Source organism: Mercenaria mercenaria, chromosome 10 (assembly GCF_021730395.1).
Source record: "Mercenaria mercenaria strain notata chromosome 10, MADL_Memer_1, whole genome shotgun sequence".
NCBI classification, from domain to species: Eukaryota; Metazoa; Mollusca; class Bivalvia; order Venerida; family Veneridae; genus Mercenaria; species Mercenaria mercenaria.
In genome coordinates, this window is record NC_069370.1 from 63,031,884 (window position 1) to 63,161,768 (window position 129,885).

General features: G+C 35.4%; 4 protein-coding genes and 2 long non-coding RNA genes across 9 annotated transcripts; 3 read left to right on the top strand and 3 right to left on the bottom strand.

The window, feature by feature from the left end:
* Positions 1 to 4,671: 4,671 nt before the first annotated feature.
* Positions 4,672 to 23,220, bottom strand: LOC123561407 (uncharacterized). Of its 2 annotated transcripts, none has more exons than XM_053553222.1 (13): positions 22,918 to 23,220; positions 21,177 to 21,321; positions 20,806 to 20,999; positions 18,532 to 18,738; positions 18,115 to 18,236; positions 17,230 to 17,386; positions 16,655 to 16,786; positions 15,978 to 16,220; positions 15,300 to 15,419; positions 13,664 to 13,700; positions 12,940 to 12,965; positions 8,013 to 8,097; positions 4,672 to 5,870 (listed from the first exon to the last, which is right to left on the bottom strand). In XM_053553222.1, the coding sequence occupies exons 1-13, from the start codon at positions 23,000 to 23,002 to the stop codon at positions 5,408 to 5,410; spliced, it is 2,016 nt and encodes a 671-aa protein (XP_053409197.1). In that variant the 5' UTR covers positions 23,003 to 23,220; the 3' UTR covers positions 4,672 to 5,407. The 2 variants fall into 2 exon arrangements, with proteins under 2 accessions (XP_053409197.1, XP_053409196.1); XM_053553221.1 differs by having other exon boundaries at positions 12,850 to 12,965.
* A 224-nt stretch (positions 23,221 to 23,444) lies between these two features.
* Positions 23,445 to 27,008, top strand: LOC123561406 (uncharacterized). The gene is made up of 2 exons (XM_045353754.2): positions 23,445 to 24,573; positions 24,961 to 27,008. Exons 1-2 carry the CDS (start codon positions 24,284 to 24,286, stop codon positions 26,483 to 26,485), a joined length of 1,815 nt encoding a protein of 604 aa, XP_045209689.2. The 5' UTR covers positions 23,445 to 24,283; the 3' UTR covers positions 26,486 to 27,008.
* Positions 27,009 to 28,021: 1,013 nt separating this feature from the next.
* On the top strand, positions 28,022 to 57,433 carry LOC123561404 (rRNA 2'-O-methyltransferase fibrillarin-like). The gene is made up of 10 exons (XM_053553223.1): positions 28,022 to 28,125; positions 48,008 to 48,235; positions 50,214 to 50,246; positions 51,471 to 51,521; positions 51,745 to 51,839; positions 52,335 to 52,505; positions 53,658 to 53,790; positions 54,546 to 54,658; positions 55,231 to 55,376; positions 56,228 to 57,433. The coding sequence occupies exons 1-10, from the start codon at positions 28,113 to 28,115 to the stop codon at positions 56,244 to 56,246; spliced, it is 1,002 nt and encodes a 333-aa protein (XP_053409198.1). The 5' UTR covers positions 28,022 to 28,112; the 3' UTR covers positions 56,247 to 57,433.
* A 5,664-nt stretch (positions 57,434 to 63,097) lies between these two features.
* On the top strand, positions 63,098 to 78,804 carry LOC123561403 (lathosterol oxidase-like). 2 transcript variants are annotated; one of them, XM_053553225.1, is made up of 4 exons: positions 63,098 to 63,221; positions 71,555 to 71,789; positions 73,212 to 73,341; positions 75,352 to 78,804. In XM_053553225.1, exons 2-4 carry the CDS (start codon positions 71,580 to 71,582, stop codon positions 75,891 to 75,893), a joined length of 882 nt encoding a protein of 293 aa, XP_053409200.1. In that variant the 5' UTR covers positions 63,098 to 63,221; positions 71,555 to 71,579; the 3' UTR covers positions 75,894 to 78,804. The 2 variants fall into 2 exon arrangements, with proteins under 2 accessions (XP_053409200.1, XP_053409199.1); XM_053553224.1 differs by having other exon boundaries at positions 63,137 to 63,282.
* A 1,826-nt stretch (positions 78,805 to 80,630) lies between these two features.
* LOC128559959 (uncharacterized) lies at positions 80,631 to 103,505 on the bottom strand. Its single transcript, XR_008372822.1, has 5 exons — positions 101,854 to 103,505; positions 101,183 to 101,301; positions 98,793 to 98,850; positions 81,272 to 81,364; positions 80,631 to 80,889 (listed from the first exon to the last, which is right to left on the bottom strand). It is a non-coding gene; the product is annotated as an uncharacterized LOC128559959 (long non-coding RNA).
* Positions 103,506 to 107,417: 3,912 nt separating this feature from the next.
* On the bottom strand, positions 107,418 to 110,551 carry LOC128559960 (uncharacterized). Of its 2 annotated transcripts, none has more exons than XR_008372824.1 (3): positions 110,527 to 110,551; positions 108,128 to 108,261; positions 107,418 to 107,575 (listed from the first exon to the last, which is right to left on the bottom strand). It is a non-coding gene; the product is annotated as an uncharacterized LOC128559960 (long non-coding RNA). The 2 variants fall into 2 exon arrangements; XR_008372823.1 differs by lacking the exon at positions 110,527 to 110,551 and adding an exon at positions 110,148 to 110,242.
* Between the last annotated feature and the right edge of the window lie 19,334 nt (positions 110,552 to 129,885).

Genomic DNA, 129,885 nt, shown 5'->3' on the forward strand with positions numbered 1-129,885 from the left:
TAGTAATTTTCTGATGTTTTGTAAGTATTCACTTTGCGGTAGGATCAATGTTTAGTTTGGTTTCAGCTTTTATATGTCCTCGAATCAGATCTCTGCATGCGATAGGATAGGCCAGTTGTGTCTCCCGACCGTCATGAAAAGGATGCTTTTGCTTGATCCAACATATGGTTTCATCATTCATTTGTTGAAAACATTTCATAAGCGAAGAAAATTTCCATATTGTATCATATTCTATTTAAAACCATAAAGCTCTTCCTCACTAGTAAAATTTTAAAACATACAAATCTACGATGATAACGAGCTCCACTCAGCCCCTCAACCAGAATGCATAGTGCACATTAAGCTTAATGTTAGGAACACATAAAATAAATATACACACTGCAGTACATAGAGGATATTACATGAGTGTCTTTTCATACTGAATTTATTAAATGAGTTGAATAAAATAATAAAATGCGAGGCTCTGTCGAGCATTTTATCAATTTTATTCAACGAGTTTAATAAATTCAATGTGGAAAGTCACATATGTAATATTCTTACAGCCTAAACAGTTACCCTCGAGACCGGATATTCCCATCTGCACCTACAACCAGTGAAAGAATCTTATATTACACTAGTGTACAAGGAAATTCATTGATGCAAGCATCAAAGACGCCGCCAAGTGTTGTGTCTGAAGTACATTTATTGCAATATGAGAAATCACTTACTCATTACTTTATAAGTCTGACTGGCTACAAGTTATCAACATTAGCACATAAAACAATATATGTTATAAACTGTTTAAAACATGAAGAATAAACATGATAGAAAAGTTTTACCATGCAATACAAATCCTCTACCTGCAATGACATTAACATTGCGAATAGGTGGTCCCTTTACATACAAAATTAAAGGAATTATTTCACTAACTAAGGTCACCTGCTGTGGAAAGTTCTTATATGCAGGAGCGTGTGTATGAAGTTTCACAGAAATGCAGTTTGTTGGGAAATGAGGAAATGTTGAAATTATTTCAAAGTTGTGGTTCACAGAAACCATTATTTTTATTATCATGTAATGTAATGAGTGTTTTCTATTTACTGATGAAGTTTTATGGACCTTAGTCACCTACATTATAGATTTCAGAATGCAGATTATACACATCAATTTACGGTTTCCGTTGCCAAAAACAACCAAAAATTTTGTCCAAGAAAAGAAATATATAAAATAAATAATCTCTATATTGCCCCTATTCACATGCATGAATCTTTCTTATATACTTTTGAATATCATAGAAATCTTTTTTTTTTCTCGGACGAACGATAAACTTGAAGTCCTCGTTGAACTGTAAGGTTACTAGGAGTATGTCAGTGTCTAGATTCAAATTTAATATTACAAGAAATTTAGCAAGCATAATAACCCACTGCCAAAGTGTAGAAAATATTTCAATGAATTTTTTTTTTTTTTTTTTTTTTTTTGTCAGGAATGGGCAAATACAAAAACTATCTATTAAATTAAAAAGAAAAAAGAAAAAAAGAAGCAAGTAACAAGATATAATAAAACCAGAGCAATTGACTAGTCATATAAGATCATGGCAAACGAATGAATAAACTCGGTACTTTTTTTTTCTGCCTGTAGTAAATGTATAATTTTAAATCCTATTATATAATATAGCTTTGGCCATACTATCAGTAACATTTAGTACATTTTGTGTAATAGTTATTACGTACCAAATCCCGCTTTTTTATTGTAATTCCAAGGTAATGTATAAATACATAAATCTGTATGCATGCATGTATTGATGTATACATATATGCATATATACCGTATGTTAAGTAAATTTTAATTTGAATCACTTTATTTTAAATGTGTAGTAATTATTGTAAACTGTGATAGTATTATGTTTTTAGTAGTCTCTTATAACTCTACTAAAGAGCGGCAAAGTACATGTATATATAGAATTTTATCATGTTTTTAATATTGATTTGTGTACTTTGATGAGACTTTAATAAACAATAAAATCCTATAAGATCAATGAACATATAAATTCAACAAGGAATTCTATTTTAAAGTCACTGATGCTTTGATAAGTTATGGTCCCATGGCTTTTTATATTTCGATCTAACCACATTTAAAGAAGTATTAACTTGTCACTGACAAATTCAGCCAAATGCTCTTTAGCCTTTTGCCTTCCTTAGTTGACAGTGTATATCTGTAAACAATGAGTAGATCTATATGACACATAAGCAAAAAAAAAAAGAAAGAAAAAAGAAAAAAAAACAAATAGAAATAGGAATTTGCAAAAGTGTGCGCATTCTGAAATTACATCACTGTACCTATCAACAAAGAAAATAAGACAAAAGGTTAAAAATAAGTTAACAGCGGCACTTCCTTCGTTCATTTCAACATATCTATGCTTATTGATTCCTTTATTTACTTTGTAAATACGTTTTTTTTCCTAGGAATATTTATGCAGGCAAATTGTAATTTTCCATATTTTTTTTTAATATTCTCTTCGAAGTTTACTGCAAGGTTATTGTAAATTCTAACACGACCAGCAAATAACCTACATACATGTAGAGCAAAATCTTTCTCGGGTTATTCTGCAATAAACCACTCGCGTGCGATGACGTCATCCGATACAGGTGCGTAGCACGGTCGTAAAAAGTAGTTACCATCTTTTCTAACACTGTTGTACTTGTATGTCGTGTTAGAATCGAAATAACAAGTTCCCAAGTGTGATTTATCGTAGAATAACCCGAGTTTTTCGTTCTTATGCGAAATAATATATCACGAAGGCTGTAGGCCTGAGTGATATATTCTTCCGCATAAGAACTCAAAACTCGGGTCATTCTACGATAAACCACGTTTGGGAACTTATTATTTCTTAAATACACGCACGCTCCCTTGTCCAGGCGATTCACGCGTTGCAGTATGGTATATCTGCGGTGTGTTCTATTTATAGAAAATGAGATAGGTAAGTAGGTCATGCTAAGAATAGAAAAAGAAAACTTGACTTACAGAGTAACCTCCCTTATCAATAAATCGGATCAACATTTTGACGAAATTGTAAATAAAAAAATATGTTCTGCTCTACAAATAAGGAGAGGAAAGACAGAAATGGCTTTATTACACTCCCGCGATGTCAAACGTGTGAAAAATGCATATAATAATATAACTGACCCGTAATGAGACTCGGCAATTTCTGTGTGATTGCTTACTCACTTTAACCCATTCTGCATTCTTCTATCGTAAATATTGCTCAACGCGCAAATTACTTGCATAAAAAAAACCGGAAAATTGCAAAATAGAAAATCGGGATTACGAAAATTGCTTACTGTTATGGGGTTCACTTTCGTAACCATTGTTGTTCCTACTTTGAAATACTGGAATCAAAACAGCCCTATTTAAATAAAATGTTCACACGTATTTGACAGCTGTCGTAAGTTGTAGTCACTGGACAACTTGCTGGCTTTAGAACAGTCAGTGGTCACTGATGTTGACGAAGTTTCGATTTAGAACAAGAAGCCAGCTTAAATACATTTAATATAAAATTATTGTAAGTTTTTATATTATCGGTGATTCATTCAACACTGTGAGCTTATTTTGTTTTTTCACCATTGTCAGTTTTATGAATGTGTTCATAAAGTGACACAAAAAACCTACATGTAATTTGCCATAAACTTTCACAATACAGTAAGGGCATGGACGAGGTCCCAGGTTCCCGCAGAGTGGATATGTTTTTTAGGGATCCAGGATAAACCTTAGTACAAACACATCATGTCAGAATTTTATATGATCTGGTAACCTGGTCAAAGCTTCTGATCTTGAACATCGCTGCAATACGTGTACCCGAGGTCACCGTCTTGCACTGAAATTTCAGTGGATTCTAGAGAGAAAATAGATATATCTAATCAAAATCAGTCTGCTTCTTTTCTTTAATGTTATTCTCTGAATGTTTCTGCATTGTTACTTAAACTTTTAAAGCTTAGTAGCTGTGATCGAATGCATGTTCGCCTCAAGGGCAAATGTCGTTCGTTTCAAGGGCAACCTCCTATACAACACAGATTTACCTTTATTAATTTTGTTTTTAATTTAAATAACTGTGAAATAACATGACATAGGAAATCTTGTCTTGTGTAAAGTTTTTACGTCCAAGTAGGCCTATGTTCGAAAAATGAAAAATTCATATCCCTTCAAATAATTTTCACACAACGTTACTGATTAAAGCGTCTAGGACAAACCACTGGATTACAACAAATATAAAATGCGACTGGTTTATCAAAATAATTAAGAACCTCGTATATGTAAAATTATGGAGAATGTGGGCACATAACTGCTAATTATTAATTAATTGTATGTGAAATCCAGTGGTAAGTCGTTCTTTAGGGCAAATCGACTCAAAGACGAAAGGGGCAGGGGTGGGGGTAAGGAACTGATAAAAGTGCGGGGTGTTGGGAGTTGGGTAGAAAGTGGATATGAGGGCACTACCTACTTATACAGGTTTTACAATGGGTATATCTATACCACCAATACCGAAAATATCGTACTGAACCCGACCAGGGTTTGTCAACTACGGATACATGAATTTGGCATGTGTAGAATGGTCATTGATGCTACCGATATATGTTAAAAGTACATATTCTGTAGAATACCTTCGTATAACCACAAATGATGTTATCAAGAACTCAACTATCAAGAACTAAATTCTGTTTATTTCAAGCTCATACATTCCTTGTATAGAATGAAGCAAAATGAACAGCATGCATTTACCCTCTTAGGTAACAACATTGAACATATTATCCTTAATGACCAACAACAGAATACTACATCTCTATGTAACGTTGAAAACTGCAACCTAACCAAAATCAAATAAAGAAAACTGTGACGTCATTCGATCTCGGGCTTTGAAGAGTTTTGAACCATTTTTAAAATGATTCACAACTGTTCACATTGATTTTAAACTTTTTTTTTCTTTGAATTTAGAATAGTATTCGTTATTCTATAAAATCCATTAGTAAAAAACTTTCCAAAGGCACATGTAAGAGACAGTCATCCTAAATGCCATAATAAAGAAAAAGGACATAATACAATTGTTCGGCAGGGGAACTAGTGACACTCGCCGCATGCTTCAGGTGTTATGATATTATTCATGAAAAGATAAACGTCGTGTATAGATTGTGGATTTAAATAACCATGTTATCAATATGCTGGAATTCTTTTTGAACATCTAAAGTGAAGTTATAAGTTTAGTTTACGTTGTACCTATGATACAGTTAATTTCTCAATCACACTAATAACACTAATAAATTTTAATTGTGCTATAGTGCATTTCTTTTCCTGTCATCAATATCTCTTAATAACATAAAATATCTAAAACGGCAAAGTTTTAAAAGAAGGTGGTGGTGTGTCATTGTTGCACAGGTTGATATCAAACGACTGTGTTTTTATTATGCTGATTCGTAATCTCATTTTTACCCATTTCATGGGCTTTCTGGTCTTCAACTCCAGAAGAATCTTTGTTAATTTCAGATCTTTGGACTTTATCATATGGATAAATATAGTTTGGATCTTTGAAATCCTGATTCTCTGATCCTTCAGTTAAGGTCGTTAGGTCCTTTGGACTAGAATAACTCCTTTTCATGTTCACGGGCTCTTTGTCTTGTTCATTTATGTCACCGGACGCTTTATTAGTATTTGAACTTTCGTTTGCACCTGGATCTTCTAACAGCGCATCAGCTTCATGATAAATATTTTCAGATGAGGTTTTTATTTCTGCATAGATATGTTCTGATGCTTTGTTTATACGTATAGATGCAGTATATTCGTTCTGTGGTACATGAACGTCCTGACTTTCTCGTTCTTTCTGATCGCTCTGTCTTTTGTTTTTGTATCTAAAATAAAAGATAACAATATATGATTAAAGAATTATGTACTGTCTGACGAAGACGCTGTAGACAAATTTTGGACATAGGTATATTTTCGAGCGTTATATTTTCGCCACTTCATATGGGTGGCGAAATAGGCGAAAAATTAACCATGACGAAAATATCCCAAAGTACGGTACTAGAAAAGTAACCTATAACACTCTACAGACCGGACAGGACAAGATCAATTTTGACTTTTGACCTCCAAGTGTGACTTGACCTTTCAGCTAGCTATCCGCATATTGTGCAGGACACGTCGTCTCATTATTGAACAAATTTTTCAAGTAACATTAAAACTATTTGATGAGTGACACAATTATGGACCGGACAGAAGAAAAGATTTTTGAATGACGTCCGATTGTGCAGTAACCTTTCAGCTAGGGCTCTGGGTATTGTGTATGAATTATTGTCTCATTATGGAAAACATTTGTGCCAAGTAATATTAAAATCCATTCACTGATGATAGAGATATCGACCGGAGAGGAAAAAACTATTGACCTATGACCTCAAAGTGTGACTTTGAACTTTGAGCTAGGGTCTGGTTGTTGTGCAAACATGTCGTCTCATTATGGAAATATTTGTGTGAAATAATATTAAGATCCCTAAATGGACCGGACAGAAAAAAAAACTACTGAACTTTGACCTCAAAGTTAGCATTGACATTTGAGCTAGTGGTCTGGATATTGTGCACGACACGTTGTTTGATTATGGGGAAATATGTGCCAAGAAACATTGTAATTTCTAAATGGATGGCAGAGTTCTGGACTGGACACGGAACAGACCCTGTTTATTCCATGTTATCTTTTGACATCTCCAAGTATGGCCTTAACTTTAAAGTTAGTGTCTGAAGTTAGGGTCCTATTATTAGGAAGGTGCGAAGTTAGACTTTGACCTTTCAGCCATGTGTCCAGAACTGGCGCAAGAAGATTCATCTCGTTAAAGGGATTGTTTGGAAAAGTAACAATGGTTTGATGTGTCACATAGTTATGGACCGAACACGACGGTCGGATGGACAGAATGACGGACGGATGGAAAAGCGCAATCCCATAGGCTCTGAAACTGGTTTACAACCAGTAGGGGATTTATGAAGACAATGGCATAGATGTTGTATACATGCTCATATTGTGGTAAAAATAGAAATATTTCAAGACAACTTTTTAGGTTTGAATTTACCATCAAATATTTAATAGCAGTGTTGATTTTCCGTCGTAAATTTCAGACATTTTGGAGATATAAAAGTTATCAATTTTGCCTAAATATTTTGAGTTACTGTTAAAATATTTTCATTCTGTGGATCAACCAGGTTGTTGATAAAACGACTTGTTCAAGTCTAAGTCAGTGAAATGAGTAAAACGAAAGAAATGTAAATTTATCACGAATTTATTTTATCAAAAAGCACGCAACTTTCTCTCTGCTGTTGGATCCGCAGAATGAATTGCAGCTTTATGCAAGATATTAAATTATACATTATTTCAAAATGTTCAGAGTGTGATAAAAAGAACCTTTGAGATTTTAGGGTCTTTGAAATTGTCAATTTTATTGCCAAAACTCCCTGTGAAAATTTTCGACATGTAAGTTTCTTTTCTTCTAAAGTTTACAAAATGTGTGCATGGAAATGTTTTATATGCTAACTATGATATACTTTTTAGCAATCTCTTGGTGGTAATAAGACACGTGGATCATTATATCTGTATTCAAATCATATGCTTTGTGACGTAGAACAGATTTTTTTTAATCTATTTACATAAAAACGTGAAACTTGTTTTCCTAACGAAGGCAATGATCATGCAAAGTAAAATACTGAAATTGCAAAAATAGTAAAACACAAAAAAGTCTTTAGGCAGATCGCTATGTACATTTATTTTGAATTCCTTTAAGCTGATAGAATTCTGGGTATCCATAATGCTTTTAGATTCTTCATACATTCAAAAAACTAGGCGATCAAGTGTGTAAGCCAGTTAAGATACGAATATCTTTTCTCTAAACATTACTTGATATATAAAGTAGTTTTATTTTGTATATATATAACTATCAAATATTACACTGACTTGGTAAATATAAAGAAGTTTGCAAATTATTTTCCTGCCTGTTTTTTTTTTTTCGCCTTACCTTCTGTAAAGTAACGCTAACACGACGATCGTTATCCCAATCAATACTCCACATACCACTGCTATGATAACCGTTGTTTGTGAGCCTAAATGTTAAAAGAAATGCAAAATATTATAAGTTTTTAAGTCTAATTTCAAGCCGTATTGTCATGCGACTACGTATTCAACTAATGCGATATTGTCATTCTCCAACTAATTTGAAAAAAGAGATTTTCGCCTATGACCGAAGGAGTATTTATTTGGGTTTTACGACGCACCAACACAGTATAGGTTATATGGCGCCAAACAGGACTACAAACTTTGGTTTTATGACCGACGGAATGGCAGACAAAACACGTAATCGCATGGGAAAATGAGCTCACTTACTTCATACCTGAAGATTGATATACGATAGAACTGATATTTTATAGAATAGCTTACGATTAAAATTAACAACCAATACTTTGAACATGTTGGCAAAGGCCAATTGCGCAGAATACATTAATGCAATCAGTTAATCAACCTTAGATAGAAATAAATTCACGAAAAAAAACGTTATTATAAAATTTCATAGAAAGAAGAGAACAAGTAGCATGAAATGTGCAAAAAAAGTAAAGGTATATAATTCAGCTCTGAGCACAAGGTTTTGTTAGGTGTTTTGTTACGTCCACTGAAATGAATTTTCATTGTAGATTTTTGTATTTCCTAAATGGTTTTCTTTTATAATGTGTACCAAATTGTTTACAATAGTTTTGTGACATTTAATTTACTATGGTTGATTTATTTGAAAATCCGTAGTTTGCCTTTTATAATAAACGAATTGCTTACTCCTGAATCACATGTACTTTGTGAAAAAAGTCAAATTTCTTTCTCAAAAAGGTTCTATCAGATCAGGTTTATAATATAATGCCTAACATATTTCTCAACGCTGGATTTTTAATAAATGTACATTTAAACAATGACAAATCTGTGCAAAAATGAAATTCATTGTTGAAATGTTGAAATTTAAATGCACTTATATTTCAAATGAATAAAAGTTTATCGCTTTCCATTTCTGTTGTTCTAAGAAGATCAACATGAAAAAAAACATACAAAGACAAGGAACAGCGATAAAAAAAATACTTGAAAATGACGTTTCATTTTTCTCTACGAAACAGAACACGGTCAATTTTAGTGTATACAATTCTGTACAGTTGCATGAAGGGATTTGATAGAATTCAGAACAGCTGACTTTCCCATACGTGAAATCCGCTAAGATACAAGTTCGCATTATGAATTATTATATAGTAGAGAGAATTTATACGAATTAAATCATCTCCACAATATACCAAACCAATTATGACAAAGCACCTAGCAGTACAAACGAATTTTGTATAGTTGTATATACATGCTTTTTTATAAGGACAGAAATTCTTTTATGAAGTATAAACGACCACTAACTCAGGTAACAAAACACCTTACATGAACCTTTATTTCGGTGTTTAACAACAAAAAAAACGATTTGAAATACATTCTGCTTATATATTTTGTCTTTGTTGAGTTTGTAGTAACATCGGCACAATATAGGTCATATGACGACTTTTCTAGCTGTTTGTTATGGTGAAAAAAGTTCTCAGGTGCCCATCCGAACATTATTTGAGGCATGTATAAGCACCAGGGTAGAACCACCGACCTTCCTAAGTTAGCTGGATGACTTCGTCACATGAGGAATTCTACATCCAAATAGAAAAACCTTATGTAATGCGAGAGTGGTGCAAGAAGCAAGTAGGTCGTGACAGAACAGGTATAGCAAATATTCTGACTAAAGGTAATATATTCAAAGCGTTCATAAAGTTCAAACAAATGACTAAAAAGTTACACATAAAGCATTTGCATGTAGGTAACTTAAAAATGTAGTCAAAGCATAAAATTAAAATGTATACAGAACAATTAACAATTAACTAAGCCGCACGGAAGTCAATGCCTATGTTTATATGATCAAAGCCATAATGTTGCTATAAATACCAGCCTTTTCATAGCAGCGACTTTTTGTTTAAAATGCAAAGAAAAAAGATACAAGTATGATATAAATGTAACTGAATAAACATATTCATTAATGCATGAAATTAAAGCACACCTTCAGAAAGGTGAGAGATGCTAAATAATTTATGGTGGTGAGGTATGAAATAGAACTGCTGTTTGTAAAAGCTAGACAATGCTGTAGAAGGACAAGACACACTCTGTGACACACTGACATCAAAAATGTAAGTACTATTTCGCAGAGCGTAAACAACAATGAATTAACGGATTTCCGCCTTTGATTTATTTGAAAAAAAAATGTTGTTAAAATGATGTCATATCCTTATCTATTCAATACCGAAGAAATGTCTAATACAATAACAGTCATTTGGCTGACTTTGACATGTCTGTGAAAACTAAAAAATGGAGCGTGACAAAACTAATTGTGGACACAATGATAATATAGGATATAAACTTTAGATATAAATCACGTCTCAGTTATATCCCGTTTTATTTATTAATGACAGACAGATATGTTTGCTTTACTGGTGTCCACCTCATTCAAAATGTGTACATGAGAAAAAAAAAGATTTCATTTTTTGTTTGTTTGTTTTGGGTTTAACGCCGTTTTTCAACAGTATTTAAGTCATGTAACGGCGGGCAGTTAACCTAACCAGTGTTCCTGGATTCTGTACCAGTACAAACCTGTTCTCCGCAAGTAACTGCCAACTTCCCCACATGAATCAGAGGTGGAGGACTAATGATTTCAGACACAATGTATTTTATCAAATAGTATGTATTTTATCAAATAGTCACGGAGAACATACGCCCCGCCCGAGGATCGAACTCACGACCCCGCGATCCGTAGACCGACGCTCTACCTACTGAGCTAAGCGGGCGGGCTAAGATTTCATTTAAAAGTAACGATAAAATTCAGGAAAGATAGAGGTATAACAACGTTATATTGTGTTCACCATGTACACGATACAACTATCAATTAAAGAGCGAAAAGAACACATTATATTTTTAAACAAGTCGGCCAAGGTGGCCATAAGTCTCTCACCTGACCTTGTCTGTTTGACCTTTTATATAAGTATAATATACTGAATATTTAATGATAACACGATTTGAACAAATCTTGGAGAAGACCAAAATAATACTACATACCAAGTTTAATGAAGATCCTCCAAGCAGTTCATGAGGATTCATTTAAAAGTTTTTCTATTTGTACCTATAGCGACCCATAAAAGGGGCAAAGCGCCCACATCTGCATAAAGTTGGGAAAGGATTTATAATGACACTGCGGACGAAGAAACCGTTAAAAGGTACTTCTATTTTTTAGTTCTAGTGGGAGACGATGTATGATGTTACAGACGAAGTGTGATGAAGATCCGCGAAGCGGTTCTAGAGACCCTTTAAAGATATTTCTATTTTAAGATCGAGCGGGCTCTAAAAGGGACCAAGTGGCTCTATTGGAAAAAATTTGGGGAAGGTGGGGGGACCTTTGAATGATGCTACTGCCAGGGTTTATGGATCCTGAAAGCGGTTCATCAGAAGAAGTTATTTAAAGGTATTTCTATTTATAGCTCTCGCGGCCCTTTAAAGGTACCGTGAGCACCCACTTGAACAAACTTAAGAGAAGACCTTGAAATGATGCTACAGACCAAGTTTGATTAAGATCCATGAAGTGGTTGATGACAAGAATTTGTTTAAATATATTTCTGTCATAAGCGCTTGAGGCTCCTAAAATGGAACGAACGCATTCATCTGAACGAAATGGGAGAGGACATTAGAATAATGCTGCTAAACACATTTGATGAAAATCCAACAAGCGATTCATGAGAACAAGATGTTTAAAAGTAGGTCTTCTTTTAGCTCCACTGGCCCCTATAAGGGCAAGAGTGGCACCATCTAACATAAGGAAAGGGCCTAACACTGATGCCTCAGATCAAGTCAGATGAAGTCATCAGCAGTTGACTGAATCGCTTTTATTTTAGCTCTAACGACCCTTAAAAGAACCGAGTGTCCCTAATTGAATAAAAGTGGGAGAAAGGACTTTATAGTGATGCTGCAGACCAAATTGATGTATTTTCATCAAGTGAGTGGTTTGAAGGTACAGTGTATTTCTATTTTTGGCACTAGCGTCACCTAAAAGGGGCCGAGTGCCACGTGTGAACAAAACCTACCGACCAAGTTTGATGAAAATACAACAAGCAGTTCATGAGAAGAAGTCATTTGAATCTATTTCTATTTTCATCTTTAGCGGTATCTACAAGGGGCCGAATGCCCTCATATGAACAAAGTTTGGATAAGGTTTTATACTGGTGCTACAGAACAAGTTTTATGAAGATTCATCAAGCGATTCCTGAGAAAAAGTCGTATATAGGTATTTCTGTTTTTAGTTCTAACAGCCCTTAAGAGGGACTGAGTGTCCCCATTTGAACAAATATGGGAGATGCTACAAACCAGGATTGACATAGACCCATCGATCCATCTAGCGGTTTATGAGAAGGGGTTTGAAAGTTTGTTTTTTATTTCTAGGTCTAGTGTCCTCTTAAAGAGGTCAACTTCAACCATTTGAAGAAAAATGAGAGAGGACCTTGTCAGGATGTTATGTACCAAGTTTGGTGTAATTCTGACCAGTAGTTTCAGAGAAGAAGAATCTTCTGATATCTTTATAAATTGCACACGATGGGCACTGGACCATCCACCTTAACCCATAACTCATCCTGAACCGAAAGCTACTAAAATAAGAAGTGTTTTAGGTAAAATAAAGTGAGAGGATTTTTAAAAACATGAAGAGGATTTCCTTCACCGTACTGAGACAAAGTGGGGAGTAAAATGATATAGTAACGTATTACTGTTGTCATCCTGCACGAGATTCACGTGTAAACTTGTAATATCATTGTCATGAGCATCTGTAATACTGTTATTATGATTGTACCCTGTACCTGTATCATTGGCGTTCTGGGAGGAACTGAAATGGAAATTTAAATGACATAAATTATATATGAAAACAAAGGTATTATCTAAATTGAAGTTTAATTAAGTTAAGACAATATGTAATGAATGCGTTTAGTCTCGCATAACAGTACATGCACACCATCATTTGTCTTGCCTAATTGTAATTTTTATATGAATCAACGTGTAGGAGTTAATCCGTCGGCGCCGTTAAACAACTACCAAACGCTCAACGGCTAGATTTGTATAGGATTTCAAAGTATATCGAACTTAGACGCCGAAAGAAGCGAATGTTCATGTACATGCATTTTAGTAAAGTTGATAAAGTTGATGAAATATTATTTATCCGTGAGCAATTAAGTAGTTACAGCAAACAGCAAGAAGATGGTTTTGTAAATCGTGCCAGGCTGATGTTTTTAAAGTGAAAATATTATTTCTAATACGGAAAAGACAAAACATACAAAGCAATATTCAACGTATGTAGGGGATGTTACATTGAAACTACAAACGAAAAAATGACGTTAGTTCAGTATATAATGGGGAAAGAATTTATGGTTTAAAACAAATTGGCACTCGTATTAGTACTGCAATAGAAGGAAAAGAAAACAACATTTAAAAAGATAAAGTTTCAGCCTAGATTAAAGACTTAGATATATTCAAATTTTACTCCTGGCAGACCTAGGCTGAAGAGAAATAACGTGCACATATATATACCTTCCATTTGATGATGATGTCTGGTCTTTCTTCATATCTGGATATAACAAAATATAGTTAGTGTTTTGTCACTGTCAACATATATGATAGAAGTATTTTCAGATAAATACTCAAACTGCTGTAATAGGGGTTCTTTCACGTTCATCTTTATCTTCATAATGACCGATGCAGATGATCCGCCATTCTATTGCTGGTATTTATATTATGATAAAATAATTTAATTTCTAATCTTATTTTATGACATGAAATTTTGTCGGTATGAACGAAACTGTAATTTCGGGTGGATATGAACTAAGTATTTCAACTATTAACCCTTACCCTGCTAAATTTCTATAATAAACTTGTCCATATTTCAATATGGATAGCACCATTAACTGTTAAAAGGGGTGCTTACCAAAACGATACTGACTAAATGGCGAACAGTGCTGATCATAATCAGACTGCACGGATTTGCAGGCTGATCCTAATCTACACTGATCGCAAAGGCAGAAACAATCGTGTCCAACATAAGGGTTAAACATAAAATTAATTTACTGGATAGTTGGAATTAAATTTTGAAATCCATGAAAAAGTAGGTCCCAACGAAAAATAATGATTTCACAATGTTTTACGGAAGTCATCTAAAACTAGTTGGCATTTTCGTGAAATTTAAGCTATTTGGAAAAAATTGAAAATACTTATTACAAAAAAAAAAGAAACTATACTATATGGGTGTGACTTCATCATATAAATGCTACATCCTAATTGGTCAAAATAATAACTGGCGGGTCAGCTTTCTTCAACACAGACTTGGCAGACGGTGATATACCTGTGCATCTAACTAAACTTGAATTTACTAGTAAAATAAATAATATTATCACACTGTTAATATGACGAAATAACGTCTTTTGTTGTACAGCGAAGTGCGATCTCTTAGCTACACTACGTAACAGACAGGAATCTGCAGTCATTTTAACTTCAAGTAAAAGTTAAAATGTTTCATACTGTATTTTTCAAAATATGTAAATATATATCATTAAAGGAAATCTAAGCATCAAGTTAAGATTTTAGTAAGTTTTGTTAATATCATATATTTATGAATATGAGTACGTGGTGACTCACACAGCCACGACCTATATGTTTATATTCAAGAACACAATCGACGTGTTTCTTGAACAGCGGAGCATATATTTTGATAGAAAGTTATACAATCAATCTGTGCGTCAACATAATTCCAGAAGCAATATGCTAAAGGTCTTGCGAAGTCGCAAATTGACATATATATAAACCTGGTATTTACAAGTGAAATGTAGCTTGATATAACATACAATCAGTAAGACTTGAATGCAACCAAAAAACTAACAGCATTTTTTCTCGTTTCAAAACGTCATATATATATATTTACAAATTAACATGAAGAGGTATATATATTTAATGTTCTTAAAATGAACTATATATCCATGTTAGTCGTTGACTAAAGTTATGCTTGATCACAGACAGAAAATGACAAAACAATACTCAATTAATTGTTTGGGTTTTTTTCTTTTTTTTTTTTTTTTTTTTGTAAGAAATAAACTCACTGAAAACACTCAGAAGACACAAGGACTTGATCAAGACAAGAAACAACTGAAATTATGAAATTAAGTAGAAAACTTACTTATTGAGCAAATATATCTGAACTTGGTTTGACAGGCTGTGATTTCATCAGATAAATAGATGTCTCTTTGACGCGTAGCCATACACCATCCGGGTTCCAAGTTTCTCCATAGACTAGTTTCTAAAAATTAAAGTCAAAATTTATATCTAAAATAATTAGTTTCAAATGCATAAATAGCAGCGGTAACTTATGTTAAATATACTTAAATTCTAAGGCGACAAGGAATCTAATAGGCCTAAGAGTTTACTTTGAAGAAAAAAGAATATTTAAATGTGACATGCTAAACCCGATACAAAATTGATTATAACGGAAATGGTGATGATGAATGCATGACAACAGAGACGTATTCATTTGAAATTTAGTAGAGTTTAACCTGTCGGTATAGATAGCCTTTTGGAAATGAAACAAATGACCTTTGTTTGACAGGTTTTAAAAGGAAAGTGGAAATTATGTTTTAATGAGCAGGTTCTATGTAGTGTCCTTTAATCGGACGTGGTCTTGACTAAACTTTCATTTTAAATTTAAAGATGTACGGTGACATGCAACCAGTGAATAAAGATTACCTGCAAATAGAAATCTTTTTATTTCCCACAAAAGTAGATTTTATCCACAGGATATAAAGTTTCTGTAAAAGGACAATAGTTTCATGTTCTATAAGAAAGATCAGAAAATACTTACCTCCACGATTTTTTGGTTCCCAGTAAATTGTATATACGTCTGCAAGTATCCTTGAAATATCAACCCAAAGGTTGTCAAATGGTTGGGAAAATATCACATCTGGATCAAGGACTTTCTCGCCAATCAACCGCATCGTACTGTCGTCACTAGTACATTTCGCACGAGCCTCGAGCATGATCACTTCATAAAATCGGCTATTTTGGAAAAACATAAGCTTTGGTAATGTATTATTCTCTTGCAAAACTGAAATGAAAATGACGGCAATTAACACACATACAAAAAGTGAAAACATACATATTAGAGAAAAACACTTTACGACAAAAGTGCATACATACCTTAACGCTTAACAAACAGAATACTGCAAGAATATTGCTTAGGCGTATGGCATATTAATTCAAGCATTCTTGCCTAAAACAAACCGAATAATTTAACGCTAAAATCGTGATTTTTAGATATTAGGAAGATGACTGAGAGCTCTTTTCTTGTGTAATTCGCCTCTAATGACTGCCGAAAAAGCAATCCATATATGAAAGTTAACGCCTAAAATGAAATATCGAGAACATCCAAATACTGTTTCATTCCTTATAGCGCTATCTAACTAGCACTAAAGTAAAAATAACTGCAATGGGTTTTTAAGAATTATGTTATACAATTGAACAGAATGTCACAACACTAACTCTGTCCACAGATGTAGCCCACACGTTTATAACAGTTTTCGGATGATAGTTTTGTAGATGTTTCCAAAATAGCACATTGTTTGTATTGGTATGTTTGTGGGTCTGATATCCTGTAGAAAATATCTTCCGATGCTGAAAAAGATACAAAATAATTTCATATTACATTAAAGGTATTGTTTGTATACAAAGATGGTCTTCAGGACAAAGTTTATAGAGTTACATAAAACTATTGAAAGTTGGTGTAAAAACGATTTACCGAGTCACAACCACTTTGCAAAGGTGTGTAGACTGCAGATACTGTCAGAATCAGATATACAGTAATATGTAGAATCCCCAAAATATTGAACAAATACCGAAGCAATTTAACTGCGGTATAAATACTGCAGAGCATGTATGTAATATACAGAGGGCCCATATATTATACTGCGCTTTTCTTATTAAAAGTATCTGTTATAAAGAGACTACAGAGAGTGTCTGAATAAGATATACAATAGTGCGTCTTAGTGTATGTAGAATCCCTCAATGTCCACTTTACTAGATCTATGTGTAATATCTTTAATGCTGAAACAATTTACCTTTAGTATAAAGACTCCAGTACGTGCCGGAACCAGATACGCCAGACCCACAGAAATAGGAAGAATCCCCTAAACATTTTTTATTGCACCATCCCGGGAATACTTCGCTTATATTGGATTTCAACGATTCAGTTGGCATGCAGCGGCAAGACTGTCCCTGTAAAATAAGTGGTGGGTTGCCTCAATCTTAAAGATTGTATATTACGGACTTTGACTGACCAAGAACATACTTGTTATAAACATGTTTTTTTTCATTATATAGTTATTTTCTTCTTTCTGTTTCAGTATTGCGCATTGTGTGTCAATTGTGTAATTAAAGCACGTGGTAATATAACAAAGGAATTTGAAATAGGCACTCATAAAAGTACATAATTCATCTTTTATAATTATGTTACTGTGTATGGTTTATTTTAACAACCACTATGTACACTTGGATGTAATTCGGTACCAGGGCATATATTCATCAGGGTTTAAAGTTTGCCAGGAATTTAAGCTTAGATTAAGAAACTCAACATACAGAGGTTTAACCGCTAACTTACCTTATGTAGCCAGTTACTGTACATGAAAATAAAATTATTTCCATCCTTCTTGTCAGTACAGGATTTTTTGTTTATATTTTTCTACATGCTGTACAACAGTATCCATTTTGCATTTCATTCTAGGGAATTCATCATAAGACCTTTGTAATTTTTGATACCTCTTGTAGTTTTGAATCACCCATATGAACTTTTCGGGATATCCTAACTAACATAACAGTAATTGTTTACTAAACATTTTAGTGAAATTCTTAATTTTTAATACTTTGTTTTGTAAAAGAACAAAATTTACGCGAAAGACTGTTATGGATTAAGTGAATGAACTTTTTGATTACTTGAGAAAACATACAGAAAGAAGGAACGCTGATGGTTCTGAGGCTATGCTACACATCTGAAGGCAAGCCTGAGCAGTGTTGTTTTCTAAATTGAACTCTTGAAATACAAAAGTCTCCTCATTGAACTGGTAGCAACCTGGAATATATGGAATTACTTATGGAAAAGTTATACTGTATTAAATTTACATAATTATACAAGCTCTCTTCTCTTTTCTTGTCTGTTTTTAATATTAGTTTCTCTATCTCCCCGGTACATTTAAGAGGTCAGTTATATAACCAACCACTGACTGTTACTGTCAATAGTTAAAACAATCGGGTTTTCAAAGTTTATAGAAACTCTCAAACCATTACGAAAATAGTGATTTCAAACTCCATTTGATACATGTTCTTATGGTTGTCAAATTACGAATACATAGCGCTACTACAGTTACCATTTGACCATATCCATGGCGTAAAGAAACTCCTTGTCCAGTAGCCTTTGTTTTCATTGTTCTCATTTTCTTTGAGTTTATGAACAGACCCAAGAATGTTCTTATATTCGCCTGAAGTTGCGAGTGTCGCTTCCTTTCCTTCACATATTTCTTCAGCATCAACCCAACTATCTGCACAGTGACTCACAAACATGCCTTCATGCATCTCTGAAAGAAATGTTAAAGTATGTTCATAACAAGGCCAAGTTATGTTATGATTAGTGGTTGTTTCTTACTTTTCATTAATTTCAACCTTAACAAATAGTGTGTTCTCTATTAAATTTCCATAAAAGCTGTTAATGAGACACCAGCTGAATAAAAAACCCATTTAAAAAAAACAGTTTCACTTCCTCTTCCAACTACATTTTCAGACTGATATTTTCCCACAAAACTAATTTTGTTGTTAGAGTTTAGATAGTGTAAGAGATAAAAAAAAGAACGCATCTGATGTTTCATCGTTTATAGAATCAAGGACAGAGACGCATCCGCTTTATAAAGAAATCCTTCTGTAAGTGTATGAATAAACGTACTCAAAATGGACAATGCATAGACAAGGAGGATAAACTACAATGAGAACAAAACAAACAAGCAAAGGAACATAGTGTAGCAGTGTTAAATATACAGTGCTTTACAAAACGGTTGACTATGTAAAGAAAACAAACTCGTCTATGATAAATGTATTCCATTGTCCGTCTGAGATCAAATAAAATACTAATATAAAATTTCTCATTTCGTTTCTGTATTTGTTGAAATGCAGATCAACATTTTCTTTATCAAGTTACGATAATGTGTTATTGTACGTTCACATTTACCAATTATTAAAATTTTATATTCAGTTTAAAATTTTCTTTTGTTTCTTTTTAAATGTTTAAATGTGTATTTTGTGTCGTTTTTATTTTTTTATTATTTTTTGTTGATTATAGGGTACATTCATTCAATCTGTATAATAAAATCCCGCTTAATCCGTCCACTGATATGGGAATGTTGTACATTTCAATAGACTTCATAAGAAAATAAAATATGTGAAAAGATCAACTGGAAGCATAGAATGCAACCAAGCAATGTATAATAGAAGACTCGGTTTGACAGACTCTGTTCACGACAGGCAATGAAATATGCAATCCCTTTCACGCCCCCTAGCACCAGTTTAAGCGGCGGAGCTCCCCAAAAGACCAGAAAATATGACAACACGAAGTGCAAGTACAGGGAGACTTCTTACAGCTACCACACGGCTCTTAAAGACTGCTGTTGTGATAGTTATAAAATCTATGAAAAGATACTTTGGCACTCATTTAATTTTATCTAGAATCAACTATGAGTATTATATAAAAAAAAAAAAACATGCTAAAACAAGGTTATTTCAAAGCGTATTAGAAAAAAAATATCATTCTGACTTTATTCTTTTCTATAGGTGCCGTCTTTACCTATAAGGGTAGTTTGTACATTTGCTATTTTGGAACTAGTTTAAACCATTTTGAAAGGATAAGTATATTTTCCTTATATTTTTAGGAGGAAGATTACCTCAGCTTTTTGTAACTATCTTAGGACAGATTAGTGTCATCGTTTCCATGTTGATGAACTCTTCATAGCTAATATTTTATTGATCTTGTCGTGGTATCATATTACGAGTGCACAATACACACACATTTATTTCCGTATGAATAGTAATATTTTAATTAGGAAAGCTGATTATATAGGTTGTTCTGTTTCGGGTTAGCGGTGTACATAAACAGTATTTCAGTTATGTACGTAATGGCGGGTGGTAAGCCTCAGTTATGTACCAGTACCAACATTTCTCCGCAAATAATTGCCAGTATCTCCAAATGAGTCAGAGGTGCAGAAAGAATAATTTCATATCAAAACATCCCAGAGAACATACGCCCGACCGGGGATCAAACTCACGACCCCACGATCCCTTTGCATTCTCACAATTGATATATAAAGCAGGCAGACTGAAAGCTGATATTATCTATAAAATATAAAAAGAGAAGGGGCAACACACATAGATATATAACAGGGTAATCTTACGAAATATTCAAAAACTGAGAACACTTTCATATTTCATTACATTTTGTATCTAAATAATGAATACAACCTATTTAGTTGTATAGCATGTAAATAACGTGAAGAAAGAAGAAAAAGATGCAAAATAATAATATACTGTAAAACGACGACAAAGAATATTGTAAATAAATTTGAAAGCGAGAACAGCAAAATTACACATATGCTATTTACCTCCAAATGTCGGTGAATTTGAACAACATACGCTGGCGTAAGCATTTGATCTTACGTTACATATTCCTGTACCGGTTTTCCACTCTCTTTCAATGCATTCATCAAATTTACTTTCATTCCCATTACATTTGAAGTTTTCAAGTCGATAATCTGGGTATTCAGGAATATAAACATTTTCATCTCTTCGAGAATATCTGTAAAAAAATACATTTCACATCAAACATAACAAAATTAAGTTTGTGAAATGTTGGATCATGCTCTTGTTTTAAGAAGAATGAGTGCATACAGTGTAAAACAGCATAATTATTTAATAATTAATTCATTTGCTGCTTTACTAGTACATGTTTTAACGTTTTGCAAAATTGACTTACTTGTAATTTAATTGCCTGCAGACAACGGACGCCTCCTCTTCTCCAAAATTGTAATCACAAACCTTCCCCCATGTTTCATTAGCATTTCTTCTCACTTCAACTCGCCCTTGATTTTCCGCTTGTCCATCTTTCAGGCGTACGTCAACTTCAGATAGAAATACAGCAGTTGAAACAAACAAAAAAGACAGGACATCAATTAGAATAGACATTTCTATGTTGGATATGTCTATTATATGAATAATAAATATGTACATAAAATACATAGACAATTTAAAAATACAGACAGCGATGGCAAAACACATAAAAGGGAATCACCACTGGTGCATCAAACTTCACGATCTATTTACCATGTTCCAAAATTTCAGTACAGTGTGAATAACTATTATTCATTTAACTGACACCAGTAATGGTCATAAAAGGCATGATATGTAAAATACAGAAACGGTCATGTAGACAATAACACAAAAAGACATACCAGCAAATAACATATGCATGTTCTCATTGACTTTACAGGAGAAAGAGCAGCAAGTAAATGCCATACAGGGCTCTACAGACAGGAGGTAAGTATCAACACAGCCTAGTGTTTTACTTATACAATGCTGCTATCGAAGAAATGTTAGCAATACTGATACACCACAATAGTTATGTTTAGACCCATATTATTTTAAATAAAATACCACAGGCTATTTAACACGACATAAATGAAAATGTTGCAGGCTCGTTTTGATAGAGCCTATTAATGGCTGGGTTGAACATAACTCAACATTTGCACGTGTTACGAGTACCGAAACAAAAAATGGCCACCCTTAGATGTATCGATATTGCACCTTTAATGATACACAGAGTACAATTCCCTGAAAAGCGGTGTACTTTTCCCATTTGAAATAATGAGTTTTGCCCTAAACGAGGAACAAGGGCATAACTACACAAACTGGAATTTAGAGAGATTGTGGAACCAAAATATCACAAAAACCTGACAAGCAGACCCCATATTCAAGGAGTGGTTAAACAATACTCAAAGCTATTAAACCGGGAAGGTTGAAACCACCAAAAGCGAAAATGTGCATGTTGTATTATTAAATGTCTGGATGCCATGACCGAGTGGTTACGTTCACTGACTTTGAAACACTTGCCCCTCAACAATGTGGGTTCGAGTCGCGCTTGGGGCGCAGAATTCTACATATTTTGTACTAAGACTTAGATTATTTACAAATAGATGCTCCTACAATACGTCTGTGTGCAATGCATGAATATGTGATTGATTAATCGAATGCAGGTATATTCCCTATCACAGGGAAACAAAACATATAATTGTAAAGTAAAAGTGATATATATCTAAGATTTTGTACCGGTACTACAAATTTGTTAAAACACCAAGAATTATTATGACAGCACTTAACATTTCGTACTTAGTGACAAGCCAAATATCTACAGGTCAAATATAAGTGATGATATTATCTACTTGTCCAATAGACTATAAATAGATGAAGATTTAACAATGAACAATGACAACAGGCGGAAGTGTAGACACATTTGTAATTGCAGTACGTGACATCGTTTATATTTTCAAGTTAAAATTTTACCTTTGTGGTTTTAAAATTTTGTCAATAATAACAAGGAAAATAATCTTACTTTTCGGTTTATAAACAAAAATTACTACAATAAATCTATTAATAATTCACAAACAGAAAATGTATATGTAATTCATTTTTGATTTCAAGTTCTCAAATATAGTACATACCTGTATTTACAATAGAGATACATCCGCCCAAAACAACAACAACAATGACAATTGTATTTAAGTCATCCCTGTAATGTCTGAACATTTCTTTAAATAAAACAGAAAATAAAAATATTCATATGCTATCGCTTGTAAATCATATTCTCGGTGTATTAAACTTTATATTTACTTAACAGGTAACATATTTTCCGTGTTTATATTTAGAAGGTTATACACATTCCAATATTTATAAGGCAAATTCAGCATATACACACGAGCACTCAACCATTTCAGTACAAAGTCTCAGTTATTATAACTCTCTATCGATTCATCGATCCACTTAAAACATTTTTCTCGTTAGTTCAGTGATATCATTGTATTGTTCGTGTTTATAAGTTTAAGTCACTTTTGGTTGACAATATAAAACCACTTGTAATGTAAAGGAAAGATAAGTAATCAGGAAATCTTGTTATCTTCCTTATGCTCTTTCGTGACCAATAACACAAAGACATCTAACAATGTCTTTTAAAGTTTAAAATGTATATTGCTTGAACAATTACTTAGTCATTTTTGCATCGCATTGTCTTAAATATATGGAAAATATATTTCTAATGTCTGGTATTAAATTTACATAAATTTCTTGCATCGAAATATCATCGAAAAATATATTTACAATGTTTACTTCATATGCAACGGCATCGAATTTACGTGGTTGTTTTTGTTCACAATTGGGCTGTTCAAAGTGTCTTCATTTACGCCGACTTTGATAGCACCTATTGATATAGGACATGAGAATGAACCACAGGAGTGAAACTTCGCTTTTTTGTGAATACATTGAGACTGTTGATTTTCTTCAGCATTTCAGAAACATTTCAGGCACTTTACCAGGATTCCATTCAATCAAGTCTAAAAGAAGATCACAGAATTTTCGAAGAATGAAAGGCATCCAGGCAAAATGAGAGCATGTTCTGATGGAAAGTGAAGCATCTATCACGCCCCAGCAGGATATTATTTTTATACCTTACACTAGCATTTTGCTAAAAGAGAAACATATATCAAAGACATGACTTTTTAAAACAAAAACACACATCTTAAGATGTTTTTAGATGACTGGTTTTCATTTCAAAATTATGACAGAGTTGACTTATATATCACAATATGCATTAAAACAAAAGCTTTTCACGCTAGGTTCAGTCTATTGTTTGCTTTTCAATCCAAAACCATGCTTCAGTGCCTATATGTTAGACATAGGTATCCATGTTTCATGTTGGCATATATATACAAAATCAAAACGTTCCGTAGAATGGATATACGAAAGTGAAATATTTAGAAACATGAAATGAAATTTCTATAAAAAACATCGCAAAGTCGCTGAAATAGATTAAAAATGGCGGGGATATTTGGTGATGCAAGACATGCAAAGAAAGATGTACTGGCTGACATTGTGACAATTAAGCACGGGTACGAAAACTGTATAATGGACGCTTCGATTAGAAAAGCAGTTCTTACTGCGTCTGAGAAAGATGTTAAAGAAGATATGGGAGCAATTATAGAGAAGTTGCAAATGTTGTTAAAAGCCATACACAACAACGCCCGCTACGAAGCATCACAAGAAGTTAAAAAAGAAACAGAGAAAATTAATGATGAAATAATATTCCTCGAAGAGCAGTACAAGAGGTAGATATTATTCTGTTAACTGTAAAAGAATAAAACAATTTCAACTTTTAATAAGATTTCTCAATGCTTTCAAAACCATGAAATTTATAACTCATTTCACGAATTTTATTACGGAGAATAATTATTTTCGTTTACAGCTGATGAAGAAAATATGCAAATGCATGTACTTGGTATGCTCAAAATTGATTAAGGATGTTCGTGAGCTTGTTTTGCTTGATTCTTAGGTCATAAATCTCAATTCTAGGTCTCTTTTTTGAATTGATAAGTCAGTGGAATAAGTATCAATTTCAACAAAGTTATGTAGATTATTGTTTAAAATCATTATACTCATCGTACCAAATGTGCTCTATAAAATGACACACATTTAATTTTACCGTCTTATTTCAGCCTTGAAGAAATGGAGGAATATGTCAAAGAAAAGACATCAAATACAAATATGAAACCACTAAAGGAAGGAAAAGAAAAGTGTGAATATGCAAGAGAAAGACTCGACGCACATAAAGAAGGCATTACGAAGAAATCCGCGAAATTTGTGCTACATCCGATGCTGACTCAAATTTTAGAGCAGATGGAGACGTTCGCTATGGGGAGCACAATGGTATTACCGGTAGAAAATGGTCCCTCTGAAAACTGCGACGATGAAGAAGATTTTGAAGAAAACAGCAGCTTGTTCGAAACTATGAGACAGGAACCAACAACAGATCCAATTAAAACAACTTTCATGCGATCAAACTCTTCCAAATTAATACAATTACCAGATAAAAAACAGAGACCTACGCCATCAAGGCAAAGCTCGAAACTGGGTAATTCAGCTGTATCAAAGCTGACTACGTCGAGACAAAATTCAAAGTCAGAATCAACTATATCCACACCCAGGTCATCAGAAACTACTGAGAAAAAGTCAAAACTTATAAAACGCTCGAATACCAATGTTTCTGTTATAAAAGAAGTTAAAGAGGATAATATGAAAGATCGTTACAGAGCTATTGCAGGACTTAGAGCAACACTCACAGAACGGTCCACTTCTGTTCCACTCCTGAATCTATCTACAAGAAGGGTCAGTGTCTTCGAAGAAAAGAAAACGGAAGATAAATCACTTTTACAGATAAAATATAGAGAAGCTTTGCAGACGAAAAAACATGCCAATGGGTGTTATATAACCGGTATTGCCACTTTATCGAACGGAACGGTTGTACTCTGCGACAGCGTACATGATTCGTTGCAGTTATACGACCCAGAAATTCAACAGATATCAGAGATGAACTGTCCTCATCCGTGGAGTGTGGCTGCAGTATCAGATACCGCGGTAGCCGTTACGCTGCATTATGATCATAAACTGATTCTAGTTAAAGCAGCGAAAACGCTTGAGCGGATAAACGAAAAGGATATCGTTTTAAAATGCAATGCTTCTCTGGCGTATGATGTAAAGTACTATGCCTACAGATTATATACATTGTGTATTGATGGCGATGTCCACATTCTGGACTTGAAAGGCAGAGAATATGGCGTCATCAAAACAAGAATGCCGACAAATAGTCTGAAATACTTTGATATTGACTTAAAGAAAGAGAACGTTTTTGTATCAGGCGAAAAAGGAATCGCTTGCTTGAATTTCCAAGGGTTGCCTCTGTGGAATTTCAAAACCCAAAACAAGTCAAGATTTGTCTGCACCGGTGTTCTCGTGTGCAAAGGATGCCTGTTGGTCTGTGATTGGGAGAATAACAGTTTGGTGGAGATTTATGATGATGGAAAAAGTATGAGAACAGTGTACAGCGAGAGGATAGAAAAACCTGTGGCAATGTGTCAATCTGAAAATGGTGGAGATATATTCCTCACACAAGGAGATTATGACTTATCGGAGGAAAAAGCTAGGAGTGTGAAAGTTTTGCAAGTTGACCTCAAAGAAAATTAATATACATGCTATGTATACATACTATATGTGCTATCAAAATTTGAACTTCTTACCGGTGTTGTTTTCTTGCGCACTTGCTATTCTTTGAATTAATGACTTTTATATAACTGTAATTAGAGGACGGGGTTATGAAGTTTATAATCTTGTGATCACTTTTGATAATTTACTGATTATGTATGTATATTAGAATCAGATACAGCAAATATTCTGAATTTATCAACCCACTCTAATATTTTACGTTTCAAAGTTAAAACTGACTACTAACTGAAAGAATTAAAATGAAAGGAATTTAAGAAAATGCAGCCTATTTTAGAAACTAGGAAATATCAATCGCTTGTCATTTATTTATTGAAAATGACTTATGTGTGTTATTTCATTTGCTTCGAGTTATAGTTTGCGAAGTTCAACAAGTGCAAAATGTAAATATTTTTCCCGTTATTTTACCTGGTTTGTTTTGTGAGTGTTTGTTATTTATGTTACTGTTGCTAGATTTCATTTATAAAAGATCACAGTGAAATACTCATTTTAGATTCACAATTACACCATGAGGTTTCACTTCCCGTTACTAAATCCATAATGTATCCCTAGAAACATGTATTGATCTTCCTGGTTCAATAATGGCACTGTTTTGCCGCAATTTACTTTCATAGCTCAAAGATGTTGGAGGAAAAGACCGGTTTGCTTCTCACTATTATAGTGCGCTACCACTTGTTCAATAGTTTTGTTCATGGCTTATTGTACGTTTGAATTAAAAAGGAGACGAACAACTCGCTGTGTGATGAAACGAAAAGGATTTAGCTCAGTATGTGATGAAAAAAGTTTAGATATATATGTAAAAATATATTAATGTACCGCTATACAGTCTGCAATCTTGATTTCAAAGCCACCAAAAGATAGCTCTGTCTGAAACGAATACAGCAATATGGCTCTATATATTTTAAAACTTTCAACCACTACAAGAGTAAGGCGACTAAATGATAAATGTACACCAGTTAAACACTAAGACAAAGTCAAGTCAACCCCGTGTCTCTTTTCTTTATTTTACCAAATTAAGTAGAATCTAATCCTTGTAGAATGCTATCTAACCGCCCCTACTAGGACACTTACCTACCAAAATTCCAGGTAGATATCTAATACTCTAGATCTATTTGAATTCATCTTTTCTTAGAACTATCAGTACCAAGCTATACAACCAAGCCCAAGCTTTGGACTGTTTAATAGTTATCGTTATCACCGCATGGCGTTTATTTAAACACGTAAAAATCGACAGGCTAAATATATGAACTAACAATACATGTAAAGGTGAAGCCAAAATTATATTCTATAAAGTAACATTAAAAACTTTTTCGTAGTTTATTGTAGCATTAAATGTCTACATAACACAAGTACTGTTTATAATTAAGGGTGTCAGACGCTTCACCCCCAAGACTGTTCCTCCCAAGACTTTTCAAAACGTGAAACGTCTGGAATTCATAATTTAGAGGCATTTAACCTGATATTTGTAATTCCCACAGATCGCTATTATTCTGAAGCCCTTTCAACACACACCGGAAGTACAAGAAACACGTGTATTTTCAAAAACATTTTGCAGACAGAGAATTATTGCCTTATAGTAATCAAGATCATCATGGGAAGACCAGGTTATAGCTTTAACATATTGTACATTCAATAAATTCATCATTTTTCATCGTTGTCATAAAGAGGCGCGGCATGTTAGCTGTGAAGTTGATAAACGAGAGCGTAAATCGGACAAGCAGGATTTTTGGACAAAAATCGCAGAAAAAGGAATTCATGAGATAGCTTTCTGTTCTGGCGATTGACTTTAATGTACTCTACTCGAAACTTTTTCAGGATTCTGCTTGACATTGATGAAATCAAACATTGTCAAATATACCATTTCTCTTCAAATTATTTAGTACTTCTTCCAGTTTACTGGCTATCAAATTATTTAGTACTTCTTCCAGTTTACTGGCTATAGGAGCGATTGTGTTTGTACACAAATCCATTGTATATTCTATTTTTAGAACTGATTAGACCAGATCGGGTGGGCAGGCGCCGAGCGACCATGTTTTTGAGTCAGATATGAGTTTTTCTCGATTTTCGCGGGTCAAAATCCGGAACCTCGGGTCTACCGAACACTGGATACTGTACTGCTACCTCAATAGTTCGTAAATGAATACTTCAAGCAGATAGATAAGTTACCGTGTTCCGTTTCCAGGTTTTAGTACCAGCATTACATCCGGGCATTCCAAATTTCAAGAAAAAATACACGGGGAAAACCAAATTCTGTAATTATTAGTAATTTTCGGTGGTCCATCGGACCACACAGATTCGAGAAGTTAGTGGTCCTCCCTGAAAAGCACTGGTCGCGGACCAGCGTTAGTGTCGAGCCCTTGCGTGACGTCAGGGCGATCTCTCCTATCTTCAACTGACTGTTCAAAGTTATTTGCCAGGTAGTAGCGATGTGGGCAATTTTTTCTTCATTTCATTTGTTATGTTCCTGAATGCAAGGTCTTATCGGACTTAATCATTTTCCTATAGTATTTTCCAACACAATTACAGTGCTTTAGGGTATAGAGGATAGCTTGCAGGCCTTTTTTTCATCAATTTGGGAATGCCACACCGGTGGAATTGGGGAAAATGCTCTCGGAATTTGTCTTAATTGGGACAATTTGCAAATTACCAAAATCTACATAAATGTATTTTTGTGTGAAATATTAATAAATTGCATTTCAGTAATTGTTCAACAGTATTATAATTTATCTAAATATACATACAAATTAGCAAAACTTTCTTAAAACAGCAAAAACCCTAAAAGGTATAATCATTTGGGAATTTTGAATTAAACTTTGAAAAAAAAACATACTTTTTCGCATTGGGATTACCTCCTTTTACAGGAGGTAGATTTATAGGGGAAAAAAGCCCTGGCTTGGTAAATTTTATATTTAGACTTGAATTATTCAAAGAGCTATAAAAATAAAAAGATTGGCAACTTGAAAGGCATATAGAGCAAATGTCGCCAACATCCCGTGTAACGGAATGAGATCTCGTTTACCGGAAGTGGCGCTTTTTTCTATGCGCCATTTTGTATGCGAAAGCAATTATTCATCGGTAAAATAATTACCGTATTTTCCCGAATTAAGGCCCCCCCTCTCCCCTCTAATTAACGCCCCCCCCCACCTGTTTTGGAGGGAAAAAAGTCAACAAGAACGAAAAAAAATCACCTACCTCATTTTTATAAGTCCACATAATAAGTTATTTACAGTAAGTATCGAATGTATTAAGAATTAAACACACTTTTAAACAGTCCATGTACCGTAAATCCAAAACGTTTATACTAAGTACGGTACATATCCAATCATCAAATAGAAAATTAAACGGTAAATCCATTTTTGATTTGTTTTTGCACCACCCGCGCACAAGCTTCCTGTCGACTTTAAACAAATTTGCGGCAAAGTGTTAACCTTTTCTTCGGCAGTTTTAATAACTTTTAATTTAAAAGCCGACACATAAGCAGCGTGTCAAACCACTGACATTGTGTATTGCTACCCGCATGTACTAAGGAAAATATTATCGGAGTACACAGCTGTTTGGGTATGATGACGTAATGTGTAATGTCACGAGCGTGTCACGGAATACATTAGGTACCGTATTTAAATGCATTATTCTAAGACACACTGCATTAAATTGGATACCAAGCCCGTGGCTACCAAATTCCAGCTCGGGCTACCGATTTTCCACAGGTACAAGCCCGACTGGGCTACCGAATTTTCCTCATTTGTTTAAAAAAACATGCTAATTAAAAGAGTACTGCATCGTGATTTTCCAGACTGAGAAATGCTTATGGAATTATTGGTTTTTGCACTCTTACGTGTTGACAATCAAACACAGTGTCAAAGAAGTAACTGCAGCGCTAATTGGCTGAATACAAACACCTCTAGTGTAACGGATAATTTGATTAGCTTTCACACTTCTCGCGAAAATCTCACAAGTACCTGCAGTAGGCGGAGCTTAAATTATGCTATCAGCGTGTGTGTAAATGTGTATTCAGCACTCGGTATTACATCTTACAAATTGTCAACAGTCCGAGTTGCAGTAATTGGCGAGTGCGGATCCTAAAAAATCGGGCATAACAGTTTAGATTTCGTTTTGGCAAGGAGTGTCATGTCCGATGCTTTTGGACTCTGACGATGCTGATCTGGACTGGAGTATTTCAAGTTAAAATGTTTCAAAAACATGGCAAACATGTACTGTAATCTCTGTATGTCTTTTTTATTACTTCAAACATGCATAGAGATGTCTGTAAAACAAAATGTTATATAGTGCAAAAATTATGTATTTTAAGGTGTTAAAGTTCAGGCTAGTGAAATTGGTGTCGGGCTTGGAAATTTTTTGATCTGGTAGCCCGAACGGGCTATTGGATTCAAATCTGAATTTCGTACACTGCAGAAACACTTTACAGTTGGTTTGAACGATGTTTTTAAGTTTTGTAAAAATTTTCATTTTTTTATTTTTTTTACCTCAAATTTTGGAAAATGTAACGCCCCCGGGGGCGTTTATTCGGGAAAATACGGTATTTTCTTTTGATGGCATGAAATGTGTACTTTGTGTCTTTAGACTATTTCACATTAAACTAATGTTGTTTTAGAAGCTAACATGTATTTAAAATGTAGTTTTAAAGGTACAAATTGTAACTCCATGCTTGCCGATGTTTGTTAACCGTTGAAAACCTGAGTTATTGGATTGGGGTAGATGTCGGTAGGGCGGGCGGGCGGCGGCGGCGTCAAACTGGTGTTTCCGGTCAATAACTTTTGTTTCGGTAAAGATATTTGAATAAAACTTGGTATGTATGTAGCTTATATCAAGACAAAGGCTGGGATTGATTTTGGGGTTTCTGGGGTCAAGGTCACTGTTACTTAAAATAGAAAAAGGGTTTCCGGTCAATAACTTAAATTAGGAATGAGCTATCATGATGAAACTTGGTGTATAGAAAACTTATATAAAGTTGTAGCTTGGGATTGATTTTGGGGTTTCTGGGATCAAGGTCAAGGTCATTGTTACTAAAGATAGGGTAAGGGTTAGCATATCTTCTACATGCATGGAGGGATTTTGATGAAAGTTGGCACAATTGTTCACCATCATGAGACGGAGTGTCATGCGCAAGAACCAGGTCCCTAGGTCTAAGATCAAGGTCACACTTAGAGGTCAAAGGATACAAGAATGAAAACTTTGTCCGGAGCATATCTTCTTCATGCATAGAGGGATTTTGATGTAACTTGGCACAATTATACACCATCATGAGATGAAGTGTCTTGCGCAGTTCCCTTCTTTAGAATTACTTCCCTTTGTTGTTACTGTAAATAGCTTATATTGTAACTTTTTCATTACTAGATGTAGGGAAAAATCAAGACCACTTTTCTGTAGTACAACATGCATGTTACATCCAATTTTGAGGTGTATTTTGACCAATCTCTACCTGGTAAGGATTTCTGTGTGGACTTATAATTTTTTTTTTTTTTTGTATTTTTTTTTTTTTTTTTTTTTTTTAAGATTAACTTCCCTTAGTTGTTGCTATAAATAACCTAAATTGTAACTTTTTTATAATTGACCGTAGGGAAAAACCAAGACCACTTTTCTGTGGTACAACATACCGTAGATACCCATGTATAATGCGCACCCGTGTATAATGCGCATCCCCAATTTTGGCCCGAAATCCTGGGAAAAAAACATTTTTGGTCAATTTTGAGGTGGATGGAAAACGAAAGTAGAGTTTACATCAACACCGGTAATAAATTTTATCTCCGCGGTGGAGAGCAGTATCGGTCTCACGGTACTATCGATTTCTGTTTTCTCGGAAATAAAACCAATAAAATATTGTTTTATTTGTTGTTTTACCTTTTTAATTAACTATTTTGAATAAATAAACAGCAGCTGATTTAATATTTCGTAATGGTATTTTTCAAAATGACATGAGCTTCTCAATTCAAACCAATAACAAAAGGTGTGATAGTCTTTTTGTCACAAACAAATAGCCAATAATTACCGGCAATTAACGTGTCACCTCGTATCAATTATGTTGTTCACAGTTTGATCTCAGTTAAAGATAATTTTCAATCTTTAATTAGTATCATAATTTTTGTGATTTATAAACATTTCTTTCATCAAAATACTTTTAAATTTATATGAAATTAATTTTGTTTGAAAGAAAAATAGACCATCGATCTTTTACGGAACATAACGGCAATCTTAGATTTTAGCGGTGACAGTAAGCGCGGGGAGTAGTTTCCCTTTACAAAAATGGCGGACATCGGTAACAAACTTGTTTTGAAGTTAGAAAATTGTCTATACCTGTATATTATGCGCACCCACGATTCGCGGGTGGTCCCGGGGGTAAAAAAACTGCGTATTATACATGGGTATCTACGGTAGTTGTTACTTTCTAATTTTAGGTGTATTTTAAGGTATCTCTACCTGGTAAGGAGTTTTTTTGTGGACTTAGAACAACAAAAGAATTACAATGATTACTAAACAACCACAAAATTAAAATTACATCTGCAAATACAGGTGCTAGAGTAAAGAAATTTGCTGTGACGGGCGTATATTGTGACATTCTGGCACTTTTGTTTATTCTTATGAAAAGTGTTGAAAACCTGGTTTCGTGGCATTGCCGTGTTTCTTGTTTTTACTAAGATAACGCCGATTCACGTTCTGACACGAGATCACGCGAGATTACAGCCAGTTGCCATTCTGTGTATTTTATACTTCTTTGAATTACCGTATTTTACCTAAGTCTTGGGACAGCATAAAATAATTATTTTTTTCACTGTCCCAAGACTTATTTCCCGAAAAATAATTATTTTGAAAAGTGTCCCAAAAATATGGACACAATAATCGTCATCGGGTAACATCCCCCACCCACCCGTGTTGAAAGCGGGAAAAAAACCAACGATTATCGGTAATTATTCTGTTGATAAACAAAGTAATTGGCCTTGTTTTCATCATAAATTAACACCCCCTCAAAGAGGTAAAAGTGCGTCGGTATCATGACATTAGAAGTGGAGATCAAAGCGGTATAGTTTCCCCGAGATTTTCATGGCATTACGTCATGTTTTCGCGCCATGTTGCACATCACTGTTTGATCGTACCGCCTCGGTTCTTAAGTGCTGAGAAGTAGATCTAGTGTTGTAACAATCAATAAAAAATCTTCTTTTTAATTTGTTAAAGCGAATGTGCAATATCCCGTATAAACTGACAGGTAAACGTGTCAAACTATAATAGCGGATATCTTACCTCTGTGACCTATTTGCCCTCAAGGAAATTACAAAATGGTTTGAGAAGAATATCTTATTATAATGTGTCGTGTCAAAAAATACATGTACATGTACAAAGATTCATTCAAAACTTATTAAAAATACGCAACAACATCATTATTGTTTTTGTTTTTTAACCGCATTTTCTATTTACGTTCACGAGTTCACGTAACAGAAATCTGTTTGCCAAAAATCGTTTTACTTCATATTTTTAAATTGCTGCCGCCTTTTCATTATTTAAGATTTTTCTATTCTGTTTTTTGTACTTTCTGGTCAAAAGTCTGAATTTTATGCCCATAGTTTGTATCATTTATTTACTTTTAGAAAGAAATAAGTATTTAGGATCGCGCTGTTTGAAATTTTGCAAGTAATTTTATGAAAATTCGACCGTTTTTATAGAATTTTGCCAACATTTCTGTCGATACCTTTTTAAAATCGTTATAGAATTCAAACTATATTACTTCTCAATCGATGTTAAAAATTTAACAGCGATAAAATAAACAAGAGCACCGCCTTGCGGGTGCTGACGCTCATCTGATTTTTTTTGTATAATAGAAATATTGTCCTACCCATGATTTTCTAAGTCTAAAAAGGGCCATCATTCTTGCAAAAAGCAGGATAGAGTTATGTTTCTTGATGTACAGTGTCCACTTATGATTGTGAAAAACTGTTGCAAGTTTTAAAGCAATAGCTTTGATAGTTTATGAGAAAAGTTGCCTTAAACATAATACTCAACCAAGAAAATGATTTTCTAAGTCCAAAAGGGGCAATAATTATTGCAAAAAGCAGGATGGAGTTATGTTGCTTGCTGTACAGGGTCAGCTTATGATGGTGAACAAGTGTTGCAAGTTTCAAAGCAATAGCTTTGATAGTTTAAGAGAAAAAGTTGACCTAAACATAAAACTTAACCAAGAAATCTGATATTTTCTAAGTCCAAAAGGGGCCATAAATCTTGCAAAAAGCAGGATGGAGTTATGTTTCTTGCTGTACAGGGTCAGCTTATGATGGTGAACAAGTGTTGCAAGTTTTAAAGCAATAGCTTTGATAGTTTAGGATAAAAGCTGACCTAAACATAAAACTTAACCAAGAAAACTGATTTTCTAAGTCCAAAAGGGGCAATAATTCTTGCAAAAAGCAAGATGGAGTTATGTTTCTTGATGTACAGGGTCTGCTTATGATGGTGAACAAGTATTCCAAGTTTCAAAGCAATAGCTTTGATAGTTTAGGAGAAAAGTTGACCTAAACATAAAACTTAACCAAGAAATCTGATATTTTCTAAGTACAAAAGGGGCCATAAATCTTGCAAAAAGCAAGATGGAGTTATGTTTCTTGCTATACAGGGTCAGCTTATGATGGTGAACAAGTCTTCCAAGTTTCAAAGCAATAGCTTTGATAGTTTAGGAGAAAAGCTGACCTAAACACAAAACTTAACCAGGCAACGCCGACGCCGACAACCCGCTCAAGTGATGACAATAACTCATCATTTTTTTTCAAAAAATCAGATGAGCTAAAAAATGAATGCGTGACGCGCGTTTTTTGTATACGTGTCGATGAACAAAAGTAACGGCGTTGTAAGACATTACGATAGGTCGCACGTGCTCGTGGAATGGAAAATTACCGGCATGGCATTTTGATATCTGTACGATTCGCGGGTTAATTCCAGTCAGTGGTAAATAAAAATAAACAAATAACGGAAAATGATGGACTTCCTGACTGCAGCAAAAAAAAAAAAAAAAAAAAAAAACAAAAAAAAAAAAACAAAATACAACACTTTACTAGTAAAAACACGACACGAAAATGTTAAAAAAAAATAGTCTTTGGTTCTTATAATTATTTGATATTTTGATCGATACAACATCATACAATGTATAATAACGGTATTTGGGTTACATCTTGAATCAGTACAAACCTTAGTCCCAACACTTAGGGACGAAAAATACGTGTCCAAAAACTTAGGGTCAAGAAAAATAATTATTTTTCCATATTTTAGGGGTGTCCCAAGATTTAGGGTGTCCCAAGACTTAGGTGAAATACGGTATTGTATAAATTTTCATATTCTTTTACTGGCATGCAAACGGACAGTCTGACATATGTTTTAATTTTTGGCTCACCTGTCACAAAGTGACAAGGTGAGCTTTTGTGATCATGCGGTGTCTGTCGTGCGTCCGTCCGTGCGTCTGTAAACTTTTGCTTGTGACCACTCTAGAGGTCACATTTTTCATGGGATCTTTATAAAAGTTGGTCAGAATGTTCATCTTGATGATATCTAGGTCAAGTTCGAAACTGGGTCACGTGCCATCAAAAACTAGGTCAGTAAGTCTAAAAACAGAAAAACCTTGTGACCTCTCTAGAGGCCATATATTTCACAAGATCTTCATGAAAATTGGTCAGAATGTTCACCTTGATGATATCTAGGTAAAGTTCGAAACTGGGTCACGTGCTTTCAAAACCTAGGTCAGTAGGTCTTAAAATAGAAAAACCTTGTGACCTCTCTAGAGGCCATATATTTCACAAGATCTTCATGGAAATTCATCAGAATGTTCACCTTGATGATATCTAGGTCAAGTTCGAAACTGGGTCATGTGCCTTCAAAAACTAGGTCAGTAGGTCTAAAAATAGAAAAACCTTGTGACCTCTCTAGAGGCCATATATTTCTCAAGATCTTCATGAAAATTGGTCAGAACGTTCACCTTGATGATATCTAGGTCAACATCGAAACTGGGTCCCATGCCATCAAAAACTAGGTCAGTAGGTCAAATAATAGAAAAACCTTCTGACCTCTTTGAAGGCCATATTTTTCATGGGATCTGTATGAAAGTTGGTCTGAATGTTCATCTTGATGATATCTAGATCAAGTTCGAAACTGGGTCACGTGCCATCAAAAACTAGGTCAGTAGGTCAAATAATAGAAAAACATTGTGACCTCTCTAAAGGCCATATTTTTCATGGGATCTGTATGAAAATTGGTCTGAATGTTCATCTTGATGATATCTAGATCAAGTTTGAAACAGGGTCATGTGCGGTCAAAAACTAGGTCAGTAGGTCTTAAAATAGAAAAACCTTGTGACCTCTCTAGAGGCCATACTTGTGAATGGAATGGATCTCCATAAAAATTGGTCAGAATGTTCACCTTGATGATATCAAGGTCAAGTTTGAAACTGGGTCAAGTGCCTTAAAAAACTAGGTCAGAAGGTCAAATAATAAAAAATTCTTGTGACGTCTCTAGAGGCCATACTTTTCATGGGATCTGTATGAAAGTTGGTCTGGATGTTCATCATGATGATATCTAGGTCAAGTTTGAAACTGGGTCAACTGCGGTCAAAAACTAGGTCAGTAGATCTAAAATTATTAAAATCTTTTGACCTCTCTAGAGGCCATATTTTTCAATGGATCTTCATGAAAATTGAAGATCTGAATGTTCACCTTGATGATATCTAGGTCAGTTTTGAAACTGGGTCACGTGCAATCAAAAACTAGGCCAGTAGGTATAAAAATAGAAAAACCTTGTGACCTCTCTAGAGGCCATATTTTTCATGAGATATTCATGAAAATTAGTGAGAATGTTCACCTTGATGATATCTAGGTAAAGTTCAAAACAGGGTCACATACCTTCGAAAACTAGGTCAATAGTTCAAATAATAGAAAAACCTTGTGACCTCTCTAGAGACCATATTTTTCAATGGATCTTCATGAAAATTGGTCAGAATTTTTATCTTGATAATATCTAGGTCAAGTTCAAAACTGGGTCACATGAGCTCAAAAACTAGGTCACTATATCAAATAATAGAAAAAACGACGTCATACTCAAAACTGGGTCATGCGGGAAGAGGTGAGCGATTCAGGACCATCATGGTCCTCTTGTTTTCTTTTTGTGTATTTTTAGCTCACCTGAGCAATGCTCAGGTGAGTTTTTCTGATCACTCGATGTCCATCGTCTGTCTGTCAACATTTAGCTTGTGTATGCGATAGAGGCTGTATTTTTCAATTAATCTTCATGAATGTTGGTCAGAATGATAATCTTGATGAAATCTAGGCCGAGTTCGAAAATAGGTCATCTCGGGTCAAAAACTAGGTCACTAGGTCAAATCAAAGAAAAACCTTGAGTATGCGATGGAGGCTGTATTTTTCAATTGATCTTCATGAATATTGGTCAGAATGATTGCCTTGAAGAAATCTAGGCCGATTTCGAAAATGGGTCATCTCGGGTCAAAAACTAGGTCACTAGGTCAAATCAAAGAAAAACCTTGTGTATGCGATAGAGGCTGTATTTTTCAATTATTCTTCATGAATATTGGTCAGAATGATAACCTTGATAAAATCTAGGCCGAGTTCGAAAATGGGTCATCTCGGGTCAAAAACTAGGTCACTAGGTCAAATCAAAGAAAAACCTTGTGTATTCTATAGAGGCGGTATTTTTCAATTGATCTTCATGAATTGTGGTCAGAATGATTACCTTGATGAAATCTAGGCCAAGTTCGAAAATGGGTCATCTGGGGTCAAAAACTAGGTCACTAGGTCAAATCAAGGAAAAACCTTGTGTATGCAATAGAGGCTTTATTTTTCAATTGATCTTCATGAATTTTGGTCAGAATGATTACCTTGATGAAGTTTAGACCAAGTTCGAAAATGGGTCATCTGGGGTCAAAAACTAGGTCACTAGGTCAAATCAAAGAAAAACCTTGTGTATGCAATAGAGGCTGTATTTTTCAACTGATCTTCATGAAATTTAGCCAGTATGATTACCTTGATGAAATCTAGGTCGAGTTTGAATATGGGTTATCTGAGGTCAAAAACTAGGTCACTAGGTCAAATCGAAGAAAAACATTGTGTATGCAATAGAGGATGTATTTTTCAATTGATCTTCATGAAATTTGGTCAGAGTGATTGCCTTGATGAAATCTAGGTCGAGTTTGAATATGGGTTATCTGAGGTCAAAAACTAGGTCACTAGGTCAAATTAAAGAAAAATCTTGTGTATGCGATAGAGGCTGTTTTTTTCAATTGATTTTTATGAAATTTGGTCAGGATGATTGCCTTAATGAAATCTAGGTCGAATTTGAATATGGGTCATCTGAGGTCAAAATCTAGGTCACTTGGTCAAATCAAAGAAAAAACTTGCGTATGTGATAGAGGCTGTATTTTTCAATTGATCTTCATGAATTTTGGTCAGAATGATTGCCTTGATAAAATCTAGGTCGAGTTTGAACATGGGTCATCTAGGGTCAAAAACTAGGTCATATCTAAGAGAATGCTTGTTAGCCCACCATCATCAGATGGTGGGCTATTCAAATCACTCTGCGTCCGTGGTCCGTCGTCCTTCCGTCCGTCCGTCCGTCCGTCATTCCGTCCGTCCTTCCGTTAACAATTTCTCGTTATCGCATCTCCTCAGAAACTACCAGGGGGATTTTGACCAAACTTTGTCAGAATGATGTATTGGTACCCTAGTTGTGTCCCCCTGAAAATCAGACTGGTTCAACAAATTTTTAGTAAGTTATGGCCCTTTGTTTATTTCTATAATTTACATAGATTTATATAGGGAAAAACTTTGAAAATCTTCTTGCCCCAAACCACAGAGCCTAGGGCTTTGATATTTGGTATGAAGCATCATCTAGTGGTCTTCTACCAATATGATTCAAATTATTTCCCTGGGGTGTAATATGGCCCCGCCCCGGGGGTCACATGGTTTATATAGACTTGTATAGGGAAAAACTTTGAAAAACCTCTTGTCCAAAACCACAGGGCCTAGGGCTTTGATATTTTGTATGTGACATCATCTAGTTGTCTTCAACTAAGATTGTTCAAATTATCCCCCTAGGGTCAAATATGGCCCCGCCCCGGGGGTCACATGGTTTACATAGACTTATATAGGGAAAAACTTTGAAAATCTTCTTGTCCAAACCACAAAGCCTAGGGCTTTGATATTTGTAATGTAGCATCGTCTAGTGGTTCTCTACCAAGTTTGTTAAAATTATCCCCCTAGGGTCAAATATGGCCCCGCCCTGGGGGTCACATGGTTCATATAGACTTATATAGGGAAAAGCTTATAAAAACTTCTTGTCAATAACCTACAACATTCAGATTTGGACCACATGTATGGTTTTGAGTGGCAAGATGAACCTTGACATGAGTTGACCTTGATTTTGACCTAGTGACCTACTTTCACATTTCTGTAGCTACAACCTTCAAATTTGGACCACATGCATAGTTTTGTGCACTGAAATAAACTTTGACCTTGACATTGACCTAGTGACCTACTTTCACATTTTTGAAGGTACAGGCTTCAAATTTGGACCACATGCATAGTTTTGTATTCCGAAATAAAATTTGACCTTGATTTTGACCTAGTGACCTACTTTCACATTTCTCAAGCTACAGCCTTCAAATTTGGACCACTTGCATGGTTTTGTGTACCGAAACAAACTTTGACCTTTACATTGACCTAGTGACCTACTTTCACATTTTTGAAGGTACAGGCTTCAAATTTGGACCACATGCATAGTTTTGTATTCCGAAATAAAATTTGACCTTGATTTTGACCTAGTGACCTACTTTCACATTTCTCAAGCTACAGCCTTCAAATTTGGACCACTTGCATAGTTTTGTGTACCGAAATGTACTTAATGAACTTTGACCTTAAGATTGACCTAGTGACCTACTTTCAGATTTCTGTAGCTATAGGCTTCAAATTTAGACCACATGAATAGGATTGTGTACCGAAACAAACTTTGTCCTTGATATTGACCTAGTGACCTACGTTCACATTTTTGAAGGTACAGGCTTCAAATTTGGACCACATGCATAGTTCTGTATTCCGAAATAAAATTTGACCTTGATTTTGACCTAGTGACCTACTTTCACATTTTTTTAAGCTACAGCCTTCAAATTTGGACCACATGCATGGTTTTGTGTACCGAAACAAACTTTGACCTTTACATTGACCTAGTGACCTACTTTCACATTTTTGAAGGTATAGGCTTCAAATTTGGACCACATGCATAGTTTTGTATTCCGAAATAAAATTTGACCTTGATTTTGACCTAGTGACCTACTTTCACATTTCTCAAGCTACAGCCTTCAAATTTGGACCACTTGCATAGTTTTGTGTACCGAAATGAACTTTGACCTTAAGATTGACCTAGTGACCTACTTTCAGATTTCTGTAGCTATAGGCTTCAAATTTAGACCACATGAATAGGATTGTGTACCGAAACAAACTTTGACCTTGATATTGACCTAGTGACCTACGTTCACATTTTTGAAGGAACAGGCTTCAAATTTGGACCACATGCATAGATTTGTGTTGTGAAGTGAAATTTGACCTTGATTTTGACCTAGTGACCTACTTTCACATTTCTCAAGCTACAGCCTTCAAATTTGGACCACTTGCATAGTTTTGTGTACCGAAATAAACTTTAACCTTAAGATTGACCTAGTGACCTACTTTCAAATTTCTCAAACTACAGTCTTCAAAATTGATGCACATGCATAGTTTTGTGTACAAAGAACTTTGTCCTTGAAATTGATCTAGTGACCTACTTTTACATTTCTCAAGTTACAGCTTTGGAATTTAGACCACATGCACAGTGTTGTGTACGGAAATGAAATTTGACCTTGAGCTAGTCAGTAAGTCTTGAAATTTGGAACACACAAAAATGACACATTGGTGGGCGCCAAGATCACTCTGTGATCTCTTGTTTTATTGCAAGAGACCAATTTTTTGGTACAATCTTAATGAAATTTGGTCAGAATATTTGTTTCCATGAAATCACTAGGTCAAACATGTTTTACACTGTTATGGTGTGTTTCTTAGGTGAGCGACCTAGGGCCATCTTGGCCCTCTTGTTTCATATGTCATCAAATGAAAATTGAAGCTATCCCCTACTGACTAAACCAGTGTGTATGTAAAAAACAACAGTGAATGAAAAGTATTTGATAGAAATTTAAAAAGCTGAATGTTTTTGAAAAGGTAATACATTATTATCCTTATTTATTGTGAAAAAGTATCGGGAAGTTTTTTTAGATGTGGATTTTAAACTAGAAATGGAAGAAATGACCAAAGCTATCCTGTACACCTTAAATAGACGCATATGTAAACAATGGCATGGGGAGAAAAAACACATGAATTTCTATTAAATGCTGAATGTTTTGAAAAATATAGCTGTTTTCTGTCCGAAATACACAAAAAAACCTACTAAGTTTCATTTGTATGAATTGAAAAACTGGAAAAATTAGTTAGCTATCTGCTATACCCTAAAGCACTGTACATGTCACTACTCTGAAGTGAATCAATTTCAAATAAAATTGTTTTGAATTTGTGCAACGAAAAAACTAGTTATTCATTACTTCACCAATTTCAGGGGTTTTTCTTTACTAAGAAAGTGACACTGATTGTTGGCGTCTTCCTCTTGGAAAATTTATCCTCAAAAGATCTATTTTCCCCCATAAAATCAATTTTCCCCAATCTATCTCCAGTTCTTATGTTTCAGAGATCAAATTTAGCAGTCACTAACTCGCGAAATTTGAGTGAGAATAAAAAAATCCAAGTAGGAAGTCATGGCACTCGAATATTTTCGCAATCATGTTTGATAATGGACGAATTCGCTTAAACAGTCCTTTGCTCTTTAAAAGCTCCTTTGGGGTAGTTATTTTACCAATAAACATGAGACCACTTGTAGATGCTTCTCGCTATTATAAATGAAATTATCGGATAACTAAGTAAGAGTCTAGACGAAATTTACTTTCGTTTCGGTCAGTGAATCGAAACTACAGAAATGGAGAGGAAAATCACAAGTTTCTTTAGGCGAAAAAGGACAAGGGATACTTAAAACTGTAGCAACACCATGGACAGTGACCTGAAAGAACTTGAAACTTCTGCGTCCAGCCAAAAGTCTGAAGAATCATCAAGTACTTTTGTTTGTTCTTCCAAAACTAGAAAGTACCGGCCAGTCCGAACCGTGAAAAAGTTGGAAACAGAGCTGAACATTTATTATGAAACCAAATAACCAAGTGCAGGGGTTTTCTTTCTTTATATGAGCAATACCGATACATGGTACCGTTCCCAATGCCAGAAATTGTCCGTGAAGTGGAACCAACCATGTTGCTAGTGGAAAAAATGGCACTACATTGTTAGTGGGGTGGGGGTGGGACTTAAATTTGATCCCTGAAATAGGATAACTTAAAATCTGAATTGCTGTAAAAAATCTAATGACTAATGTATATACACTGTAAAAGCAGTATCACATGATGTATATCATTGTGAATTTTCCCCAAATTGGCCTCTTTCGCGTGATTTTTGACCAGCACCCAGCGTATTCCCCAACTCCTAAAAAAGCCCTGAATTTTAACAAGAATTGAGGTCCAACTCAACTTGTAAGTCATTATTTATCCATGTAAAATTGCTTAGGTTACTATCGGTGGCTATTGGCTGGCAGCCATTTTGTGTACCGATATTACCTTAATTATATTCAATGTGTAAGTTGAGACGTTTACAGGCGGATCTAACTCATGTATGTCAAAAATTAACTTCAGATCCACTGTTTACTTCTAAATGTTTGGACTAATTTTTTCTTTGAACAGTATTTGGGCATATTTCAGGCATCTTCCTCTACCATTATGGAATGAATAAAATGTTTAAAGGGACATCTTCAGAATTTTATCTATCATATTTTTATAAAAAGAAATAGTCATTCTCCGTATATACAGCTGATGATTCCTGAAGAGTGTACTATACCACCGTATGTATCCAACAGGCTAGGGGTTTAGTCAGAAATCAAATCCTGAAACTCTACATTCTCAGGCCTGAAATCCCCATTTTCAATAGTTTATCACAGGGGGCAGTAATGTACTTAGGATACAGTATGGGTCCTAGAGCCATATAAAAAAGTCATTTCGGAATTTTATTTACCCCTGTGGTAGTGAGCCATTAGAAAGGTGTATATGAGCATTTTGACGTGCATTGCTTCGAGATCCATAATTTTTTTTCAAAAAAATATTTCTTTATAAATGATATAAAATAAATATTTGATATTCTCTATAAAATTAATGATCTTTTGTGCAAGTGAAAATTCTTTCAGAAAGATCTTACTTCAAAGTCCAGTTGCAAACTGTTCACGCACAACGAGCAATGAACAGTGTACGAATCTGTATTTTTTCTCTATCTGAATAAATTCCACACATTTTCCACACAAAGTCTTCCCCTGAAAACACATCAAGTATGTCGTGTCAGAATAAGCTAAATGCAAATTAACAAGACTAAAAATAAGGTTCAATCCTATTTAGTTACTTACCAGTTGCTATTTAATTTGAATTTGGTAAATAATCTTCGCCTACCATAGCTGTTTATATTTGGGTACAGATAGGATTTTATTGCTATGTTTGAAATACATAAACTGTCTCCGAAAATGAAAATGTTCTTTACAACTGCCATCTTGTCATCATTAGTCATGGTATTGCCATCACCATCAGTAGCTGACAGCAAGAAACATAACTCCATCCTGCTTTTTGCAAGAATTATGGCCCCTTTTGGAATTAGAAACTATCATATTTCTTGGTTAAGACGTTAAGTTCTGTGTTTAGGTCAAATTTTCTCCTTAGGCCTCACCAAATTAAAAAGTTGTTCATCGGATTTGCCGCTCGTATATTTTCAGAAACACAAAAAAAAAAATTTATATTTTTTAGCTCATCTGATTTTTTGAAAAAAAATGATGAGTTATTGTCATCACTTGAGCGGTTGTCGGCGTCGGCGTCTGCGTCGGCGTTGCCTGGTTAAGTTTTATGTTTAGGTCAGCTTTTCTCCTAAACTATCAAAGCTATTGCTTTGAAACTTGGAATACTTGTTCACCATCATAAGCTGACCCTGTATAGCAAGAAACATAACTCCATCTTGCTTTTTGCAAGATTTATGGCCCCTTTTGTACTTAGAAAATATCAGATTTCTTGGTTAAGTTTAATGTTTAGGTCAACTTTTCTCCTAAACTATCAAAGCTTTTGCTTTGAAACTTGGAATACTTGTTCACCATCATAAGCAGACCTTGTACATTAAGAAACATAACTCCATCTTGCTTTTTGCAAGAATTATTCCCCTTTTTGGACTTAGAAAATCAGTTTTCTTGGTTAAGTTTTATGTTTAGGTCAGCTTTTATCCTAAACTATCAAAGCTATTCCTTTAAAACTTGCAACACTTGTTCACCATCATAAGCTGACCCTGTACAGCAAGAAACATAACTCCATCCTGCTTTTTGCAAGATTTATGGCCCCTTTTGGACTTAGAAAATATCAGATTTCTTGGTTAAGTTTTATGTTTAGGTCAACTTTTTCTCTTAAACTATCAAAGCTATTGCTTTAAAACTTGCAACTCTTGTTCACCATCATAAGCTGACCCTGTACACAAGAAACATAACTCCATCCTGCTTTTTGCAAAAATTATGGCCCCTTTTGGACTTAGAAAAATCATTTCTTGGTTGATATTTATGTTTAGGTCAACTTTTCTCTAAACTATCAAAGCTATTGCTTTAAAACTTGCAACCGTTTTTCACCATCATAAGTGGACACTGTACATCAAGAAACATAACCTGCATATTTGCTTTTTGCAAGGTTGAGTGGCTCTTTCTCTATTTATGACTTGAAACATCATAAGGGTTAAGAAAATAATATTTCTAGTTAATTTAAAACAAACAAAATATTACAAAAAATCAGATGAGCGTCAGCACCCGCAAGACGGTGCTCTTGTTTTTGGCTTGCGCTCGCCCCATTGAAAAATATAAATCCAAAAAATTTTGGTGCGCTACTTTTTACGGACGTAAAAGTGTATAAATGCTTATAATTCAGTCAGACTGGAATCACTAATTCTCAGGAGCTTCCGGGGGGCTTTGCCCCCCGGGCCCCTCTACCAGGGCTTTGCCCTGGACCCACCAGGGGCCCTGGCGGCCCCCAAGCCCCAGCTAATTTTTCAGGATTTTCAATATTCCATACTTTCACCCATGCAGTCCCAGATTGTTCTCAAATGGATTTTAATCAAAATAAATACATACTACGCACACATCGTCTATAATAAATCATAACACTTATATTTAGATGCATTAAAGTTATTTCCCCTTTATGCGGTTACGCCATTTTCTTCAAATGTTAACCAAATTACATTCTACAAAAATCGATTTTTTTCATTGAAAACTGGATGAAGAAAAACATACTAATTTATTTGATAACATCAATCTACATCATTTCGGTAAGGGTAAATATTTATTGATGCATGTCAGTTATCTGTTTTCTGGTTTTTTTTCCTGTCCAAATGATCAGCATTTGCATACGAAAGTTGGTGGGTAAGGAATTTACATTACGAGTTGTTTTCAGAACAGTTTTGATTTTCAAAGTTTCCAATCATTTAGTAGACTAATGTTAATGCACGTTAATCTCCATTTCAGACTTTAATTGAGACTTTGTTTCAACAAATTTAATATGTTATGAAAGTTTAAAGTTAGAAAAAGAGCTGTAAGAAGAAAGATGTTTCACGAAAGTAAGGTCCCTTTTAATATTCCGATAAATCGCAGTGACTGTTTAAAATTAAATGTAAGAATAGTACTATAAAGTTAGTTTTAGGACAAATTTCAAGATGTTTTTTATGTAAAACTGATCCATAATCTATATTTATAACAGGTCAAAATCGGGTTTCTTTAAACGGTTTCACATTTTTTCCATGTTTAAATGGATGGAAAGAAGTTTTGTATTAAATGGTTTTAAAATACAATGCATTGAGTGTAAATATATTGGACGGAGTGGAGTTTTGAACTAGACGACATTGAAATGTATTGCACTGACTGACTTGTTTATGAATGGATTGTATATTTACTAATTTTGGCAGTAACCGCCGCCCATACAATAGAGGCTGTATTTTTCAACTGATGTTCATAAAATTTTGGCAGAGTGATTACTTGGATGAAATCTAGGTCATATTTGAAAATGGGTCATCTGGGGTCAAAAACTAGGCCACTAGGTCAAATAAAAGAAAAACCTTGTGTATGTGATAGAGGCTGTTTTTTATCCCACACGAAGGGAGGCATATTAGTTTTCAGCTGTCCGTCCTTTCGTTAGTTCTTTCGTTCGTCACAACGTTAACTTTTTGCATGAAGGCACTTTACTCGCGAACCACTGCACCCAGGACCTTCAAACTTCACATGCTGATAGTACTTATTGAGTACACCACCCCTACTGACTTTGGGGTCACCAGGTCAAAGGTCAAGATCACAGGGGCCAATGTTAACTTTTTGCATGAAGGCACTTTACTCGCGAACCACTGCACCTAGGACCTTCAAACTTCACATGCTGATAGTACTTATTGAGTACACCACTTCTACTGGCTTTGGGGTCACCAGGTCAAAGGTCAAGGTCACGGGCCAACGTTAACTTTTTGCATGAAGGCACTTTACTCGCGAACCACTTCACCCAGGACTTTCAAACTTCACATGCTGATAGTACTTACTGAGTAAACCACCCCTACTGACTATGGGGTCACCAGGTCAAAGGTCATGGTCACAGGGGCAAACGTTAACTTTTTGCACGAACCACTTCACCCAGTACCTTCAAACTTCATTTGCTGATAGTACTTATTGAGTACGCCACCCCTACTGACTTTGGGGTCACCAGGTCAAAGGTCAAGGTGATGCGGGGGCATTTGTCACCATTAGTGACAGCTCTTGTTGTTGTTGTTTTGGTTTTTTTTGTGTTTTTTTTATTTGATCTTCATGAATTTTGGCCAGAATGATCACCTTGATAAAATCTAGGTCAAATTTGAATATGGGTCATCTGGAGGAAAATACTAAGTCACTATTCAAATCAAAGAAAAACCTTGTGTATGCGATAGAGGCTGTATTTTTCAACTGATCTTCATGAAATTTTGTCAGAATGGTTTCCTTGATGAAATCTAGGCCAAGTTCGAAAATGGGTCATTTGGATTGGAAAACTAGGTCACTAGGTCAAGTCAAAGAAAAACCTTGTGTTTGCGATAGAGGCTGTATTTTTCAATTTATCTTTCATGATTTTTGGTCAGACTAATTGCCTTGATAAAATCTAGGTCAAGTTTGAATATGGGTCTTCTGGGGTAAAAAACTAGGTCACTAGGTCAAATCAAAGAAAAACCTTGTGTATGCAATATGGGGTATAAAAAGAGAAATTATGAATTGAATAACTGTTTCATAATGATCCTGTTTAATTTCTTTCAGGTTTTTCACCAAGAGGAGGTGGCAGAGGTGGAGGAGATCGTGGAGGAAGAGGAGGGGGTGGATTTAGAGGAGGACGTGGTGGATCAGGTGACAGAGGAGGTTTCCGCGGGGGTGACCGTGGAGGATTCAGAGGAGGTCGTGGTGGCGGGCGTGGAGGGTTTGGGGATAGAGGAGGACGTGGTGGTGGACGTGGCTTTGGTGACAGGGGAGGTAGAGGTCGTGGAGGGGGTAAGTAAAAAAACAAACTTGATTTGCTTGAAAGCTGATGTTGAAAATGACCTTTATGTTAGTTTGTTATGTGTGAGACACTGTAATAAGCTTTAACTTTGTTAAAATGATGTTTTGAGAACAATGTATATATTTAGAAACAGTTAAAAAGTCTATGAAGAAATAAGCAAAAAAAACTTAAGACTTCCTAACATTTTCAACCTTTAGTGTGCATTTATTAGCCCACCATCATCAGATGGTGGGCTATTCAGATCACTCTGCGTCCGTGGTCCTTCCGTTCGTCCGTCCGTCCTTCCGTTAACAATTTCTCGTTATCGCATCTCCTCAGAAACTACCAGGGGGATTTTGACCAAACTTTGTCAGAATGATGTATTGGTACCCTAGTTGTGTCCCCCTAAAAATCAGACTGGTTCAACAATTTTTAGTAAGTTACGGCCCTTTGTTTATTTCTATAATTTACATAGATTTATATAGGGAAAAACTTTGAAAATCTTCTTGCCCAAAACCACAGAGCCTATGGCTTTGATATTTGGTATGAAGCATCATCTAGTGGTCCTCTACCAAGATGATTCAAATTATTTCCCTGGGGTCTAATATGGCCCCGCCCTGGGGGTCACATGGTTTATATAGACTTATATAGGGAAAAACTTTGAAAAACCTCTTGTCCAAAACCACAGGGCCTAGGGCTTTGATATTTTGTATGTGACATCATCTAGTGTTCTGCTAAGATTGTTCAAACTATCCCCCTAGGGTCAAATATGGCCCCGCCCCGGGGGTCACATGGTTTACATAGACTTATATAGGGAAAAACTTTGAAAATCTTCTTGTCCAAACCACAAAGCCTAGGGCTTTGATATTTGTAATGTAGCATCGTCTAGTGGTTCTCTACCAAGTTTATTAAAATTATCCCTCTAGGGTCAAATATGGCCCCGCCCTGGGGGTCACATGGTTCATATAGACTTATATTGGGAAAAGCTTTTAAAAACTTCTTGTCAATAACCTACAACATTCAAATTTGGACCACATGTATGGTTTGAGTGGCAAGATTAACCTTGATATGAGTTGACCTTGGTTTTGACCTAATTACCTACTTTCACATTTCTGTAGCTACAACCTTCAAATTTGGACCACATGCATAGTTTTGTGCACTGAAATAAACTTTGACCTTGACATTGACCTAGTGACCTACTTTCACATTTTTGAAGGTACAGGCTTCAGATTTGGACCACGTGCATAATTTGTGTTGAATAAATTTGACCTTGATTTGACCAGTGACCTACTTCACATTCTCAAGTACGCTTCAATTGGACAATGCATGGTTTTATGTACGAACAACTTTGACCTTACATTGACCTAGTGACCTACTTTCACATTTTTAAAGGTACAGGCTTCAAATTTGGATCACATGCATAGTTCTGTATTCCGAAATAAAATTTGACCTTGATTTTGACCTATTGACCTATTTTCACATTTCTCAAGCTACAGCCTTCAGATTTGGACCACATGCATAGATTTGTGTACCGAAACAAACTTTGACCTTTACATTGACCTAGTGACCTACTTTCACATTTTTGAAGGTACAGCCTTCAAATTTGGACCACTTGCATAGTTTTGTGTACTGAAATAAACTTTGACCTTAAGATTGACCTAGTGACCTACTTTCACATTTCTCAAACTACAGTCTTCAAACTTTATGCACATGCATAGTTTTGTGTACAAAGAACTTTGTCCTTGAAATTTATCTAGTGACCTACTTTCACATTTCTCAAGCTACAGCTTTCGAATTTAGACCACATGCACAGTGTTATGTACGGAAATGAAATTTGACCTTGAGCTAGTCAATAAGTCTTGAAATTTGGAACACACAAAAATGGCACATTGGTGGGCGCCAAGATCACTCTGTGATCTCTTGTTTATTTATTTATTTATTTACTTATTTACACAAAGAGACATAAATGTCTTCATTATCATTTTTCAGGCCGTGGAGGGCGTGGTGGTAGAGGCGGGAGGGGTAAGTGTTTATTCTAGTTAGGACAAACTAGATTTATTAGAATTGAAATTTTTATGTGTAACTGATCAATTTCTTGATCATAAAATATTTTGGTTTTGTCCAAAGTGGATAATTAATGGGGATATGTTCTTCTGTTACAATTATCAAGATAAATTGAATGTTCAGATTATTATAACCGTGAAAATAAGTCCCCATGAATATTAATGTCTTATACAATATGATGAAACTCTCTAAGGCAGCATTTTGCTCTTTTCCATTCATGTTTCAGATAACAATTCTGCAAAATCTTGTAGGTTGCACATACTTGCTTTCAATTTTAATAAGTAATGTTTTCTAGAAATCTAATTGTATTTACTATGTCTTCAGTTTGAATGTCTATTATTGTATCAGGATATATGTAAAAATAAATTAACAGCTTTTTGTTTCCTTGTAAATTTGGGTATGTGTTAAACAATGAATTACAATCTGAAAAAGCAATCTAGTGAACAGTTAGTAAGGAAAATTGATTGTGTTTGAAAGAAACTTGTAACCAATGTTTTACTTTAGATATACACTTCTAATATCTTAAGTCAGATGAATATTGTTTATGAAAATAATATAGAAATATAACTACCAAACATGAATAAAAATTCTAACAATTTGTAACACATGGAACCATTTGTGAATACAGTTTTGCTAGTAGAGTACTTAAAAACGTCATTTAAATACTAACGTCCATAATTGTTTTAGTTTATGAAGTCATCTTTAATTGTGACCATAAATTTGCCAACAAATCAGCACATATTTCATATTGTTTAATGGCTAAATAATGCATGCACAAAACCAACATCTTAATTGACAGGTGAAATTATATTTCAAATAAAACATAAGGGTTAACTTGCAAGTAAAACTTCACTCAACTGATGAAGAACTTGTTCCACTGTTGCAATCCAACCAAGTGAAAGAGTGAAAACATGTATACCAGCATGAAAATGTGGCAGTTATCACCAAGGGACTATGAAAGTGTATTGCTGTACACAATTTATTGGGATGTGTTGAATGGATTTTGATAGAGAGAAAGCATGGACTATAAGAATGGCATCTTTACATCAGATATATGGCAACAAGTGATATCATTAAGTCCAGAGTATTCTGTACATGTGTACATTGTGTGCTATTGAGCTTGATACTTACATGTTTACATAATTGCCAAAAATAAAAAATGTATTGCCATTATTTTCACAGGTGGTATGAGGGGAGGTAAACAGGTGTATGTTGAGCCACACAGACATCAAGGTAAGCTATGTAAAGAGTTGTCTATCTTATATTTAGAATAGACATACACATACTTGCATTTTATTTGAATAATTTCATAATCAGACGGCATGGTTATGAAACTAATACCAATTTAAGGCTTTACAATGAATGATGTACATATTTTGCATTGCTAGTGTATTATTTTATGTACAATATAAAACATGAAAAATTCAGTAATGTAGCATTATTTCTTGAATTTCAGGAGTATTTGTTGCCAGAGGCAAGGAGGATGCACTTGTCACATTAAACATGGTGCCTGGTGATTCAGTGTATGGAGAGAAGAGAATTTCTGTAGAGGTAATTCTGAAAAATAAAACAACACTTAACCTGACTGCATTTTGTCTCTAGACCGCACATGGGTGTAGAATTCTTTCATGTGAGGAACCAATCCAGCTTACTTTTGGAATGTCGGTGGTTCTAGGTGACTGCTCTGGCCTGAAGTATTATGCATAGAGGGCAAGCTAGGGTATTCCTCCATCACCAAAAAATTGAAAGTTGCCTTGTTGCCATTAATTATGTCTGTGTTAAGCCCCCCCCCCCCCCCCCCACCACCACCAAAATAAAAAAATTGAAATTCACTTGAGCATGTTCAGAGAAATATTATGAAGTTTTATTATTATATCCATTGACCTATTTTAGCTCAAATGTGAAAGAGAGAGAGAAACTTGCTGTGAGAGCTGGATTGAAAGTATTGTGCTGGAGTAATTATATTATTTTCCCCAACTTTGTGAGACAAGTAGAGTACCAAGATATTCAAAATGCAACACAATCACAGTAATGTTATTATTTCAGGCCGGAGAGACTAAGACAGAGTACAGGGCCTGGAATCCATTCAGGTCTAAGTTAGCCGCGGCTATATTAGGTGGTGTTGACCAGATCCACATGGGCCCAGGAAAGAAGGTTTTGTATCTTGGAGCAGCTTCAGGGACCACTGTTAGTCATGTTTCAGATATTGTCGGACCAGTAAGTTATTTTCCTAATTTTTATATGAAAAACACAAAGTTGAAATACATGCTTGAAAAAGACAGGGCTGACGCTGTCAGATTTTCTGTTTTTGTTTTGCAAATTTTGTCATTGCAGCAATTAGTGAAGTTAAAGGGCTTGACTTTTTGAAGAAAAAGTAGAGCTATTGCACTCGCCCTGGTGTCGCCGTCGCCATTGGTTAAAGATTTTGATAAAGTCAAATATCTCTGTTACTAACAAAGCTATTGACTTGAAACTTAAAACAATTATTTACTATCAACGTCTACACCAGGAGAAACAATCCCCATAACTGTGATTTAAATTTTGACAGAGTAATGCCCCTTTTAAACTAAGAATTTTTGGTTGAAGTTTTTGATAAAGTCAGATATTTCTGTTACTATCAAAGCTATAGACTTGAAACTTAAAATAGTTTTCTATGGTCAACGTCTACACCAGGAGAAACAATCCCAATATCTCTGATTTGCATTTTGATGGGTTGAAGTCCCTTTTTAACTTAGAATTTTCGGTTAATGTTTTTGATAAAGTCAAATGTCTCTGTTACTATCAAAGCTATTGACTTGAAACTTAAAATAGTTATTAACTGTCAAAGTCTACACCAGGAAAGCAATCCCCATAACTCTGATGTGAATTTTGATGTAGTGATGCCCCTTTTTGACTTAGAATATTTTTGTTCAAGTTTCTGATAAAGTCAGATATCTCTGTAACTATCAAAGCTTTTGACTTGAAACTTAAAACAGTTATTAACTATCAAAGTGAAAACTTAGACAAACAATCCCCATAACTTTGATTTGAATGTTGTCAGAGTTATGCCCCTTTTCAACTTAGAATTTTGTTTGAAGTTTTATAAAGGTTTTACTGGCAAAGCTCTAATTTTGAGTCAAGCACTGAGAAAAGTCGAGCGCACTGTCTTACGGACAGATCTTGTATTTTTAAGATGTAGATTCGTAGGAAAAAAAACCCTGGATATCTGTGAGGTAACAGGTTCATGCATTGCTAGCTTGCTGAGGACTCAAGTCCTCAATTTACCTGGAAGCAAACTGCAGAGAGATATGGTATGGTGATATATTTCTTTAGCTTCGAACAGGAATCTGCATACATATCGATATGTTCACGTAATGCATTGTCTTTCAGGAGGGTTTAGTTTATGCTGTAGAATTTTCACACAGAAGTGGTCGAGATTTGATCAACGTAGCGAAGAAGAGAACAAACATTATTCCCATTATTGAAGACGCCAGACATCCACACAAATACAGAATGCTTGTTGGTAAATGATTTTGCTAATTGTAAACCAATAAAAATATGAGTCTAGTTACTGAATAAGGAAGTAGTTTTAATACAGTGAAACTTCGATTATCATTTGTGAGAGATATCCAGGCCAAGTGATTCAAGGTCACTGACCTTGAAATGTCCCTCATGGATGTTGGTACCAAACCAGCTTGCAGTATAGAATTCTTTTTGTGGGGAAGTCATTCAGCTGGCTTACAGAAGATTGGTGGTTATACTCAGGGTACCTTCTTACGCCTGGAACAATACCTGGATGGGCACCTGGGGTCCTCCTCCGTAATCAAAATGTGGAAATTTCAACGTACGACCTAAATTGTATTTTTATTACTCAAACCAAACTGAAACAAAACAAATAAAAGCCACGTGCTGTTTGTTTGCTGAAGGTCTCTGTTTATTTAGATGTTTAAATATACTTCCAACTGTTTAAACTGGAAATAAACATTGTGGTCTTCAGAGACATAAAGGCTTGGTTCATATATGGCTTTATGAATAGGTTTGACTGTACGTTGAGTAATTAGAATAGGTTTGACTGTACCTTGAGTAAATTGGAGTTAAATGTGTCTAATTGAGCATAAGCTCAATTGAACATAAGCTCCCCATACTGTCTTAGTATATAGTTAGATTTTCATTAAACCAACACACATGATTATAAATCACTTTAGGATTTTAAAAACAATGATGATGGTAATTTAGCTAAAAGGAAATTTTGTCAAAATGAACATTTTATATTTACAGGCATGGTTGATGTGATATTTGCGGATGTTGCTCAGCCTGACCAGGCAAGAATTGTAGCTATAAATGCTCATCATTTTCTTAAGAATGGAGGACATGTTGTTATCTCAATTAAAGTAAGTTTTTTTTCGTACTGTATATGAGAGCAAGTTTGATTTTTTTGTCATTTTATGAAGAGATGAAAAGAGACACATGATTTTGTATGCTATTAATCCGATATGTTCATTTTTGTAGGGATTTTTTGAAGAGCTAAGCCTTATGGGCCTTATTGTTTGAGTGACCGAAAGTTGATTCAGGGCACTGGACCCGATCCATATGCATAATCATTTTAAGTCTCGCATTTAGACTTGGATTTTAAAATGCTTTCTTCCTTTTGCACTATCAATGTTAAATCATGGAACTTTGCATGAATGTGCATTCTACAGGTAGGGACATCACAGTAAAATTTCATAAGTGTAAGTTTGTGATAAACCAAATATGCCAAGTGAATATTTGAAATAAATATGTCCTAATAAATAAGTTGTTGCTATCAAAATTCTGTTAATAATAAACACTCAAAATCCATGATTGTCAAACCTGTACATAGTCTGCAAAACAGAAATTCGGGGTATGCCTTACTGTGTGATAAATGTTTAGGTTGACTTCATTGTTGCATGGAAAGTGTATTTAAAGTCTGAGTTATTTTCAGGCAAACTGTGTAGATTCCACTGCAGCCCCAGAAGCTGTGTTTGCCGGTGAAGTAAATAAATTGAAAGAAGAAAAAATAAAACCACAAGAGCAGCTCACATTGGAACCATATGAGAGAGACCACGCTGTAGTAGTCGGACAGTACAGGTACTGTAACTTTTGAAACACATTAATACAATACGAGAGTTTGTTTGTTTTGGGTTAACGCCATTTTTCAGCAGTATTTCAGTCATATAACGGCAGGCAGTTAACCTAACCAGTGTTCCAGGATTCTGTACCAGTACAAACCTGTTCTCCGCAAGTAATTGCCAACTTTCCCACATGAATCAGAGGTGGAGGACTAATGATTTCAGACACAGTGTCGTTTATCAAATAGTCACGGAGAACATACGCCCAGCCCGAAGATCGAACTCGCGATCGGTAGACCGACGCTCTACCTACTGAGCTAAGCGGGCGGGTTACAATACGAGAGAGATTACGCTGTAGTTGTTGGACAGTACAGGTCCTGTAACTTTCGAAACACATTAATACCATAAGAGAGAGATCACCCTGTAGTAGTTGGACAGTACAGGTACCGTAACTTTCGAAACACATTAATAGATATATCTTTACAGTGTCAGATAGGTAATATACAGTAAAACAGCAAGCACTGCAAGTCACAAGGGATGTGTAAAATGTTCTAGTTATCCAGCGATACAAACAGAGATAATACAAGGAGAATTTAGGAAAACTTAGCTAATGTAGAAATGACGTGATGCACACAGACAAAAAATAATATTTTCTATATATTTATGATGAAATATTTTACATAAGGAGAATTTTGCGGTTTACAAGGTAGAGGGGAGCAGAAACAAAGATTATTTTAGTTAGGCCTTACTTGAAAGAGATTGCATAGTATTGGAGAAAATTAAAGCAATCAGGGATATTAGAAAAAACTTGAAAATTGTAGACAGATTTCAGGAATATTTCTTGATAATCATTATTTTTATTTCTTTCAGAGCTCCACCAAAGAAATGATAACAAGAAAAAATGGAGAGACATTCAAACAGACTGAACTTAATGTATAATTTTAAACATGACATGTATCATTTACACGTACACATGATCATGTGACCTATGAAATAACAGCCATTAACAGTATGGTGGCAGGAAATGTGCGCACTTTGCTATTTCTGATGGCAGTGATATTTTAAAGAAAAATCTCTGTAAATATGAATGAAATTTCTATGCTGGGACATAGATTTGTAAACAACAACAGTGACTTTCAAAAGAATTGAAGCTGTTTAAAAGCTGCATCAAGGGAAACAGTTTAGCATTGAATAATGATTCAATATTCATAAATTTTATTAAATGAAGGTGTTGATTCAACATTTTAGACTGAAAAAATTGAAACAGGTTAAAGCCCATCTTGAAAGTAGTTACATACTCTGTATCAGACTTGACTTTTAGAAATAAAGCAGACAGGCAGTGACTTGAAAATTTGAATATGTTGAGATATGCATATAAGATATTTTAATGTGTATATGGTAATATGAAGAGAGTCACAGAATTGCATTTTCTTAGTTCTTGAACTGTTTTAACTTGTCTAGAAATGCATGTTACTTATAAAAATTGTTAGTGGAGTTTGAAATACTGGACGTCTTGTTTTGGAAGAAGTAAAGAGCGAGGAGTTTCAAGACAGAGACTTCTATACACAAGTGTTGTTGCTGGTTTTAATTGTTTTGAATTCATCCATTTCATTTATTGTACATATTTTATTCATGAAACTGAAAAGTTTTCAAACAGCTTATTCAAGTGGTAAAAGTGTGTGATGTAATATTTTATAGCCGTGACTGACAGTATGTTAAATTGTATTCAATTAAATGAATATTACCGGTATTAGATCTTCACTTTTGATAAAACGTTTTGGTTCACTAAGCTAAAAAATGTTCTTTCACAATTGAGATTGTAGGATTGATACCAAAAAGCAATCAACACAATGTTAACACATATTTTACATTATATTTTATTGGTGTTTAGGCACTATGCCTTTAAAGGAAAACTGACAGTTCAGTAACAAAATGAAATAGAAAATTTTGTGTCTGTTATTTACGATATTCTTGTTGTAAAATAGCGGATACATTTAATTTACTTTCATGCCCTCTTTTTATAAGAAGAGATAACATATAAATTACATATATAAATAAATGCATTGATGAAATGAATTGTTTTCCTTTTTTTACTAGTAAACCAGCAATAGTTAATATGTAAAAAGGGGTGTATTATTTAGCTCGGTGTCAATTGTTCAGTCCCTCTGCTTTAATTACTAGAGAATGTATGGTCTTGCAGTGATCAGTTTTCATAACTCTGAGATCTTGTCTGCTATAGAACACCTTGGTCTACTGTCACCAAATTATCTTGGAAAAGGGAGTCCATACCCCTAGATAACCCCCTAACAGGCTTGTCAAGAGGTACGAATGCGTACCTCCAGAACAAGTAGGGGACTCGGGAATTGTGAAGTACTAATAGACACTACCAGTTTAGACATAAAATTATTAGCAAAACTTAACGTGATTTACTTGGAAAAGTACGCAAATGATAACGAGAAATGCTTTGGGAGGGAGAGGTGAATGTGTGACTATTTTGCGTGTGTTGGTGGTGGTGGTCACCGTTTACTGCCACGAGATAACAAAGCTCACTTTGCCTGTACCAAATCAAAGAAAAGGCCAGATATAATTTTTAGCTCACCTGAGCCAAAGGCTCATAGTGAGCTTTTGTGACCGCTCAATGTTCGTCATCCATCGTGTGTCTGTCAACATTTTCTAAAAAAAACTTCTTGAAAACCACTGGGCAGAATTACACCAAACTTCACAGGAATGATCCTTGGATGGCCCCCTTTCAAAACTGTAGGAAGACCTAGGCCTTTGATATTTGGTATGAAGCATTGCCTTGTGGTCCTGTACAAAGATTGTTCAAATTATGCCTCTGGGATGAAAAAAGACCCTGCCCCATGGGGTCTCAAGGTTTACATAGACTTGTATAGGAAAAATACGTTAAAAATCTTCTTGCCTGAAACTGCAAGGCCTAGGCTTTTGATATTTGGTATGTTTCATTGTCTTGTGGTCCTCTACCAAAATTGTTTAAATTATGCCCCTGGGTTGAAAAGAGGCCCTGCCCTGGGGTCCCAAATTTAACATAGACGTATGGGGAAAAAAATAAAATATCTTCTTTTCTGAAAGTTCAAGGCCTAGGCTTTTGATATTTGGTATGTAGCATTGGCTAGTGGATCTCTAACAAGATTGTTCAAATTATGCCCCTGGGGTGAAAAGAGGCCCTGCCCTGGGGGTCACTTGTTATATGAGTTATATAGGAATAAATACTTCAAAAATTATCAGATCATATTTCCTAGACTGTTTAATTACAATTACCTGATGACCCCAAGCGATTAGGAGTCACTTGACTGTGACCTTGACCTACTGACCTACTTTCTTGTTTTTAGCTCACCTGTCACGTAATGACATGGTGAGCTTTTGTGATCGCCTGTCGTCCGTCCGTCCGTCGTCCGTTCACAATTTCTTGTGAACATGATAGAGACCACAGTTTGCAATCAACTTCAATCAAACTTGCACACAACTTTTATAGGCATAGTTAAAGGGCCAAAATTTATTATTTTTGGCTTGTGAAGACGATAGAGACCACATTTTGCAATCAACTTTGATCAAACTTGCACACAACTTCTATAGGCATAATATCTCGGTTCCTTTCGAAAACTGGCCAGATCCCATCATGGGTTCCAGAGTTATGATCCCTTAAACGGCCAAAATTTGCTATTTTGGGCTTGTGAACACGATAGAGACCACATTTTGTATTTGATTTTAATCAAACTTGCACATGACTTGTATTGGCATATTAATATCTCGGTTCCTTTTGAAAGCTGGCCAGATCACATCATGGGTTCCAGAGTTATGGCCCCTTAAAGGGCTAAAATTTGATATTTTTGGCTTGTGAACAGGAAAGAGACCACATTTTGCAATCAACTTTAATCAAACTTGCACTCAACTTGTATTGGCATAATATCTCGATTCCTTTTGAAAACTGGCCATATCCCATAATGGGTTCCAGAGTTATGGCCCCTTACAGGGCCAAAATTTGATATTTTTGGCTTGTGAACACGATAGAGACCACCTTTTGCAATCAACTTTAATCAAACTTGCACACAACTTGTATTGGATAATATCTCGGTTCCTTTCGAAAACTGGCCAGATCCTGTCATGGGTTCCAGAGTTATGGCCCCTTTAAGGTCCAAAATTTGCTTTTTTGGCTTTTGCAGCCATGTAGAGACTTCATTTATGGTTTGATTTGATACAAACTTGCAGAATATCTTCAAAAACAATAAATCTTGGATTCCATGATGAATCTGTCAGATCCAATTATAGATTCCGCAGTAATGGCCCCTAATTGACCCCTGAAATAGCCAAAATTTGGTGATTTTTACCTTGTGAACGTGACAGAAGTGACATTTTATGTTTGAATTTACCCACACTTACACACAACTTAAGTCACAATAAGATGTGGGTTCCTTTCGAAAATGGCTAGATTCCATCATAGGTTCTAGAGTTACTGGCCCTGAAAGGGGCAAAATTTTCTATTTTGGCCTTTTCAGTCATATAGAGGTTTCATTTATGCTTTGATTTGAAACAAACTTGCACAGAATGATTATCTTGATCTCTGGGCCTGGATCGAAACTAGGTCATGTCTGGTCAAAAACTAGGTCATCCGGTCAAATCAAAGGAAAGGCTTGTAAACAGCCTAGAGGTCCCACTTATGACCATATCTTCATGAAACTTGGTCAGAATGTTTATCTTGATGGTTCCTAGGCCAAGTTTGAAACTGGGTCATATGGGATCAGAAACTAGGTCACCAAGTCCAATCAAAGGAAAAGTGCCTTAACACTCTTGTATATTTGATGTGCATGAAACTTGGTCAGAAGTTTGTCTGTATGAAATATCTTACGAATTTTTATCTGGGTCATGTGGGGTCAAAAACTAGGTCGTCGGGTCAAATCAAAGAATAAGCTTGTTTACACCCTAGGGGGCACATTTTTGCTTCTATCTTCATAAATGTTGGTCAGAGGGTTTGTTATCATGAAGTCTTGACAAGTTCTTATCTGGGTCACGTGGGGTAAAATAATAGGTCACTAGGTCAAATCAAAGAAAATGCTTGTTTTCACTCAAGATGCCGTGTGACATTGGTCTGCTGATGCGTCAAGTGTGGTGTGTTGTGTGCTTGTCACCTTCGCTTTCAGCCTCCACCGCTGGCTAGCCTTCTGGTGAAAAAAGGAGCCGAGTGCGTAAGTCTTCCCTGCCAGTACATAGCCTCTCTGCAGACAAGCCCTTTTGCAGTGCCTCCCAGTTGGCGCCACACGGTAACTGAGCACCTTGCGGCCTCAGGCAGAACTGCAGGGGACTCGGAGGAGGTCTGCCCCCAGACATGTGGCATGCCAGGCCCACCGGTGTGTGGACACGCCCTGATGCCTATGAACAGACCCACGGCTATGGGACAAATAGCTCCTGTGTTCCCAGGATAAGGTTTTAACTCGGAACTAAGGGTGAGGTAACCCCGAAAGAAACCAAGAGAGTTGAAGACAGAGGTGCTGGGCCATTGGCGCTCTCTTAACGAACCACAGCACCATGCAATATCGCTATTACTACACAGCCATCCGGTATTCAACGATGTGGTGCTGAATCTCTGAGGTACCTCCAGGGGGATTCAGTGCCGGGCTCTGAGCCTCGACAGAGTCCACCCACAGCTACTGGGGGTCCCTCCTTTCGCGAACGACAAGAAGAAGAAGACTCAAGATGCCACGTTGTTTGGTCCAATCTTACTGAAAATTGTTCGTAATATTTGTCTCCATGTAATCACCAGGTAAAACATGTTTACACTGCTATGGTGTGTTACATATGAAGCGACCTAGGGCCGTCTTGGCCCTCTTGTTGTTAAAAGATACAGCCTTGAAATTTGAATGACATGTACAGTTTTGCACACCAGTCTTAAAACTGACTTTCAGTGACCATGAATGTGACCTACTGACCTACTTTCTAATATTTTAGCGTCAGTTTGCCATTTAAAACGTGGCTCATATTATTCGGATGAGCGATTTAGGGTCATCATGACCCCTTGTCATGTAAATGTATGTGGTTTAGACATTTCTTAATGGTGTGGTGCACATCAACAGTGAGTTTTCAGTACACAGACGTCCTAAAATCGGCAAAGAAATATATTACAACAATACAACTACAATGAAGATTTGAATAAACGATGCGTCATAAAATAGACTGACTGTTCCATAATTATATTTGGGCAGCACTATTTTAATTTTATTCAAAGGAGTGTTCACTGAAAATTTACCGTAGTGACTGAATAGCGAAGAGTGACCTGCATGGACTGATATTGGTCTGCACTGGCTGCATGCAGTTTGCTAATAAAGCAACGAGGCAACTGCCTCGGATCCCTCAACGTAATTGTGACACTGTAACTCCATCGTCAACATCGGTATCATTTGAGGTCTTAGATGAAATTTTGAAAGTACATGCGGCATTGCCTTTTGAGGTTACAGAGTCAAAGTTATGGCACTGTAAAAAATATGAAAGTCGTAGCTGTTATTAAAAAGTTATACAAATCCTGTGTGGATTAATGTTACAGCTCAGTTTATGCGTAGATTCTTATCAATTTCTTTTTGTTGGAGGTGGTTGTGTGGGGCTGTCCTATTATGCTAATATTCCAAGTCATGATTCCGGGGACAAGTAAGTCTCAAGGCAGACCAGTTTCGTAGACTGACACTAGCAAAAAATATCGCGACTCGCGTTGGACTAGGGGACAAGTGTGCTTTCCAAACTCTTTTTATGTCTTATCGCATAGTGCGGCAATTTTCCTTTGATCTTTGCAGCATGTTATACATAGTAACACACATTATTACTACAAAACTGTGCTGATATCTTACAAAACTGTTGCGATATATATCAACACGGAAATCTCTATGGAGTTTCATAAGAAAAAAAGTGTTCCGATATATATCAGCACAGTAAAACTGTTCCGATATATATCGGAACACTTTTTCTCTATTGAGGCCGTATCAAGGGAGTATAATTTTTTCCTTTCAAAGAAAAGATGATTTTAGCTCCAATTTACAGTTCACAGAGAAAGAATTGTCACAAACACCTACATTTATAAAGTAAAAGAATAAATAAACTAGAATATTTCAAAAACTTGATAGTTATTGCCAAATTCAGAAATACATGAAATATATGAAATTCTGAGATTTCTCAAATGTTTCTTTTTCTTTGATTTTTTTTTTACAAACAAAACAACAAGTTTTACAATATGTCTGGCCAATGAAATGCAAAGATTTAAAACCAATGCAGAAATTTGTTGGGTACTTTTATCTGGGGAACACATTTTCTAAAACAGAAGTTTTAGTGTTTCAGTCAGCGAGGCGCAGAAAGGGAATCAAAATAGTAAAAATAATAATAAACAAATTTAAATGAAAATGATATATAAATTTTAATGATAAACTATGCGATAAAACAGTTATAATATGTAGTGCTCGTGTGTTACCAGGATATATCAGAGCTAGGGGTACATCTCGTTATTTTTCTCTTCACATATCTGTCTCGGCCTACCGGCCTCGACGATATGTGCAGAGAAAAATACCCTCGATGTACCCCTAGCTCTGATATATCCTGGTAACACACTCTCACACATACTATAACTATTACGAATCGCATCTAAATGCAGTCTTTGGCGAGTGGCTTCGTTTTCTATGGGAGCTTAGTCGTGAAGATCAATTTCAGTCTTAATATGAATTACTTCCCTTGGTGTGCAATGTCATTGTATTAGGTCAAGGCTGTCGATATATGACGTGCTATATTTAATTATTATATATTGTTGACACTGTTTTTGACATGATATTGGAAAACGGTCCAAAGTTCAATTGATTGTTAAAAATGTTGTACGGTGAGTGTTTTACATATCTTTTGTAGGCCTACGATTTAATAACAGGGATTACCTTAAAATCGTAAGTTTGATTTTAATTATACAGTGTACCTTTTTAATTTTTTAAAAATCTAATTTGTGACCGTTATGCAAAAATTAGAGCATTAATTGACAGCTCATTAAATTTAAAACCTAACCGTAAAATATGCATGACTTATTTATGTTTATAATGTGCCACAAATATATAACCAATGTCGAATCATGTTAATACTGGGGCGTAACGAAAGTCTTGATATTGGGGCGTCCAATATTTTTAACGTAAAGTCTGCAAAACAACATAATACAACAACATCATTTTTCATGCAATGCAGTAAAGATTCAGTAGGATTTGACTATTCTAAGCTTCGATTCTCATCTTCTTTGCCGACAACATTCGATGTTAGGCCTATTGAGTAGGCTATAGGCCTACATATTATTGACCCATTGTCAACATTACACGGTGTATGATCAAACCTAATATATCTATAGATGGTCGTTAAGCACGTGAAAACAGCCTGTTTTAAGGATAACATGGTGTAATAGACCTCAATTTCACCAAAAGCGTACATACAACTTGATAATGTAAGCTTTAAAAATGTCAAACAACAGAAATCAGGTGCATATTGACAAGTTATATCGTGACAGAAGTTTTCAAAAATTTCCTTTAAATTACCTCCCCTGATAATTTTGGTTTTTCATGAGTTATCTCCCCTGAAAACTAGAAAAAATTGATTTTCTCCTACTCCCTATAGGGAATTTTAGATTTCTTATTGATATTTGTATCAGAATCATATAATGCAGCTTTCTACCGCAAAATTTTCTTGAAACTCAAGTTCAGATTCTCATAATCAAAGAAATTATATATTTCCCATAGGCATCAATGTTAACTTCAATACCGATTATCTCCCCAAAAAATGATAAAATTTGAAAAATCTCTCGGTGAAAAGTTTTTAATTTTGAATGTCTTTAAAGTGACCAAATTTCATTTAAATATTACCATCCAGTTACAAGATATGAAATATGGCTATTACACCATGTTATCCTTAAGACATAAAATAAAACCTTTTCAGACACGTAAGTTAATTCAAAAGACTACAAGGAGAAAATTAAGATATATGTACAAAAAGGTAATATTCAAAGGGTATACCGCGTTACCCATGTCTGATTTATGCTATATGTTTGCTGTAATGAATAATTTAGACGTTAAACACATTGTCTTGGCATTATATAATATATGTCTCTGTCAGTATGTAACTTGATACTTGTAATTTCTCCTTTTTTTTCATGCAGTACCGTCATGGAAATAAAAAAAAAACTTAAACAGAATACTTGAACTACCTAAGAAAAAATTCAACACGTACAAAGATAACGTTTAAAGCACACATGTCATCACATGATTCGAGATACACGCTGTATTTTCAGAATTGAATACAGAACTTAATAAAAGCTTCGCCTTTTAAAAAACTGATTACAAATGAGGTCACTTCACACTAGACTTTCAATCATATTGCAAAAGGAAGGTAAAAGACAGATTCATCCGCCGCGAAATATGTATGATCATACACCGTACATTAGATGTTTAATATGAATACGGCAACTGCGGGAAAAAAACATTAGAATATCTGAAGTAATTTCAGGTAACACACTTAACCGCCATTACATTATACGTCGACTGTATTATGTTCGTTTCAAGTTAATTTTGAAGTCAAGGCACTTATGGGCATCTGAAATAAACATAACATACAATGTAACATACAACAACATGGCATATTAAACAATATGTCATTATTGTGAACAATGTACAAGGAGGATGAGAAATGTTATTAAGGTAGTGGACCCGGAATCTCAATTGGTAAACTATAAACCCTCTAAATAATCTACAAGTCCAAGAAGAGCAAGCAAACACTCGGTTATTACCAAGTTTGATTACGGGTCCATCACTCCAAAACTAGTAAATTATCTAAAACTAGACATTATGTTTTTACAAAAGACTGCCAATTTAAGTAAAGTCGTTCTATCTCCACAATTCATAAATCTGGAGAATTTAAAAGCATTAGGACGTTTAAAGTAATAGTCATCAATATGCTTTTATTTGGTTAAGGTTTTGTATGTAAGCTGGTATCTCAGTAACCACTTGTGGGAATGGATTGAAACTTCACACACTTATTCACTGTGATTAAGTAACTTACATTGCACAGGTTCTCCTGTCGTTCGCGACTACACTGTCAGACCAGTAGCCTCGATGAAACTTGTGGTTTGCCGTAGATCCTCAATGCCTCCATAGAGTTTCTGGTGGATTGAGGTATCTATCGGGCCAAGTCGCAGCCCGCTCCTGGTCATGCCTTTTACATCTCTGAAGTATATGCTCCGCAGTCTGATCTTCTTCACCACATCGACAAGTTGGCGATGATGCCAGTCTTTATTTCTTGTACATGTGAGCATTGAGCTTGTTGTGCCCTGAGCGGAGCCTGGCCATCATCACTTGTTCAGACCGATCAAGGAGATGAAAAGCATCTTCCTCCATCCTTGCTCTCGTTAGTGCCTTGATGATGGTGACTTTCTCCTTGTAACTCACAGGTTCTGTTGGTTGTTCTGACTGAGCTCCTAGCTTAGTCAGTTTGTCTGCCTCTTCATTGCCTGCAAGTCCACAGTGGGATGGAATCTACTGAAGTGCTACTTTGCAGGCTATACTCAGGCTCTGCATTCCCCTGGCTAGCTGCGGAGCTTTATTGTTGATCAGAGCTCCCATGACAGACAGTGCATCTGTGAGAAAGACGACTGAGGAGCTTTCTTCTGTCGAGTCTTCAACCATTGAAACGACCTTCATGAGTGCTTCAGTCTCTGCCTTGTAATTGCTGCAGTGTTTTCCTGTGGTTGCATGCAGTGTTTCTCTCTTGCCAGATTGGTACTGAATGAAAACTCCTGCTCCTCCATCTTTGACGGCGCATGTGACTGATCCGTCTGTATAGACATGAGTCCGTGATTCCGGAGGATAGTCTTCATTGATCATAGCAAGTGCGAGGCTCTTCCGAATGCCTTCATTCTCTTGCTTCCCGCGGTCAAGACGAGGAACAGCAAGTCTCACTGTCACTGAGGACAGATCATTCGCTAGTGGGTTTATAATGTCTTCACTACCTAGGGGAGTCGTTGGTATGCTCAGCTCAGTTTTGAACTCTCTGTTGAGTTTCTTTGCCTCATGTACGAAGCTGCTACGTTTGAGCCGATTTTTTTTGTGTAGCCATCTAGCTTGGCTTTCATGGGATGGTCTTGAAAAGACCTGAACTTCTCTGCTTGAAGCAGAACCTTTGCATGCCTTCTGTCTTATAACGGCTGTGTGCATGTTAGCTTCTCCATGAAGGAGACTGGTGTAGACTTTGTAGCACCTGTCATGATCCGCAATGCTTGGTTCTGAACCTTGTCTAAAGCCTGTTGGTTAGTTTTGGCAGTAGTGGACCAGGCAGTGGAGCTATACTCTAAATGGGTTCTATAACACTATTTTGCATTTTTACAAAATTATGCCCCTTTTTCTACTTAGAAAATTTTTGTTAAGGTTTTGTATTTAAGCTGGTATCTTAGTACTCACTGATGGGAATGGATTGAAACTTCACACACTTGTTCCATGTTATGATCTGACATGTACTAAGCAAGTCACATAACTCTACGTTGGGTTTTTTTTCTTCAAAATTATTCCCCTTTTTCGACTTAGCAGTTTTTGGTTCAGTTTTTATATGTAAGCTGGTATCTCAGTATCCACTAATGGGAATGGATTGAAACAACACACACTTGTTCATTGTCATGATCTAAAGTGCACTTTGAAGGTCCCATAACTCTACTTTGCTTTTTTACAAAATTATGCCCCTTTTTCGACTTAGCAGTTTTTATGCCACCGAAGGGAGGCATATTAGTTTTCAACTGTCCGTCCGTTAGTTCGTCACAACGTTAACTTTTTGCATGAAGGCACTTTACTCGCGAACCACTGCACCCAGGATTTTCAAACTTCACATGCTGATAGTACTTATTGAGTACACGACCCCTATTGACTTTGGGGTCACCGGGTCAGAGGTCAAGGTCACCAGGTCAAAGGTCAATGCGCTCGGGGGCATTTGTCACCATTAGTGACAGCTCTTGTTGGTTAAGTTTTTGTATGTAAGCTGTATCTCAGTATCCCCTTATGGGAAAGGATTGAAACTTCACACACTTGTTCACTGTCATGATATGACATGCAGTGCAAAGGTTCAATAACTCTACTTTGCATTTTACAAAATTATGCCCCTTTTTCGACTTTTATATTCATTCAATTGAAAAGGCTGTTGAATAGTCGAGCGTTGCTGTCCTCCGATAGCTCTTGTTCTGTAGGTAGTTTATGATTCATGCACCTGAATTTACATAGTGTAACAGCAAGATCAATTGACAGTTTGAAATATTTTTCAAATACAAATTCTTGTTCATACATTCTGTAATTCAAACATTTACTAGAAATATTATGCCCTCCTTCGAAGAATGGGGAGTATATTGTTTTGTAGATGTCGGTCGGTCGGTATGTAAGACCAATCCGTTTCCGGATGATAACTCAAGAACGCTTGGGCGTAGGATCATGGAAGTTGATAGGAAGATTGGTAATTACCTGCAGACCCCTATTGATTTTGAGATCTGTATGTCAAAGGTCAAGGTCACAGTGATCCTGAACAGTTAAACGGTTTTCGGATGATAATTCAAGAACGCTTGGGCAAAGGATCAAGAAAATTAATAGAGAGGTTAGTCATGACCAGCAGGTGACCCCTATTGATTTTGAGGTCAGTATGTCAAAGTTCAAGGTCACAGTGACCCGGAACAGTTAAAAGGTTTCCGGATGAAAACTCAAGATTGCTTGGGCCTAGGATCGTGAAAGTTGATAGGGAGGTTGATCATGACCAGCAGATGACCCCTATTGATTTTGAGGTCAAAGGTCAAGGTCAAGGTCACAGTGACCAGGAACAGTAGAACGGTTTCCCTGCGATAACTCAAGAACGCTTGAGCCTATGCTCAGGAAAATTGATAGGGAGATTGATCATGACCAGCAGATGACCCCTATTGATTTTGAGGTCATTTGGTCAAAGTTCAAGGTCAGATTGGCCAGGAACAGTTAAATGATTTCTGGACGATAACTTGAGAACGCTTGGGCCAAGGGTCCTGAAAGATGATAGAGAGGTTCGTCATGACCAGGAGATGACCCCTATTGATTTTAAAGTCAGTGATCAAAGGTCAAGGTTACAGTGACCCGGAAGATTTAAACCGTTTCCAGACAATAACTTGAGAACGCTTCGGCCTAGGATCATAAAACTTGTTAGGGAGGTTGGTTATGACCTGTAGATGACCCCTCAGTAGGTCAAAGCTCAATGTCACATTGAACCAGAACAGTAGAACTTTCGTTTACAGTGAGCAAATAATTTCTGTTCCTTGTGCAATTACTGAATGCATCAAGGGGGCATTTCGTGTTCGACGAGCTCTTGTTAACAATACTGTTCCAGTTTTGTGTAAACTGTTCGTTAAGCCTGGAGTTAACAATGCGGGGATACCAATGTGGAATCAAATCCACCGGACAAAATCCCTCCACTGCTGGGATGGAGTTTTGTCCGCATTCCCTATCAAAAATTGCTTTTATTTTTTTTATATTGTATGGGCGACGGATGTAAATTAGATATTAATATTCCTTATAACTTGATTATGTAAATCTCCGATCCTTAGTTTTTTTTGCTATGACTGTATTCAAAAATGATCTTCAATATAGGTTTTGACATCAAGACTTCTCCTGAGTTATGCTTTTGTTATACGCCAATAGGGACGTAGTATATTATGACGCCGGTGTCAATCTATCCGTCAGTTTGTCTGTCCATCCATCTGTCCGTCCGTCCGTTAGCAATTTATTGGCCGCTCTGTTACATGGTCAGCTTTTAACGAGAATTTGCAAGAATTCTCTCCCTTAATTATTGACTGTGTTAAAGCAATTCCCTTCAAACTGGATTTCCTCCCTTACATTAGCTCAAGTCGTGTCATTCATTACCTAAGTTAATAATTCTTTGTCATGGATTTTGCATTGATCTAATACATGTATTTTGCTTTAGGTAATACACGGAAATAAGGCTCGCATGTTACTCCATAGAAAGCAACAAAACATGTAGTCAGTTTTTTTTATATAAATCATGTTGTTTTATAGATTCATATAGAAGTATTATTCATGTAAAGATATAAAACATTTCTGTAAAAAAACACTATGTTACCTTATGATATTGCTAAATTCGTGTTGTCATGTAACAGAAAATGAAAACATTTAAATAAATTTCTTTTGTTTTGAAACTTTGAATCCTGCGAAACATTGAAATCCGAAAATTAGTTCATAAACGAGCTTTCCCACAAACACATGTATACATAATAGTTTTCCTCGAGAAAAACGAAACTTGTGTGAAGATACATGTATTCCATTTTGACTGATTGTTCTTGTCCATATAACGGTACTTTTGTTTAACTTTCATGTCTAGAAGTTTGCCTTTTAAAACATGGTATTACAATAAAATAAGGTAATAAACTGAACAATACTGTATTTGACAGGCAATGGCAAAGAAAAACCCGAGCAATTTAACAAACTTAAAAAACATACATGTTACTAAAACACGCGCACACATGTTTTATTAACTGGTCTTGATCCAAGGTTTTCCATAGAAATCAAAGAAAGAAAGAATCTATTGAATTATGAATCAAGTTTCTGATTTTTTTTCTGATCAGCATTGGTGCGTGTACGTGTATCATAGAGATCCTAACTAATTTTTTAAACAATTAGCTCTGATTCATCCTGTCTACTTATTTATAGTGTCTAAGTTACTTGATTATACATAAATCAAATATGCCATTCAGATATGTGTTTGTACATACTATACAATTCAATCATGAAATCAAATTTATCGTGTAAACTGAAGTCTTTAGCTGTAAAGGTGACTGTTTTTTCATGTTTTCCACGAACAAAACCGTGGCAAAAAAATGTAGGTCGTTCTAAAGAGATAATCCTACCGTGCAAACTCATGGAAAGCATGCAATTTTTTTTTCAAGCTTGGATTTCATTTCTAAAGTAGACATGATATTGCGCGTCTGTTAATTTCACCCTGTCTTTGCACATCGTGGAAATCATGCTGTGTCTTTTGTTTAAATAAATGTACACATTCTCTCCCCCCTCTCTCCAGCTTTCAGTGAGGGCCTAACTTGCAAATTACACTATTTCATTAGAAAAGTATTCTTTGAAGTAGTTTTTCTCCTGTCGTCGAATGTTTCAATATTCCAAAGATATTTAGCTTTCAGTCGGAAATTATGTAATTTATGTTAATTCGTATTGTTTCCATAAAAAGTTTGGTGAAAAATCAAAGCTCTGCCTGTTCTATTCAGTTCTTTTCATTCTTTTCTAATTTTTTTTTTAATTAGACAATTATGAACGTTATTATTTTAAAGACTATATTGAATCGTACATCAGTTGTTGGTATATGCAGTTCCGTAAATTAACACGGTTTAAGTTACATCAGAACTTTAAGAAATCCACAAGTTTTTTTATTTCTTGGTACACTTTGAAGTAAAATGGAAGCAAGAAGCCTTTACCCTATTACACTTAAAATTATATTATTGTATTGTTTATAAAGTCAAAAATACCTACATATGTGATAATAAATTGTCATGCTTTGGAAAATATGATTTATTTGCCTCTAAAGTAGAAGAAATTGAAAAGTTTACTGTTTTTCACTTTATGTTCAATATAAGCGACGGTGATACTTTTAAAACAAAAGTGGAAGCAAGAAGATGTTCAGTTAGAATAAATATTTTCACATTAAATTGAAGAGAAGAAATTGAAGTTTTCTGTCATATCTGGTAAAATATTCACAAACCAAAAGACATATTAGAAATTAATCATTGCAAATAAATTTCCTATATAATCTATTGCTCAAAGTAATGTCAATAGGGAAACCAATATTGCGTATCGGATAATTTTCAAGGGGGACAACCTACTATAATAAGCCAGTCAAATATAATAAAAGCTGGGGATGCTTTTGGACCCCTTGAAGGATTTCAAAGAAACTTGACACAAATGTTCACCATATTGAGGCATGTTTTAGATGGCTCGCTTCAAGGTCAGTGTCACATTTGAGGGATCAAATGTCATACCTTCGGGCGTATATTGCTCTGCATTGTGACGCTTTTGTTAAAATTTATGCTACACTAAAAATGATGCTAGAAACTAATATTACAGTGATTTTGTAATCCTTAGATATATTTTTTGTATCTGTTTACATTACTTTAAGGCTAAAACTGTGATAATTGGGAGAAATGGATCTGGTTCTCAACACCGCCGATCACTACATCTTGACGCCGCACGTGTATCCGACGTGGTGGAAAGAAGATGACGTCACACGTCAGCTAATCAGTCTGTTTGCAATCGTTAACATTGGTGGATACATCATGTACTTGTCGTTGGCGACATTAAGTTTCTTTTTCGTCTTTGACCGAAGACTGCTGAAACATCCAAAAATTCTCAAGGTATTTCAAAACATGCTTTCTCACCTGAACCACGACCCAGTTTTAAAGGGTCACAAACATGCTCAAAATTCAATATCCAGATTTTAAAAACGAGAGAATTTCTTTATAACACAGAACAATCATGACAGAATTGAATCGGACTCTTTATCCTGTCATATCTTAGATTTTAACTAGTTTGACAGTTGGAAATTCAATATCCGTTATGATATTTGCACGTTTCCAACAAACAAAACATTCGTGTGTTTTTTAGCTCAGGGTGAGCTATTGTGATCGCTTATCGTCCGTCGTCCGTCCAGTGACATCTCCTTTGAAACTGTTGGTCAGAATTGAACCAAACTTGGTTAGTAGCATCCTGTCATGGTCCTCTATCAAGTTTTTTCGAATGTTTCAGCTTGGCCTTTTTACGGGCCGCCAGAGCTAAAGATAGAAAAAAAACTGTAACTGACTTCTTCTCATGAAGCGCAAGGAGAATCTTCATCAAACTTGGTCTATAACATCATTTTAAGCATCATTATAAGATTTTCTTTCTCTTTTTTTTCAAATTGGATTGCCTAGTCTCTTTTATAGGCCGCTAGAGCTAGAAAACCACCTTTAATCCACCCATGAGCCAATTGATTGTGGAGCATCATTGTCAGATCTTATGCATTTATTTAGTGTTGGACGATTTATGCATATTATGGACCAATGGACTTGACAATTGAAAGAAAAATACGTTTAAGCGACTTCTCATGAACTGCTAGATTGATATTCATTAAACTTGAACTGTAGTGTTATTGTAAGTACTCTCCCAATTTGTTCAAATGGGGTTGCTTGGACCCTTTTAGGGGCCACTAGTTCCAAAAATAGAAATGCCTTTAAACGACTTCTTCAGATGAACTGCTCGGTATCTTTTCATGAAATTTGGTCTGTAGCATCACTGTAACGTCCTCTCCCAGATTGATTCGAATGGGAGCACAGGCCCCTTCTAGCGGGTGCTGGAGTTGAAAATAGAATAACATTTAAACAACTTCTGCACGTGAATGGCTTGATGGATCTTCACCAAACTTGGTCTGTATCATTATTGTAAACTGTTCTCCCAAAAGTTTTCAAAAGAGGGAGCTTGGCCATTTGTAGGGGCATTAGGGCTGAAAATATAAATACATTTAAACAACTTGTTCTCGTGGATCGCAAGATAGATCTTCATCAAATTTTGTCTATAGCATATCATTATAATGTCCTCTCCAAATTTTGATGAAAAGTGGATACTTGACCCCGTTTAGTGGCCACCATAGCTTAAAATAGAAATACCTTTAAAGAACGCCTGATCATGAACTGCTTGATTGATCTGCATCAAGTTTGTTCTGAGGCATCATTTTAAGTTGCTCTTCTAGACTTCGAGGAAAAGGGATGTAGTGATCGAAAGTTGTTATTGCTTCTGTTTAGGATCAAGTGAAACTGGAAATAATGTACACGTGCAGCTCTATTCCGTTGATGGCTGTACCCACCGTGGCCCTGTTCCTGTTAGAAGTTCGAGGATACAGTAAACTGTACGACAGCGTTGACAACAAACTAGGTAAGGGATTTTAAGTATTAATGCAACTTTATCCTAGATGTGTGGTAGAATCAAAGCTCCCCATAAAACAATAGTCATTTTTAAGTAGTAGTGTTGCTTTATGCTGTAGTCATGCTTTAAGCAAAAGTCATGATCTGTACAGTAGTTTTGCTTAATGCTGTAGTAATATTTATGGACTATAATAATGCTTTAAGCAGTAGTTTTGCTGTATGCTGTAGTCATACGTTAAGCAATAATCATGCTCTGTGCAGTACTCTTGCTCTAAGCAGTAGTTATGTTTTATGTGGTAGTAACACAATAATTATGCAGCAGTCATACTCAATGCAGTAGTTATACTCCGTCTTGAGGAATAGTCATGCTCTGTGCTGTAGATATGTTTAAACATTAGTGATGCTCTCTGCTGCTCCCTGTAGTAGTCTTGCTTTCAGCAGTAGCTATATATATATAGTCATTCTCTGTGTAGTAATCATGCTTCATGCTGTACTCGTGCTCTATGCAGTAGTCATGCTTTTCATTCTGTAGTCATGCTTTATGCAGTAGACATACTTCATGCTGTGATCATGTTTTATGCAGTAGTCCTGCTTTATGACGTAGCCATGTTTGTATGCAGTAGTCAAACCTATATTGTAGTCATGCTGTATGCAGTAGTCATGCTGTAAGAAGTAATCATGCTTTATATGTTGTAGTTATGCTGTATGCAGTAGTCATACTTTAAGAAGTAGTCATGCTTTATGATGTAGTCATGCTCTTTGCAGTACTCATGCTTTACGTTGTAGTCATGCTGTATGCAGTAGTCGTGTTCTGTACTGTAGTCATATTTGAATATTAGTCATGCTCTTTGCAGAAGTGTTCTCTATGCAGTAGACATTATACTTTAAGCAATAGTCATGCTTTATGAAGTAGTTATACTTTAAGCGATAGTCATGCTCTGTGCAGTATTTATTCTTTAAGCGATAGTCATGCTCTGTGCAGTATTTATACTTTAAGCGATAGTCATGCTCTGTGCAGTATTTATTCTTTAAGCGATAGTCATGCTCTGTGCAGTATTTATTCTTTAAGCGATAGTCATGCTCTGTGCAGTATTTATACTTTAAGCGATAGTCATGCTCTGTGCAGTACTTATACTTTAAGCGATAGTCCTGCTCTATGCAGAAGTTATACTTTAAGCGATAGTCCTGCTCTATGCAGTAGTTATACTTTAAGCAATAGTCATGCTCTGTGCAGTAGTTATTCCTTAAGCGATAGTCATGCTTTATGCAGTAGTTATACTTTAAGCGATAGTCATGCTCTGTGCAGTATTTATACTTTAAGCGATAGTCATGCTCTGTGCAGTATTTATACTTTAAGCGATAGTCATGCTCTGTGCAGTATTTATACTTTAAGCGATAGTCATGCTCTATGCAGTATTTATACTTTAAGCAATAGTCCTGCTCTGTGTAGTAGTTTTACTTTAAGCAATAGGCCTGCTCTATGCAGAAGTTATACTTTAAGCAATAGTCCTGTTCTATGCAGAAGTTATACTTTAAGCGATAGTCATGCTTTATGCAGTATTTATACTTTAAGCAATCATGTCGTTCATTTGGAAATACTCGATGAACGTCCAGTGATGTCCGAGGTAAAACAGATTGTGTGAATTATACGAAACATGCTTCAAAAAGATAGTTGCAAAAAGATAGTTTGTTTATTTATTTTTTAATGAAATTTCTCTTTGTAATATAAGACATGTACAAATTTTTCATGCAGACATTAAATTTGTGAACCTTTCAAGCATTATGGATGGATCAATGTCTGCTCAAGTTGTAATTTTGGTGCAACAATAAATAGTAGAAAAGGAAGTTCGGATCATGCACGCATAATGACAATACTCTCTGTTAGCTTCGTTTTCAATGCGTGTCCTTTTTTGTTTTACTTTTATCAAGAAGCGCAATCAGTGTTGGCTTTGTAAGATAATGGCCTGCGACCATAAACTAAAGATATGTAACTGTTCAACATAATTTTTCTGTTTTGCAGGTTATGCTGGTATCGTGATTTCTGCGTTCACGTTTATTCTGTTCACGGACGCTTGTATCTACTGGATTCATCGTTTCTTGCACCACAAACTTGTGTACAAGCACGTGCACAAACCGCATCACAAGTGGCTAGTCCCCACCCCTTTCGCAAGCCACGCCTTTCATCCACTGGACGGATTTCTACAGAGTTGTCCGTATCATATTTATCCATTTTTATTTCCATTACATAAAGGACTGTATTTGTGTCTTTTTGTGTTTGTGAACATTTGGACAGTGTCTATACACGATGGTGATTATAGGGTACCAGACGTTCTTAAACCCTTTATAAATGGTTCCGCGCACCACACGGATCATCATCTGTTTTACAATTATAACTATGGACAATTTTTCACACTGTGGGACAGGATTGGGGGCTCGTTCAGGTGGCCGAGTTCATTCAACGGAGAGGGACCAGCGAATGCGGTAGAAGAATTGGACAAATCTGCTGCACAAAATGGTCACACTCCTCAGAATGGACACCTGGATCCTAAAAAGAAAAATTAGATTTAGATCTATAACCTGTTTCACTACTGTGATATAAAATATTTTGTTACAATCATATCATTCATTTAAGTTATAGGTTCTACATTGAACTCTTTATATAAAACGTTACGATGTGACAGCAATAGCATGTACATAATCACGATATTGAGTTACATTTTTAAGGGACACATCTCCGGATTTATTTTTTTTCGAAAAATTAAGAACGTACTGTCGTGCCTTGTTAAATATAGAAAGGTATAAGATACATTCAAGCAATTCTATGAATAATTAGTTGCAAAAACATTTGTGTAAATTATAAAAAAATATTTGGATGCAGTTTTTTACCACATTCTACAAATATCAACAAGATTGAATTTTCTTGGCTGATATTTAGAACACATTCACATCTATATTAAAACCTTTTTTTAGGAAAGACTGGATGCATGCTGCTTTAAAACTTTGCAATCGGAATCATAAAAAAGTCGCAGTTGCATAAATAGTTTTTGTATGTACATGTACGATTTTTATTACTCTTCTTCATATGATATTGGCAATATTTGTTTACTTTTAAAAATGTTATTGATAATATATTTTTTTACTTTTCCTTCATGTTTTAACACCTTCGTTTCTTTTTTCAGGGCTATGCCTGTTGTTTTAATAACAATGTAGACGCTATGATGATATTGACTAACAGGGTACAGTTAGAATAGTTCATTACCAGTGAAAAGTACTTTTAATATTTTCACTAATAAACTTCACTCAAAAATGTGCAATCTGTCTTAAAACTTCTAATATAGAGATAATTATTCATGTTCAGACAAAATTATGTAGAATTTAATATCTCTTATCTATTTGTCAAATGTTTATGATACAGAACACTTTAAAAGGTCATTAAATGAAATAGGAGATGAAGATTACTGTTGTTAAGTTTTAGCTAAATAGGAGGAGATGAAGATTACTGTTGTTAAGTTTTAGCTAAATAGGAGGAGATGAAGATTACTGTTGTTAAATTTTAGCTAAATATGAGGAGATGAGGATTACTGTTGTTAAGTTTTAGCTAAATAGGAGGAGATGAAGATTACTTTTGTTAAGTTTTAGCTAAATAGGAGGAGATGAGGATTACTGTTGTTAAGTTTTAGCTAACTTTTCTTGATTACAAAGTAATTGCTCGAGGTTAGCTAGTGTGATTGGCCTGTGTCCATCGTCCGTCGTTGTCGGTTGTTGTAGGCTACTGTTACATGTCACAATTTTAACGCACTTGGTCAAAATGTTAATAAAAACACTCTATTATGAATATGTATGTCACCAGAAAAGATTAACTAACAACGTCTGAGGATTATTTACGTTTATTTATGTTTCCAATAAATGTTTTATCGCTTGCGTTGAGCTCGGCACGGCCTCAAAATGGCCGATCAGAGTATATGCGCTAGCGGCTTTCATTAGTGCGTCCGTCCGATTTTGTCTGGACAATAACTTTAACATATACGAGTTCTTATGTTTCTTTCATATCAATGTTTTTCTAAATAAGTCATTATATCACGCGCAAACCCTATGTCATATCTTAAAGGTAAATTTGATATACATTAAGCAATCTATTTTTTTATGCCTAAGTGTTTGCTTATATGAGTCAAAAGAGTCATACGCAAATTCCAGGCCTCTATGTCAATGGTCAAGGTCTCAGAAGGTCTATAAATCTGGTCTAGACCATAAAGTTGACTTGCATTGAGTAATTTCTTTTTTCTTATTTTGCAGAAATTAGCTTGGTTAAACATGTATTGCAACAGGTCACAGGTCCCTATCTCAAAGGTCAAGGTCACACTAAGGAGTCAAAGGTCATGTAGTATTTTGTTGGTGCTGTAACTTTGACTTGTATGGAGCTTTTGTTTTATTTTGGTTGAAAAGTACGAGTTACTGAGGCGGCATTTGACCATTATTTTAAGAGATTTCTTATTTTTAGTATGTTCTGTTAGAGATTTATTTAATGAATAAAAAGACCCATTACATAGAATTAGATCCCTAAGAAAAATGTATATTTCTTTTTTTTTACTTTTGTAATTACTTCCCTTTAACATGGAAGTATTCAAAAAGTGGGCATTTTCTTTTAATTTCGACACGATTTCTTGTTTTACATTTACATTTGATAGTTTTCGAGATATTTCAACAATCTGGACCAAAAGGCAAGTTTTAAAACAGTGTGTAGCTTCCGAATTCATTTGCTTCGAATGTATCCTGGTAGCGCACCCAAGATAGGTAAAGGGAAATAAGTTTTTTACAAACTTGCATTCTTTATGAATTTCGGCTAACTATGTATATGTTAATGTAAATTTTTGCTAAATATGATACAATAGTTCGTATATTTGTATAATTCCATAGGCAAAGTAGATTTATGAAATTGGTACATATGCTATAAAAACTCTATCTTGTTTTGCAACCAGGATAGGAAAATCAATTTATAAGAATACTCCTGTGAAAATCTTCCATGTATTAGGCTCTCAATGAACACAAGTGTAAATGATCATTTCTTAAACTTTCAAACAAATCCGTTACTTGATCAAGTATGTCATTGCGACATTTTTATGTAAAGCTTTGTGATTGTGTGAGTTTATAATACGTTATTAATGTCATGTTTAAACATAGAATGTTTGTTTTATACAATAAAAGTATGTTAAAAAGTTTCGCATATAAATCGTATTTGATATAAAATATAGTATTTTGCATTAAAGTCTGCTATTTATCAAAATTCATGTATTATTTAAAAAAAATCTTACTACTTCCTGTTATTTGCTAAAAACATATTCTTGTCATAGAAGAAATACATTTTTCGATTTGTTAATTTGACATTAGGCCTAAAATACATTTTATTTTTTTAATAAAAGTAACATGTACTATACTTTACACAATTATATATTAAATGTTGTTGTAAAAACCTTAATTTGTTTCTTATGAAAAGTCCCTTCTTTATTCTAATTTTTGCTCATTAACCCCTATCATACTGGACACGACTGATCCGTGCAGTCTTATCATGATCTGCACTGTCCGCCATTAAGTCAGTAGCTTTTCGGTTTGTGCCACTTTTAAATAGCTAATGGTGCTGTCTAAATTGAAAGACGGACAAGTTCATTATAGAAATTTAGCAGGGTAAGGGTAAAACCTTTTAGAGAGGTGTATTACTGATATTGCATAGTGATTTTCAGTTTAGCATAGTATGTACTATTGTACGGATCTAATATACCCATTGTAGCATACACGATGCCCGTCTGACTGTGCTAAAGTAACTAGCATACCCTGTCGTACATGTTAGGCCATCCAAGACAAGATAATCGCAAGTAAGATTTTTCTTAGCAATAAAATTGCCAACAGTCTGAATGTGAAGAAAAGAACAACAACAACAAGGCGACTCCATTAATGAGGCATGAAACAGTTTTCAGAGCTTCTAGGACATTAGACGCCTTCTTGGCTTTCAAGCCTGTACTCACACACCTAAAATACAAATATTGCAACATTAACTAGACTACATGTGTCACCGGCAATACATCACGGTCTAAAATCTAGTTTTTAACTTACAAGCCATGAAATCTGTGCTCTCCCGATCTCAAAATCTGGTGAAGGAAAAAGCTAAATTTGCCAGTTACCAAATTGCTACAGAAATTTCTCTTCAAATAAACTGCTACACAGTTTCCTACTATAGTAATGCGCAGACGACCTAGCCGAGGATGCTGCTTTTCTGCGACCTGTTTCTTCGAATATACCAATAATACCTCAAACAGTCAGCGACAACTTTGCCCACAAACTAATCTTCACATGATCGACATAACTTGACAGTCAGCGCTACAACTCACCTCCCGCTAGATCATAGAATCCAGGTAATTCAGACGCTACACAAGATACAAAAAAAACTTGTTCCGAAAACCAGCTCGTGTTACGTAACACGCGACTGCTAAACAGACCAGCGATTCTCAGGAATCAGATCGCGACTCGAGATACGCGAAATAGGAAGTCAAAACCTAAGTCATTAGTTATGCTATGTTACGTTTTATTCAGCTATCTGTTATGCTGGTTACTTTTTTTTTACGTCGTGCTTGATAAATCTGTCTGGAAACTAGACCTAGTACCAGCAGGGACATCGTGTGCCAGTTCTTCGTTAAACCCTTTACTAACAAAGAATTCCGTTCATCGTAAATTGGGTGCTAAAACTCATATTCAGAAGTTAAACATAAAGAGGTAGGTACATACTATTTCATATGATATGTTTTTTGTCATGTGGTTAGATAAATGTACACTCAAACCCAAAAGATTCTGAATACCCTAAACAAGTTTCGACGGAGTGGGAGTAAAGTAGCCATGGCATGATAATACATTCCCCATTTAGCTGAACTTTGCCCCCAAATTTGTACAGGGACATAATTTTAATATACTTTTCGGAGGATATAGCTGTAAATTTGCAGGCCGTCCTTTGGAACCAGAGTAATATGTGTTGTCGAAAGGACACTGATTGCATTTCAGGTCCAAAAAATCCATCACCTCTCCGCTTCTGAAATTCTAACTAGAAAGTAATAACAGCTCTGTAGAAGGAGTCTTTGTAACTGCGCATACATTAATGTAGTCCGTAGATTTGCATCCATTTTGAGGTAATAGATCCGTATAATAACAGCCGGATAATGCCAAAATCGTATACGGAGCGGAATTTCCATTTGTTTAGTAAAGGTAACAGAATTACCATTTGTTTAGTACAGGAATTACCATTTGTTTAGTAAAGGTAACAGAATTACCATTTGTTTAGTACAGGTAACGGTTCGGCTGGCAACTAAATTTACTGGATCGGTATCAAGGTTGATCACACGCAAGTCAACTCCTTTACTATTTTCTGAGATGTGGTCATACACATGCGGATGGCAAAATAGTAGACTGGTGTAGGTGCGTATTTAAGTGCCATACCGATGCAGGTTATCCACGCCATCCGTTTTTGAAACCCTGGGTTCGATCTTAAAATAGTCACCCGTCTCGAGGATGATTTTACCTGGAATAAATTCTTTTAATTATTATACAGGCCTACCAAATTCGTCAGATGCTGTTTTGGTACAGCTATCAAGAAATACATTTGTAATTAGAAACTTGGCACTTTTTTAAAACACATTTGCTTGCCGTCTCCCTTACCAGTCCAAAACCGCCTCTTTTCAATGTAGGGTTAATGCAACATCTGCAGAGTCCCGAGGGATAGGTTGGCACACGAGCCCGTAGGGCGAGTGGATCAACATAGCCCGGTGGATTCTGCAGATATTGTTACACGAAACAAACGTGTTTTATTGCTATTTTTGCATAAAACACACATAAAGTGCTGAAAATATCGGAAAAAACAACAACAACAAAAATAAAACAACACTATTCAGCAAAAACTTTACCTTTTTACACGATACAACGAGGTGCCGACAGAATACCACTGTCCCTTTCGCTGCAATCGTGATAGAAATCGATACCGATGTTTTTCATATATCCTGCAATATGAAATGTTTAAGCTTATTTATTTGTAACTCAATGCAGAAAATTTTGCTTTGCACCCCGTACCACCGCGAACACACACACAATTTTTTTTTCCAAAATTGGTATATTCAACTTAGACTGGATTATAAACTCAAATACGGCAGGGGAGATCTAAACAAAATTTGAAAAATATAATGAATACTGTGTCGGGCAAGATGTTGATAAAGAAACGAATTTAAACCATATCATCTACAGAAAAGCATCTAAAAACTGTCGAAGAAATTAACATTAAAGATATAGTGACATGTAAAACTTATCAAAAATAACACATTGATGTTATTTGTAAATTTATTATTTTTAGTAAGGGTTTTTGCATCAATAAAATAAAGGAATGTAATTTGTCTGTCCTTATGTTTTCTTTTCAATCCTGATATTCCCCCCTTATTTAACCTTTTACTGGTACATGTATTACTTCCTGATGTAAAATGTCAGGTGATTTATCTCAAATGACCCTGAAGTAAATATCTGGGGTGAATTTACGGCTTAAAACGAAAACTACTGTGCCAGCCATGTCATACTGACGATGACAGGAATCAGCGTGTTACTTCAGTTGTCTTGCAGACAAGAGACAGTCACACTATGTGCACTTAGACTGTGTTACTTCCTTTATCTTACATGTTATTGATCTTTCTTTTTTACGTCTGCAGTAGTAAATATACGTAGCGTGACGTAGACACAGGTAAAGTCTCGGCTAATCAGTGCTCACTGGAAATCCCTTGCAGTCGTTAATGCAGAGGGGTGAATGTTAAACAGAGGTGAATAGTGCATATTAAAGACCAATGGAAGTATCAGGACGTAGAAATTCAAACTTAGAAACGAAAGTAGATCTACTGTGTCAGCCATGTCAAGCCGAAGGTTACTGTGCGACTTGTTACGAGTACCTCTGTTCAGTCTGCCTAAAAGTTCATCGTAATCAGTCAGCAACAAAGAATCATGACATCAAATCGAAAGATGAAATGCCGAGAGTACGTGTTCAGACTGATCCGTGCTCGGAGCTCTGCGCAGTGCATAAGACGGAGATAGTGAAGTTCTATTGCCAAGATCACAATGAGGTCGGGTGTGGTGATTGTATGGTCCTCGGACATAAAGCCTGTAAAGTTGATCTTGTTAACGACGTATCTGCTAATTACGGCAGCTGTGAAGAACTTCAGCAAATCAAGCGGCAGATTGAGCGTCTTGAGAAGGAGATCACTTCTCGTGAACGTGATATAGACTGCAATCTGAAAGCTGCTGCTGAAATAAACATGAAAGTTGTTGAAGAAATCAGGAAGTTCAGAAAAGATATTAACAGTTATCTGGATAAAGCAGAAGATGACCTTCTGAATGAAGCTGAAAAACTTTTAAGTAACGATGTCTCACTTCAAAACAAGCTCCGAGATGAATGTGAATCCATGCAGAAGGAAATGAGAGAATTTCAGAGTACCTTGGAAATACATGTAGACAAGATAAATCAGATGTTTGTGACTGCTAAATTGGCACTAAAAAGGCTGAATATATGGCAGAAATCTACTAAAAGCATTGTATCTAGGTCCGAGATACACAGATACATGTTCGAACCGTCCAAAGACTTCATGTCTCTCAAGATTAACAACACATTTCTTGGTGAGTTATCCATCAAAGGCACTGGACTTACAGAAAGCAAGAAAAACATATTAGATATGAAAGCGGTCTTGGTGAAGAAGCTGAATGTTCACGCTAAAAATGAGCAAAAATGTTGGATAACTGGACTTGCATGGATCTCTTTGGGTGAAGTGTTACTTGCGGACCGTCACAATAAATCTCTAAAAATTTTAAATATCAGAGAAAACAAAATCACTTCTAGGTATTCCTGTCAACCATGGGATGTAACTGTGATTAATGCAGAAACTGCGGCAGCAACCTTGCCAGGAGAAGGACATATTTTGTTTTTAAACACAAAGAATGGACTGTCTAAAAGCCATTATCTGAATGTAAGGAACCAATGCAGAGGACTAGATTATCAAAATGATGTTATTGCAGTTTCCTTCTGTTACCCACCTGCCGTTCAGATATTGAATTTACAAGGACAAATTCTAAAGGAAGTCGATAATGCAAGCATGTTTGTTGTTCCGTTGTATATAGCTTTAAATACTGATAAGAAGAGTGTTTTAGTGTCTGATTATGGAAGTGACAAAGTGTATGAACTGACAGCGAATGGACAATTAAAGGCTACAATACATTGTGGGAATAATAGCAATCCGAGAGGTCTAGCTGTGACCACTAATGGGACTGTTGTTGTTTGTTGCGAAGGCTTAAATGACAGGTTGACTATGATAGCACCAGACACAAGAGAAATACTGCCTCTCACTGTTGAAAATGTGGATCAGCCAACTTCCATTTTTGTTATCGAGGAACAGAACAAATTGCTCATTTGCGAAAAAGGTCGTGACTCTAATACAATGAAAATGTTTGATTTAAGATACATATACTAGCTTATAACTGAATGAGTCTAGTGTAATCATTGACTTGACTTTATAATTTTGTTTTTGTTTCTCTTCATAATGAAAGTGATTACATTAAACATTGTGATATCTTCAATATTATTTGGTGAATCGAATCCAGGTTCATATGGTCGAAACTAAAACACAAATCAGCAGATACTCATTCTTATTTAAGCACTAAGCTGTACACTTAAAACTGAAGGTTACTTTGAAATTGCTTAAACAGTTATAACATTTAATGATTTATAGATAAAACAGTACATCTCAACTTTGTTTCACAAAAAAAAGTTTCCAGAACAAATTGTGGGTGGGAAAATTATTAAATGGAGATAAAAGAAAATGAAATCATTCTAGTGTTTTATCTTCTCAAAAGTTTGATGTATTGTTTGAAGGCTGATGAGAATAAATGTAGTAAAATGAATCTGTCTATTGATATTGTGTAAAATTTGTACATATACTTGCATATTGGATACAGCAGCCTGTTTAGCTGAAAACAAATGTATCAATACATTAAGTTTATATTTGTTTGTTTGCGATGTGTTAGCGTCGTTTTTAGCTCACCTGAGCACGAAGTGCTCAAAGGTGAGCTTTTGTGATCGCCCTGTGTCCGTCGTCCGTCCGTCCGTCGTCCGTCGTCCATCGTCAACAATTTGACTGTTAACATTCTAGAGGTCACAATTTTGGCCCAAACTTAATGAAACTTGGTCAATGTTACCCTCAATAAAATCTTGGACGAGTTTGATATTGGGTCATCTGGGATCAAAAACTAGGTCACCAGGTCAAATCAAAGGAAAAGCTTGTTAACACTCTAGAGGTCACAATTTTGGCCTAATCGTAATGAAACTCGGTCAGAATGTTACCATCAATAAAATCCTGGAAGATTTCGATATTGGGTCATCTGGGGTTAAAAACTAGGTCACTAGGTCAAATGAAAGGAAAAGCTTGTTAACACTCTAGAGGCCACATTTATTACTGTATCTTTATGAAACTTGGTCAGAATGTTAATCTTAATGATCTCAAGTTCGAGTTTGAATCTGGGTCATGTTGAATCAAAAACTAGGTCACCAGGTCAAATCAAAGGAAAAGCTAGTTTACACTGTAGAGGCCACATTTATAGCAATATCTTAATGAAACTTGGTCTGTATGTTAATCTTGATTATCTATAAGTCAAGTTCAAATCTGGGTTATGTGGGGTCAAAAACTAGGTCAGTAGGTCAAGTCAAAGGAAAAGCTTGTTAACATTCTAGAGGCCACATTTATTACTGTATCTTCATGAAACTTGGTCAGAATGTTAATCTTAATGACTTCAAGTTCCATGTTGGATCTGGGTTATGTTGGATTAAAAACTAGGTCACCAGGTCAAATCAAAGGAAAAGCTAGTTTACACTGTAGAGGCCATATTTATGACCATATCTTAATGAAACTTGGTCTGTATGTAAATCTTGATGATCTTTAGGTCAAGTTTGGATCTGGGTCATGTAGGGTCAAAAACTAGGTCACCGGGTCAAATCAAAGGAAAAGTATTTAACACTTTAGAGGCCACATTTATGACCATATCTTAATGAAACTTGGTCTGTATGTTATTCTTGATTATCTATAAGTCAAGTTCAAATCTGGGCCAGGTGAGGTCAAAAACTATGTCACTAGGTCAAATCAAAGGAAAAGCTTGTTAACAGTCTAGAGGTCACATTTATGACTGTATCTTCATGAAACTTAGTCAGAATGTAAATCTTGATGATCTTTAGGCCAAGTTCGGATCTGGGTCATGTAGGGTCAAAAACTAGGTCACCGGGTCAAATCAAAGGAAAAGCTATTTAACACTTTAGAGGCCACATTTATGACCATATCTTAATGAAACTTGGTCTGTATGTTATTCTTGATTATCTATAAGTCAAGTTCAAATCTGGGCCAGGTGGGGTCAAAAACTATGTCACTAGGTCAAATCAAAGGAAAAGCTTGTTAACAGTCTAGAGGTCACATTTATGACTGTATCTTCATGAAACTTAGTCAGAATGTAAATCTTGATGATCTTTAGGTCAAGTTCGGATCTGGGTCATGTAGGGTCAAAAACTAGGTCACCGGGTCAAATCAAAGGAAAAGCTATTTAACACTTAAAGGCCGCATTTATGACCATATCTTAATGAAACTTGGTCTGTATGTTAACCTTGATTATCTATAAGTCAAGTTCAAATCTGGGTCAGGTGGGGTCAAAAACTAGGTCACTAGGTCATATCAAAGGAAAAGCTTGTTAACAGTCTAGAGGCCACATTTATGACTGTATCTTCATGAAACTTAGTCAGAATGTTAATCTTGATGATAATTAGGTCAAGTTCGAATCTGGGACATCTGGGGTCAAAAACTAGGTCACCGGGTCAAATCAAAGGAAAAGCTATTTAACACTTTAGAGGCCACATTTATGACCATATCTTAATGAAACTTGGTCAGAATGTTAATCTTGATGATCTTTAGGTCAATAGGTCAGGTGAGCGATACAGGGCCTTCATGGCCCTCTTGTTTAACAGTATTTCAGTTATAAAACGGCGGGCAGTTAACCTAACCAGTCTTCCTGTACTCTGAGCAAGTATGGATCTGTCCTCCCAAGTAACTACCAACTTCCACACATGAATTAGAAGCTTTTATAGTACCCCTGTTTAAGCATTTAATGAGCTTATATGCCGATATCAAAAGCGAAGCTATTCAAAAACTACTCCCTTAAGATTGCGAGAAGACAGTTTAAATTACCTAGTATCCTCATCATCTCCACATGAACACCGGATTACTGATTATAACTACATGTATGGTGTTCGATGTGGACCATCATTTTTTGGCCAGCTTGACATACGATTGATTAACGCAAGAACACGATGAACTGATGGCTTGAAATCAGGATGCGAAGGCGTACGTAAAATTTATATTGCACTTTCACACCATGTTCTTGTCCCATTTGTTTCAAACTAAGGGTGATATTACGCTGCGAAGATGCAAAACCCCGATATAACTAAACGACAGAAGTACAATATCATATCACACCCAGTGTGTTCGCATTATCGCGCCTTCATAACTTCCTTTATGGCATGCATAGACTGGTTACCGTCTCTACCTTTATTGTGTCATATTTCTCATATATTAAGTTTTCTTCATTAACCGAGGGATTGTTTCAGCTATATTAATATATTTAGTTGCCTCTGGTTTCGAATATGCATGGTTCAGCCTTAAAATAAAAATGTGCTATTTTAGAAGGTAAAATGTTTGCAGTATTTATAACAAATAACCATGCAGCCAGGGAGTGGAGCTATGACATATGCAACTTTTTAAAACTTTCACTTTTATGATAGAATTATTTCAGTACAACAACATAAAGGTAAAGGTAAATTTTATTTACCGTCACTTTGTTAAACAATTAATATAAGCTTTGAAGAGCTTTTTAGCGACCCTACACTAAGAACAGTTAAAACCAATTATACCTTACCCCCAGCAATTTGATGGTACCTATTTACAGCTGGGTCGATTGAGGCAATCGTGATAAAGTGCCTTGCCCAAGGACACACCGTAATGGGAGTAGCCAGGATTCGAACCAGGAGCCTTCCCCTCCGTAGGAAAGCGTCTTAGCCCTCTTGACCAATGCGTCCACTCCAAACATAGTTTTTTTACGTTTCATTTGTGAGAAGTGTTCTAAAATTAGTCATCCAATCTGAATTAAAAAAACTTCCTCATTAATTAAGCCATAATTCAGTGTGTTGTGAAGTGCAGTAATTGCTTTCGAATTAGATTGTTTTGCCCCTCCTCATGACATTTTGACATGCTATTTAGACTATAATGTATAGGATTATAAACATGTGTGTGGAAGAATATCATAACAATCATTATTTTCAAAAAGAATTATAATGAAAGTTTACTATTAGTTCTAATATGAAACAAGGCAGTCTGAAAGACAGCTAAATCCCCCGCCACTGCTATGGATAGTGAAAGGGTAAAACCTTTGATTTTAGCTGTGACCTTGACCTTGAACTGACATGGCTGACTCATGAATTCTGCACAACGTCTTGATGAGGTGATCATTTGACCAAAGTTTCATGAAAATCCTTCAAGGGGTTTAGGAGATACAGAGCTGAAACCTTTGACTTTCAGTTGTGACCTTGACCTTGAGTTGACATGGCTGACTCATGAGTTCTTGATGAGGTGATCATTTGACCCAAGTTTGATGAAAATCCTTCAAGGGGTTAAGGAGATACAGAGTGGACACCAAATGGAAGGCTCAAACCTTCGACCCTTAGCTGTGACCTTGACCTTGAGCTAGCATGGTTGACTCATAATTTCTGCACATCGTTCTGATGAGGTAATCATTTGACCCAAGTTTTATAAAATTCCTTTAAGGGGTTTAGGAGATATACAGCGGACACAAAATGGAAGGCTCAAACCATTGACCCTAAGTTGTGACCTTGACCTTGAGCCGGCATGACTGACTCATGGGTTCTGCACATCGTCTGGATGAGGTAATCATTTGACCCAAGTTTTATAAAATTCCTTCAAGGGGTTTAAGAGATATAGAGCGGACACAAAATGGAAGGCTCAAACGTTTGACCTTGAGTTGTGACCTTGACCTTGAGCCGGCATGGCTGACTCATGGGTTTTGCACATCGTCTTGATGAGGTGATCATTTGACCCAAGTTTTATAAAATTCCTTCAAGGGGTTTAGGAGATATAGAGCGGACACAAAATGGCAGGCTCAAACCTTTGACCTTTAGTTGTGACCTTGACCTTGAACCGACAAGGCTGACTCATGGGTTCTGCACATTGTCTTGATGAGGTGATCATTTGACCTAAGTTTCATGAAAATCCTTTAAGGGGTTTAGGAGATATGGACCGGACACGATTTTGTTACGGACGGAAGGACGGAAAGACGGGAGGACGGACGGAAAGACGGACGGAAGTACGCACGGACGGAAGGACGGACGCAGACCATTCCTATAATCCCTCCGCCACGGCGGAGGATTAAAAAAACGCTATTTAAACACAGTACTCGAGACATGAAATCAGATATTATTTGATGCTATACAGGCACGCGAAAGATATCATATTTTAACTACCTTTTTAAATAAAAGACATTTCAGAATCAAAATTATACATAACAGAACACTCTTAACTGGAACACCCTTAGAAGGCCTGCAAAAATGTTCATTGTACATGTATACATTATGATACATATTGAATACAAACTCACAAAAACATTTTCATTAAAACTCTTTGCATAATTTAAATACATGTACATTGTAAAGGAGAATGACAAGCTCTGTATATTATGTGATAAACAATGGTTGACCAACGAACAGGTAAAAGAGCATCATGACTCAATTATGACATCAAATTGCCATTTGACATCCGGTTCATTACTACTCAGAAAAATGAAGCCAAGCATAAGTATTTTATCAAAATATTTCAATGAACATGCAAGACTGAAAACCACCTAGGTCTTCTTGTTATTTGTCGTCTTATTTACCAGGGTTACTAGTTCAGATACTTGTATATAAATCTGAACCATGATATATCGGTTGACAAACCACTCGAAGGCCTTGATCGTTTGATAATTAACGTTACAATGTCTACCTTAAAACATGGTCACATTGACGCCACATCAACCTACCATCTGGCAACAAACAAGCGCCAAGAGATAGTGCCTATTCCATTCCTTATAACATTCACTTTTCATATAAAAGACATGTCTAAATGTAAACAAGAAATATCTTTAAAAAAGATGGTCGGCGAATTGTATTAAGACAAGAAGTTTATGAGGTTTTCATATCATTAGTGTTATTCTATCATCTATCTAACATTTTGCAAATAGCAAAACCAAACACCACACTTAACAACAATTTAAATGGTTCTCTTTGAAATGTTCACAAAGGTTTTCTAGATGTGCAATTTTGTTTCGTTCATTCTACGACAAATAATTACAGCAACGGTCTGGAAGGCACTTCTCTACATTGAAGACTCTAATCACACCCTTATTCATGTGATACGCAGACCGTATTCAGCTCTTTCTGTAAATTGATATATGTTGGTATTTGAACAGGTTTTTATCATATTTATTAAACTTAGTTATCATTTTTTAGATATATCAATATTCTTGCTAAATATACTGAGCGAAACTTAGCTTTAAAACTGTGAACAGCGTCATTTAGCATAAATGCTTTGTCTACATTTCACCCAGCGTAGCACAATCAGCAGAGTGAAACAAATAGACACTCTCATCCAATCAGGCAGAGTGTTGCACAAATCGTTCATTATCGAGTAGTCTGATTTGCAAACTGAAATCACGTGGCATGGTCACGAATTCGTTTTTAATACGGCATCCGCCGAAAAACACTGGCCATTTATTGTAAAAGACAAACCATGTTCTATGAATTTAGATATGTTTCACTGTTCTAACTTTCAAAAAAAAAAGGATGTTGAATGATGTATGTACCACACTGATGAATAGACATATTGCTCAGTGGCAAATGGATCTAAATAGTAAGAATATTATTCTGTCAGTAGTTATCATTTTTAGAACTGGTAATAATTTTTAATTGAAATGCTGTACATATTTCAAAATGAGCAGTGAAACATTCACTCAAATCTGTTGCTATAGATATTCAATTTAATGATTAATTTATGAATAAATTTAGTCTAAATAAAAGGCATACATCAATAATATCATTCATGTATCAACATAAAACTTGATATATCTTGTACACTGGGAGTGTTTTCTGGGATGCTACTGTATTTTTATCATTTGTACAAACATAGTATGATGTTGTTTTATATGCTGTATATAGATAAGTCTCAAATAATTCTTACAGAATGGCTGTATGCATGTTTATTTGTTTATAGTGTATATGGATCAGACTGAAATAAATAAATAAATATATGTTAGAATCGAACAACTACATGGAAAAAAACGTACTTTGGCAGTTGATTTCTACCCCGGGAAAAAAACCAAGCGGTTGGTTCTTTCCCCGCAGAAAAAAATCAACAGGTTGGTTTCCCCCCGTTAGTTACTCCCCCTTCACCCCCCCCCCCCCCCCCCCGCCCCTCTCCAACCCCACTTTTCATATAAAAAGGGAGAAAAAACAACAGTTAGCTTTTTCTCAGTCCCCCTTGGCTAGTGTTTTTACCGCCATAGTTTTTGTACACCTTGGGACGGGACAAAAAAAAACAGTTACCCCCACCTGGTTAGTTGTTTCAATCTTAGTTATTGTACAAAACCAAGAGAGAAGAAACTGACTAGCTGGTTCTTTCCCCTGTAGATATGTATGTATCTGCATGTCTGAAAAATAGACAATGAAGGGTAAAAAAAACGACTAGTTGGTTCTTTCCCCTATAGTATGTATATATCTGCATGCCTGAATAATATACAGTGGAGAGGGAAGAAACTGACTAGTTGGTTCTTTCCCCTCTAGTATGTATGTATCTGTCCCCTCTAGTATGTATGTACCTGCATGTCTGAACAATATACAGTGAAGCGGGAAGAAACTGTCTAGTTGGTTCTTTCACTCCTAGTATGTATGTATCTACAAACCTGCATGATAATAGGCGGTGAAAAAGGGAGAAACTGACTAGTGGGTTTTAAATCCTTCCCACTAGTATGTATGTATTTGCGTGTCTGGATAATACACGGTGAATGAAGAAGAAACTGTCTAATTGGTTCTAAATCTTTCCCCCTTATATGTACGTTTCAGCGTGTGTGAATAATACACAGTGAAGGGGGAAGATACTGACTGGGTGGTTCTTCCCCCCCCCCCCCCCCCCCCCCACTAGTATGTATATCTACATACCTGTATGATAATAGACAGTGGAGGGAGAAAAAAACTGACTAGCTGGTTCTTTCCCCCTAGTACATGTATTTATATATTCTACCTGTCTGAATAATACACAATGAAGGGGAGAGAGAGAGAAACTGACTGGTAGGTTCTTTCCCCAAAGTATGTATATATCAACATACCTGAATGATAATAGACGGTGAAGGGGGAAAACTGATTGGTTGGTTCTCTCTCTCCCCCACCACCCCACCCCACCCCAACACCCCGGTATGTATATATCTACATACCTGAATGATAATTGACAGTGAAGGGAGAAGAAACTGACTGGTTCGTTCTAACCCCCTAGTATGTATGTATCTATCAGACAGACAGACAGGAGTAAATCAATATGTCTCCCACATCACTGTGTGGTGGGAGACATAAATGTCCCAGAATCTAGATAATTAAAAAAACATTTTGAACGGTATGATCTTAGATATACCCTTTGTGATATAAAACGTGCATTCAGATCATGTCTAGGTCAAATAATTATCCTTATGCACAGGTTATTTTTTTCTAAGATATATAGAAATGGACCATTTTCTTGCCCGATCTGGCAATTTTTGACGCAAAATTTCCCAATCGGGCAAGGTGTTGATAAAGAAACGAATTTAAACCATATCATCTACAGAAAAGCATCTAAAACTGTCGAAGGAATTAACATTAAAAAAATATATAGTGACATATTTAACAAAACTAACACACTGATGTTATTTGTAAATTTATTAGTTTTTGCATCTATAAATAAAGGGATGTAATTTGTCTGTCGTTTTGATTTCTTTTTAATCCTGATATTCCCCCCTTATTTAACCTTTTAAGTACTGATACATGTATTACTTCCTGGTGTAAAATGTCATGTGATTTATTTTATGCTAAGGTTGATACAGCTTAAAACGAAATTACTGTGTCAGCCATATTGACAGTTTCAGAGGGGTGAATGTTATGGCTAAACAGAGGTAAATAGTGCATAAGAATGGAAGTATCAGGACGTAAAGATTCAAACTTAGAAACGAAAGTACTGTGTCAGCCATGTCATAGCGACGGTGACAGTGTACAAGCCGAAGGATATTGTGCGACTTGTTACGAGTACCTCTGTTCAGTCTGCCTAAAAATTCATCGTAAACTGTCAGCGACAAAGAATCATGACATCAAATCAAAAGATGAAATGCCGAGAGAACACGTTCAGACTGATCCGTGCTCGGAGCTCTGCGCAGTGCATAAGACGGAGATAGTGAAGTTCTATTGTCAAGATCACAATGAGGTCGGGTGTGGTGATTGCATGGTTCTCGGACATAAGGCATGTGAGGTTGATCTTATTAACGACGTATCTGCTAATTACGGCAGCTGTGAAGAACTTCAGCAAATCAAGAGGCAGATTGAGCGTCTTGAGGAAGAGATCACTTCTCGTAAACGTGATATAGATTGCAATCTGAAGGCTGCTGCTGATATAAACATGAAAGTTGTTGAAGAAATCAGGAAGTTCAGAAAAGATATTAACAGTTATCTGGATAAAGCAGAAGATGACCTTCTGAATGAAGCTGAAAAACTTTTAAGTAACGATGTCTCACTTCAAAACAAGCTCCGAGATGAATGTGAATCCATGCAGAAGGAAATGAGAGAATTTCAGAGTACCTTGGAAATACATGTAGACAAGATAAATCAGATGTTTGTGACTGCTAAATTGGCACTAAAAAGGCTGAATATATGGCAGAAATCTACGAAAAGTACTGTATCTAGGTCTGATATACACATATACACGTTCGACCCGTCCAAAGACTTCATGTCTCTCAAGAATAACAACAAACTTCTTGGTGAGTTATCTATCAAAGGTATTGGGCTTACAGAAAGAAAGAAAAACATAGTAGATATGAAGGCGGTCCCGGCGAAGAAGCTGAATGTTCAAGCAGCAAATGAGCAAAAATGTTGGATAACTGGCATAGCACAGATTTCCTCGGATGAAATGTTACTGGCGGACTTTCAGAATAAAACCCTAAAGATATTAAATGTCAAAGAAAACAAGATCACTTCAAGGTATTCCTGTCAACCAGCTATGGAACCATGGGATGTTACTGTGATTAATGCAGAAACTGCTGCAGCAACCTTACCAGATGAAGGACATATTCTGCTTTTAAACACAAAGAATGGAATGTCTAAAAGCCATTGTCTGAAAGTAAGAAAGGGATGCTATGGACTTGATCATCAAAATGATGTAATTGCAGTTTCCTTCTGTCACCCTGCTGCCGTTCAGATAATGAATTTACATGGGCAAATTCTAAATGAAGTCGGTAATGCAAGTCTGTTTGTTTATCCGTTCTTTATAGCTTGGAATACTGATAAGAAGAATGTTTTAGTGTCTGATAATGGAAGTCACAAAGTGTATGAACTGACAATGAGTGGACAATTGAAGGCTACAATAAATTGTAGGTATGGTAGCAGACCGAGAGGTCTAGCTGTGACCAGTAATGGGACTGTTGTTGTTTGTTGTCAAGGCTTAGATGACAGGTTGACTATGATAGCACCAGACACAAGAAAAATACTGCCTCTCACTGTTAAGCATATGGATCAACCAACTACCATTTTTGTCCTTGAGGAACAGAACAAATTGCTAATTTGCGAATATGGTCGTGACTCAAATACAATGAAAATGCTTGATTTAAAATAAATATACAATGTAGTACGTGTAGCTTATAATATAATAATGGGCCTAGTGTATTCATTAAATTGACTTTATAATTTCGTTTCTCTTCACTGAATAATGAATGTGATTGATATTTTCTGTATTATTTGGTGTATCGAATCTAGGCTCTTACGGTAGAAATCAAAACATCAATCAGAGATACTGGTTCTTATTAAAGTACTAAGCTGTACACTTAAAACTGACGGTTACTTTGAAATTGTTTAAACAATTGTGTAAATTTCAATAGAAACAGTACAACTCGACTTTTTTCACACAAAAAGTATCCAGAACAAATTGTGGGTGAGGAAAATGTAGATAAAAAGGACCCTATTATAAAAAAATGAACTCATTTTATTGTCTTTTATCTTGTCAAATGTGTGATACATATTGTTTTAGACTATTTGTCGGTTGGTGAAAATAAATGTAGCAAAATGAATCTGTCTATTAATTTTGTGTAAAAAGTTGTAGATATGCAACTACTCTTACATATTGGATACAGCAGCCTGTTCAGCTGAAAACAAATGTATCAATACATAAAGTTTACATTTGTTTGTTTGCTTTGTGTTAGGGCCGTTTTTCAACAGTATTTCAGTCAGTTATGAAATAGCGGACAGTTAACCTAACCAATCTACCTGTATTCTGGGCAAGTATGAATCTGTTCTCCGCAAGTAACTGCCAGCTTCCACACATGAATCAGAAGTGGAGGAAGAATGATTTAAGACAAAACGTTTTTATCAATCGTCAAGAAGAACATATGCCTCGCACGAGGATCGAACTCGTGACCCCGCGATTCAAATATCTGCACTATCCCTGTTGGGGAAAGTTGGGCCGACAAAATTTTTTAATCCGGTTTGTTAGCTTTAATAGTACCCCTCTTTTAGCACATAACGAGCTTAAATGCCGAAACCAAAGCGGGGCTATTCAAAAACTGCTCCCTTAAGATTGCAAGAAGACAGTTTAAACCGAGTATTTGTTTGACAAACTTTTGGATTTAACACAATTTTTCAACAGTATTTCAGTTGTGTTACAGCGGGCAGTTAACCTAACCAGTGTTCCTGGAGTCTGTACCAGTACAAACCTGTTCTTCGCAAGTAACTGCCAACTTCCCCACATGAATCAGAGGTGGGGGCGAATGATTTCAGACACAATGTCTTTTATCAAATCGTCGCGGAGAACATACGTCTCGCCTAGGGTTCGAACTCACATCACCGAGATCCGTAGATCTGCGCTCTCTCTATTGAGCTAAGCGGACGGGCTATTGAACGGAGTATCCCCAACACCGGATTACTGATTATAACTACATGTATGGTGTTCCGTGGGGACCATCATTGTTTTGCCAGCTTGATATATGATTGGTTAAAGTGAGAACACAATGAAATGGCTCGAAATCCGTATGCGAAGGCACAATCATACGATACGAGGGTATTTTTATATTGCATTTTCGCACCATGTCTCCCATTTCCGTTTCATACTAAGGGCGATATTACCTTGCCAAGAGGCAAAACTCTGTTATCATTGAACGATACAATTATGCAAAAGTACGATATTATTGTTCCGTCTCAAGGAACACTTAGAATTAGTAAGTCAGATTTGACCGAACTGTTGTAATTACAAGCTGGCCAATCAAATTCCGTGACCTTAGAAATAACCTTTGACGTTAAAATTATTCTTTCTTAATTGGGGCGACTCTGACTGATCGCGACTGCGGATTACATATTACTTAACCTGAGGATGGAAAAGTGGTGTTGTTGAAACATGTCAAACAAATCTTTTTGTATATATTTACAATTTCTTTCAAAATAAGGGGAAATATTTATATCATATGCCAACATGGTGAATCGTTTCTATGCACCCGAAGGGAGGCATATTAGTTTTCAACTGTCCGTCTGATCATCACAACGTTAACTTTTTGCATGAAGGCACTTTACTCGCGAACCACTGCACCCAGGACTTTCAAACTTCACATGCTGAGAGTACACGACCCCTACTGACTGGGGTCACCAGGTCAAAGGTCAAGGTCACCAGGTCAAAGCGCTGCGGGGGTATTTGTCACCATTAGTGACAGCTCTTGTTTTTTACTTTGTTTTTTGTTCATTTTTTGTTTTGTTGTCGTTGTTGTTTTCATTCTGAAGACTAAAGATTTGGGAATATAGGAAGTTTAATGCTTCAGCAACTCATAATGCTGTTATGTTGTCATTTTGAATATATGCTACCCACATAAGGAAAATCCGCTAGCAATGCGAGATGCACTGTTTACTGAACACACATTAAAACAGTTATTTTGATATAGTTCAATGCATCATCAAGTCCCCTATATCGCACTGAACAAATAGATTCGACCCCATTCCACTACACATGAAAAATTAAAATTTAAAAAAAGAAACAGAACAAATTTGACCGTTTTCGTCAACACAAATTTCATAGTGTACCTCATCCAGACCCTGACAATGACCAAAGCTGACCAAATATTGACTTGAGTCTACCGTTTCGGTGTATATGAGCACCAAAATATGTTCAAATTTTGTAATGTGCTTTCCTTGGACTTGCGCTGCAGCATATTGAAAATCTATCAGCATTGCAATACTGGACAATTACCGGTATCCCAGCAGTTTACGGTTCAATGTACCTTCAAGTCCTTTTGAACGTTTTGGATTACAGCAGTAACTATTTGAGCCCTTTCTGACATAAAAATGGCCAAAACTACAATTTTAAAAAGTTTTGACCTTCTTTTGTCAGCACATTAATGAAACTGATTTCAATGTGTAATAATTCAGTCTCCAGACAAAGATATTGATGTAGAATACATCAGTTTAAGTAATACTTTGTAAGTTGAAGCTTACATGAATGAATGAATTAATTCATATTAGTTATTTCATTTCGTTGAGTTTAGAGCCACACTAATACAATTGTCAAGTGTCATGTGAGAAGACCTCAGGTGTCCCTCCAGGTATTGTTTCAAGCATGGGCAAGCACCTAGGTAGAACCAGCCAGCTGGATGGCTTCCTCACATGAAGAGTTCTACACACAAAGTGAGGTTCCAAACCCACACCAGAAGTGTACTATAGTATACTATTGTTGAATAAGTAAAGGGCAATAACTGGGTGAAAAATTATCTGACCAGAACACAAAGATAATGCACATCTCCTCTTGATAGTAAAAAACTTCCTATGAAGTATGGCTAAATTCTAACCAGTGGTTGCTGAGAAATACTTCCAACAAAAATTGTACTATAGTATACCAAGGCTGAATAATCAAAGGGCAATAACTCTGTGAAAATTAATGTGACCAGGACACGAGGACAATATGCACATCTCATCTTAATAATGAAGCTTCCCATGAAGTTTCGTCAATTTCAAGTCAGAGGGGCTGAGAAATACTTCCGACAAGAAATGCAGGATGGACAGAGGGATGGACAATGCGGGGACTATATGCTCATAATAAACTGTCATAACTACATGCATACATATTGCATAAAAATATTCAGTAACAATTTTGTAGCGCTTTTTATTTACTTTTTGTCTTCATACTTATCAAAAGGTATCTGTTTTGCTAACTAAAAACATTTATATTCAATTAACTCAGTGTCTGATACTGTCTGAAGCAGTTCAACTTTGTATTTAAACACTAACAGAAAGGCAGCTTCACTAAAGACTGCACAGTAACAATTGTGGCAAATCCCCTTTAACGAGTTATTAAAGATAATGAAGGGTCCTTTTATCTAAATAGCAGATTTTAAAGTCCTCCACTATATGAGGTTTTGTTAAATTTAAGTTGACAAATTTAAGTTTGAGTCTTCTCCTTTGTAAATTCAAAGCTAAAGCATCTTAAACAAACTGCATTCTATGACATTAGTTTAAATGCCAAACCTCTAGGCTGGTTCCTTAAGAGGATGCTGAAGTGAAAATCTCGGAAGACATTTTTCAACATACAAGGTCAAAATAGTCAATTTCCTATTGTACTAAAAGTTTACCGACAAAATTGTGGATGTATTTGGACATAACAACAATGTGTCTTTCAGGAGATGTTTGATTCTCAACAGAAGTAACTGACTGAATTTATGAATGTTGGTGCTGTTATTACATTATACACAATTTTTACATTGAATAACAAATTTTGAAAGAAAATGAAGCAATTTCCCCTCTGCTTTTCTGAGGACTTGGGACCTCCAGATTTCAAGTCTGCCACTGTTTAGATTCACAAAATATAAAGTGTGAATCAAGCAAGGATAAACTTTAAATCAGGTAGCATTAAAAACTGTTTGCTCATTTAAATTTTTGAACTCCAAAATAAGTACTACAAACCTAAAAATGTCATTTCGGTCTATAGTCATTTTATGTAACTTGTTTTTTTTTTCTATTTGAAATATTCAATTCTGAATGAAAAGTTTTTCCCTGTGACGGATATTTACCTTTAGTTGCCATATTTCCACATTTCTGTTGACAATTGGTAGCCGGACTTTACTTCTACTGAAAGTAAACAAGAGAGCATAACTCAACAGGAACTCTGCAAAGCCAGGAAATATATGCCCAAAACTTTTACATCTAAGGAGGTGCATCACCAAGATAAGGATGTAGCTATATATCCAAGATGTGTTACATCATGAGCTTACACATGATGGTAAACAAGTGGTCAAAGTATCAAAGCCAAAAGTATGGGCTTGTATGAAAACTTTAACTGATTTTCAAGTCCAAAAATGGCTAGAATTCAGCCAAAATAGTTACAGAGTTATGTACTCTTGCCTACAGATGGAGATCATGACAATAACACAAGTGATAAAAGTTTCAAAGCCACATGTCAACAAGTTTTTACAAAACCTTGACTTGTATGAAAAATGAACCAATATCCAAGTCCAAAAAGTGCCATAATTCAGCCAAAATAGTTGACAGAGTTATGTACTCTTGCCTACAGATGGAAATCATGATGATAAGCAAGTGTTAAAAGTTTCAAAGACACATGTCAAATACTTTTGACACAACGTGGACTTGCATTTCTGTTGAATGCGTATTTGTTTGTATTCGTTTGCAAGTTTGGAAGCCAATGTCAAATAGTTTACACAAAATATGAACTGATATGAAAACTTAAGATTTGTAAGTTAAATGGGCCATATTTCAGAGACAAAATCCTTGGCTCTATGTACTCTATGAACTGGAAGGTACACAAATGTTAAAGTTTAAAGGTTTTGTCAAAACATCAGGACAAGTACGAAAACTTTAACCAAGGTGTGTTGCCTATGCCGATGCCAAGGTGAGTAGAATAGCTCTACTTATTCTTCAAATAGTCGAGCTAAAAACCAACAAGAGGGCCATGATGGCCCTATATCGCTCACCTGTTATCATTGCACTTGAGGACAAGAAGGTCAAACAACAAAGTAGACATGGTACCTAAGGCTACTTTTTCAACGAGAACAACAAATCAAGTGTAAAACTGAAGCGCATATCGCTTATCTCACGCTAGCAATATTTTAACATAGCAGCGTACAGTAAATACGGGAACTTTTGACAGTGAAATCAGCTCAGGCCTAAGACCACAGTTATTTTTACTATATGTTCTATATAGGCACTGGACACTATAGCAATTTTGCATGCATTCCAACCCCTATAAAAATACCTGAACTCAACAGAACTATCCAAGAGAAAAACTTCCAGCCACAGTAAACATTGGGTTGACCGGCTCTTTTTTCCACCATTTTGAACCAAATCACATGCGTATGAAGAATACTCTCTAGATGGCCGCAAACAGACAAAACAGACCCTATCAAAAAGTCATGTTATGCATATTCTGACATTTTCATTCTGTCAAATTGTACATGTACCTACAATTTCATATCTCCTCTATTAAATCATGCCATTTATTGCAGGTCTTTCACTCAAAAATTCACCAATATTCACCATCAAACAGAGGAACTATTTTCCGCGTAACCACTTCCGTATTGTGGTCAACCAAGGGCAAATAACTGTGGTCTTGTGCCTATTTAGACCTATTTTTCTCTCCAAACTAAAAAATATTTTACCAGTATAATCTCAAATGTGTAGCAAATTAAATCTGAAAGTTACACCTTTGTTGAACTATGCACTAAAATTTGACACCTTCCAATGTTACACATGGTATCGGTCAAATCTGAGCAAAAAAAAAGTTTGCGTACTTTTCAGATGAAAAAAACGCAAAATTCTATAACTTTTTTGTTTGATGAGATTTTCACCCAAAATAAAAAACTGCATGTTTCCTTAATATACATCTATCCAAATTAAGAGCCACTTCAAGTCTGATTACAATATCACTGTTCCAATTTTAAGGAAAACTATTCATATTACAAAAAGCACGTCAAAACGCGGAGTCTACTCACACAAAAAAGTAAAATGTGAACTAAGAAAAATCCTGTAACTGTCAAATTTGCCCTTTTTAAGCAGCCCAGTATGTGGCAAATATGAGAATGAATAGCCTTTGTACATATATGTGTCATATACTTTTCAGTCATCATTCATTTATGGCTACCCTAGGTAAAATGAGCCAAACAGCTCTGAAAAATCCAATATGTGAGCTTACTAAAAAGCTTATGAGTCTTTCTGGAATGAATATTTCACTCAAATCTTACAGTTTACAGGCATTCAGTGCACTCTGTAAATGAAACATGCACACCATGACCATTTACACTGCACAAAATCTTACACTGTGTATCACAGCTGAGCATTCTGGCAAAACAGCCCCTATCTCTATAAAGAATGATTTTAATGTACATCACTGCCTGCTTAAATGTTCCAAACTGGCTTAATTTCAGCAAAAACCTTAATAAATATCAACCTGAGAAAATACAACTGGTGCTCCTGATTTTTCCTGTGACTAATATCAATGGATGTGACCCTTCATGTGACCGAACCAGGATCTTCTGTGTGACTGGAAGGCCTTCGGCCGAACAACATCTGAAATATGAGTCGAGCTAGTCATAATTTCTTAGAATGAATACTTAATCAGTTTACATGATTGTATGTATGTGCAAACTATATTTCAAAACAATCTGACTGCAAAGAAAGTGTGAAATGCTAAAAAGTGCCCCTCAAAGCAACTTTTCTATGAATATTTATATCACAGTCTCCTTTCCCCATACTGAAACTGTCATAATGTAATATAAAACCTCAAATTCAAGTCTTATGTAAGTAAAATGTGTCATAACAAACAGTCTGAATAACAAAACTATCAATCACAAAGCAGTCTGTCCAGTTTCCTTGCTTTACTGACTGCTAGATCTGAAGCAATGTTTACTATTTTCAGGTGAAATTAGCTACAATCAGAACTGAGTATTCACACTGGGAATACAGCTTACTGCATCAACAATTATGAACAAATTCCTGTCCAGTTTCATGGTAACTGATTATAAATGTTATCTCACTACCACACATGATTTAGAAAGTAGTCATTATGGCAAAACAAAGTACCTGATTTTGATTAAAAGCATCTAAAATGGAATTATTTACCCATTCACAACACCGAACAACTGTCTTCGGTCAAATCTGAGAAGCTGTTGACATATATGTACAAAGGCGGTCAATCCCCGTCTACGCGACAAACTTCACATTGTCCGAGCGCTCTCATTTCAGGTTTTTAGGTACTAAAAGTGTAAGAAATCCAACAGAATAAGTAAATATACAATTCAGGACCTCAGATATGATGATTTATGCTCAATTAAGCATTAAGGAAACCAATATGCAAGTCTAGTGTGTGAAAATCTGCCTGTTTTCCTTCAAAATCAATTAAAATATGCCAATTTCAGGCCTAATCTGTCCAATTTTCAAGCCCTTGAACTGATTTTTCTTGCACAGATTATGATTACACATATTTCACTATTCACACTGTGTGTACTGTGTAAATTCAAGTAACCAAAAGAGCAATTTTATGTAAACAAGAATAGAAAAAAATACATATCTGACTTTAGGTCAGATTTCTTCAGTCGCAGCTCAAATTTCTAAAAAATCAAAAAATATCACATCGCGGCATTTGTAATACCCCATTTTGTTTTCCGCATACCGGTTTCAAACAAAGAACTTATAAAAATGCATTTCATGCATGAAAACCTGCAAAATTAGAAAAAATCCAGAAATATGTAAACTGAAAGTAGGATTTTTCACAAGTTTCAAGTGCATGTATACTTTTTACCCAAACTGAAGCAATTTCAGCAAATGTAATGATTAATCTAAATATTTACCAGATTTCTATGCCTACCAGCCATTCACTGTCAAAATTTCAGCCATGTAGATTGAAAAATAACAAAAATATTGACAATTTACTTTCTGACATTTTCCACTATATCAAGACCTATTTTTCTCTCCAAACTAAAAAATATTTTACCAGTATAATCTCAGATGTATAGGAAATTAAATCTGAAAGTTACACCTTTGTTGAACTATGCACTAAAATTTGACAGCTTCCAATGTTACACATGGTATCGGTCAAATCTGAGCAAAAAAAAAGTTTGCGTACTTTTCAGATGAAAAAAACGCAAAATTCTATAACTTTTTGGTTTGATGAGATTTTCACCCAAAATAAAAAACAGCATGTTTCCTTAATATACATCTATCCAAATTAAGAGCCACTTCAAGTCTGATTACAATATCACTGTTCCAATTTTAAGGAAAACTATTCATATTACAAAAAGCACGTCAAAACGCGGAGTCTACTCACACGAAAAAGTAAAATGTGAACTAAGAAAAATCCTGTAGCTGTCAAATTTGCCCTTTTTAAGCAGCCCAGTATGTGGCAAATATGAGAATGAATAGCCTTTGTACATATATGTGTCATATACTTTTCAGTCATCATTCATTTATGGCTACCCTAGGTAAAATGAGCCAAACAGCTCTGAAAAATCCAATATGTGAGCTTACTAAAAAGCTTATGAGTCTTTCTGGAATGAATATTTCACTGAAATCTTACAGTTTACAGGCATTCAGTGCAATCTGTAAATGAAACATGCACACCGTGACCATTTACACTGCACAAAATCTTACACTGTGTATCACAGCTGAGCATTCTGGCAAAACAGCCCCTATCTCTATAAAGAATGATTTTAATGTACATCACTGCCTGCTGAATGTTCCAAACTGGCTTAATTTCAGCAAAAACCTTAATAAATATCAACCTGAGAAAATACAACTGGTGCTCCTGATTTTTCCTGTGACTAATGGGCACTTTCAGAAAAAATGGCTAAAAACGTGACATAGGGGGTCAAAAATAAAGTTCAGATGCATTGTTATGCATTGCCTTCATTGATAAGTAGATACATTGAATTTTTTATCTTTAAAATTTCAGGACTGAAATACAAGCCGTTTTGTTTTTATGAAACTTTAATGAATTAAAAAAAACTGAAAAAATTACAAAATAACACATAAAAATAATAGTATTCTTCTGTCTTTTTAAAGTACTTATATTTCATTTTTCTTCAACATGTGTGTTGGATTAGGTTTAAAACAAATTAGAAAAACTACTTTCTTAACATTCCCTTTCCATTATTTTTTTTCTACCTTTTAATGTCAAAAAAGTACTTTCTATAAAATAAATGGTGACAAAAGTTTTCATTGTTTTCTTCCATCAATAGCTAAGTTTGAAAATTTATGCCAGATTTTAAGTTTTGATCCGCAGTAGCAAACATGAAAAATTTCAGCATAATCGGTCACTCTTTGGTATCAAATCACTTTCATTTCCGAAAGCAGTATTTTCAGCTCAAAATCTTACACTCCTGACATAATAATAAGTCTAATATAACAGCTAAGTTCTTAGTTTCTGGTGCTTAATGCAACAAGTTTCTGTCACTTATAACTCTAAATATAAAAATAATTAACATGTAAGCATTATTTCTTGGCAGAATGTATTACTGAGGCTAAAACCATCAGTTTGTTTATATCAACCAATACTGAAGTTTAACTTTGTTAATTTTTGTAATAAAATATCAGCAAAACCATACTACTTTAACCAACAAACACCTTTGCAACAAATAATGAAAACAAACTGTTTTAACTGATCTCATTTCAAGAACAATGGTCATAACTTTTAAAGAAAGAACAAAATCTTACACTCCTGACTTAATAATAACGAAGTCTACTATTACAACTATATTCTTAGTTTACTCTAAATATAAAAGTCATTAACTTGTAAGCTATATTTCATGGCAAACTTTTTAACTGACGCTAAAACCATCAATTTGCTTATATCATCCAATATGAAAGTTTTAAATTTGTTACTTTTTGTAATAAAATATGAGCAAAACCATAGTATTTTTAACAACAAATACCTTTGCAACAAATAATGAAAACAAACTGTTTCACTGATCTCATTTCAAGAACAATGGTCATAACTTTAAAGAAAGAACAAAATCTTACACTCCTGACTTAAGGGCAAGTCCAAAGAATTCTGACATACTAATGTTTCTAATTTATATATAAAAACAGCATCTTTTACCAAAATTCTAAATTGCAAATCTTACACTTTGAGTCATTTTTTATATTTTTGTAAAGTAAGTCACCTTTTAGATAGAACAGCAATATATTTTCAGTGTTAAAAATAGCTGCAAGATATCTGCCACAATAACAAAGTTTAAAATACTCGAGATGACTTTCAAGTTAAAGTGTCACAGCATACAACAAACAAACTGAACACTGACAGGGCTCTCGTTTGCTTTTTGGAACAGGGTCCAGGGTCCAAAAATGGGGGGAATTTCGCATGATTTTTCAAAAAAATCCTTTGAGGGGGAATTTCAAACACAAAAAGAAATGCAAACAGATATAATCATGCTTTTCAATTTTGCTGACCCAAACCTGAATTCTGTTAATTATAAACTCTGCTGTATGAATTCTGCCAATTATAAACAACCTTATTCAGGCATCACACTTTGTATTTTTTTTTTCTGAGCTACTGAATTTTCGGAAACAATAAAATTTCAGGCCAACAAGTCCACTGCAAATCGCTTAGCACTGATGTTCTTGGACTCGAGGGGGAATTTTTTTGAATAGGGGGGAAAAAAACATTATTTTGAGGGGGAAATGGGGTCGATATTTGGCCCCAATTTTTGCCAACGAGAGCCCTGACTGAACGCGAAACATAAAACTGTCCAAAGTGTATCACTCCATAGTTTGTTCAGTCAGTTTGCACTGAGAACATCTGGCATCGAGATGAGCTCCTCGATTCATCCAAATCAGGACATATGGCAGGCGTTTTATGATACTAAAATGTGGCTATTTTACGTTTCTGACCTGAAATGATTGTACACTCTGGCTTGTTGTACAATCAGCATTATTACTGAGATCTGTATCTTGCGGTTCATTAGTAGCTGCTATGAGTTAAGATTTTATAACTTGAATTTTCATTGATAAGGCAAATAGTAAAACCACCTTGGACTTGTACTGAACAGCACAATTATCTGTAAACCTATGCAGGACCTTGATTTTGCATGGGCCAGGATTCTTCATGAGGTGGATACACAGCCGATCTGTGAAAGCATGGACAGCCTTAGAATTATGTACTAATTCATCTGAGAGAATAATAAGTGATTCCTTTATGATCACAGGATTCTCCACTGTACTATTTCGGCCATGCCTGACAACAAAATATTTTTTCTTGTAGGCAAGGTTCTGTTCCTTTTTCTGTTTTTTTTTTTATACTTTTCATTTGTCTCTCTCCTGGTGGGATCAGACTTTAATTTTTCTCTGAATTTTTTACATAAAAATTATTCACGATTCTTGATTCTCTTGTCCAGTGCATCATGATTTTTAGACAGTTTACTTTTCTTATTTATCTGAATATTGTTTATTGATCTGAAATTACAGGTAATGCAGGACATTACAAATTTGTAAATTATTTACTATACATATATAAATATAGTACAATTACCATTTAAATAATGGTACATCGTTGTGTTTTGTATTTAATTTCTCATGTAAATAGTAAATTGTTGATTTTATAATCAAAATATATTGATGTGCTCAGTCAAAAATGTGGAACATACACTTTAAATTTAAACATTTCATATATGTCAGGAGTGTAAGATTTAAACAAAGCCCTAATGTAGGTCTTTATATTAAAAATCCTAAAAAGACATGACTTCTGATGGTTTACATATTCAACATGGACCAATATAGCATTATCTTAAGCCATATATTGTTCTGTACCTACACAATGGTTTGATTTTTATAGCTTATGAACACAATTAATTTCATTTTGATATTAATACAAGCTTTTTAACATTTTAAAACATTTGTAACTTGTCTGAATCAGTATTAGTATAATATTTAGAAACATAAATTCTACTTACATTCATTTCATGCAGCCACTATACATGACAGTACCAAGCTTTCATAATGACATAATTCTTACACTCCTGACATATTTTTAAATTTTTTATACTTGACACCAGTCCTGTCAATCAAGTGTCATCAGTGAACTTACATGACCTTGCATGTGTAGCAGTCCACTCAGTTTCTTACAAAATGTACACATAAGTTGGTTCTTACAGTGTTTTTCAAAATTAGGGGTGTTAAATCACAAATCTTACACTCCTGACCATTTAGTAGTCCTGTTTTTGATAAGGTCCCCACACTCACACATATAAACATATTGGGTTCAGTAAAGGCAGTTTGCTTAAATACTCTTCTGAAAATGTTTATGTACAAATAAAATGCTATAAAACTAACAGTGCCATAACTGTATTGTTTTCTTTGATGACAAAGCCCTTTTTGCATTTTTTTTTCAATCAAGGGGTGCATAACTTCTTGGGCGCACAAAATGTCTTTAGTCACTCACAATATGCATGTATGTTCAACCAAAATTTAGTCAAGTGTCTGTATTTTTATATAAGGTAGACATTTAAAGGGTTCCTCTTCGTTTTTTTCTTCAATATTGCTATGAAGCAAGATGTACTTCAGAAATGTCACACTAAAATCTTACACTCCTGACAATTTTTGGCCTAAAAATCAAGGTAACTTTTTTATTATAAAAGATATCACTCTAAAATTTTGACACAATATATTCACCTACAAAACGCATTGTTCAATATGCAAATCTGTTTGTTTCCCCCAAGACATGAACAAAATATGAGCTTTATAAAAAATTAGCCATTTTTTTTGAAAGTGCCCTAATATCAATGGATGTGACCCTTCGTGTGACCGAACCAGGATCTTCTGTGTGACTGGAAGGCCTTCGGCCGAACAACATCTGAAATATGAGTCGAGCTAGTCATAATTTCTTAGAATGAATACTTAATCAGTTTACATGATTGTATGTATGTGCAAACTATATTTCAAAACAATCTGACTGCAAAGAAAGTGTGAAATGCTAAAAAGTGCCCCTCAAAGCAACTTTTCTATGAATATTTATATCACAGTCTCCTTTCCCCATACTGAAACTGTCATAATGTAATATAAAACCTCAAATTCAAGTCTTATGTAAGTAAAATGTGTCATAACAAACAGTCTGAATAACAAAACTATCAATCACAAAGCAGTCTGTCCAGTTTCCTTGCTTTACTGACTGCTAGATCTGAAGCAATGTTTACTATTTTCAGGTGAAATTAGCTACAATCAGAACTGAGTATTCACACTGGGAATACAGCTTACTGCATCAACAATTATGAACAAATTCCTGTCCAGTTTCATGGTAACTGATTATAAATGTTATCTCACTACCACACATGATTTAGAAAGTAGTCATTATGGCAAAACAAAGTACCTGATTTTGATTAAAAGCATCTAAAATGGAATTATTTACCCATTCACAACACCGAACAACTGTCTTCGGTCAAATCTGAGAAGCTGTAGACATATATGTACAAAGGCGGTCAATCCCCGTCTATGCGACAAACTTCACATTGTCCGAGCGCTCTCATTTCAGGTTTTTAGGTACTAAAAGTGTAAGAAATCCAACAGAATAAGTAAATATACAATTCAGGACCTCAGATATGATGATTTATGCTCAATTAAGCATTAAGGAAACCAATATGCAAGTCTAGTGTGTGAAAATCTGCCTGTTTTCCTTCAAAATCAACAAGGCAGTCTGAAAGACAGCTAAATCCCCCGCCACTGCTATGGATAGTGAAAGGGTAAAACCTTTGATTTTAGCTGTGACCTTGACCTTGAACTGACATGGCTGACTCGTGAATTCTGCACAACGTCTTGATGAGGTGATCATTTGACCAAAGTTTCATGAAAATCCTTCAAGGGGTTTAGGAGATACAGAGCTGAAACCTTTGACCTTCAGTTGTGACCTTGACCTTGAGTTGACATGGCTGACTCATGAGTTCTTGATGAGGTGATCATTTGACCCAAGTTTGATGAAAATCCTTCAAGGGGTTAAGGAGATACAGAGTGAACACCAAATGGAAGGCTCAAACTTTCGACCCTTAGTTGTGACCTTGACCTTGAGCTGGCATGGTTGACTCATAATTTCTGCACATCGTTCTGATGAGGTAATCATTTGACCCAAGTTTTATAAAATTCCTTCAAGGGGTTTAGAAGATATAGAGCGGACACGAAATGAAAGGCTCAAACCTTTGACCTTCAGTTGTGACCTTGACCTTGAGCCGACATGGCTGACTCATAAGTTCTACAAATCGCCTTGATGAGGTGATCATTTGACCCAAGTTTGATGAAAATCCTTCAAGGGGTTTAAGAGATATAGAGCGGACACAAAATGGAAGGTTCAAACCTTTGACCCTAAGTTGTGACCTTGACCTTGAGCTGGCATGACTGACTCATGGGTTCTGCACATCGTCTTGATGAGGTGATCATTTGACCCAAGTTTTATAAAATTCCTTCAAGGGGTTTAAGAGATATAGAGCGGACACAAAATGGAAGGCTCAAACCTTTGACCTTGAGTTGTGACCTTGACCTTGAGCTGGCATGGCTGACTCATGGGTTCTGCACATCGTCTTGATGAGGTGATCATTTGACCCAAGTTTTATAAAATTCCTTCAAGGGGTTTAGGAGATATAGAGCGGACACAAAATGGAAGGCTCAAACCTTTGACCTTGAGTTGTGACCTTGACCTTGAACCGACAAGTCTGACTCATGGGTTCTGCACATCGTCTTGATGAGGTGATCATTTGACCCAAGTTTCATGAAAATCCTTCAAGGGGTTTAGGAGATATGGACCGGACACGATTTTGTTACGGACGGAAGGACGGAAAGACGGAAGGACGGACGGAAAGACGGACGGACGGAAGGACGGACGGAAAGACGGACGGACGGAAGGACGGACGGACGGAAGGACGGACGCAGACCATTCCTATAATCCCTCCGCCACGGCGGGGGATTAATTAAAATATGCCAATTTCAGGCCTAATCTGTCCAATTTTCAAGCCTAATCTGTCCAATTTTCAAGCCCTTGAACTGATTTTTCTTGCACAGATTATGATTACACATATTTCACTATTCAGACTGTGTGTACTGTGTAAATTCAAGTAACCAAAAGAGCAATTTTATGTAAACAAGAATAGAAAAAAATACATATCTGACTTCAGGTCAGATTTCTTCAGTCGCAGCTCAAATTTCTAAAAAATCAAAAAATATCACATCGCGGCATTTGTAATACCCCATTTTGTTTTCCGCATACCGGTTTCAAACAAAGAACTTATAAAAATGCATTTCATGCCTGAAAACCTGCAAAATTAGAAAAAATCCAGAAATATGTAAACTGAAAGTAGGATTTTTCTCAAGTTTCAAGTGCATGTATAATTTTTATCCAAATTGAAGCAATTTCAGCAAATGTAATGATTAATCTAAATATTTACCAGATTTCTATGCCTACCAGCCATTCACTGTCAAAATTTCAGCCATGTAGATTGAAAAATAACAAAAATATTGACAATTTACTTTCTGACATTTTATTTTTACTATATGTTCTATATAGGCACTGGACACTATGGCAATTTTGCATGCATTCCAACCCCTTTAAAAATACCTGAACTCAACAGAACTATCCAAGAGAAAAAATTCCAGCCACAGTAAACATTGGGTTGACCGGCTCTTTTTTCCACCATTTTGAACCAAATCACATGCGTATGAAGAATACTCTCTAGATGGCCGCAAACAGACAAAACAGGCCCTATCAAAAAGTCATGTTATGCATATTCTGACATTTTCATTCTGTCAAATTGTACATGTACCTACTATTTCATATCTCCTCTATTAAATCATGCCATTTATTGCAGGTCTTTCACTCAAAAATTCACCAATATTCACCATCAAACAGAGGAACTATTTTCCACGTAACCACTTCCGTATTGTGGTCAACCAATGGCAAATAACTGTGGTCTTGTGCCAGCTTCGTTATTTTGATGGATTAGCTAAAGAAAGGCGATTGCCATTCCTATTGACTAACACAACCACTTACTCCTATTGGAAAAATTACTGTTGTAAAATCATTGTTAGTTCCTCTCTTTACAAATTTGTTTATAATTTTGCCAACACCACCTAAAATGTTTATGGATAATTTAAACAAATTGTTATATGACTTTGTATGGAATGGCCCATATAAAATAAAGTGCTCTGTTGTTGTCAAGAATTATGAAGAAGGAGGGCTAAAAATGGTGGATATTTATAAATATGAACATAGTATGAAAATGTCATGGATAAGAAAAGCTTTTAATGGAACTGGAAAGTGTTGTTAAAATCAATATTTGACTTACATAGAATTGTTAATCTTGGAAATTTGTATTGCGAAAATATAATGAAAAGGCTAGGAAACAAATTCTGGTGTGATGTGTTAAGAAGTTTTATCTCTTATATGGATAAGATGCCTGTTGAAACTGTAGATGAACTTCTTGCAATGCCATTATATTATAACTGCTGTTTTAAAATTGGTAACAAAGGTGTATTTGATAAAAGTATGTTTGATAGAGGTTTTAGATTTGTTAAAGATTTAATATCAGACACAGGTGAATTTGTAGATATATCTTACTTAGAACAGTGTATTGGTAAAAGGTTAAATTTTGTATTTTATGAAGGTTTAAAAAGTACTACAAAGTCCTATTTAAGAACTTCTTGCAATGCCACTATTTTATAACAGCTGTTTTAAAATTGGTAACAAAGGTGTATTTGATAAAAGTATGTTTGATAGAGGTTTTAGATTTGTTAAAGATTTAATATCAGACACAGGTGAATTTGTAGATATATCTTACTTAGAACAGTGTATTGGTAAAAGGTTAAATTTTGTATTTTATGAAGGTTTAAAAAGTACTATAAAGTCCTATTTAAGAACAAGTAATATTAGAATAAGTGGTAATTGTAGTTGCTATGGACCTGTTGTCTCTTGTTATGTTTCAAAAGTTTTATTTTCAAATATGGCAAATAAGCATGTGTATAACGTACTGATTGCAAACAATGATATACCTACTAGTCAAGTTAAATGGAACCAATGTTTTAATAATATTGAATGGAAATATGCCTATAAATCTGTATTTCTCATGACAAGAGATTCTTACATTCAGTGGTTACAATTACGAATACTCCACAGAATTATTGGTACTAAGTCTTTATTATATCATATGAATATTGTAACTGATAATCTTTGTACTTTTTGTAAAGAAGAGGAAGAAACAATTATACATCTGTTCTGGTCTTGTACTTGTATTCAAAATTTATTGCAAGAAGTGAAAAATGTTTTATTGAATAATGGAATAACTGTTCAAATAAGAGTAGAAGACTTTATTATAGGAAACTGTGAAAAAAGAATTGAAAAATTTTACGTTTTGTTCTTACAAATTAAGAAATATATTTTCGCTTGTAAAAGAAAAGAGACTGTACCAAGTTTTTATGGTTTAAAAGGTTATTTGAATTGTGCCTGGCAAGTATACAGAAGCACCAATATAAAAGAAATAGAAAGAGATAACTGGGCAGTCGTACAGCTTTTTATTGTCAGCCCACATACTTAATCAACATTTAATATTATAATCTGTTGCCATTAGATTAGTAAATTGTTTTTCAATTATTTAGAATAATCAGTACAGCTTAATCATTTCTTCTTTCTATGTACCTCTTTTGTATGTTTCAATAACCTGATATTACTTATTAAAGAGGTTTCTTTTTCCTTTTAAAGTAAGGTTGAACTACGTTTTTCTAGAAAAAGACATGTACATGTTAATCTTTGAATGTTATATATGTTAAAAGTAGGAGAAATCTTTGAATGTTATATGTAATATGTGAATAATTTAATGTTGTATATGTTATATATTGAAATTGAAATGTAAATTTTGTGATGAATAAACGGGCCTCAAACGTGGTTCCAAAAAATACAAAAAAAAAAAAACTAACACAACCATTTCATCTAAAGAACGTCTGCATTATATTAACAGAAGTTTCTGTAACGGCAGATTCCGCAAGGTAAATGCGATTCCGCACGCCTCGGTCAATATGCAAGTTAGGTACATTTGTAAACACAAGGTGCGTGTCATAAAAAGTGAAATAACTTCTTTCGGCACAGTATTTGGTATGGTTTTGGTGTGATCATCAGATAGAATATACATTTTTATATCGCTCTGTTTTTAACTCATACATTTTGAGGCCTTGATTATTCTTGGCAAACGAATTTTATAAAATGTTAAGGGATTCGATGTCGTAAAAGAAGTCTATTTATATTTTTTCTCACGAATAATGTTTTCTTTCCTATGATCACACATTACCTGTAAATTATCGGCAGTAATGAATAAAAATAATTGTTTTTTAATTATTTCGTTCGAAAATGAAAGATAATGCTCAACTTTTTAGTTTGAAGGATTATTCATAGATCTTGAAGTAAACTATATTCTTAGGAAACACATCCGAATTTATGCGTACTTCGTTCACATAACTAAATAGTCTGAGAAGAGTTATTATAGACTGTCACTGGCTTCACTTTTCCAAGTAGGACCAAATTTTTCGGATTAAATATTGCCTTTCAGCACGAAAACTGAAGTATGAAAGTTAAACCATTATATAATTGAGGTACTCCGGTATTAAGTTTTCAACAGAAAATAATATCAGATGCAATTTGAAATTTTAGGTACCATCTCTAAACAAAGGGAAGAAATTTAACCGAAAAGAAAAAAGAATTCTTACAAGGTACAGATATGTCAAAATACACCTAAAAATTGGAGGTACTATCCATGTTGTACCACAGAAAAATGGTCTCGGTTTTTCCCTACGGCCAATAATAAAAAAGTTACTAAATAAGCTATTTTTAGTAACATAAAAAGGAAGTAATTAAACAAGACGGTCATGATGACCCTGAATCGCTTACCTGAGTATATTGAACCACATGTTTCAAATGGCAAACTGATGCTAAAATATTAGAAAGTAGATCAGCAGGTCACATTTATGGTCACTGAAAGACAGTTTAAAGACTGGTGTGCAAAACTGTACATGTCATTCAAATTTCAAGACTGGATCTTAAACTACAGTGGTCACAAGCAAAAGGTATGCACGGACACACAGACGACGTAGACCTACTGACCTAGTTTTTGACTGCAGTTGACACAGTTTCGAACTTGACCTCGTTATCATCAAGATGAATATTCAGACCAACTTTCATACAGATCCCATGAAAAATATCGCCCCTAGAGAGGTCACAAGGTTTTTCTATTATTTGATACTGACCTAGTTTTTGATGGCTCATGACCCAGTTTCAAACTTGAACTAGATATCATCAAAGTGAACATTCTGACCAATTTTCATGATGATCCATTGAAAAGTATGGACTCTAGAGAGGTCACAAGGTTTTTCTATTTTTAGACCTACTGACCTAGTTTTTGACCGCACATGACCCAGTTTGGAACTTGACTTAGATATCATCAAGGTGAACATTATGACCAATTTTCATGAAGATCCATTGAAAAATATGGCCTCTAGGGAGGTCACAAGGTTTTTCTAGTTTTAAACCTACTGACCTAGTTTTTAACCGCAGTTGACCCAGTTTCGAAACTGACCTAGATATCATTAAGGTGTACATCATGACCAATTTTCATGAAGATCCATTCAAAAGTATGGACTCTTAGAGAGGTCACAAGGTTTTTTATTTTTAGACCTACTGACCTAGTTTTTGATTTGCACGTGACCCAGTTTCGAACTTTACTTAGATATCATCAAGGTGAACATTCTGATCAATTTTCATGAAGATCCATTGAAAAATATGGCCTCGAGGGAGGTCACAATGTTTTTCTATTATTTGACCTACTGACCTAGTTTTTGACCGCACATGATCCAGTTTCAAAACTTACCTAGATATCATCAAGGTAAACATTCTGACCAATTTTCATGAAGATCCATTGAAAAGTATGGCCTTTAGGGAGGTCACAAGGATTTTCTATTTTTAGCTCACATGTCACAAAGTTTTTGTGATCACGTGGTGTCCGTCGTCCGTCCGTGCGTCCGTCCGTGCGCCCGTAAACTTTTGCTTGTGACCACTCTAGAGGTCACATTTTGCATGGGATCTTTATGAAAGTTGGTAAGAATGTTCACCTTGATGATATCTAGGTCAAGTTCGAAACTGAGTCACGTGCCTTCAAAAACTAGGTCAGTAGGTCTAAAAATAGAAAAACCTTGTGACCTCTCTAGAGGCCATATTTTTCAATGGATCTTCATGAAAATTGGTCAGAATGTTAATCTTGATGATATCTAGGTCAAGTTCGAAAGCGGGTCACGTGCAGTCAAAAACTAGGTCAGTAGGTCTAAAAATAGAAAAACCTTGTGACCTCTCTAGAGGCCATATATTTCACAAGATCTTCATGGAAGTTGGTCAGAACGTTCACCTTGATGATATCTAGGTCAAGTTTGAAACTGGGTCACCTGCCATCAAAAACTAGGTCAGTCGGTCAAATAATAAAAAAACTTTGTGACCTCTCTAAAGGTCATATTTTTCATGGGATCTGTATGAAAGTTGGTCTGAATGTTCATCTTGATGATATCTAGGTCAAGTTCGAAACTGGGTCACGTGCGGTCAAAAACTAGGTCAGTAGGTCTAAAAATAGAAAAACCTTGTGACCTTTCTAGAGGCCATATATTTCATAAGATCTTCATGAAAATTGGTCAGAACGTTCACCTTGATGATATCTAGGTCAAGTTTGAAACTGGGTCAAGTGCCATCAAAAACTAGGTCAGTAGGTCAAATAATAGAAAAACCTTGTGACCTCTCTAGAGTCCATATATTTCACAAGATCTTCATGAAAATTGGTCAGAACGCTCACCTTGATGATATCTAAGTCAAGATCGGAACTGGGTCACGTGCCGTCAAAAACTAGGTCAGTAGGTCAACTAATAGAAAAACTTTGTGACCTCTCTAAAGGCAATATTTTTCATGGGATCTGCATGAAACTTTGTCTGCATGTTCATCTTGATGATATCTAGGTCAAGTTCCAAACTGGGTCACGTGCCATTGAAAACTAGGTCAGTAGGTCTTGAAATAGAAAAACCTTGTGACCTCTCTAGAGGCCATACCCTTGAATGGATCTTCATGAAAATTGGTCAGAATGTTCACCTTGATGATATCTAGGTCAAGTTTGAAACAGGGTCACGTGCCTTAAAAACTAGGTCAATAGGTTAAATAATAGAAAAACCTTGTGACCTCTCTAGGGACCATACTTTTCAATGGATCTTCATGAAAATTGGTCAGAATTTTTATCTTGATAATATCTAGGTCAAGTTCAAAACTGGGTCACATGAGCTCAAAAACTAGGTCACTATGTCAAATAATAGAAAAAACGACGTCATACTCAAAACTGGATCATGCGGGAAAAGGTGAGCGATTCAGGACCATCATGGTCCTCTTGTTAGACCTACTGACCTAGTTTTGGACCGCACATGACCCAGTTTCAAACTTGATCAGATATCATCAAGATAAACATTCTGACCAACTTTCATAAAGATCCCATGAAAAATGTGACCCCTAGAGTGGTCACAAGCAAAAGGTTACGGACGCACGACGAACACCGCGCAATCACAAAAGCTCACAATGTCACTTTGTGACAGGTGAGCTAAAAGAATTATTGTAAGTGAACAAAAGAAGAATCTGCCAAAAAAAATCAAGAGCACTGCAACGCAATGCAAATGCAGAGCAATATACACACAAAACAAAGTCATATGACCTTTGACCCCTAAGTGTGACCTTGACCTTGAAGTGAGCCATCCAAAACATGCGCTCTGCACGTCGTTTCAATGTGGTGAACATTTGTGTCAGGTTTCTTTGAAATCCTTCAAAGGGTTCAGGAGTAACAGAGGAATTTGCTTACATACAGACAAACAGACAGACGGACCCCAGGGCGATAACAAAATACGTCCCTTCGGGTGTATAAAAAGCAATCAAGATCTTATGGTGATACAAGTTGTGTGTAAGTTTGGTTAAAATCAAATCATAAATGAAGCTGCTATTGTGCAGACAAGGTCAAAATAACTAATTTTGGCCCTTTCAGGGGCCATAACTCTGGAACCCATTATGGGATCTTGCCGGTTCAAGAAAGGAACCAAGATCTTATGGTGACACAAGTTTTGTGCAAGTCTGATTAAATTCAAATCATAAATGAAGCTGCTGTTGTGCAGACAAGGTCATAATAGCTAATTCTGGCCCTATCAGGGGCCATAACTCTGGAACCCATTAAGGAATCTGGCCAGTTCAAGAAAGGAACCAAGACCTTGTGGTGATACAAGTTATGTGCAAGTTTGATTGAAATCAAATCAAAAATGAAGCTGCTTTTGTGCAGACAAGGTCAAAATAGCTAAATTTGGCCCTTTCAGAGGCCATTACTCTGGAACCCATTAAGGGATCTGGCCGGTTCAAGAAAGGAACCAAGATCTTATGGTGACACAAGTTTTGTGCAAGTTTGATTTAATTCAAATCATAAATGAAGCTGCTGTTGTGCAGACAAGGTCATAATAGCTAATTCTGGCCCTATCAGGGGCCATAACTCTGGAAATCATTAAGGAATCTGGCCAGTTCAAGAAAGGAACAAAGATCTTGTGGTGATACAAGTTGTGTGCAAGTTTGATTAAATTCAAATCATAAATGAAGCTGCTATTGTGCGGACAAGGTCAAAATAGCTCATTCTGGCCCTTTCAGGGGCCATAACTCTGGAACCCATAATGGAATCTGGCCAGTTCAAGAAAGGAACCAAGATCTTATGGTGATACAAGTTGCGTGCAAGTTTGATTAAGATAAAATCATAAAAGAAGCTGCTATTGTGCAGACAAGGTCAAAATAGCTAATTCTGGCCCTTTCAGGGGCCATAACCCCGGAACCCATAAAGGCATCTAGCCAGTTCAATAAAGGAACCAAGATCTTATGGTGATACAAGTTGTGTGTAAGTTTGGTAAAAATCAAATCATAAATGAAGCTGCTATTGTGCAGACAAGGTCAAAATAGCTAATTTTTGCCTTTTCAGGGGCCATAACTCTGGAACCCATAACGGGATCTGGCCAGTTCAAGAAAGGAACCAAGATTTTATAGTGATACAAGTTGTGTGCAAGTTCGGTTAAAATAAAACATAAATGAAACCACTATCATGCAGACAAGAAATTGTTGACGGATGGAAGTACGCACGAACTGACGATGGATGAAAAGTGATCACAAAAGCTCATCTTGTCACTATGTGACAGGTGAGGTAACAAAAAGACTGACCAATCATGGTACATTTATTCCAGTAGCTATCCAGCATAGAGGGTCAGTGATTTTTATATTATGGAAGATGGAAAAGGAGCAGGCATTTTTCAATTACTCTTGATTATCTTGATATATAGCTTTTTCTCTTTGCTTCTCTGCAACTTCAATACAAAAAAAAGACACATTTTACAAAATAATCAAAACAAGCACACACAAATTAGTGTTTGCAGTTCATTATAACATTATTTTACATTTCAGTGTGATTTTTTTCTGAAAATAAAAAATGGCAGAATTACCATTATAACAAAATTTTGTAAGAACATTTTAAAATAAATAACTTTAAATACCTCCCTTCAATCATAAAATAACAGATTTAAAATATGTAAAATAAGTCCTTAGATCTTGATAAAGATGGGAGCTTTTCAAGGGTTACAAAGTTCTGTCTGTGTCATATAAGTGTGCATTTTTAATATTCAATGAAAGAATACGTTGCTACGGTAAAATAATCGCAATATTCAAAGATCTTATGGATAATTTTATTCTTCTGAGATTATGGCTTGCATTGGACCAGTTAAAACAAGCAATGGAAGAATTTCTGAGCAATACAGAGTCCCATACTGTTATGGGGTAATTACACAAAACGTTCTAGCTCTCTAAGCTTAGTAACATTTATTTCTATCTGTTTTGTACATAAATATTTTCATCTATCCTTGCATAAATGAAATATAGACTGTGACTGGGCTTTGACATCTAAGTGTAACCTTTACCTTCAAGATACAGGTCTAAATCTTGCAAACAACATACTGTCAGGTAATGGTGAATTTTGTGCCATGTTATCTTAATATCAGCCTATACATTAAAAATCAATAAGAGGCCAAGAATGGGCTGAGATTTTGAAAATTTGACAATTTGGAACTTACAAAGAAATATTTTATTATTATTATTTGTACACCATAATAAAAATTATCATACTAAATATTCTTAAAGTGTTGCTTAACAAGAATGATGTCAACATTAAATGACACATGCCCTCTAAAAATGCTTGACAGAACAGAAATGAAAACCCTAATACATTGTATGCTTTTATTTTAAATTGAGTTACCTCCCTTTAAACATAAAAGTTGTTTTTTTTTTAACATATAATTTACCTCCTCTAAATAATATATAACTTTATTAAGGCAGCTAGATTAAGGGAAACAGTTTCTAAGTACAAATGATCTGTTTACTTATTATGTTTTCTATAACTGCCATCCACTAGATTTCTCTTCATTTCTGAAGTTCAAGGCCTGTACTGTAGCCATTCTGCTTTACTGTTACTTCTCACTACAAAAGAACAGACATTTGTTTCAAACTTTTAGAGGGACTAATTTCATAATGACAAAGGAAAGAACTGTACATAATATTGTAAGAATGATGGTTTGTTTTATCTTGCTGACATAGTTCATACTATAACTGAAACTTAAAACTATGATTTGTTTCTTAAAATAAATGTTTAAGGTAGTGGACCCATAGTGATATGCAGCAAGTTATGTATTCTCTGTACGTAATATCAGCATTCTCTGTTTTTTTAAGGCAAGTAATGTGCATGTTGAGCTACATCTACATCCAAAGAATGCCAATCTAGAATACAAAAATCACACTGAAATTGCCAAATGTAATTAAGGGCCTACTGCTTTAAGTGGACATTTAAAAAAAAACAAAAAACTTTAGTTTATCAAAATAGAAGAGGGGTGGGGGCCATCATGACCCTATTTCCCTCACCTGCTCAAATGGGTAAATGATTTCTTTGTATCTATACTCCAGAACATTTTTAAAATTTTTCTGATACAACCAAACCCCAGGGTTGGGCAAATGTTGACCCCAGAGGCATGATTCCAAACAACTTGGTAATGGGCTGCTGCACAAAGCCACATGCTGAATAGCTAAGCTTAAGGGCTTGAGGTTTAAGGCAAGAAGACTTTTAAAGGTTTTCCTATATTAATCTATGTAAAACAAGTGAAAACTAGGGAAATTTAAGGCCATTCTGAAACTATCTGAGCAAACTTGGACCACTACACAATGCTACATGCCACTTGTTTAAGCTCAAGGTAATACAGTTTTGGTCAATAAGATTTTTAGAAATTTCCCATGTAAATCTTTGTAAAACAAGTGAACCCCAGGAATGGGCCAATTCTGAACCCAGGTGCTAGAGCTGAACAAATCTGATAAATGATCACTACACTGCACAGTGTTACCTGTCAAATATCTAAGCTGAGAGCATTACAGCTTTAGATAAGAAGGTTTTTAAAGTTTTTCATAATTATATTAATCTATGTGAAACAAGAGCGCCGCAAAGTGGGGCAATATATGCCCGAAGGGTTACGTCAGAGGATGGGAGCAAAATTTAAAGAACTTGACTGTTGAAGCCCAAAGAACAGGAACATCAAAAAGAAGAAATTCAAAAAAAATTATGTCCAAGTCCAAGAAAAAATTCTTACTAGGTAAAGTTATGTCAAAATACATCTAAAAATTGGATGTACCATCCATGTTGTACCACAGAAAAGTGGTCTCAGTTTTTCCCTACTGCCAATAATAAAAACGTTCCAAAATAAGCTATTTATAGGCTATTTATAGTAACAAAAAAGGGAAGTAATTCAAAAAAAAAATCATTGTAAGAGAACAGAAAGGTATTTTGCCAAATAAAAACAAGAGCACTGCAATGCAGAGCAATATACACAAAGCAAAGTCATATATGACCTTTGACCTTGAAGCGAGTCATCCAAACATGCGCTCTGCACGTCGCCTCAGTGTGGTGAACATTTGTGCCAAGTTTCTTTGAAATCCTTCAAGCAATTCAAGAGTTACAGAGTGGACACAGCAAAGTCATATATGACCTTTCACTCTCAAGTGTGACCTTGACCTTGAAGCTAATCATCCGAAACAAGCGTTCTGCAAGTCGTCTCAGTGTGATAAACATTTGTGCCAAGTTTCTTTAAAATCCTTTAAGCAGTTCAAGAGTTAAAATGCAGACACGAAACACACTCATATGACCTTTGACCCCTAAGTGTGACCTTGACCTTGAAATGAGACATCCAAAACATGCGCTCTGCACGTCGTCTTGGTGTGGTGAACATTTGTGTCAAGTTTCTTTGAAATCTTTCAAGGGGTTCAAGAGTTACAGAGCGGACACAGCAAAGTCATATATGACCTTTCACTCCTAAGTGCGACCTTGACCTTGAAGCTAGTCATCCAAAACAAGCGCTCTTCACATCATCTCAGCGTAATGAACATTTGTGCCAAGTTTCTTTGAAATCCTTCAAGCAGTTCAAGAGTTACAGAGCGGACACGAAACACACTCATATGACCTTTGACCCCTAAGTGTGACCTTGAACTTGAAATGAGACACCCAAAACATGCGCTCTGCACGTCGTCTTGGTGTGATAAACATTAGTGTCAAGTTTCTTTGAAATCCTTCAAGGGGTTCAAGAGTTACAGAGCGGACACGAAATTGCTAACGGACGAACGGACAGACGGACACCGGGACCATAACATAATACGTCCCTCCGGGCGTATAACAAGTGAACCCTTAGGAGGGGTGAATATCAACCAAAAGGGAAAGATTTGAACAAATTTGGTAGAAGACCATTATGCAATGTTACAAGCTAAATATCTAAACTCTGGGCCTTGCTGCACTGGAGAAGATTTTATAGTTTTTCCTCCTGGTTACCATGGCAAAAGAAATCTACAGTTAAAGGAATTCTTTGAAACTTTGATAGAGGACCATCCATGCAAAATTTTATCAACTGGCTTTAGATATGTTGCTTAACGAGCAAGAGCTCCGCCAAGCGGGGCAATATATGCCAGATGGGTTACATCAGAGGATGGGAGCAAAATTTAAAGAACTTGACTGTTGAAGCCAAAAAGACAGGAACAACAAAGGGAAGAAAGTCCACAAATAAATCCTTACCAGGTACAGGGTTGTCAAAATACACCTAACAAGAGGGTCAGGATGGCCCTAAATCGTTCACCTGAGTACCATTGCTCTTAATGATAAGATAGATCACATAGGCATACACTTTAAATATTCATTTACATAAATTAAAGGGCGGTAATTTGTCATAAATTCAGTCAAAGGTTATCAACCCTGATTGTCCAAGACCATCTGATGACATAAACAACATTTCAAATCAGTATCTTCATTGGTTACTGAGATACACCCATTTAAATTTGAAACAAAGGGAGGTAATTTGACATTAAATCAGTCCATAGTTATCTACCCTGATTGTCTCAGTCCAACTAATGACAATAATGAAATTTCAAATGAGTCCTATAAATACTTACTAGGAGAAACCCATTTTTATTAAAATCATGGGAGGTAATCAGATATAAAGTAACTCCAGAACCTATGATTGGATCTGACAGATTCATCATGGAATCCAAGATTTATTGTTGTTGAAGATATCATATAGAAGATACAGAGTACAAGCCTTACAACAATATATTAGAAAAGTAAGTAAAAGTAGAAATTTCTTACCATGGAAGACAAAAATAATGTTTCAAACCAATCCCAATAGAAGCTGCTAGGTATATCCATTTACATAAAAAATAAAGGGAGGTAATTTGTCATAAATTCAGTCAATATGTATCTTCACTGATTGTCCAAGTCCATCTGATGGCATGCATGAAATTTCAGATCAGTACCTTCATTACTTATGGAGATATACCCATTTTAATTTGAAATAAAGGGAGGTAATTTCACATAACATCAGTCCATAGTTATCTACCCTGATTGTCTGAGTCCAACTAATGACAATAGTGAAATTTCAAATGAGACCTATAAGTACTTACTGATATAAATCCATTTTGATTAAAATCAGGGGAGGTAATCAGATATAAAGTAACTCCAGAACCTATGATTGGATCTGTTAGATTCACCATGGAATCCAAGATTTATTGTTGTTGAAGATATTTTGCAAGTTTGTATCAAATCAAACCATACATGAAGTCTCTATATGGCTGCAAAAGCCAAAATAGCAAATTTTGGACATTTAAGGGGCCATAACTCTAGAACCCATGAAGGGTTCTGGCCAGTTTTCGAAAGGAACCAAGATATTATGCCTATACAAGTTGTGTGCAAGTTTGATTAAAGTTGATTGCAAAATGTTGTCTCAATCGTGTTCACAAGCAAAAAATAGCAAATTTTGGCCCTTTAAGGGGCCATAACTCTGGAACCCATGATGGGTTCTGGCCAGTTTTCGAAAGGAACCAAGATATTATGCCTATACAAGTTGTGTGCAAGTTTGATTAAAGTTGATTGCAAAATGTTGTTTCAATCGTGTTCACAAGCAAAAAATAGCAAATTTTGGCCCTTTAAGGGGCCATAACTCTGGAACCCATGATGGGATTTGGCCAGTTTTCGAAAGGAACCGAGATATCATGCCAATACAAGTTGTGTGCAAGTTTGATTAAAGTTGATTGCAAAATGTGGTCTCTATCATGTTCACAAGCCAAAAATAGCAAATTTTGGCACTTTAAGGGGCCATAACTCTGGAACCCATGAGGGATCTGGCCATTTTTCGAAAAGAACCGAGATATTATGCCCATACAAGTTGTGTGCAAGTTTTATTAAAATCAAATACAAAATGTGGTCTCTATCATGTTCACAAGGAAATTGTGAATGGACAGACCACGGGCTATCACAAAAGCTCACCCTGTCACTTTGTGACAGGTGAGCTAAAAATACAGCCTCTATTGCATGCACAACTGATTTGACCTAGTGACCTAGTTTTTGACCCCATTTGACCCATTTTTGATCTTTGCCTAGATTTCATCAAGGCAATTATTCTGACCAAAATTCATGAAGACTAATTGAAAAATAGAGCCTCTATCGCATACACAAGGTTTTTCTTTGATTTGACCTAGTGACCTAATTTTTGACCCCAGATGACCCATTTTTGAACTTGGCCAAGATTTCATCAAGGCAATCATTCTGACAAAATTCCATGAAGATTAGTTGAAAAATTCAGCTTCTATCCCATACACAAGCTAAATATTAACAGATGACAGACAGACGACAGACAGACGCAGGACATCCAGCGATCATAAAAACTCATCTGAGCATTCAGGTGAGCTAATAAAAACAAGAGCATTGCTATGCAGAGCAATACACAAAGCAAAGTCATATATGACCTTTGACCCTTAAGTGTAACCTTGACCTTGAAGCGAGTCATTCGCAACATGCGCTCTGCATGTTTTCTCTGTGTGGTGAACATTTATGCCAAGTTTCTTTGAAATCCTTCAAGCAGTTTAAGAGTTACAGAGCAGACACGAAACAAACTGATATGACCTTTGACCCCTAAGTGTGACCTTGACCTTGAAGCGAGACATCCAAAACATGGCTCTGCACGTTATCTCGGTGTGGTGAACATTTGTGTCAAGTTTCTTTGAAATCCTTAAAGAGTTACAGAGCGGACACGAAACTGCTAACAGACGGACGGACCCATGGACAGACAGACAGACGGATACCGGGGGTATAACATAATACATCCCTTTGGGCGTATAAAATATGAACCGGTTGGTGATGGACAAAGAGTGATCACAATAGCTCATTCTGTGCAATTCCTGCTCAGGTGAGCTGAAAAGCAGGGACCTTTCAGTGTTCTTTTTTACTTCAACTTAATACAAATGTATTAGTTTATATATAGATTTTGAAGTTTCTAATAAACGACATAATTGTTGTTTAGCTCTTCTATAAGGGAAAGTACAGCTTGATTAGTGGAAAATGATTCTTTGTAAAAATGATCTGTTTACTTACTTAAAATTCTTTTCTTTGACTGCCATGACATCCAAGTATCCACTTCATTTGAGTTTCCCTCATACATCATATACATGTATAATAAAGACTTGTGCCTCTTTACTCCTGAAATTCATGGTTTATAGCCAACTGTAACATCATACATTTCACTACAAAAAAAGGAGACATTTTTCACAATGTTCAGTGAATCTAGAGAAGTTCTAGATGCATATTTAAAAAGCTATTAAACAAAAAAATCAGCTGCAACTTTGGACCTCTTTGAACTAGTGGTCTTAAAGATTTCTTATTACAGTGAAATATGCAATGTTAAATTTTTTATGTCTAGCCTAGCATACAAAGTTTCAGATCAAGCAAGAAAAAATTCCAAAAATCTTTGACTATTATTGTTCATTTGTTATTGTAAATATTTGTGTTATTTGAAAATCCATGAATGTACTGCAAATGTGCTGAACAGAGAAAAAAGAGGGACTATAAATATAAAGAGAAAAAAAGCTAAATACATAAATGTAAAAGGATAATGGATAGAGTGGTATGAAATACATTTCTGTATTAAAGGTAATTGTTAGTTATAAACATCTTTAAACATGCCCTTGTAGTTCATATAGAAACTGATAAGCTGTAGTTATTCTTTTATATTAAATGAGTAAGTGAACATTTCAGTATGGAACCTGCACACAGATATCAAATTAAGCAAGGGCATTTAGGGTTCAATTTTCTTCATTGAGTTACCTCCCTTCAATTGTCAACCAAATGTTTTTTATAAATATTACATGCATTTCTAGCTTTCAGTGCCCCCAGAATTGTGGAAAATTATTCTAAATACAAATGAAATGTTTACTTATTGGCTTTTGGTGACATTTAAAGGTCCATTACTAAAACCCGAACGAGTATTATATGAAAACCAGAGTTTGTAGCTGAGACTTCCTATTTACTGAAAATATGGCTCACTGCATCAGATCTGACCAAATAGTCATGAATATGTTCAAGAATAACTAACAAATAAACAAAAAATGTTGCCTATGTCAAACGGAAAGTATGTTTTCAGACTGCTTACGAACCCGTCGAGCATCTTCGGATTTTTTCGGAAGAATCCTCTGAAACGAGGCTATAATTTATAAATAGATGCAAAATATATTATATGCCCAAACGATAACGTGATTTTTACAAACTTAGCACATGGAATTCAACAATTTTGTAACTCACAAAACCTTCATGAAAATCATTCTTATAATACAGGTAATAAACAGCTATACTACAAGTTTGCGGAAGGACAATTCAGGCCCTTCTTGAATAAAAGTGTTTTTACAACTTCGTCTGCAAACGTTTTCAGTTAATCTCTTTTCAGTATAAATTTAAGAATATAAATGAATAACTGTCTTACACTGCCGAAACAAAATGTGATTGAAATTTACCTAAGTACACTGATTTATGTACATATGGCTACATTAATTTATTAAGATTTTAGACATTCAACACATCGTCTTGGCCTAATATATCACTGTCAATTTTAAACATAAATTTTGTACATTTCATATTTTTCATGCAAGTTGTGTATAATTACCATCATGGAAATACAGTTATTTTGTTGCGCGTCTTTAAACGGATATTCGTTTGAAACAATTTTAAAATCACGTGATCCCGAAGAATTTCCGACCTATTACGGAAAAACAATAAACATGAAAGTAGGACAAAATGACCCCCCATGTCAGTCTAAGAAAATACAGAAACAATCATTTGTTTCTCTGTTCTTGTGTTCATTTCGAGGGAATATTGCACGGCTATCATAATGTTATGCAAGTTGTGTATAATTACCATCATGGAAATACAATTATTTTGTCGCGCGTCTTTAAACGGATATTCGTTTGAAACAATTTTAAAATCACGTGATCCCGAAGAATTTCCGACCGATTACGGAAAAACAATAAACATGAAAGTAGGACAAAATGACCCCCCATGACAGTCTAAGAAAATACAGAAACAATCATTTGTTTCTCTGTTCTTGTGTTGATTTCAAGGGAATATTGCACGGCTATCATAATGTTTAGTACTATATTACAAAATGTGTAGGTTTTTTTTAGGATTTATGTCTATTCATTTGTCTTTATTTTGCACTTTTAAAGTCAAATATTAAAGTACTTGTGAAGTAACATGTGACATGTGAGTTGAGGTTCCATCAAGTGAAATATTTAACTCCTAGTGTATAGGCTCTTATATTATACCTGTCTGTCTGACTGTCAAGATGTAATTTCATTTCCTCATTTTACATCATGTTCCCTCATAAAACAAAGACTTGCATCTCTTAAGTGCACAGTCTGTAGTCGTTCTGCTGTTCTGTTACTTTGCACATTTCACTGTAAAAGATGTTAAGTTAATCCAGAGAGAAACTTGTTAAAGTTATCAAAGAAATTAATTTGTCAGTGATCTCTTTTTAACTTACAGGCTTCAGGTTTAACTGAACTATCATGGTAATATTGTTTCTGTCCAAAAGTTTTTCCCTTTTTTTCTGAGAAAAATAAACATACCGGTAGACTTCAAAAGATTATCAAACATCCTCCTGTACAATACAGAATATATTTGGACTCGTACACATCTGAAAAAAAAAAGAGCCGCACCATGAGAAAACAAACAAAGTGGCTTTGCGACCAGCATGGATCCAGACCAGTCTGGTCAGGATCCTGGTGATGATGATACTGGTCGCAAACGCACTATGTTGGTTTTCTCATGGTACGGCTCATATTTGACTCGTATCTTTTCTCGATATTCTGTAAATATTTGGTAAATTCTTAAATTTAAAGAAGTGTGTAAGAAATCTGTTAAAATTACAATTAAACTCAAAACCGCAGGTTAAAGTGAGTGCAAGCATTAATGAAAGTGATTCATGATTTTCAGCAATAACAGATCAGTCTGAATTTGATGAAAATGTGAAAAAATGAAAGTGATTAAAAGTGTCTATAACTCTCCTAGCAGTTTTATCTATACATGCACTTACTAAAACATTTTATTTTAACATGTGGATTTGAGTTAAAATGTAATTTCAACAGATTTCATTCACCATGTCTGTAAGTATTTAAAACTTTAAATTTATATATTGTCAATATATTTAAAGTATGAACAAATTTCAATATGCTAGAACAAACATCTCTCCAGTTGCCCAAAATGGTGCACTTCCTTGGCTTTTTAGTATACTTAGACTTGTAATTTTAAGATTCGTTAAAAATCAATTCTCGATAAACATTTTGAAATCAGAGAGCTGCTTCAGAGATTAAAACCAGCAAACATTCCATATATGAGCGGTGCCATGAGAAAACCAACATAGTGCCTTTGTGACCAGCATGGATCCAGACCAGCATGCGGATCTGCACAGTCTGGTCAAGATCCATTCTGTTTGCTAACGGTTTCTCTAGTTGTAATAGGCTTTGAAAGCGAACAGCATGGATCCTGACCAGACTGCATGGATGCACAGGCTGGTTTGGATCCATGCACTATGTTTGTTTTGTCATGGCATGGCTCATATATACGTTCACATAAACCAAATGTCTATATAAAAGCCTTGGTCCAGTCTGCTGAAAAGGTACTGGTTGAATCAGTGTTCATGTAAGACAAAATTAGAGTTACACTGGAACTGTCTTCTGCTGCTTTTGCTGGTGCTTTTGACAGCTGGGTTACCATTTATATGCACTGTTTGAAAGCTCAAAGATTAGACAATAGTTAAAATATATAAGTCATTTTTTTTTATTCTTAAAAATAAATGTAAGTATCCTTGAAATATTTCCCTAAATACAGGTTTACAAGAATCTCTATGAAGCTGACAAAGAACAGGTGGAGCTATTGGACTCACCCGTGCGTTGGCATCCACGCCCCAATTTGGTTAAATTTTTGTATGTAAGCTGGTATCTCAGTACCCACTAAAGGAAATGGATTGAAACTTCACACGCTTGTCTACTGTCATGAGCTGATAAGCACTGTTCAGGTTCCATAAATTATGCATATTTTTCGACTTCTGTATTCAGGCTGTTGAATAGTCTAGCGTTGCTGTCTTCCTACAGCTCTTGTTTTTACATGCAAACAGTCAAAAACAGACAAGGTGCACGTTAGGTAGGATGTATGCACATTTGTATTCACAGTGTCACTTGGTAGAGGTTGAAAATAGAATAATGCCTCAATTTTGTGTGTACATTTATGCAGCTAATATACAAAAAGATATCTGAATTTCAGTTTTAATGAAAAAAAAAAAGCTTACTTTTAGCAACATGCCAGCTGTTAAACCAGTGGTTAATTTGTCCCTTATTTTCACGAAGATATTTTCGGACCTGGACATGGCGACTTGTGGCGATGTCACTCAGAGTCACACCCGAATCTTATACAACTTTCACGGTTCTCTTCAAACCCTCTAATCCTGTAGCATTCAAGGTTTTTACTTCATTGCTCTGAAATATGAATTACTTTGAGACCACAACACTATGGAGTTTTCAAAAATGTTATCTTTCATTTTTTTTCAACATGCAGTTGTAAACTTAGAACAACTGGGCAGTACCTTTCTATTTCAAAGCATTCTGTGAATAGTAAGGTATACAGTACTTAACTTGATTTAAGTTCAATTGTGGAAAAAAAACAGAAGCTGTTTTCAGCTACTTTATTCAACTTTACAGTATTTTACAGAGATCTAGGCAAAGTTATACTGTAGTTGGGTTCGAATCAAAGACATTTGGGCATATCCTACCACTAAATCGAGGGCTGAATGCAATACTGTGGTAAGTCCTTCTTTATTTAATAGGAGTTACTGCAGTATTGCGTTCAACCCTCGAAATACACTGCCTTGTACATGCAAGAAAGCACACATAATTACAACTGCAATGAATTAAATTTGCGATTAACAGTCTCCATTTGCATCTTTAAACAAGACAAAACTTCTTACAAATGGTATTTTCCTGAACAAATATTTACTTGTACTAATTCCGTAACTAACACCATGTTTGTCTTCAAATCCATCAAGGTGTAGATTCCATATTTGGCAGTATGTCCTGGAGAGCAGTACCTAACATTGCCACCTACACAAACACTTCTCTCTCTACATACCAGGAGGGTCTCATTCTGTTTTTGCTGCCATGTATTC

Bases quoted from the DNA above. Each gene is read 5' to 3' on its own strand.
- LOC123561407 (XM_053553221.1), bottom strand. From the start codon at position 23,002: ATGTTCAGACATTACAGGGATGACTTAAATACAATTGTCATTGTTGTT. The intron at 18,739-20,805 runs GTAAATAGCATA...CATTTCTTTCAG, and splicing joins AAATTCACCGACATTTGGAG to AGATGCATGAAGGCATGTTT. The intron at 16,221-16,654 runs GTTAGTGTTGTG...TTTTCATTTCAG, and splicing joins GGGCTACATCTGTGGACAGA to TTTTGCAAGAGAATAATACA.
- LOC123561406 (XM_045353754.2), top strand. From the start codon at position 24,284: ATGGCGGGGATATTTGGTGATGCAAGACATGCAAAGAAAGATGTACTG. The intron at 24,574-24,960 runs GTAGATATTATT...GTCTTATTTCAG, and splicing joins CTCGAAGAGCAGTACAAGAG to CCTTGAAGAAATGGAGGAAT.
- LOC123561404 (XM_053553223.1), top strand. The intron at 51,522-51,744 runs GTAAGCTATGTA...CTTGAATTTCAG, and splicing joins TGAGCCACACAGACATCAAG to GAGTATTTGTTGCCAGAGGC. The intron at 51,840-52,334 runs GTAATTCTGAAA...TTATTATTTCAG, and splicing joins AGAAGAGAATTTCTGTAGAG to GCCGGAGAGACTAAGACAGA.
- LOC123561403 (XM_053553225.1), top strand. From the start codon at position 71,580: ATGGATCTGGTTCTCAACACCGCCGATCACTACATCTTGACGCCGCAC. The intron at 71,790-73,211 runs GTATTTCAAAAC...GCTTCTGTTTAG, and splicing joins AACATCCAAAAATTCTCAAG to GATCAAGTGAAACTGGAAAT. The intron at 73,342-75,351 runs GTAAGGGATTTT...TCTGTTTTGCAG, and splicing joins CAGCGTTGACAACAAACTAG to GTTATGCTGGTATCGTGATT.